General features: G+C 41.2%; 1 protein-coding gene across 1 annotated transcript; it reads right to left on the bottom strand.

Annotated features, from left to right (window-relative positions):
• Positions 1–1,762: 1,762 nt before the first annotated feature.
• On the bottom strand, positions 1,763–102,048 carry pex14 (peroxisomal biogenesis factor 14). Its single transcript, XM_072696547.1, has 9 exons — positions 101,927–102,048; positions 96,024–96,065; positions 55,058–55,142; positions 39,628–39,753; positions 32,762–32,847; positions 26,814–26,916; positions 18,317–18,414; positions 8,825–8,916; positions 1,763–5,015 (listed from the first exon to the last, which is right to left on the bottom strand). Exons 1-9 carry the CDS (start codon positions 101,960–101,962, stop codon positions 4,553–4,555), a joined length of 1,131 nt encoding a protein of 376 aa, XP_072552648.1. The 5' UTR covers positions 101,963–102,048; the 3' UTR covers positions 1,763–4,552.
• Positions 102,049–103,885: the final 1,837 nt, after the last annotated feature.

The raw sequence follows: 103,885 nt of genomic DNA, 5'->3' as shown, positions 1-103,885 counted from the left end.
AAGAACCATCTGAAACATCTTTATTTTACCATCTAGATTCCCAAATCAATCGAATACATTTGTAAGCATTGCACAAATGTCTATTATATTTGGGGTCACTGAACCATTTTAATTTTAGTAGTAATCTATTCAACTGAAAAAAAAAAACCCTTACAACTCCAACCGTTGTACCTCGTTGGCACCGCTCCAAAAAACCCTTTTGGCACCTTTATTCTTACAACAGAACATGCTTTGTATTGGCCTCAATCTTCTGCTTAAATGGCCATTTCAGTGCTTGGACCCTTAGTCATTGCTAAAAGCCACATAGATTAGCGCTGTATAGCAGAATCCTTTGATATGTAGGTCATAGGTAAAACAGTGTCCGGTTAAGGACTCCAGCGGAAGTGTCTCTGAGGTAATCCCCCCGTAAGGACCCTGTGCTGTGAGCGTAGCCCTTTAGCATTGGCCCTCCTGGGGCAGGAAGGGCTAACAACCCTCCCATTGATCCAAGAAGACACTCAGCCTTCTAACCTGCTGAGTGCTCAGTTCAGGAGAACAATGGAGTTCAGGCCACATCAATACACTCCCCTATTGAGTGGTCCCCGTTTAGCACAGCGCCACTGATGAGGTTAAAGCTCCCACCTCTGGCAAAAGCCAGCCAGACACCTCAGCCATCTAAATAAAGCTTTTCTCCTGCACTGGAGCCAGATATAGCAGCTTCAGCCGCCTGCCTATCTGCTCTAGCTTTATAACGTCTTCCTCTGTTTAAGTGTTCGGCGAGATGTGGCCAAACCCAGACAGACGACCATACACCGACCCCCCCCCCCCCCTTTCCAAAACCCCACCCTACCCTCAAATGAAGATAAGAATTGCAGATTAAGAATGCAGGAGGCTTTCTGGGCAGGAATGCACTGCTGCTCCCATAAGACACTAAATGATGTACAAGTGCATTTATTACAGCAGCCTCTATAAATCTGAGCCCGGTCTGAACTCCAGGGAGAGGTTAATGGATTACAAAGGGATGCGGTATCGAACCTTCAAGAAGTTTATACACCACATCAATATGTGCAATGCTATTGATCATTTAGACCTTGACAGACAAATTAAATTCATAAACTTGATAATGCACTGGAATATTCGTATTGCTTACGATAGTGGAATGTGCGTTTTTCCCCCCTCAAAGAATGCTGTTTTAGGATCACAGGTTATCGATTGAGTCCACTTAATAGAGACCTCATTGAAACCAGCCCGAAGAGTGCTGATCTTGTGTAAAATTTAGAATGAAGTGCCAAAGTCCCCCCATTAAAACCCACACGGCAAGTGGACCTTTACATGAAACTCAATTCTGGGATCAGTGAACATCTTGTTCTCACCGCTGGCCTTACACACAGACATGCATTATTTTAGTTATTTGATTATTTTTTTTTTTTGGCCATCTAGAGCACATATCCAACCATTAAAGATTCATGAATACTAATGTGCAGTTTAAAAATTCTCTTATACAGACAATCCGCTTCACTATATGCCCAAATGCCTGTGGATACCCATTCTAATGAATGCATTCAGCTACTTTAAGTTGCACTCATAGAATAGGACTCTCTGAAGCAGATAAACATGAACCTAGGTGTGGGCTAGAGGGGTATAAAGTCCCCTGTGTTCTCTGGAATGATAGATGGTGCCCCATCCAATACGTTTGGGATGAATGCAATCAAAACCTCACAGCAGTGCTTCAGAATCTAGCAGAAAGCCTGTCCTGGACAGTAGAGACAGTTAGTCCAACAAAAGCAGAATAGGTTCTATTTTAATACCCTTGATTTCAGGAGAAAAAAAATGAATGAGCAGGTGTCCCAATACTTTTGTCCATACAGACAGCAGCAGTTGTTATACAGACGGTCATGTGTTCAGATGCAGTTGAATGCCGGGTCAAAGCACATATTTTGTAGATTTTTGAAGCCTCTTTTGCAAATCCTTTTAAAACATGATATTTGATGAACTTTCAGACTGCTGAATTCTACTGAGTGAGCGTCTTTCATAACACTCGCAACAATCTGGCAGTTCTTCCATCTTTCACAAGCTTTTTGTTAAGCCTGTGTTTTTCTTGAGAGCACTCTTTCCAAAAGCTTCAGCTTTCAGCATTTCTTACATGGTGTTTTCTGAGGTATGCACTGCATCATTCTTCTGCACGTTTAATAGTTTGCCCAGGGGTACCCAAACATTTGCACACAACTATAACAGTTCAGAAGCTCTTAGGAAGAGACGGCAGTTTTAAAGCTTTGCACCACCTCCAGCGTTAGGTCAAGCAGCAGAACAACAAAGCTGGTGTTAAATCAAATTTATTACAAATATTTACATTCTCTCTGCTATCAGAATTCCACAGTCATCTTAACAGCACACTCACTGGGGGTCTCTACAACAGACTGCAGTGGGAAGAAGGCCATGTCTGATCTCTGATAAGACTACCTACTTCAGAGTCAGCGGCAACACACATGAATATCCATATGAATGTTTGCTTTCATAAAAAAACGCATGTATGCACGCTCTGATGCTATGCTCCACTGATGTCTAGGCCTTCTTGTCGTGGGTCAGTATCAGACCAAATAACCCTTTTCCCACCTAATCTCCCACATGGGTGGTATACAGTAACCTACATAAACAAAAATCTGCTGACCCGAACACACTTCTAGTAGAACCCAGCGGGCAGTTTAGCGCCTGCTCCGCGGTGTCTATCACAAGCATGGGACAGACGGATATTAGTTAAAAACAGTGGAGTATTCCTTTCATACCTCAATTTTGTTGATTATTACTATTCATTTAAAAATCATAAGCCGGTATTACAGTACGTGTACGTGTTTATGTTCATATTCACTACCGTATTACACATCAACACCTTTTCTCAGTCTTACTGGCGACGTTGCAAGCCAGCTGTAATCTAGACAGTAAGGTTCCTCCACGGTGGAGAGGCACAGCGACCGCTGCCACAGCGCACAATCGCTTCACCTGCTCGGGCCATAATCACGTTACTCTGAAGGCCATTTGTTAAAAGTGAAAATGTCAGAGTAGAGCTGACGCTCTAATTCTCTCTCCGGGATCTTTCTCGCTTTATTTTTTTTTCTTTTCTTCTCGTCAGCTGGCGAGTGAGTAATTCCATTAGTTAAGTATTCATATGTTACTCTCCATTTGCATCAGGGGTGTTTTTTCTGGTCTTTTTTATTCTCTCTTTTTTTCTCTCCCTCAGGACTCGGAGAGAAAAGCCCCACAAAAGAGAGAAGCACGACTGTCAGCACCTCTGCTGAAGCATCCATTGTTTTACATGGTTTAATTACAAAAACCCCGGCGCCGTTTCATGTTAAGATTATTCACTGTAGGAGGCCGGCGTAATTTGGACTGGAGGCTTTGTCATGTAATATAATACAATAGAACAGGCTTTGAGTATTAGATTTCCGATTTTAGCCTCCTTGACATTTCAAGCTGCATGAACTAATACATCTGTTATTTGTTGATCATTTGATTATTAACATACTTCACAAACCAAATCAGCTGCCCTGTTGGAGACGGCAGAGATGCAACTGAGCAAGCAGACTGCTTTTGTTTTTCGCCCTCTCTCTTTTCTCTCACTTGCTTTCAGTCCCTCCCTCCCTTACGCTCTCTCGCTTTAGCTCGCTCACTCACTCATGCAGAGTGCATTAAAAACAGTGTTTATTTGCCTCTTCTGTGCTCTCCAATTCTCAGCACCACCAGGAAGCAAACCCATCATCACTTTAATCGGAAATTACAAGGGCTTGTTCCTCCACCGACATGCTAGGTGCTGAGCCACGCTATGAGAGAGAGAGAGAGAGAGAGAGAGAGAGAGAGAGAGAGAGAGCGAGAGAGAGAGAGAGAGAGCACAGCCAACGTGAACAGATGGTTAAAGTCCAGACGAGAGCTCGTCCACCGTGACAGCAGAGGATGGGTCTCTCTGTGGTTGCGCGTGACGCGGAAAGTCGGGTCACGTGACCCACAAACCACACACAAAACACAAGAAGCGGAACACTGTGATTCTTTGGTGTCCATGATTTGCAGTTGTAGGCCCTTGCCTGCAATTCCGTACAGTAATGTGACCTGTAGATATACAGTATGTTGATAGTACTCTGAACATGATCCGGAAGGACAGTTAGCTAACGTCTTGTGAAATAACTAGTGTTGTGAGAAATGTCTGGGCACAGAATGGTTGCTAATAGAAAAATAAATAAATAAAGAGCTGAAAAAAGGAGGAGGAGATCATAACTCTGTCATCGTCTAGTTTCACACTGCTTGTTATGGAGCTTGCCTGGGCATGCAAGAACGTTAGAGCCTCTGCCGGAAAGAAAAAAAGAAGAAAAAGAAAGAAAGAAAAAAAAGAAATCACGTTGCGAGAGTAGCGAACACAAACAACGAGGTTAGACTGCTTTCGTCTCACCTGTTGCTTTATATCACAGTGCAGTGTACAGTGGTCGCAATGGCCTGCCTAAAGGGAGCAACTGTGGAACCGGATTAAAGTAAGGGGTGAGTGAATGGTAGGAATACACTGAAGCACACAGAACTGCTAGAGCTCGGCCTAATCCACCTCGCTCTCGTTGCTGGCCCCTTCAGGACGCCGCAACTTCTCCACCTGCTCATTAAACTGTCCGTCCCCTCCTCTCCTGTCCTCCGTCTGGACGCTTAGGTGCTCTTCTTCGTCCACGTGAGTCACGTCGTCCTCTTCCTCTTCTTCTTCCTCTTCCTCTACTTTCCTTTCCTCCTCTCCCTGCACCTCCATGCGGACCTGGTCCTTCAGGTCCAGAGGCAGCATGGCCCCCAGTCCTGCCTCTCCGTTCAGGCTGTGCACGCTGGACGGGGTCACCTGCGAGCTGTGGCCCTCTTTGATGGGCGAGGAGCTGGCAGACTCGTTGCTGACGGGAGAGATGTCACTGCTGCTGTTGGTGTGGTTGACCGAGGGGGGGTTGGACAGTGTGCCAGGCTTCAGAGGAATCTGCCAGGATGGGATTTTGGGGAGGGAAGGAGAGGCAGGAAACTGTCTCCTGGAAGAGAGAGAGAGAGAGAGAGAGAGAGAGAGAGAGAGAGAGAGAAAGACAGAGAGACATAGAATGTGTGCATAAAGGAATGAGACACCCTTAGGCTTGCTTAGGCTCATTAGGATTTGAAATCAACAATTCATTAGCCTGAGAAGCCTAAAGTTTATGCAGATTAAACATTTTAGAGGTTGATCGAAGACACTGAACGGTGGAATTTAACTTTCATTTGAATTGATCACAATTTATTTATTATAAATAATGTCACTAGAAAATGATGAAGCGAATGTAACTCGAAGCTAAAGCAGCTATCATTAAACATCCAGAGGGGTCTGTTTATTTGGAGAGTCAAGCTTTTGGATTTAGAACTTGCTTTGGCAAGAACTTGCTTGCTTTCTCAGATCTCAGATCTGGAGAGAATTTCATCAAGCTTTAGGATATAAATTTTGCTTCTTTGGATCGAGCTGAATTCGAGAAGAACATTTTTGGGTCTGGACAGGATTTTGAGCTGTTAGATTCTAAATTTGGTGTTTTGGGTCAAGCTGGACTCAAGAGGAACGTTTTTGGGTCTGGAGAGAATTTTACCCAGCTTTTGGTTACAAAACAAGACGCTTTGGTTTTACCTGGACCTAACAAGAAAGTTCTTAGATCTAGAGAAAATTCTAAGAAACATCTAAATAACATTTTTGGGTCTGGAGAGAATTTTGCTAAGCTTTGGGTCAAGCTGGTATCAAGAACATTTCTGAAGGTGGACAGAACGCTCTTTGGCCAAAAAGAATTCCAGAAAGAATATCTCAGATTTCTGACATAACATAACATACAAACTTCACACCAAGTCCATTAATAGTTTTTGAAGATTTAACAAAACCACTGTATATCTGTGACCCAAACAAAATTGGCTACAGTGTTGGAGACAGGAGCGGCGCAGTAGTGACTCCGGGAAATCCCGCGCTCTTAAATTGTCATTGTAATGGCTTAAAAGAAAAGGTGTATTTATGGTCTATCCGAATATTCCCAAAGATAATCACGACGGCTGACAGTAAGTACCTTGGGAATCACCAGAAACTTTCAAATTGAGTAGTAAGTGATAAAAAGTTACAGAGCACGGGATTTCCCGGAGCTACGTTTGCCACCACATTTAAGTGGCTTAGGAAACAAACAATGATGTCAAGTCAAGTCATTTGTCGTACAGGCTTGAGTTCCATCACAGATCTGAATTGACATCACTTCCACCATCATACCGAGGATAGCACGTCGTTCAGATTTCTCAACAGTGAACAGTAGCCATTTTGTAGCTAACTAATAGCCAACTATCCAGTGAACACTGGCTAAATTCCTCTTTCAGCAATTTCTCTAAACCCCTGTGAATCAATCTGAGCAACACTGAGGAGCCTTCTCCTATTAAAGCGCATATTCATCAGCTTTGATCCTACCAAAATAAAAATGTATGATATGATTATTGGTGCAGAGAAACACTAAAAGCTTTGCAGACCTGTAAAGTGCACTCAAGTATAAGAGACTACAATTTTAGCCATATGTCTCCCACACCTGGCAGAGACGCAACAGTGTAAGTACAGCAAATAACAACGGTAAAGCTACTTTTACAAAGACATCAAATATTCCCTGCCAATTCATTTGAATAGCCAGAGCAGCGATCGTAGCAGCAGATGGTGAAGCGTCTGTGTTTAGCTTTTAGCCCTTTTGAAAAGCCATGTTGTAAAAATGTGATACAGACATTTGTTCAATTAGAAAAAAGAAACACAGCCAGAGATTAAAATGTAGAACAAGAACAAAAGACCGAAAACGAAAGCTTTGATGTGTGGGTATTTCAGGTGTATGAGATTACTAAGGGTTTAATTTGCATGACGCATAACCAAGTAACCATTAATGAAAGTGAGAAAAGCTCCATCTTAAAGCAGTGGGGGAACCTGTTGGACGCATTAGGCTTAATTAACCAGTAACGAACCACTTTCAGTGGCATGTCCCACTGCAGAGTCGGATGTGACACATACACAACAAACTCTTTAACACATCTTATTTGATGTTTGACTGTGGTGAACAGAAGTGGGCACATGTGTGCTGTATAGCATTGGTTCTCTATGGCCGGATTCACAAGCATCTTAAGAAATCCTTTTTTCCTATTATCTTTTTACACAAGGAAACTAATGAATTTTTGACATCACATCAGTCATCACTTCTATTTTTTTTTTTTTTTTTACAGAATTTTTAGTTTTCTGGTTTTCCTCCATTTCACTTTCCACTGCAGATATTTAACTGAATGTTGGAAATAACATTTAACTCAAATAAAAATATCTTGTTTATGATGTGCTCTAAAATCCACCACAAAAGGCTATGTTACAAATGGCTACATTAGAAAACAACGAAAATCAATTAAACTAATTAACCTCTTAAACTTCTCTCAACTACTAGTGGTTACTGCCCCCCTCACCCACTGTTATTACTTAGGAACAACTCGGACAGTTTGCACTGTTTTGCATGAAGTTACTGTTTAGTAATAATTAGGGTGTGATACAAGACACAGAACATAGAAAGTAGTCACAGAAAGAGTTTAAGAGAATATTTTAGAAGAACATGGGGCCACATTCCCCAATATCTCCAAGACATTTCTTCAATTCGTTCCTGAGAAAACCTCTACGGATATCTCTACGTCAGATTCATGATGTGTATCTAAAGTGCAGCACTGTTCACAGCTCTGCTCTTATAATGATGGATCCCACTGTCCTCCTTAACTGAAACAATTACTAAACACAAAAACACTGAAGCAAGAAATTTTGTGAAAACTGCATAAGGGGGTTTTAAGATAAAGGGTTTCATTCTTAAGAACGGCTGGTGAATAAAGCCCAATCTTATGAACTTCTTACAGTTCATCTTGAGATTCTTATCAGCCTAAAATGCGTCCTGGCTCTGACCCTGCTCCAACACGCTAACCTCACCTCAAGAAAATAGCAAAATACTGTACTTCTAGACCAGAGTTGATTGACCCCTGAGCTACAAATGGCATGTGATTATTTTTCATTGATTTCCTATCTATATGTATCCAACAACTAAAACAAAAATATGCTTTCAGTCTGTGGGCTAAATGAATGCACTGGTCCAAAACACATTTACCCCAAAAAAGGGGCTTACGCTACTTTAGTAAAGGTGATGCTTGTATACTGAACCATGACCACTTAAACAATCATTTGAAGCATGGTGAGTAACAACAACACCCTCCTAGTGGCAGATCAGAGTTTGACTCCCTGGCCTGGGGACGCACTGACGCTTGCAGCTTCACCAATAAGAGTCCTCTGCTGACTCCTAACGCGACATTTGCCTGCCTGTGTAACATGATTTGAATGTAAGTGGCTCTGGATAAGAGCTTAAATCGTTGTGGAACTGGTTCCATGTAGCATCATAAAAAGGTTCCCCATGTGTTACATGTAGCAGAAACCTTTTTGAGTAGTTCATGGAACCTGTTTTGCTAAGCGTGAAGGTTGAGGAGTAGGCTTAACATGCAAGGTCTGAATTCAAAAGCAGTGAGCTTTGCTGGCTCCCATTATTTCGGTCAGAAAATCCTTTTAAAGACAATGCAATAAACTGACCAGCTGCAGACTGAATGCTGGGGTGAACTCACTGTGCTCTGATTGTGGCAGATTCAGACTGATTTCATCCTACATTTCATTCAGAGACCACAGACCATAGTGTGGACCCTCCATATGGTGAGCAAGCAACTGTCTATACTTCCTGCAAATGTGTCAATGGACGCTGCTGCCCGTTATCTGTTCGGCCCAGTTCAGGTGAACAGAGGAAGAGTTTACCTGCTGAGCAAAAGCCCCTTCAGGGAAGCAATCTCAGCCTTCAGCTCACTGATGCCTTGGGACTCCAGCATGCGGTTGGTAGCAGAGGAGGCCTGCAGATAAGAGGACAGACAAATTACAAACAGATCCTTTTAGTCTCTTTTCTTTAGATCTACTGGTACGCTGGAAAAGAAACCTATTCCCATAAAACACAGTGACTCAGGAGAGCGCACAAGCCGAACTGAGTCATGTAATTCACTGTATCAGCCCAGACGTATGGAAACATCACACAGTTTATGCAAAACCTTTTCAGTTGCTCACTGTTCTAGTTCAAAGGAACACATTTATCAGTCAGTAGATCGGTGCATACATGGTACAACCATTATGATAATATCTCAACAAATTCAGTAAAGGCCTTTCTCAGTAATGGCTAGCCCACATCCCTTACACTTGCACAGATATGCCAGAAAAACGGAAAGGGCTCATGAGCTCAGGATCTTTTGGGGAAAAAAAGGAAAAAGGGAAATTGATCGCACCATTTTTACATATTTTTCCATATTTCCGACTGCTGATTTCAGCAGGACAGAGGTGCTTGATAAGAGGTCTCGAGCACAACAATGGCTGCATTCATCAGGCAGCCACAAGTCAGAGGGGTTTTTATTAAAAGGAGCGTTATCACCTACAGCTTGGCAAGGAATGAATTGCAGCATGGAATGATGGCCAATTGAAATGGCCTGCAAATATTTGAATAGCAAATGACTTCTGAAAAAAAAATCATCCATCTTTTTCTTTTTTAAATGGACAGGTGGTTGATGATGCCATTTCACGCAAAGAAAGAAGGGAAAAGGAACCTGTGGCAACTCTGACTGTTAAAGTGGCCTGAGAATGTCAAACTGTATTTTCTTTGGCACAGAATAATGATTTAACTGAATGTTGGAAATAACATTTAACTCAAATAAAAATATCTTGTTTATGATGTGCTCTAAAATCCACCACAAAAGGCTATGTTACAAATGGCTACATTAGAAAACAACGAAAATCAATTAAACTAATTAACCTCTTAAACTGAGTCCAGCATATGAAACCGACATAATGTGAACCCTAAACACTGTTGTTCCTATTTCAAAATAGTGCATAACCAGGGCTGGAACTCATAGACTCACAGTCTTGACTCATTATATTTACACCACAAACCCACCAGGGGTACTCAAAGCTGACAGAGAATATGGTGTTGTTGATACTAGAGAGCAGCTCATCATCACCTCCAGACTTGGCTAGTTATGGGAATACGAGTTGCTCCGTGGACCAGGCCTCGTGAACGGGGCTTTTCCTGAGCCAGTGTCCACAAAGGGGAACTCAAACGCAGTGCACATCAAAGCAAGACAAGACACGACAAAAAGGCTAAAAGCTAATACTAGCCAAGCGACTTTTACCATCTCTTCTCGCCATCACCTGCTTCCTCAGCTGAACCAAACTGGAGCTAAACACACATTAGAAGCGAAAGTACTGGCTTATTTTGAAGTAAAGCTTGAGAATGCCAAACCTGGGAAAGTGAGAGGGGGCAAGGCTAAAAGCTAAATGGTTGCAATTTCTTCACCCTGAGAGGACACAAAGAGAGGACAGCAACACTATCTGGTAAGACTCAGAAATAATGACAGTGTTTTTGTGTTCGTGTTTAGTGTTAAAAATAGAGCCCTCTGTAAAAGAAAACACAGCCCCAACCACAGTCATACACTTACTATCTATACGTCAACTTAAAACACTCAATGAATTCAACTAAATAAAGGCTGTCGGTTCCTTTTTTCAAATGATGATGCACTCAGTCCTCTGTGCTTTCCCAAAACTCTCACCACAATCATAATTTTAGAGAACAAACTCCACTTCAATGCCCAAAGTGGGGCGGCTCGTGTACCCAGACTCAAATTCGAGCGGATTATGCGAGGCTCCTGAGCCCTGTTTGGAGGAGGAAATAAAAGTCTTGTAAACTTACACCAGTCACAGGGGTACCTGAAGCTTTGAACCGTCCACAAACAAACAGCCCTCATCCACCGCCTAATCCCCCCGTCCTCCCGCCCTCCGAGGAAGAGGAGAGGGAGAGGGGGAAGAGGTGTGGAAATGAAGTAAAAAGGGCTGGGGAAAAGAAAACTGAAAGTAATTAAGAATGCCTGACTCACCGGGGGCTGCTAGTTAGGATGCGGAGACCCCCTGTCGAGTGAAGAGGGATAACTTGGACTCTTTCACATGTAATTACATCTAAAGGAAATTAATTGAATCACATCTGAAAAGGATCAGACTCATTTACAGTGCAGGGTGGGGAGGGAGGGGCGGGCAAGGTTGGGGTTTCTCTCCTATCTGCTTCTAAAGCCGCCTCTGATAAAGTGCGGTGTTTTCGGAGGGCACATCTGATCCGGGCTGAGCGCATTAGGCCCAGCGAAGACACTCTTATTACAGGCCTCACCTCATTACGACCATCATAATCCCCAACTCCCCATGGCACCCACATAATAAGGCTGGAATGTGCCTCTCGCTCATTTTACCTGTGGAAAAAAAATTAATTGCTTCGGCGGCTGAGCTTACACTTCCCAGACATAAAATCTAAATAACGTTTTTCAAACAGGAGCCACAACGCACCTCGCAGCAGAGCGTGCTGAAAGTCCTGCGACAACAAGCTCATTTGTGACCTAAGGCCGAGCTTGTGTCACCAAGAAATGTACAAATAAAAGGCAAATGATGGCAGCTTGACTGCTGTTAATTGTCTTTTCACTACTGTCAGTAATTACCATAAAACAAGGTGGGGTACCACAGAGGGTCATAGTGAAGGTATATGATATTAGTCTTTTAAGGTTCTTCTGGAACTCTTGGGATCAAAACAGACGTTCTGAAATAGTACCACAAAATCTTCAGAGGTTCAGTCAGTTCCAATTACAATTAATAGCACTGCTAGGGCTTCAACATTAGACATGGCCAACACTGTTCTTTGGCGGTTTATGACGTCTGGCACTTCTGGTGCATTTTACACTGATCAGCCATAGAATTTAAACCACTTACGTGAAGTAAAGTGAAATACATTATTTATCTGGTTAAAATAACACCTGCCAACATCTTAAGCAGCAGGTGAACAGTCAGTTCTTGAAGGTGATGCTGGATGCAGGAAAAATGGTCAAGAGTAAGGATTTGACAAGCCACTCAGCCACTTTGACAAGAAATGCCTGGGTCAGCGCATCTCCAAAACAGGCAGGCAAGTCTTGTTGGGTGTTCCTTGTATGCAGTGGTCAGTACCTATCAAAAGTGCTTCAAGAAAGAGGAATCAGTGAACCAGTGACCGGGTCATGATCAACCACGGCCACTATGATCCAATCCCACAGCAGTGCCACAAACAGTGGAAAAGGTTAAGGCTGGCTGTGTCTTGTGGAGTGTCCATGGCTCAACAGTTCAGAGCTGTTTTTAATGACACTACGGGGGGTCAACCCGATATTTGGCAGGTGGTTTAATGTAATGGCTGATCAGGAAATGTGTAAAATACTGTGATACACAAAACTACACAATTACAAGTGTCACAAACATACATTTCCTTAAAGAGAGTCAATTCCTTGTCTTGTGTCAGGTCATGTGTGGAAACCTAGGTTTACATAAGTGAAACTGCTCTCCACATGGCAGACGGGGTCCGGCTCCCCGCCCAGGTGAGCACACAGTGCCTGGAAATAACTTAACTGTATTTCTGCCAAATTCTGCTACATGAAAAAAGTATTAGTTGCTCTGGATAACATCTGCCAAATGCTGACCGTAGCCACTACCAAGTAATCCTGCTTCTTTCCCCTTTGATTCACCTCCTTTCCTGTAAAGGTAATCCTCATAGAGAACATCACACCCCTCAGAGAGAGACTAATACACACACAGACACACACACACACACACTCGCAGAACAGCAGCAGACAGCCAGCGAAAACATTGAATACATTAGTAAATGCCTGCAGACCATTAGCAGTGGATAATATCTTAACAAGGACAGTTTAAAAACGTCTGAATGCAAATTAACTCACAGCTTCTCTCCCCGATAATATTTTCCTCGTGTAATGCATGTATATTTATGGTGGAATCAGCTTGAAACTAAATCCCTCAGGAGTGTTTCCAATGAAAGCACTGGTACAATTCATTTCAGCCTGTTTATGCACCATCCCAGTGGCGAGCTCATCGGCTACAAACTGCACAAGCTCCTAATCTTCCATGTGCAGCCACTAATAAGGGAAATATCTCTGGATTTAAAACGAGGGTGCACTGATATGAAAATTCCGGGCTTATGTCGATAATTTCCGCATCTGCTGATGACAATGAAGATAGCAATTCCAAGACATGAAGTCCTATGCATATGGTAAAATTAACCATAACCAATTAACTGCTGACAGCAATGCAAACATGCTTATTAGATCACGTAAAGGCACCATGTTCTCAGGTCGTATTTTGGCTTTGGGGTCCATTGATAAACATCCTAATTCATGCTTGCATGACCATTATTCGATTTCTTTTATTCCTTCTATTTCTGTCCTCCAGACGTGTTTAGAAGGAACCCTGTTCTGACTGACTGCCCTGTTCATTTACAGTAACTGTACATTTCTGTTTGGGTGTGTAGTGAGCAGAGGTTCAACTGATGTCTAAGAAGTGTCAAATTAAAGACGACACAATCGTTTCAACTTTTTAAGCAAGAGAAGGGTTTTTCTCTGTGTTTAGTACAAAAGCTTGGGCAGATTTAATCAACTCTGGAGTGGTGATGCACTGTTCGACATACCAGCAAACTCCCATTCCAGCAAAAAAAAAAAAAAAAAACCCCACCTGTTAACGATTCTAAACACACCTCAGAATTCACAATAGATTACCCGATGAGGCACGAGCTGAAAGTTTTTGTCTTCCTTCACAGTTCTCTGACCTAAACACTATTGAAACATCTGTGGATACACCTCAAACAAGCTGTGCAGCCAGACAGTTGGAAGCCTTTTGGAAGGAAGAATGGGTGAAGATCCCAAAATCATGAGATCCCAAAACTGGCTCTTTGTCATTTTCTTTGTTTTTGTTTTTAACTTTATGCCTTTTGGAAATTAACAAACCAATTAAAAATATTACACTCACTTACTTTGATTCAGGAGTGACCAAGCGCCTGGACTGGGCAGTAAAGTGTGTTTTGAAACTAGGGCTGCAACGATATGAGATTTTCACAGTATGAAAACAGTTTCATAAAACATCATGATTATTATTATCTCTTTTCTTGGGTAAATAGCAAAGCACTTTTGTAAGTCGCTCTGGATAAGAGCGTCTGCTAAATGCCATAAATGTAAATGTTATTATTATTAATATTAATATTATTACTGTCATTATTATTATTCTTTTTATTATTCCAGCTTTTTGGGCTGAACACAATATTTAGTAAAGTTAAAACAATTTATTAATGTTAGTAGATATAAAATGTCTCTAAGAAAGCTGAATGTGATGGTAAAGCTCTAACTATTATTTTGTTTCCAGCTAATAATCATTCTTATTGATTAATCTGCAGGTTTTTTTCCCTATTAATTGAGTGACTGCCTGGCTTTAAAATGCTGAAACTAGTAAGAATCTTGTGGGATTCTCTAATACAATATTTTTGTTTAACTGGACGTGACATAGAAAATCCCTGTATCTTTGACAGCTTTGGCGGTTTATGATGTCTGGTACTTCTAGTGCATTTCACACTGAGCGGCCATAGAATTAAAATTAAACTGAAGTACATTATTATCTCGTTAAAATAACACCTGTTAAAGTTTGGGGTCAACATATCAGGCAGCAAGTGAATAGTCAGTTCTTGAAGGTGATGCAGGACAAACGGGCAAGAGTAAGGATCTGAGCCAGTCTGACGTCAGAGCATCTCCAAAACATCAGGCAGGTCTGATGGATTAATCTATTGGTTATTTTCCAATGGTTTTTGGTAGGAAAATAGTAAGAAACTGGTGGGATTCTCTTTTTGATTGCATTTTATTCCCAAAAAAACAACAAAATTATGCAAATGTACATTCTATGACAACCATACATTTTCATACCATGGTAAACCTTAGAACGTATACTGCTGCAACCCTAGTTAACTCTAATAATGTCCACACAACAAGCCCGTTTCAAAAAGTAAAGAAATGTGTTTTTCCATGATATGGGCTCTTTAATGCAAATTCAATTACAACAGCAATGCGCTCATGCTGCAATGACAAAATGCTCTAAAGAGTCTAGAAAGTGCCAAGTTTTAAACGATCTGACACTTCATTACTGTATAATATCATAATACTGTAAAAAAAAAAAAAAACCAACTCAGCTAGTTAAACTGAGCACATACTGTAATTCAGCGTTTGAAATGATATGAAATGTTTACTTAGCTGCTGAAGAAACAAGAGTTGCCATGTGTTTTAGGTTAAACGCACATTTCCGTGTTAAAGAGTTCTAATTGCCGAGCCTGGCGCGTTCTGCTCGGCACAGCGCAGCCCAAAAAGGCAGGGCAGAAAACCGCAAAGTGAAAATGATAACTAGGCTCAGTGGCTCAACATGTGTTCTCAATCACACACTCCGGACCTGAAAACAATTTCCACAATTTCCCATATGGCTGGAGACAACAGGGCCCACGTCTCACGCAGGAAAATTTAAGATCAACACTTTGGCTATAAAGCAGAGTTTATGATTTGTTTAATGGATGTTTTGATGTGAAATATACTTTTTACACACTGCTGTCTTCCAACAAGGCACTCACGGTAAATGACGGCAACACTTTTTAATTCAATTTAGATTTTTAACAGGAATCCATTTCTACCTCTGTTTGGCTTCGGCCGGCTGAGCGAACTGAGCGGAAGGCTGATGTGGAGAGCTTACGGGCGGAGAGTGCCTACTACTCTGGCTCAATTTGCCAAGTCAGTTCAGGCCATCCATGGAGAGACGGATCTCTTTTTGAGAGGGGGGGGGCAAGAAAGGAGAAGTGGTGAGTCTGCAGTTTTGATGAACTTCAGAGGGGTGAGAGGTTCATATTTTTCTCTGGGATTCGTACGAGGCCAGATGCGTTCGCATATGTTTTCCTGCGGGATCCAGATGCTACATTCAAACACCCATGTGCTTAACAAGCTGTGGACATAAAACATCGGCTCCGTCGCAATTCCAAAGCGCTTTTTGGCGCCTGCTGCGGGATGATTTATCAGAGCATCATGAGATACAAAGTGAGTAGAGTTTCATACTGGAGGTATGGAGATGTGTTTTTAACAGGGAGCTCGTTCTAAACGCCAGCTATTTCCCTCAGATGAGCGAGAGACGTTATGGATCGTAAGCATATGTCTTCAAAAGTGAAGAGACAACACGCAGTCATGATGAGCACTCCACTGAAAGATAATGACACCATGCCGCACTAAATTAGCTCGTGATAGGGAAAAACACACACACACACACAACAGAGCTGACACCAAGGCAGCTAGAGATGATGATGCTGGGTTCCGTCAATGTTTATTCCAGCTTCGTTCCAGTGCTACTTCTTCAAGCTTGTAAATCATGTCCATTTTTCGCGTAAGAGAAACAGTTACAGTAAGATTTCTTTCAGGACGGCGTACCTAAAGAGATCCACCAACCTTGTGGATGTGGGTGAACATCTGGTCTTTAAGCAAAGTTTAAAATCAATCTAAAAATTCATTAAATGTTTTCATCCCTCCTCCTCCAGACATACCACTAGGCAGGGCAAGATGGATTCAATCGAATATCAGGAAATCCAAGGTAAAAACATCACGTAATCTGCTCAAGCTTAGGCGTCACTGGACCTTGCAACAGGACAATGATCCCAAGCATACCTCAAAGTCCACCAAGGCTTGGTATCAGAAGAAGTCCTGGAAGATTCAGTAGTAGCTGTCAAAGTCGCCTGACTTGAACCTCATCAGAAGTCTTTATCGGGATTGGAAAAAAAGATATTTGAGAATATTATAAACTTGAGAATATTAGTGAACATAAGGCACTGCTCATGATGAGGAACATTGCCAGAAGATGGTGTCTGGCTAGGCATCAAGTTTGCAGTAGTCATTAAAAGTGGCAATTTGTGTTAAATTTGGAGAAACCACTTGTTTTGGTATTAGGTTGATCTATTTAAATTGGTCGTTTGATTGGTTGATTGCAGTGAGTTTGTAAATTTTGCTAATAAATCTTATATGGAATGGGGGTTGCATTATTTCGATTGCATATATATATATATAATTTACTTTTGGATATTTTGGGAGTTACAAAAATTATGATATTATGATAAAACATGCACTGTAATAATCTATAACCAGAAATTATTGTCAAGTTATCTTACTCAAGCTTTAAATCACCATTTTTGATATATGAAGCATTGTGCATTTTAATAAAACTTTAAAAACACGTTATGTTAACAATGTTTGACAGTTTACAGCTGTACAGAACCAACATCAAAACTGAGCTATCTGCACCCAATCTGAATAAATGTTATTGACAACAGTGATTCCACCTTTTTGAATGATACGTCCCCCAAAGAATGGTTCTAGGTTTGGATATGGAACACACGTTTACTGGTACAAGACCATAGCATCATATTTTTAAGAATCATTAACTGTAAGACCTTCTAACAGGCCAAAAGTGGTTCCTCTATGGCTTCTCTCCAAACAACCCATTTTGGCAGTGTTATTTTTAAGAGTGTAATTTGAATGGTTCTGCTTTTCAGATGGCATCTAGGAGGGGCTTAAATGAGGTCTCTTGTCAACTGAAAATAGGTGAGGTGATGACGAGCGGGTCCTGTTCCTGCGGCTGTCCCTGGCTGGCCTGCTTTAGCCTTGTGCTGATGCCTTTACATGCACTTTATTGGGCTTCTGCAATATACACTCAGTCTTGCTCATGCACACTTCCGATTTCAGCGGCATATGAGCCATGTCGACACTAACGGTTTTATCAGGGCAAGACATCCATATCAAAGAGTGTGATAAATGCTGGGTGTTGTTTTAAGCTTAAAATGGCCTTGTTTTATAGAGGCTGTCTGCACCCTTGAGAGAGAGAGAGAGAGAGAGAGAGAGAGAGGGAGAAAAAAAGGCCAATGGGGAACTTTATTTACACCACATGGAGCAACACTACAAGTCCCTGCAATTCATGTTAAGTTGGTGAGAAATTACCACTTTGGGAAGGAATGTGGCCTCTGTTTTACCCAGAAGACAGCTGGATTCTCTGTTTTTCCTCTTGTGTACCCTCCTGTTAACCCATCCCTTCACATACCACAGGCCACACTGCAAACAGCAGTGACCGTATTCTTTGAAAGGGATTCCTGGCATTCCTCCATTCTGAGGACTGCCATTTGAACACTCCTTTGCCAACATAAGACTGATAGAACTCAAATCATGATCATTCTGTTGGAGGAAGAAACTGTTTGCTGCAACTGTTTCACCAAATAAAAGGGTGATGTGCATATACCTGGTCAGGGTCATATGATAATAGACAGTAGCATAAGAAGTGTATGTGTGGGTATGGTGGGGTTACCTGAGAGTTTGCCAGCTCTTGAGACAGCTCCTGTATTCTCTTCTGCTGCTGGACCAACAAGTCCTGCACTGAGGCTAAAGTCGCCTGCAGCTGGGTCACTGCAGCCAAAACATACAGACAGTGTCAATGTTTAATAAGAACTACTACTATTACTACTAGATACTAGAAAATATATAAATACAATATTCTTATGTGCATCACAGCCAGATATAGCCAGCATTTAGGGAAGACTGAACAACTGCTTTAGAACTACTATATGGACAAATGTATTGGGACACCTCTTAATGAGTGAATTCATTCATCAGTCTGCCGTTACACACATTAGTGCAAGAATGGGTTGTTCTAAAGAGCTCACTGAATTTCCAGCATGGTACTGTAATTGCATTACATGCCACCATTGCATCAAGTCAGTTGGGGAAATTTCCACATTATGGCGAAAAGCAGAAAAAGGCAAAAACGGTGATGAAATGTTTTTTTGCAACAATAAGCTAACGAATGATACATGAATCAAAAAGGCTTCATTAAAATCTCATTTGGCGAAATTTTGTTTTTTTTGTTTGCCCACTCCCAAATTACGAGCCACGTCACTAAATGATCATCCCCCAGGAGACTCCAAGCTGAATTCAGAAGGAGAAAATCAAAATGATAAACAGATAAAAATATGCTAAAATGTACTCCGCCCTCGAATCTTCTGTTGATGCTGCTCATAGATTTCTGTTTGGCTCTTCTTTCCCCTCAGTCAGTAATAGAAGACGACTACATTTGTTCATGATTAATCACCAGTGTCTGATCTTGTATCAACCCACCGTCTCTAAACCTCCATTAGCATGGGTTAGTCTCTCTCAAACTCTCCAAACAATCAACAAGACAGAGAAAAAAAATCCCCTCATTTGGGAGCCTGCGGAGGAGGCTAGACAAAGTGTCCTCACTAATCTGAGTAAATATAGCTCATTTTCCATCGACTCCGAAGATTGTGTTATTGCCAGGTTGAGACGGTCCCGAGGATCACAGAGAAAGCCCAGGAAAAGCAGCGCTAACAGGCCAAGAGTTGGTGTTATTAATGGGGGTATCATTTCAAATAACCCAGAGCACAAGTTGCTCTCCCCCTGCTTCCAGTCACACATGCATTCCCAAACAATGCATTAAGTTTCCAAACTGATTATGTTACAGAAAACCAATAAACGCCTCTATAAATCATGCTCTGTAAAGTGTTAAATCAACTCTATGGATTAACATCAACAGATATTATTAGCTGCCGACTGTCGGCTCTCCAGTGCACGGTTGCAGGGCTTTCCTTTCACAGAAACAGCTTTTCAGCACATATTACATGTGTTCCTTCAACGCTACTCGCCCAAACGACACGGCTCAGCTACTAGCGTGCGTCAGGAACGGAGATAAAACGAGAGCGAGAAAGTAGACGACTCTATAAAGCGTCCCTTTAGATGCTTATGAGAGCGCATTAGCTTGCATATCACTCCGCTACGGTGGATAGCAATCTCCTGATTGCAATGCGCCTAACTGTTGAACGGGACCTACTTATCGCATAGAGAGCATTACTGTTGATGAATTCTTGGACTGTGAGTATTTATTGTATGCAGGATAATGGATTTTCACTGTACATCAATAAGGGTTTAGTACCTTGCGGCTAGCAGAAGTTCAGTACTGCGTAATGAGAGTGAGCAGTATGATCCAAATGCATCAGAATATTCGAGGATTTCTGAGGTACGTAAACTACAAACAGTAGAGAACCACGCTGCCATTAACAAACCGGTGAAGGGTAGAGCAGACTGACACCCAATCAGCTAGTTAGTACTGTAGAGTGACTTCACACTGATGGTTGTTTACAGGTGCTCTATAATCTGCCTAAGTCTGTCTTATTTTATACAACACTCTATGTCCAAATGTTTGTGGACACCCCTTCTAATAAATGCTACTTTAAGTTGCACCCATTGCTGACACGGATGTGCAAATGCACACATATGCACAGCTAGAAAAGTATTGCCAACAGAAGTGCCAACTGCTCTCTGGAGCAGATGAACATGAACCTATTGGTGCCATTCCATGCCTAATGCCAGGTGTGGGCTAGAGGGGTAGAGCTGTGGAGCAGTGGAACAGTGTTACGGTGTTCTCTGGAATGATGGTTGGTTCTCCATTCAATACTTTTGGGATGAGGTGGGGTTGCGATCATTCAACATCCTGGCCTTACTAACACTCATCGCTGAATGCAACCAAAATCTAGTAGTCTTCTTCCCTGGAAAAAAGCAGGAAACACTTTTTTTATTTTATTTTTTTTATTTTAAATTCCCTTGATTTCCGAAGAAACAATGAATGAGCAGATGTCCCAATACTTTTGTCCATATAATGTTAGAAGTACTAATACTCATGATATGGAGTACTGCGTAAAAGCATAAATTCAGTACTTTTGACAGAACAGAACACAAAACCACAACAACTAAATATAATAATGACAGGAGGACAATGACAACACTGACTATATTCGATCGTAACATGATGAAAAACAGTCAGTGTTGTCATTGTGCTTTTTTGAGCATATGCTGTACATCGCCAGTGCTTAAAAAACCTGCATGTTTCATTATAGAGTGTAACTAGTAGATGGAATGCAAAGTGAAGGAAAGAAAAATCATGGCATTAATTATGGGATAATATTTGGATTTTGGATTCTTGCCATCTGCTACAGGTGCACTTTGAAAATGTCTTTACATTTCTCAATGCACTATATGGACAAAAGTATTTGGACACCTATTTATCCTGTTGTTGTTGGAGTCACTGCTTCCACTGCCCAGGGAATTGGATGATCACCACCCACCCATCCCTAACTCATCCCAAAAGTACTGGATGGAGCACCATCCATCATTCCAGAGGGCACAGTTCTCCACTGCTCCACAGCTCAATGCTGGGGGGGGGCTTAATACCCCTCTAGCCCACACCTGGCATTAGACATGGTGCCAATTGGTTCATGTGTATCTGCTCAAGAAAGCACTATTCTATTGACAATACTTCTTTACAGGGACTGGGCAAGCTGTGTGTGTGTGCACTTGCACATCTGTGTCAGTTGCTTTCAATATTACAAGTGAGTGTCAATAATTTGGATGCTGTTATTTTAAGGTAAAAATGCTACCTAATGCTACACAGTTCTGCCTATCTGACTGGGGCAGTGTTGGTGGTCTACCAGGCCCTGCACGGTTGTTAATCCTATTTTTTCTGAACTTTGGAATAGTTTCAGTAGTTTATCGCATTATCTTTTATCCAATCGTTGCCGGAAAACTTAATAACTAATAAGTGAATGAACGTTGGTCCCAGACTACTCCACAGTACTGTAACCCGAAAAGCACACTGTGAAGTAAGCTATCGTGACATGGCCCATCCCCCATTTTGTAAGCAGTTGTGTTAGCAGACATATCACTCAGTTGTTCAGGTTCTACTTTGATGACCAATGCCAAATGCTCAGGCACAGCCCACACTCCGAGCTCAGATGCAGAATGTGAGCAATAATGCTGCCATTCACTCTGGCTTGGCCCGAAACAAGCCTTGTCTTTGTAGAAAGTGAGTGGGTGAATCTGAGAAGCTGCAAGTGGTCTCCCAGCTGGTGCGAGGAACCGCACAGTGTGCGCTGTGTAAATTATTCAGTAAATACCTCAATGTATTGTAAACTACATATGTCCAAGCCTCTCTGTTTCTTTAATGGCCAGCTGGTCACCAATATGCTCTCCACTGACAAAGAGGCCAAACAGGCAGCACAATTCCATTACAGCTCCTGTGTGTGTGTGTGTGTGTGTGTGTGTGTGTGTGTGAGTGTGTGTATGCTGAAGTGCATCCAAGACCCATTCATTAATTGTCTGTGCAAAGTTGCAGGGAAATCATAATGGGAGTCAAGGCCTACTCACAGGCGGAGAGAGAGAGTAATGCGGCCGCATTCAAAGGGACACATCACTTCATCGCGCTCGGCGCTGGAGAAACACATGAACTTTAACAAAGGGTGCGAGCAATTGGCACGAGAGGCAGTCAGTCGCTATTACTCATGTTGTGAGGAGAGGGGGAAACTCACTCTGTAATTGCAACCCTCTCCCAACTGTTCACTGAAACAGTCATTAACTACAATAGCAGCTCGGCTACTGCAGCCACAGCAAATTAGATCAGCAGCGTGACTGACTGACGGACCAGCCGCCGAAAGGTGGACTATTCCGAAAGGGAAAAGGAAGGGAGAGAGCGAGAGTGAGCGAGAGTGAGCGAGAGGCAGAAAGAAAAGAACAGGATTGAGAAAAAGAGAGAAGAGAGAAGAGAAAGAGTGCAGCGGAAAGTGAGAGATAGAGACAAAAAGAAGAGCATGAGAGGAACAGATACACAAATAGAGCAGGAGAGAGAGAAACAAGAGAATAGAAACAAGAGAGTGAGAGACATAGAGAGAATAAAGAGACTAAAAAAGTGTAAGAGTGAATGACAGAGAGAGAGAGAGAGAGAGAGAGAGAGAGAGAGTAAAAATGATAGAGATAGAAGTGAAATACTACATACAACAGAGAGTGATAGAGAGAGAGTGATATACATTGAAAACTACATACAACTTTAGCAGAGAGAGAGAGAGAGAGAGAGAGAGAGAGAGAGGAGAGAGAGAGAGAAATCAAGAGCAAAATAGAAATATCAAATATAGACAGAGAGATCAATAAAGAGAAAGAGAGAGAGAGAGCGAGAGAGAGAGAGAAATTAAATACTACCTATAACTGAGGTAGAGAGATATTGAGATACAGAGAAATAGAAATGTTAAATATAAAGATACAGAGAGAGGGAGAGAGAGAGATAGAGAGAGATAGAGATAGAGAGATTGAGGTAGGGAATGCAATAGATAGAAATAAAATACTACATACAACCTTAGTAGAGGGAGGGGAGAGAGAGAGAATGAGAGAGAGAGAGAGAGAGAGAGGGGAAGAGAGATGCTTTATAAAATTAGAAGGAAATTCAACATCAAGGCCTTTCTTATCGCTGAAATCTCCAGCGTGACCCTAAACAAAGCAGGAATGATGGTAAACCCAAATGGAAGAATGGCGAGACAGAGATCAGAACACAAAGGAAGGATTTTTTTGCATATATGAACCAAAATGACAATGAAAGAGCTCATTTGTTAATCAGATAGAGAAAGCCACACTAAGCTTGCACGCAAGGGCTCAATTCAGAAGGCTTCCTCGGGCACTCCCCAGCCCATAGCACTGCACAAACAGCTTAATAACAACCCCACTCTATAACACACACACACGTATAAAAACACATTAATACAGGACGATTCTTTCAGACCAAGCGTTGTGTGTCTGATATAACGTGTGTAACTGGTGAGATCCTCTTGTGGGGAACATTATTTGCTTATTTTGATCTGCGAGATCATAAAACAATGGCTGGGCCGAGAGCAGCACAAGACACGGGCCAACCGACAGCAGGGCCTGTTTGTCTGGGCGCACAATATGGTATTTGTTTTTTACTGTTCAAAAAGCCAAAAATCAATAGTGTATACAGACTAGCTTTACTCTAACAAATTCAGCCCTGCTGAGTACAATACCTCTACAATAGACGTGAGGCCTTATGCAAAGTGACTAACACCGGTTTCGACAAATTTTCATTTTCCAAACAAAGACTCATCAAATCAGTGTGTAAACATGTGCTCACAGTGGCCCTGGATTAAGTCCCACCTTTAGTGTATGTATGTATGTGTGTGTGTATGTATATATATATATATATATATATATATATATATATATATATATATATATATATATATATATATACAGTCATGCCCGGAAGTATTCATACCCCTGGCAAAGTTTGACTTAAATTTACTTTTATTTAACCAGAAGTTATATTTTTGCCTTGAAACGACACAGGCATCTCCCAGGAGATAACACGATGATGTACAAGAGGCATCATTGTGGGAAAAAATATTTCTCAGCTTTTATACACATTTGAACAAAAAGTGGCATGTCCAAAAATATTCATACCCTTTGAAAACTGTCACAGTATATGGGAAAATCCAAAGTTCTATACCATTCCAAATAGTCCAAGCTGTTTTAAAGCATCCTAATTACCCTGATTCATTGGGAACAGCTGTTTTAATCAACTCAACAGGAGAAAAACAGCAGCTCTCTGCAGTTGGTTTGTGGACAGTCATGGCTAAGACAAAGGAGCTCACTAAGGACCTGCGGCTGTGCATTGTGGCCGCTCACAAGTCAGGAAAGGGCTATAAAGCCATATCAAAATGTTTTCAAGTTCCAGTGGCTACAGTGCAAAGTATTATTAAAAAATACAAGAAGTTCCGCACTGTGGAAAATCTCAGAAGATGTGGTCGGAAGCCAAAAGTGACACCTGTGCTGGCCAGGAGAATAGTGAGAGAGGTGAAGAAAAATCCAAGGATCACCACCAAGGCCATCCTGGTGAATCTGGACTCTGCTGGTGGCGACATCTCAAGGCAGACAGTTCAACGGACACTGCACACTGCTGGGTTCCACGGACGCAGGCCAAGGAGGACACCACTTCTCCAGAAAAGGCACACAAAAGCCCGCTTGACCTTTGCAAATGCTCATCTGGACAAAGAAGAAGACTTCTGGTGTTCTGTTTTATGGTCAGATGAAACAAAAATTGAATTGTTTGGCCACAATGATGTGTGCACCATTTGGCGTAAAAAAGGAGAAGCCTTCAACCCTAAGAACACCATCCCCACTGTCAAACATGGTGGTGGGAACCTAATGTTTTGGGGGTGTTTTTCAGCCAATGGACCAGGGAACTTGATCGCAGTAAATGGCACCATGAAAAAAGAGCAATACATCAAGATTCTCAACAACAACATCAGGCAGTCTGCAGAGAAACTTGGCCTTGGGAACCGGTGGACATTTCAGCACGACAACGACCCAAAACACACAGCCAAAGTGGTGAAGAAATGGTTAGCAGACAAAAACATTAATGTTTTGCAGTGGCCCAGCCAGAGTCCTGACTTGAATCCAATTGAGAATCTGTGGAGGGAGCTAAAGATCAGGGTGATGGCAAGGAGACCCTCGAACCTCAAAGAGTTGGAGCTCATCACTAAAGATGAATGGGCAAAAATACCAGTGGAGACATGCAAAAAGCTGGTCAGCAATTACAGGAAGCGTTTGATTGCTGTAATAGCCAATAAAGGCTTTTCTATTAATTATTGAGAAGGGTATGAATAATTTTGGACATGCCACTTTTTGTTCAAATGTGTATAAAAGCTGAGAAATATTTTTTACACATACATACACATACATACACACAAAGAATATGTCCAAATATATTTACACACTGTGTGTGTTTAAGTCACCAATAGAATAAGGTAAAGGTAAAGGTGCACGTATTTGTCACTGTACAGTGTACACTGTACAGCGAAATGTGTCCTCCACATTTAACCCATCTGGTAGTGAACAAACACTCACACACACACTCAACCCACAAACCAGTTATCGATATCCCGGCGCTCTAACCGCTGCCCCACTGTTGAATAGGACAGTAGATAAACCCAAACCTATTGTGCTAGAGAGGTATAAAGCCCCTGAGAATAAAGCTGTGGAGCAGTGGAACTATGCACTCTGAAATGATGGTTGGTGCTCCATCCAATACTTTTGGGACAAGTTGGGGATGAGGTAAGGTGGTGATCATCCAACTTCTTGACCTTGCTCTTGTTCTTGTCACTAAATGCAATCAAATCCTCACAGCAGTGCTCCAAAATCAAGTAGAAAGTCTTCCCTGAACAGTAGAGACAGTTACTCCAACAAAAGCAGGACAAACTCTTTTTGAATACCCTAGAATAAAGGAAGGAACAATAAAAATGTGCAGGTGTCCCAATACTTTTGCCCATACAGTGTGTGTACGTACATATATAGGCTCAGTCACACAGGCCTAGACTCTCTCGTGTGTAGCACAGCTGTGGAGTGAACGCTGCACTAACGAGACTAAAGTTTCTCTGGGAAGTGTCCCGCTTTCATGGTTGCTGGTTTGTTTAATTACAGCAGTAAGAAGCGTATGAGTGAGGGGCGGGGGGGTGGTGGCTGTGGGGGGTTGAAGAGGGGGGCTCGTTCTCTGACAGCCTGGCTCAGATTCCTCACCTGTCCAAGGCACAAGACGCACCTGTCACTGCACACTTAATCACTGGCCCGCTCAGCCTCCAGCCAGGGAGCCACACCACCACCACCTCCACCATCGCAAAAAATTAAAATGAACTTTCTACCCATGCAGTTACAAAGGAGGGAAAAAATATTACCCAAAAAAAAAAGAAACGCTGTCATTCCCCTTCCCCTCATTAATATTCTGAGGTTAAGAGCTTTTCAGCGAAACGTAATTAATTGAGGCTGAGCTGACAGTAAACAAGCAATTTCAAATTAAAGCGAAATGACAGGACCGTCATTTGTAAAATGTGAGCAGATTTTGGAGACAGATAAATGAAGGAAAATGTTAAGGAGGAAAAAGTGATGAAGATATTAATCTTCACCTGTCTGTGTCAGCGTGCCACTCATCTCGATGATGCTGCTCTCGATCCTCTGCAGATGCTTCTTGTCCTCTTTGCTGCCCATAATGAGGGGAAGGATGTATTTCTGCAATTAAAAACATGACACGCTATTAGAATTCCTCTCAGGAACAGGGAAAACAGGGCCACGGGCGAGGGCATGTTTAGCAGCCACACACCCACAAAGGGACGCAGATCTGCTGCTTTTCTCCAAATGGGAACCAACAGTAAACCAACACGGACTCTCATCGGGTTCAGCAAACCCGGGCGGAACCCGCGGCGCCTTCACTACGGATGCATTTGCAAGATCAGTTTATATATAATACAAAGATATATATATAATACAAAGATATATATATATATATAATAAAATAAAAAAGACAGAGTGGGTGGAAACTGGGTGAAACTATGGGTAAAATATTTGCATATTTTGCGGTTTTTCAAAAAAACAACACTAAATCATCACCCGTGGTCCAGAAGGATGTTTAGCTAAAGCTTTGCATTTAGAAGCATAATTAATACGCTTATGACCACATTTAAATAAATAAATAAATAAATAAATAAATAAATAAAGTAAAGTAAAGCGTCCCCCCACCACTACCGCCACCCCTCCCTCCCTCCCCTACTTTCTCTCCCTCTGGAAAGTCTTGTGGTTTACTCACTTCATCCACTGCAATTTAACTCAATAGCTGACACACAGGCCAAGAATTAAGCAATGGGGCGTGACTCTGGGTTCAACTTCATTAAGCCTTTTTGCCCACAGCCTGGCTGCTCCATTCCAACGTGTCACCTTCCGAGGACAATTGCTTGTCAGACTTAAGCCTTGTTCAACAACAGGCTCGTACACAAAGCCTGAGCAACTAGGTCGGAGGGCTAACACACACCTTCCAGGCCTGAAAAGGCTACAGCTTCTCTCATCTCTCGCATGTAAAAAGGCTTCCTTTTCTAAGCAAGCATGGCCCTGGTGAGTAACACTGGATTAATCACAGCTGGAACAACTGTCTCAGAGTCCAGATACCCTTCCAAAGTTTGGAGGCACCGTTTGCAGTAAAATAAAGCTGAAGTAAAGTTTGTTGGAGAGGCAGGTGGAGAAAGGTTTATTATGATGGTAAAACTCTGTAGTGCAACTTCAGCTAAAGTTAACACACCTTATTGTGTCCAATACATTCTAGTACATTAGCAATAGTATTTTATTGGTTTTACGAAATAAAGAACCAAAATAAATCAAAGAAGCCCTAGTGCACGTTACCACATCAGCGATGCCAACGCTGACCAGACAAAACCACCAGCCATAACACAGTAGTAGGGATGTAGCAATATTTTGTTATTGTGATTAACAATATGTTTTTCTAAGCATATTGAGGATACTGTTGGTGCTTAAGGAGCACTGATCAACTGCAAGTTTCATTACTAACACTTTAATTAGACTGGTTTAAGTGGATCAAGGGCAGCAGATGTTGACTGTATTCAGGATCTGATCCACCAATATCTCAGGTCATAGGACTTGCTGTCGTATATTATTGCTTATATATTATATTAATACCACCTAAAATGCCTAAAATGCCCCACCAGCCATGGTCTCTACAAGACCTCTGAAGTTGCCCAGTGGTACATAGCACCAAGATGTAGAGATGTCTAGCAGTAGAGTGGTGAAGTCGGCTCAAATCAGACCTATTGCTCCATCACATTCCAGAGAAGCCTGATTGGGCTGAGATCTGGAGAACTTTGGAGGCCAGTAGAACACCTCAAACTCTTCATTATGTTCCTCAAACCATTCTTGACCTGTGTGTGCTGCTGAAAGAAGCCACTGCCGTCAGTGTTGTTTATGTCACCTACATAAACAACAATGTTTATGTAGGTGACAAACTGGTAAGTGGTCAAACTGACATCTACATCAATGACCAGATCCAGGTTTACCTTACAGAAAACTACCCAACACTAGCCTGTATTTAAAGTCATGAGGAGTCTCTCGATTGTCAACTTGGACAATGATGCATCCACTATTTCTTGGCTTGACTAGATGTTGTGAAGCATGTTTTCTGCGGCCATCTACTTCAGTCGTTTTCTGTGCTCTTCCTGGCCTCTTGGTGCTGTTGAGCATGTCTGGCCGCTCCTGCAGAGTCAGTTTTGGTTTTTAGGTTAATAATAATAATCCTCTTCACTCACATAGACGTCTCTCTGGACAGTATATTGAGAATTACCATTAACAGCTACAGAATCAACTCCAGGCTTTTTATCTCTCTTTAATAATTCTCCTTAAAATAAGAAAGATCAGGTCATCAGAGGGAACAGGCCATTTATGGAGGTGGTGTGTAGAGGCAAAATTACAAAAATGACAAAAACTGTGTTACTGTCCAAATTTTATTTTATGAAACAAAAAAAGTCTGTTTTATTTTTATTTTAGAACATTTAAACAGTATTCAAAGTCATACTGTACGTATTACTACTGAATAAAGCCGCACCTATTGCAATTCCCTGTTTCTGAACTGTCCGGTCAGGTCCTTTGTCTGCTGGACCTGAGGAACAGTTGGCCTGGCCAGGTTTTCACAGCAGCACGAGTGTTGTTGACACGGGCAGAAGTAATAAACACTTTTAAGTTGAAAAAGATTAAATGAGTGTCAGCGGCAGGGTAATTAATAAGAGGGCTGCTGTGAGCTGTGTTTACGCTCTGCTCTATAGCATAAATAAAGGATGGGCCGAGCGCAGGGCATATGGAGGCAGCTCCTGTGACATGACAGCAGTGAGAGTGCTCGCACCAGGGAATAGCACGCCTGCAGCCACACACACACACAACCCGCACAGCCGAGAGACTGACAGCAGACAGGAGAACCACAGACTTGCATATGAGGACAGGAGAAGAGACAGGAAGAGAAATAGAGCAAGAAAGAACCATTAAAACATTCATTAAAAAAGTTGAGAAACTTGGATTCACTGTTTTCAATAAAATCTAAAATTAGAAAAAATAAAAAAAATAGTAAAATTAGGACAATCCAGGTAAGCCTCTGTCTTTGACATAGTTAAAGATGTCGGATCTTTATTTCAACAACACTAAAAGATGGCGGTAATATAACTAAACAAATAAAACTGAAGAAACATCTCAGAAAAATTTGTAAATTAATGTCTAATTCATAGAAAATCAGTGGTGGTGGAGGTGGAAATGGCACAGTTTGGGGCTGCTTTGCTGTAGCAGGGCCTGGCAACCACTTCATCACAGAATACACCATAAATTCTTTATTGCATCAGAGGGAGCTTGTGGAAAATGTAAGACCATCTCTCAAAAACTGAACCTCAAGCAAAGGTGGACCATGCAACATGACAATGACCCAACATTTCAGTAAATTCACAAAGGAATGGCTCTGAAAGGAATGGCTCACCTTATGTGGTACAACTAGAGAATCAAAACAAGCAAAACACTCACATATACACACACTGCCCAACATGCATACAGCAGTGCTCAGTACCTACCAAATGGGGTCCATGAAAGGACGACTGGTGAACTGCCAACAGGGTTATGGGCACCTAAAGCTCACTGATGTGATTCATGGAGGCCCCACCTCACAACTTATAGGTTATACTTATAGGACAGATACCACAGAGCTCCTTTTAGAAGTCTTGTGGAGTCCATGTCTCAAAGGGTCAGATCTGTTGTGGTGGGACAAGGGGGACCTACACCAATATCAGGCAATTATTGCGAACAGGTGTTATGGCTAATAGGTGTATGACTTGATAAATTACCTAAAACAGCTTCTAGTTCCTCCCAAACTCTTCAAATATTAAACTGAAATATATTTTTATTTAAGTTTTTCTAATGTCTGTTAACTACACTGCGTGGCGTATTATTGAATCAATGACCAACTCTTAACAACTGATTCTAAACTTTTGAATGGTAGTGTAATTTCTGTCTGTGTTTTAAGACCGCGGCAGAACCAGACATGACTTTTGGACGGAAAAACTCAGATTTCCCGTGTCATGTGGAAAAAGTGGCTTTCTCTGTGGAGTCCCCAAACAGAGTTTAACCCTAACATTAATAATGTGGGAGCTGTAGCTGCAGAGGCATGACTGCTGAGTTTTATACAGCTGTGTGTATGCTGACAGCAGCAGAGCCGGGGCCGACTGAAGTGGCCGTGTTGGAGGCAGCTCAGAGCCGCCGCTACGCAGACTGACGCCAAAGACACATGCTAGCCACCACATGGCCAATCTGCCCTCTGATTCCACACACACACATACACACACTTGTTTCTGTACATTTTCAGGACATGGGGTCTTACATATCTTCCATATGTAATAAATCAACACTGTTATGCAAAAACACTTGCTTTTAGGTAGAAGAGAAAAACCCTCTTAACTTTTAATAGAAGTCAATGTAAAAAGATTTTATCATCCTGAAATTTTAAAAATGACATATATATTGTTGCTGTCACGCAAAAACCTTGACTCTTTATATTTGCTTTTGCATAATTGCTTTTTTACTGGCAGACTCAGATTATGTCAAAAAGAAAAAACAATATCAACGGAAAATGTCGTTTTTTTGCGCAACAATATGTAATAATAACACGGTCCAGCACTGTGGAAAAGATTAAGCACCTGGGAAAATAATATTTCATAGTTTTTCATTTGTTTTATGGCAGTAACCATTTTTATATTTAGAACAGACCAAAAACAAATCGCAATACCGTACAGCAAACATAAGACCACATGAATTACGAAGATGTGACACTGTGTTGTGGAAATTGGCAAAATCTATGAATTACAATTTCCAAAGCAGTTGCTTTGATTGGGAAAACAAAAACTCTTCATAACATTAACCTTCCATAATGACAAGTTTACAGTAGAAGAAAAACATTTCATTTACAGTGGAATTCAATGATTTTTGGAGCATTTCTATTGGACACTATGTAATCTCTAATGGCACAAAGTAAAGAATTGCTGCCAGATTCACAGTATGTCAAAACATACTGTGCAAAAAGGGAGATCCAGTTTTTGTGTGATGGCGACAATGTACAATATATGTTATTGTTTTACCATTTATATAAAATTAGTTATAGCAGCTTGTCCTTTAAATTATATTGTGGTTTAAATTTCAGGATAAATAATAAAAATGTAACAAATGACTTTGAAGCATTGAACAAAATATTTTTACATGGACTTCCATTAAAAGTTAAGAAGCTTTTTCCTTCTCCTGTAAAGCTGCCATTTAGAGATAGGAGGCTTTTGCATGACAGCAATTATTTAATATAATAGAATTATAATATAATTTACAATATGTTTGCATGTATTGTAATGACAAATGCCAATTTGCTATGATGCCCTAATTTCTATATGTAATAGAAACTCACACATTCTTATTCTTGTCCTAAAAATGTATGAAAACAAACAATCACACACACACACACACACACACACACAGCCCAACATGCATACAGTCATGCACTCCTAAGCATGACATCATCGGAGCACTATAACCTAGCGCTGCTCACAGTGGAAGGGCCTGGACTCTGCTCTCCTCCACCTATAAAAGCCAGTAATGGAGTCCACATGCCCCTGCGGCCGGTGTGGGATTACGGTTCCTCTGTAACGGGGTCTCCCCTCACCAAACAGGCCTGGCCCCGTGTTTTTGGAGGGCTAAAATCAAAGAGCCTGGCTCTGGGATTTTCCGAAAAAGAAAAGTGAAATGAAGAGAAAAGGGCCTGGAGATGAGCTCATGCTCATGATGCAGAGTAGATGGCCTGAAAGAAGACAGGGTGATCTACACACACAGCACAGCCTCGCCGTAAAATAACCACAAACTCCACTAAAGCAGGAGCCGCGCCAGAGAATTAAAAAAAAAGAAAAAGAAAAAAGAGAGAGAGAAAGGCAGAACCTGCAGAGAGCCGATCAGACATTAAAAAAAAGATCATAAACTGGGAAACATTTCAGGGCACGTAGGAACCTACCCGGTACAGGTGATGGAAGCCAAAGGCCATTCCTGCCATGATGATGGCCAGGGCACCGTAGTCTCTCCATCTGTAACCAGGGGGATCTGCAGAGAAACACACAAACACAGCAGACACTGACAAGAGCTGCCACCATCATACAAATAGCAGCACAGTACAAGCAGCTCTGGGTGATGTATCGTCTGTACCGGTATACCTCGGTTCCAGAAATATGACGTATCTGATTAATCTGATTATCTGAGTATCAGACAAATTACAATTATTTTCACTAACAGTTACATTTGGAAATGTCTAAATGTTTGTGGACACCTTCTAATGAATGCATTTAGCTCCTTTAAGTTACACCAATTACTGACACAGCTAAAACAGCTTGTCAAGTCCCTGTAGAGAAGCACTGCCAATAGAACAGGACTTTCTGGAGCAGATAAACATGAACTAAACATGAATGCCAGGCATGGGCTAACGGGGTATAGAGTCATCCATCATTGAGCTGTGGAGCAGTGGAGCTGTGTTCTTTGAAATGATGGATGGTGCTTTATCCAATACATTTGGGATGAGTTGGGGAGTTGGGGATGAGATGGGGTGGTGATCATCCAAAATCCTGACCTCAAAAACACTCATCACCAAACACAACCAAGCTAAAAAGACTAGTAGAAAGCCTTCCCTAAACAGTAGAGACAGTTACTCCAACAAAAGCAGGATAAACTCCTTTTAACATCCTTTATTTCAGAAGAAACAATGAATGTGGAGGTGTCCCAATACTTTTTTACTTTCATATAGTGTCAATATATTACTGCACAAATGTTAAAATTAGAAAGCTGCTAATCTGGGCCATAAGTGTTTATTTGCTTGGTAAATCACAAATATTAGAATAAACACTAATAACATTTTTACAAAATGTTGTTACTATAATAATAGTTAAATAATGTGTTCATTAAAACATTCCCAAAGGGAGGAGGGTTATGGGTGATGTACACAAAACCCCCCATTTTTTCTTGTCTTATTTTGTATTATATGTTATTGCTAATAATGGAAAAGTAATAAATAACTGATCACCCTAAATAAATAAACAGATAAATATGCATCTGTTCTAATGAGATCTGATATATATATTGTTTGTATTGTTTGTAATTTGTATTATTATGATGTCGGTAAGGTCATTTTAGCATAGAATAGCAGCAGTCTTTATTGATGCAAGCTTAAATATCCTATGTAACTGTGATCTATTTGGAAACATTATGATCTTATCAATACCGCCCCGCACTGAGTATCAGTATGTTGCACTGATGAGCCCATCTCTAATTTCACTCATTACAAAATTTGCAAGAAAATGACCAGAAGCAGCAACAACAGCAGCAGCAGCAGCAGCAGCATTACATGATTAGCAACTGAGATAAAGCTGCTGGTTTCACTGACTTGGTGAAAGATAGAGCTTCTCTACTATAGTGAGTAAGCAGGGTGGAAAGTCCCTCCTGAAAATGCCTGCAGGTCACCTAGCTAACTGGTGAAGATGCTAGAAGAGCATTATGATGAGAATTACACAAAAAGAGCACAGGAATAGTATCTTTTCACAACTAGCGTATACCAGCAGCATAAAGTGTGAACTTGCTTTGAGCACTCTCTATCAGGAAACACACGCCACATCAATGACTCCCACATACCTTCTACTCATTCTCAGAAAGACACATCTGACCCAGAAAAAAAAATTGTAGAAGAAATATATATGAGTTTTTGCTCATTGTGAGCCCCCAAAAACTCCATAGGCAATAATAGCACAATAAATGCATCACCAACTTATCATCATATAGAATGTGTCACTATATATAACACTGTTAACTGCCAATACGCTTACTCATCTTCCTAACTGCTCTGAGACATTTTAAACCCTTTCTCGGACTCATCTGCATTTCCAGGCCTCAGACAGCTCTCTGGATCAGACTTCAGACTTGTTTTATTAACATTACCCGAAAGAGCTGTGTGTAAACGCAAATGTCCGGATCAGTCGTAATTGACATTACCCGGACTCGATCCAGACAACCCTCTAGTACAAAGTCCGGGTAATGTTCATGTGAGCCAGCAATTGTCTTCGATGTGTCGTAAACAATACACAGCTATTTTTGCAGCAAACCTTTTGTGTCTTGCCGTGCGTCCTGCATGCGCTACACAGGCGCCGTCCCTTGTCTAAACTAAACAGAACATTTCCTGTAGTGAGACAGGCTCCTCCAAAACTCTCTCCAACCAAGCCCTAATCACCTGCAGCTGTGCTGCACCTGGTTCTAATCTAGATATTTTAAGTAGTAATAAACTCCTTGTTCATAACATCTCTGGCTGAACTTGATACTTGGACAGTTCTATGGCTCTAGTTGTACCACAAAAGGTGAGCCGTACAGAGTGAGCAGTTATCTTGGACTCTTGGATTCCTTTTCAGAGCCATTCCTTTGTGAATTTACTGAAATGTTTTGGGTCATTGTCATGTTGCATGGTCCACCTTCGCTTGAGCTTCAGTTTTTGGAGAGATGGTCTTAGATTTTCCACAAGCTCCCTCTGATACAAGAAAGAATTCATAGTGTATTCTGTGATGAAGTGGTTGCCAGGCCCTGCTGCAGCAAAGTGTGCCATTTCCACCGTTACCACCACTACCTTCCTAAGAATTACATTACTTTACACAATTAATTATTTTTTTTAATTCCTGCAGTTATATTTGTTTACTTTTATTATCTTCATCTCATAATATCCTGTCCATCTCTCAATTATTTGTTGCCACCGTTCCCTTGTTTTAAGACTTTTCTTCTCTAAAATCAAAAATTCGTGCCCCACTGGTTTGTGTTATGACTAAATAGCTACACTTAATCTAATCTTCATCTCTCTAATCAGTGAAGGGCATCTATTGCCACCTAGTGTACAGTAGTACAGCTCAAAGGTCAAGTCTTAGCGAAATTGGACTGAGGAACAGAACAGCGCAATTAAAAATGCGTCAACAATATTGTTGATTATTATGGTCAAGATCAATATCAAAGTACACTCAACAAACACACACACAAGCCACAACACACAGGAACTTTACAGCTGGAGCTCGATTCTGAGAATTTTACAACTTACAACCAGGGGAGCAGCCAGGGTTTTTGGGGCCCACAAACAACATGAGACGTATGCAGACGTCTGGCCACCCCTGGTCACAATTTCTGTTACTGTGAACAGTTAAGTGACTTGCTCACAACAAACATTAGGGAAGGCCATGTGAAGCACATTTTAAAGCTTTATAATTTAACGCTTTCATTCCTCAAACCTTTCCCCCAATAATCAGCAGCCATGGGCTCCTCTAAGCAGCTGCCTAGAACTAAATAACTGAAATAAATAAAATGACTGATGGCCACACAGCAGGAAAAGACAGACAAGCTTTTTCAGGTAGCTGTTACCACACTTTGTCATGTACTGCTCCAAAACAGGTCAAACAGAGGCACGCTCTTTCTCAGAGGTCACACTTTAGCCAGAAGCAGCTATTTCTGCTCGTGCCAAAGCAGCTATTTCCGCTCCAGGTAAGCCCCAGCAATAGGTAAAAATTATCATGCAAATAACCCAAGACTAAGCTGAGAAGTAATTAAGGCAAGTCTGGCTGTGGCAGGTCAACATGTCAGATACAAAATGCTCCATTTTGTAACATACTGAGCCTGGGGAACAGGTGTGTTGCAGTAATTTGTCTGAATCTGCTCTACTGAATACAAATAAACGAGGTCTCTAATAGACTTACAAAGTGAATCTGGCTGTGGCTTTTTAAGGTGCTGCGTTCCGCGCTCTTCGAGAAAAACAGGTGGCCACGCTCGAACGAGCAGATGACGCTAATTTTTGATGTCATCTCGCGTGATTTGACAAGCAGGGGGAAAAATGCCAGCAGTCATTCACAAAGCCAGGTTTGTTTAAAGGTGATTTCAGGTGATGTCCGATGCCCACGGGCACATCAACAAAATTCCCCATCAAAGCCTTCTTTATCCATTCTCATTCCTTGGATAACTATAAACACAACCTTAACTGAACCGTTTGGTATGTTTTGCAGGGAACCGTTCAGTTCCTCTCCTGCTGGCTGGTGATAGCTGATGATATCACGGGCGATGGCAGAGTTTGAGGGGACGTTGGGTCCGTCCCAGAGTAGGCAGTCCACTTTGAAGAAGGTCCGAACGGAGTACCTCCTCCGCCTCCTCCTCCTCCTCCACTTCCCACCACTGCTTTTCATTTGGTCACTTAAGGTGCGAGCCTAAGCCCCATTCCCTCTTTTTCCAATCTCCTCTCAAATTTATTGGGTTCAGAGAAGGCCCTACTGTCCTTCTGCTGGCTGAAAATAGAGATCAGAGTATCCATTACTCCGACAGAGATGGATGCAGGACTCTATGCATCGTCCCTATAACAAGGACATCAAAGAGAGGTAGCCCCCTCTTTTCAGCCTGACCCCCGTACAAGACTCCCCGCTCTCACCTCATTATGCACTTCTCTTATAGCCGTTTTGATATAAAACCCCCCGTGAGAGTCGGCCTGGAGCCTAACTACACGGCCATCCCATCAACAGTGCTTTCATTACAAAACATGAGATGCTGGGGAGTCAAGGACAGTGTGGCAATAAATGAGGGTGGAATACATCTGGAATCATTGTCATACGGGTTAAGCATTACGCGGACTTCATTCTGCATTGGTAAATCAGCGGCCGGCCCGGCACTCATAACCCTGCGAGGCAATAAAGATACAGGTTGGAGCAGGCCCTTTCCCTGACCAGCCCCACTGCCACATGCAGGAGATTGCCATGATGGAGTGGGCACCATATCACATGGCCCACACAGTCACCTGGAGTGGGGGAATTAATTACAGATCTACGCAAATGGGAGGTCACCCACTGCCATAAGCTAACCTAGAACAGACTGATGGGATCCCTATAATGGCACGTGTAGAATATACATTGTTCAGATTTCAGCATGAAGAGCATACACTCGAAGACTCTTTTCCATCCAGTTATGGCCTTGACGCTCTCTGGACTGACTTATTGCATAGCAATGTAAACTAGAGGCTCTCAGCAATAGCTCCAAGACCGGGAAGGTCCGTTACGGTGGGCCATGATCCTGAGTAGAGCTCTGTACAGAGCAGCAATGGGGTAAATATAAAGTAGATCAACTCTCAGCACTAGATGAACCAATGTGGTCATGAGTGCGCTGATATTTCTGAATCTACGCCCACACAAACGTATGAACGAGAAAAATATAATCAGTTCCAGACAGAATCGCCAGGTTCTTTCACTTCCAGATTCTTCACATTACAGGAGATATCACTGAGCAGTGGCTGTTAAGCCAATTCAAGGAATTTGGGTTTTTCGCCTCGTCATTCAGCAGTTGTGACCAGATATTAGTACATAAACACACCATTTGCTGCTATTTTGCTCAACATGAGCTCATACCTTTGCATATTTGTCATAGCAAATGGTTTCAGATCCTCATACACAATTTAATATAAGGCAAAGAGAAGATAAGGAAGCAGAAAGCAAGTTTTAAAAGTTAAACAAATTAATGCCATTTATAGAAGGAAACAAAGAAAAAATCTGTGAAAATTTAACTGCCCCCTTAATCGTAATAACTAGCTGTCTCACCATTAACAACTGTAATCCGTTGCTTTGGAGCATTCTCTTGCTGCAGAACCTGAATGTGCCTGACCTTCAGATCACAGACTGATGACCAGACATTCTTCTGAAGGATTTTTTGGTACAGAGCTATGTTTATAACTTCAATTATAGCACATTGCTCAGGTCCTGAAGCAGCCAAGCATCAATCACACTACCACCACCATGTTTGACAGCTGCTATGTTGCTGTTATTGTGGAATGCTGTTGTGTGTGGAATGTGTCATGTCTATGTTAAATGTTACAGGACTCCCGTCTACTGCTACTATTTTCAACTTGTGACACGTCCATGCCCAGTCTGTTTCTAGTAGTAGAAGCGGAACTTATCTGAAGGCCTGCTGTTCCTTCGATGTTTGTCTGGCATCTTTTGTAACTTCCTGGACAAGTTCCCACTTTTGGGAAGATTCCAAGATAATGGCTTTCACTGTGATTTGCTGAGGTCTTAGTCTTAAAACCCTTCTTTCCAGTGGACTAAAGTGCTGCCACTCCGAGGGTCGCTGGTTCAAATCCCAGGTCATGGCGAGTTCGAGAGAGCACAACTGGCCTTGCTCTTTTAGGGGTGGGTTAATGCTACATCATCCCCACATCACTTCTAGTGTGACAGAAGCAGAGACAGAGTGTGCTGGCTAGCTAGTGATGCTGCATCAGTGGCCGTTTAAAAAGAGGCGGTCTCTGGATTCACATGTATCAGGGGAGACATGCTAGTCTGTACCCTCCTAGTGTTGGGGGCATTGGTTGGTTGGGGAAATTCACATGAATGGGGAGATTGGGTAATTGGCCTTCCAATTAGGGACAAAATAATAAATAATAAATAATAAAAAACCCAATATTTTAAATAACTTTATATCTGCTCTATTCCAGCACTGCTGGTTTTACATGGTAAGACCTTATAGCGTACTTCACAAGGCCGGAAATGTTGAATTTAGGGGAGGTTAGGATTTAACAGGGCTGGCAGTAACCGAGTCTGGGAGTGTCTAATTCAATTAATGCTAATTAATTTTTTCATTGAAATGATCACCTGTATTTGATATGTATTTTTGCATTTCCATTATATTAATAATATCTGAAACCATTAAGGGTGTCAAAAATCAAGGTGGGGGAGGGGTGCCACATATTTGGGAAACAGAGTTTATTACTGGAACCGAGAAGCAATCATCTTCCCTCATCCAAACGGCGGCCATCATTTACACATCGATTGGTAGCGTAATACTTACTGTACGGTACAGGAGCCAGCGGAGGGCCCTGAATCATGTGTGGGGGTCCCGCCGGAGTCCGAGCCAGCATCTCCTCTGTGCTGCCTGAGCGCTGGATGGCCAGCTCCACCTCCTCGTCTGTCAGACCTGCGCAGAGAGAGCAATCACAAACCACCCTCAAGTTCCACTGTGTAGGCTCACTTAAATTACTGTAGAGAAGTGCACTCAGAAGAGCACAAAAGAGCAAACACATGAGTCACCCTCAGAAAAAAACAAGGCCCAAAGTAATTAATGAGGAAAGCGCAAGGGGAACAGGAACGCTCCTCGAACGCTGGACATGACGACATCACAACTGCATGCTACTTGCCTATAAGCAATAGTGCTCATATAAACCAGGTTAAGCGCACTGAAGGTATTAGGAATAATAACAGGCGTCAAACTCTAGAGGTCTGACGCTGAGCCTGCCTGGCACTGCTGAGATCTTCTCCATTACTGGCAGTCCTCTACAGTGAGAAAAGAACCCGTCCATTTCCAGCTGTCTTATTTCCCCAGGTGGAGCTCTTGGAAACCCCAGACAGATAAAATGCATTATTTTAATTTCTTCATTGTAATGTAAATGTATTACATAATTTTGCAAATGCCAATATAATCTAATCTTCAGATCTTTTTTAATGATTTTAGTCATGATTAAATTGCACAGAGGTCCCTGATGGAAAATGACAGGGGAGGGGGGGGGAGGAATCTAATTTTAACATTTCCTTTTGTGGGGGAAAAAAAATGGGGGGTTTATTTCCAACACCTCGTGCAGCCGCTGGTCTGTGTCTTGTCTTTATTAAGCAATTCGAAAGCAAACAAAGAGCCAAAACTGCACAACGGCAAAGTGTGAAAAAGAGAAAAGGCCTTCGGAGACCGTCTATTTGTCTATTTGTCTATTCGTACAGCCGGAGCCGAGCTTTGGACATTTAATGAACACATAAATGTGGTGAAAACATTATAGGCTGCCGCCGCAATTGGCACATAAAAAACAAATCGTCTCCATTTAGCGCGACTGCTTTTTAAAAGGATACAGCGGCCGTCAAAGCGCGAGTTAAACTATCACTTTTATACATGTGCTGTATAATACTACATCTACTCCCTCTGTGACCTTTGTTTGTCCACAGCAGACTGGAGAGTGTCACTTCTGTCATTGTGCGTTCAGCCACACATCTCTGTGATCTGCGGTCTCTCTCTCTCTCTCTCTTGCTTGCTTGCTTGCTCTCTCTCTCTCCCTCCCTCTCTCTCTCAGCAGCCTTAGCGCGAGTGTTGTTTACTGGAGACGTCCCCCTGGGCATTTCACCACTCCAGTCCACATGCTTTCATACGACTCTGCTGCCTGCCTGCCTGCCAGGGAGCCAAAAGGCTGAGCTTTGCTCCAAATTGAGCTGTTTAAAGAGCAGACAGCGAGCTGTTTTTCGCGCTGTAATACACATATCATAAAATGTGGCAAATGCCAGTGGCACATGTGCTTAAACAGCACAGAAAGAGCTGAGAGCTTGGCAGCGAACAGAGGCTCTGCCTGTTCGGCCCTGTCTGCTGTCAACTGGGTATGAAATCCAAGTCCTGCGAATGCACACAGTCTTCTGAGATGAAGGGCCACAGGGAACGCTACAGAAACAAACAGAGGAAAACTCCAAACACATACAGGGCAGAATTCAACTGGTGAGGGTTAGCATTAGAAAGCCCTAATTTCCAAACATACAGACACGTTCATCCATGCAGTGCATTTACCCATGCTTCCTGAGTGAAGCTCTTCAAGGCTTAAAGCATATCTCACAAACGACATATAGACAAAAGTATTGAGACACCTGCCACACCTCCATTGTCTCTTGCGAAATATCGGGGGATGCTTTCAACTACATTTTGGAGCACTGCTACATTCAGCTACAAGAGCATTAGTGAGGTCAGGATGTTGGATGATCACCACCCCACCTCATCCCCATCTCCTCTAACTCATCCCCAAAAGTATTGGATGGAGCACCAACCATCATTCCAGAGAACACAGCTCCACAGCTCAATGCTGGGGGGCTTCATGCCCTTTTAGTCCATGTCTAGCATTAGGCACGGTGCCAATAGGTTCATATGTTTATCTGCTCCAGAGTCTCCTATTCTTTTGGCAATACTTCTGTACAGGCATTTGAATAGCTGAATGCATTCATTAGAAGGGGTGTCCACATACATTTGGCTATTGGGAAGACAGTGTTGTTACCCACTATGCTTACCAACCACCAGAAGATACATGCATAAAACTATTCTAGTATAATATAGAACAGGTTTCTGAGAATGCATTGGAAGCTGTAAAAATGAAGATATTCTATTTATTATTTATTACTATAATTTTTAATAATAAATGGGGCTGTAGATGATTCCATAATAATTAGGAAAACTGTATTAAGATTAAGAAAAGTAATACCCAGAATGCTTTAAACTTGAATTGCAGTTACTAATTCACGCTGATTAAACAGCTAATCATTAAGTCATTTACTGGCAAGAACCAACTATAAATAAATAATAATAAAAAAAAGTAACATTATAATTTGTCATGTTTCTAAAATTTGTTACATTTTAAATAAATGTTTTTTGTGTCAAGTTTAATATATTATTTTGTTATGATGCTGAAAATATGTTGACCAAACAGGTAGTTAAAGTCAGTTAATTAAGGATGTACTATAAATATAAAATAGTTTATTAACCAACAATAATTACATTTGTTAACCATATTATTTCTTCTTGTTCCTAGAATAGATAATAAAACACCAGCCTACGTTTTTGTTGAATTTGTAACGTTTCAACGTAAAGTGTAAAGATATTACACTAAATATGTAGTTTTTATTATTAACAATTACAAAATAATATATTCTTATGTATTCAACTATTTTGATCTGTCTTCTAGAGCAAAACTAAAGGTCAGTATCGATGTATGACACCAGTACAGAAGAGTCATCACCCAGTAAAGTCAAAACAAGTGATGTTTACAGGCTTTCTGAGATTTCCAAACTTAAAACGCAATCTGAAATGTAATTCACATCCAGAGCATCAACATCCTCCGATTTCATTTCTTAGACGAGCAAAGAGTACAACATCCATCTCAGCGAGACATCTAGACTCATCAGCCCAAAGTGATGAAATACAGCCACAGAATCTTTCTGGGCCTACTTTTGTGAATAAAGGAGCTCTGCATATAGCTGTAGACTCATTGCCCATCAGAGGGAATATTAATGAAATTTATAACTCCACTATTTTCATTAAAATGACCATTTACTCACTTTTATCACTCGAACAGAAATCTCCAGGTTAAGGTCAAAGGCACGAGGTGATTCTTTTAAAGCCACCGAACACACCGTGCTGAGGGGGGGTTAGACGGGGGAACAGGGGTGGGGGGTAGTGTGGTTAGCTCTCAGGGACTAAAACGGCCATGAAAATTGTTGAATAATTTAAGTCAAATATTGGCCGTCCTGTCTTGCGTGGCAGCGCAAGTGCCAGGAAGCAGCCGCAGCCATGTGCTGAGCTGGTGCAGTCAGTCTGCACTGTCCAATAAGCAATAATGTGTCCCTGGACTCACCATTCATCTGACCACAGCAGACTGCATGGTGGCAGACTATTGAATGAGACAGAGACCCCCCAACCCCCTCTAGACCCCTCCTTCTCCCAGAGTCATATCACCTACTGCAGGAGAGAGGGGAGAGGGAGACAGAGACACTCCTGGGAAGTTCATATATTCACCTTGGAGTGAGAGAGGGCCTCTTTCTAAAAGACATTATAATAAACAAATATGTACATATCCGTAACGTCATTTGAATTCTTAAATAGAGCCCTGCGCAAAACTACAAAGGCCTCTGTCGCGCATCTGAAGCGAGATGCATGCAAATTCATTAACACATTCACTTTTTTCTTGTCGATTTTAAGCTCAGTCAGCTATTTTGTTGCCTCTGATGCCATTATTGTAAAGAAAATGGGACGACAAATAAAAAGGCCTTTGAGATCCCATTTGAAAAGAAAGACAACAAGGTGAGGCAGAATTTTGCATATAAAAGGGAAAGGACGCAAATAGAGAATCTGAAAATTTATTACGGTTTCCCAAACCTGTAGAACGACCTCGTGGACCCCCCCTCCCATTCTCCAGCGCCTCGTTTCGGATCGACCTGCTGGGAGATGAATTTTTTTAAGACATAAATTACATCTAATGATGACACCGTAAAAAAGAACAATAATGGAAAGCTATTCTGTATTTCATTATACTGTATTATTTGGTGCACCTGATACACGCCGCGCCTGTTTATGAGTCGCCGTATTAGCACATGCTCAGCCGAAGCATTTGCTTTGACCTTGCCATTCTCATTGGGGCATGAAATTACGGTGGTGGCACCATGATATTACAGCTATAAATACTGTAAACTGCATATCTGGGCTACGTTTTCTATTGTCTTTCAACATAAACCTGATCGGTATTTATTTAAAGGAAAACCCATTGCTCGTCCTATTATTTACAGCTCTATTTTCCGGGCTCTTATTTTTTCAGGCCGTTTTTCCTTTTGCCTCTTCTCTTTTCGGATCAGGCGATGAGGCGACTCGGCCAATCATAAAACGTGCTTCTCCGATTCTGGCACTTCTGAAATTTATAGCTTAAGACCAAGCTCGGACAGCCAATTATAAAATTGCTTACTAAAATATTTTGGGTGCTAAAAGGTGAAAGCTGTTTTATTGGTCTGCAAGGCCTGAACGATTAAGCTGTCCTTGAGTGAATATTACTCACATTTTGAATATGGAAGAAAAAAAAAAGTCACGGGTCATAAATAGATAGAGGTCAATAGGTCACACAGACAGCCAAAGAGCGACTTCAACCCGTTCACGCGGCAAAATCCTGTATGACACGTCTGCGTCCCCTACGCCGGGTCCGCCGCAGCACAATCGCATGCCCTAAATAATGACCGCTCTCATAGCGTATTCATTTATGTATTAAAAAAAAGGGACTCTGCTCTCATTTCCCTGCTTTATCGCCCTCCGCTGATGACAAAGTGAGAAGGGACCGGGTACTAGGTGGCGCCGTGGAGTAATTTATAACCACATCAATCCCTTCGCCTTCTCCACAGGCCTTGGTCATTGCCATTTTTGTCCAAGAGGTGAGTCGCATAACCTCACTTGCAAACGCTGTTCCTATTAATATCCAGAATGATGAACCATACCCTTTCCTTCATGGCATGAGCAGGTATTATACCATGGGTGCTTCCGTGTCCTTTGTGACCCCCCCTTCCCCCCCACCTGCCGTAATGAAATGACTACAATGAAGAACACTAGAGAGGTCAGAGATCCAGTAGGCCTGTTCAAATCAAGCAGCCTCAACCAGCTGTACCAAAAGTTCACAAAGACAACCTTCACAAGGAGCTGACCAGGATTTGACCGGACTGGCAGCAGGTTTCCTATACGACTAGACCAGATATAGAAGAGCCTGTATAGACACGAGCGTACTACCTATAAAGACAGAATCTGGTATGCCTTCAATAACAATTATACACTGAAGTATGTCCCGACTCGTGTCCCGTATTGGTGGACTCAGGCACGTTTTAATGGACTGGGTATCTGATTCTGAGCTCTATTTACTCCACTGTCATAGAGGTGCCATTATAAATGGGCATCATCCACAACCCACAGCAGTGAGGCGGGTTCTCAGAAGTGAAGAAAGCTGTTTAAATGGCTTTAGTGCGGAACTGCTTTACCAAGAAAAATGAAATGCAGAAAAAAAAAAAAAAAAAACACCCAAAAAACAACAAAAAACAGCAGCTTTTATTGCAGGCTTAAAAAACCTCTCTAACTTAACATTAGTTAACTAGTTTTATCCACCTCTGCTCTCCTCTCTCCCTGTCTGTTTATTGCTTTCTCCCTCTTGTCAGGTGCCTAGAGAAAGTCTGACTGGCTTGAGCATCACCTGCTTATATACCTGCTTCCTGTGCCTGTCGCCGTCGCCACAAGATATATGTAAGTGGAAGAAACCCTGGTTCAAAATAATAAGATAATCAGAATCAAAACATATTAAAACTGTATTTTAATGAATGAAGTGATTTTTACTGTAGCAATATTTGGCAGTCCACAATCAGTAATTGGCTCAGATAGGGACGGCAAAAAGAACGTAATAGCGACATCCTTACTTACCGAGTAAGTTAATAGGTAATGCATGTGTGTGAGTAAATCTTAAAATCCTTTTTTTGATTTCAAATGATGTCTTTACATCATTTGAAATCACCATCTGCTCTGTGAATGCTGTACATAAATGTCTCATTACATTAAGTAACATTAAAATTTAGGATTTTATTCTTCTAGTGAAAAGGTACCGATTTGTTCTGAAAGCGAAGAGGTCAAAAGTACAAGTGAAGCAACCAAGGTGGTGTTTCACTGTACAATCTACATCTGAAACGACAGGTAGAGGCATCTGAAAAAGTATCATATACCTCCAAAAGTATCCAGACACTCTGTCTAGTCGGCCCCTTTAAGGTGACCCCGTGTCTAATTGCCTGCTGATACAGGCATTTAGCTTCAAACGTAATCTCTATAAGCAGGACGCTCTGGAGCAGCCAAACATAACCCTCAGGTCAACATCCCCACTCTCAAGTGCCACCCTGAGGGGTATAAAGCCCCCAGCTATGGGCTATAGAGCAGTGGAACTGCGCTCTCCGGAGTGACAGAGCTCCATCCAGTATCATTAGAATTGGAGCTGAAGTTGCGTTTGTGCTCCACATCAGCACCAGAACTCATCGATGCACACACAGAATCCTCACAGCAATTTTCCCACACCTAGTAGAGGCTGTTACTGCAGCAAAGTGGGAACCAATTCCTTACGAGCATCGTCAGTTTCAGGAGAACCGCTGGACGGGATGAGCAGGTGATATTACAGGGTACAGCTTGCATTGTTCACCAGTAGACATTCCATATCTGCAGTTAATAAAATACTACCTTCAGAAATCTCATTTAAACTGAAACTAACTGACCTAGTCTTTATTCCACATGGTGTATGTCACCATTTACACTGGTAAATTTTGTTTAGGAAACATTAGCACATATTTCTACATGCTAACATGAAATCACGTCCACCTCTCCCTCGAACAGCCGAGAGTAAGAGAGAAATAAGAGAGCGCAGATCCTTCAGCGCAGATTACAGCATTACAGTGCATGTAAATAATATGTAGAGGAGAGATTATTGTGTAAAGATCCTGCAACATGTAATCAAAGTGCTGCCTATTTTCCCCTTCATCAGCCGCCCGCCTGCTGGAGGAATCCAATTTAAATCCCCTCCACCAGGAGATGGTATTGTTTTATTTTATGTGAGCTTTGACATTTCTGGCTGTTAATACAGCGCAAAATCGGAAAATATTTACATAAATATCACATTAAACTGTATTAGAAATTAAGATGGACATCTCTCTGTTATTTGAGGGACGTGACTGAGGCGAAGTGGGTTATAGAGGGTGCTCAGGAGGTCAGGAGACAGGGGGGGCATGATGGTGTGGAGCATATTTTAAAAGAAGTTCACAGCATGCAGCCATCGCTTTTTTTTTTTTTTTGTCTTCTTCAGCACCACAATACACAGACCAGTGTGTGATGGATCATGTACTGTGTGTTGGCAGAAACCTGGACTGAAGGATATTTGGCTTGGAAGTAAAATGCAAGTGAAATGAATCAGGAACCAAAACTAATTTACTGTTTAAACCTTACCTGCAAACCCCCAAATGTTTTCTGGAGCAACACCATGTCCTGCATGGTTCCATTTAGTGTATATCATAGACAGGGCAATATGACAATACTGTATCATTACTGGTTAAATCCTACTGATATGATAAACTATACATTTTTGAGCATAGTGTGGATATTGGCAATATTCCAAACTCTCTGGAGAAATGCAGGATTTCAAAGAGCATACATAGTCCTGTTTTATTGGCTGTAGTGCACCAAATGTGGACTTGAAATTAGAGATGCCCCGTCCCAAACCAGCGGATCAGGACTGGGGCCGATCCAAGCATATTTGAATGGATCCGGAATCGACTATTTTAATCTCTATTAATTAAAACTATTTAATTCAGTTCATCTGGCGTTCTCAAAGCACCATTAACAGCCCAGCCGGCTGCAGCAGTGCGGACGCTCTCAGAAGGTAAATAAAGGAGTAGAGGTTCTGCAGTGTGGAGCTATTTTACAGTGGAACCTGAAAACAGACCATAATATCTGACCCTTATGAAACTATCACTGAAACGCTCTGTTTTACCAGCGGGAGAACCGCACGTCTTTCTCTGTTCTTAAACCAGCACTGAAGAACCCATTCAGAACCGAGTGGAGGCTAACACTAATGCTAATACACACAAGCTATAGAAACCCAAACCACACACACAGCTCATTTAGCCACTATAAACCAGTTATTACACACCAGTAGACCAACAGCAACATATATCAGGCCAGAGTGTGATTAGACTGCAGTGTTTAAGGAGCTGGGAGGAGCTGATTGGTCAGGGAGGAGAGTCAGACTGGATTATAAGTTATATGGTCATTTTAAGAAAAGTCTCGATTGTGTGGTTGTTAATTGGATAACTGGATCAGGACATTCCTTAAAGATCATTGTGAAGTATCGTCATTATATTATTTTTGCCACAGTGCCCACCCGTATGATATATATATATATATATATATATATATATATATGGTATTTGTGCATGACATTAAAACCAGGTAAAAGTGACAGGAGGAAACATTAACCGTTACGTCGGTATGACTGCACCTGTCTAGGGGTAGGATATCTTATGCAGCAAGTTATTGAACAGAGGTTCGTGGCAACAGTGAGTTTTAGTTGAAGCTGAAGTGTAAAAATAGCAGTAAAAATAGTCCAGAGTAAGAAGCTGAGCCACTCTGACATGGGCAGAATTGTGATGGCGAGATGACAAAGAGAGAGTCAAAGCCTCTCCAAAACATCAGGCAGGTCTTGTGGAGTGTTGTCCAAAAAAGGACAACCAGCGAACCGACGACAACATCATGAGCAAGACAGGTGGTTTTAATGTTATGGCGGACTGGTGTACACTGTTACATGTTTTGCTATATAATTTGTTAAACTCTAAATACATGTTCCATTGCATTTGGGCTTGTTTTGACTGTTAGCCTCAGGCCCAATATTATGGGCTATTTTACAGCAACACTGCTGTAATTTGCTGATTCTCTAAGAGTACAATTTGACAGTCTGTGTGTGTGTGTGTGTGAGAGAGAGAGAGAGAGAGAGAGAGAGAGAGAGAGAGAGAGAGAGAGAGAGAGAGAGAGAGAGAGAGAGAGAGAGAGCGAGCGAGCATGTCCTTACCTAAATAAACACAAAAGTACTGTATTATTAGGCCTCTATATCTACAGTGTAAAAAGGTAAGGAACTGACCAGTGCTCCATTTTGTTCTGACCTGTTTAGGGACACTATGTTGGGTGTGGAATGCAGAATTAATGGAAACAATAAAATATCTTTTCTACTTGGAGCAAACGATTCCAGGGTCCTGTTTAGTCGACTGTCAGAGAAAACTCTACTGTACAGTTACTTCTTTGTCCGCATAAACTATTTAAATGTACCCTGAAGATCCTTAAGATCCACCTGTGTACCTTAACAGGAGCCCACATTCACATCCCCAAGGGAAGGAACTGAAAATAATTGTTCAAAAAATAAAAAACAGGATGTGAAAACATAAAAAAGGAAATCACAATGAAGCACAATTTAGGTTTTGAGGGTGACAACATATGTACCCAAAAAAGTACAGTTTAGCATTTGTTTTACTTAAAGTAAAATAATACATCGAAATTAACCACAATCTTTGGGGCACCATGTCCCAGAGGTCCCAAGTTTGAATCCAGAGCCATGTTGCTTTGCCATCAGTGGCCGGAGTCCGAGAGAGCACAATTAGCCATGCTCTCTCCAGGTGGGTAGATGGTGCTTTTCCCCCTCATCACTCTTAAACAATGTTGGCCGGCACAGGAGTCTCTTAGCTGATGAGGTGGAGCTGGGGACCGGACATTTTCCTCAGAGTGTGTTGGCTGCCCGGCAATGCCACATCAGCGGCAGTTCAAAAAGAGACAGTGGCTGACTTTGGGTGTGTTGAAGAGGACGTGTTAACCCCGCAACACTCCAAGGTTTATTACACACTAAGGTGTATTAATCAGTAACTACAGGGACTTCTGCACAGACTGGTGAGGCTATTCTTAGGCAAGAGAAGTTTGTAAAAACACTGGACCATAGGCTTTTTAAGGGGTTCAAATTCTCACCCTCCTAGTGTTGAAGTGGCAGAATCAAATCCAGGTAAAAAAAAAAAATATATACAATAAAATATATATATAAAATTAAAAAAAAGTATATATTATATGTATATTCCAGTTCATGCTCGAATTGTGGCCGCAGGCAAAATGTAGGCTAATAACAATGCAGTCCTATCCTCCAAATCAAATGATGCAAATCCACACTCCTAGGAATACACTGACAAACTCCCAGTGCATACCAGCCTGTTATAGGCAATCCAGTACTAAAACGTACATAGCATGCATAATTAAGGACATCATAGAGGTCTATGTTTAGAGCTTATTATTACTATGCCCTTGGTTTAACCCTAACCCTAATAAATGGGTATTAACTATAAACAGGGAAAATTAAAGATCACCCTCATAACCATCAAGCTGTCATCTCAGCTACTGTGTTAAGGACAGGTTTTTAATATGAAACATGCCAATCAAACCAAATTTCTGCTTTCAGTAAAAGATAAAAAAACTTGCTGAAAAGACGGCAGCGACAACACAAGGAGGAGGAGGATGAGGAGGAGGAGGAGCTCGCTTGCCTAAATTGCTTCTGTGAACTCGGCAGGGCTCTGGGAAAAAAAGGAAATTTTGTGTGAAATTTAATAAAGTGAAATTGGCGTACGATTACTCAGCACTTTGCCTCCAGATTAGCCTCCCTCCCTCCTACCCTTCAAATTGCACAAGTCACTTTCAAAGTGATACAACATAGTGACATAATTACATTGTTCAAGGTGAGGCGCGGCAGAAATGGCCTTTTGCTGACACAAGGCGATTTTCCACAACATGCAAATTTACAGACAGCTCACTTATAAGCTAGCACTATTCAGAGACATAACTCACGGTGAGAAGTCCCCTTCCCAAACCAAAAGGAGGCTAATTGCTGATCCACAATCAAAATATAGGGGTTACTGTGACACCATGACATCAGGCGGCGGCCGATTTACAACCCTCATCACAAAGAAGCTCTGTTGGTCCAATGTCAAACTGCTGTGTATTTGAGCTTAAAGGATCTCCAAATGTACATGCAAAAATAAATAAATAAATAAATAAATAAATAGCACCAGCTCAGAATAGCAAGGTCATGTGGTCAGGTCTTCTAGCTTATAGATCTACTGAAGCTCAAGCGTACCCTGGGGGCACATTGCTATGATAGTCCTGGATTCCCAGTTTCCCATTAGGGTCGGTGCGGAACTTTAGGAGAGGTCACGATCAAAGCAAAACACGGCCGCTGTGTGTGTTTAATACCACGAAAGCCAAACCTATTTACAGCACTGAATGGAAAGCCTACAGAATGGTACCGCCAGTCCCTTCAAAACATGGCCCATCTATAATTCATCACAATTCATTTACTATAGCAGGGCTGTTAGCTTGGTCCAGAAATATTCAAGTGCATTTGAAATACTCAAGAATGCATCACAACAGTAAACAGCAACAGCAGTCACTGTCACAGTCACTGTGTTTTCACTCTTTGATAAAATTGGGCCAATAGAAATGAAAAAAGAAAATGAAAGAAATTTTTTTTTACTTCCATTAAAGGCTAAGAAAGAGATACAAGGTTTTAACCCAATTTAATGAATATCCAAATAACAAATTTGATCTGTGCCTCCCTACAGTGCAGAGGTCTACATTTTTTAAATCAAAAAATTGACTGAACGAAAGTTGGATTTTGACCTTTGGAAACGTGAAGAGTCTTTTTCCCGGTAAATGAGGGGTGACGGTTCTCCTGCTCAGTGCTATATATGATCACAGGTCTGGTAAAAGTGTACTCATTACAAAAGGTCTCGGGGGTTCACCAAGTTTGGCTTTTGCGTGCAAAGACACTATAGGCTTCTCCTCTAGCCTGAGAAGTTTCTGTAGCAGTTGAACAATGAGTATGGTTGGTCTGGAAGCTCAGGCTAGAGTTACCTGGGATAATACAGGTTTGGGATGAGTGGAGGTCACCTGAGCTTCAACCGGCTCCGCAGGTTCAAGTGTTACCTTAATTATTTTAACTTTCAATAATATTTGACAGTTGTCATCAAGCACTAAAGCTTAATGTAGAAACATAACAAATGAAAGCACAGGTGAGCGTCACTTGCCATCATTTCAACCTTTGAAAGAAGAAATTTAATAATTAAATAAATATTAATTAAATAATGTTCACATTTGCTACATTATTTACATTTACAAATCATGATAAATTAACATTGTGGGTCTTGGTTATGGATGACAAAGTGAAGCATTTCTGTGTAAAAATACTATATCTCGATTTTTTTTTTAACATATAATCACAGACTAAAAACATCAGCAGCGACCAATTCTTATAAACCACTATTTACATCCCCTCTCATACTGAACAGTGAGATTTTTATTCAACATCCTGCTGCACTTCATCTTTTAATCAATTAAACCAGTCTAATTACACTGTTAGTAATGAAACCTGCAGCTGATCAGTGTTTATTAAGCATTAAACAGTATTGAGGATAAAAAAGCAGATGATAAAATTTATAATTTATTTATAACAAAATATCTTCATATTGTCATATACTTCATATTTAAATATATATATATATATATATATATATATATATATATATATATATATATATATATATATATATATAGAGAGAGAGAGAGAGAGAGAGATTTTTTAACAGCCAAGTTTCTAACCAGTGGAAAACGATTTTGTTGTGATTCTAGCTGAATCCCTGCTGCATGCCTGGCAAAGTGAAATGTTTTGTTTGTTATGAGTTAGAAATGTTGCAGGAGTGTACTTTTTAAATTAATACATGATGGCACTGTAGGGCATTGATCACGAGGGACCCACATCCTGTATAACTTGCATGGCAAATGTGAACATGAGCAACCTACCAAGTGTGAACAATGCAAAGCTCTAATTTAACAAGTTACAAATCAGGTTTGTAACTTAAGTGCGAAATCGGCTTCACACTGCTCTTCATTCACTGTTGCAGTATTTTGGTAATTAAATAATTAAGACATAATTGGACAGAATTTCACTTAAATACATAAATTATGAATTTCACTCAAATCTAATTTCTTTTATTGTTACACCACCAATTCAGTGCTTAGGAAGTCACCTAGATCACATCCTACACACAACACTTTTTTAGATATGCATTTGTTCTTTAAAATGCTACTGCTAGCTCTATTCAACATATTCAATGATTTACACTACATGTTCAAATGTGTGTGGACTAATAAATGCATTCAGCTAATTTAAGTCGCCCCCATTGCTGACACAGATGTGTGAATGTACACACACACACACACAGCTTGTCTAGTCCCTGTGGGGAAGTATTACCAATAGAATAGGACTCTCTGGAGTAGATAAACATGAACCTGTTGGCGCCATGCCTAATACCAGGTGTGGGCTAGGAGTACAGCACTGTACCCCTGTACATTTGGGATGAGTTGGGAAGTTGGAGATAAGGGGAGATGGTGATCATCCAGCATCCTGGATCCAGCAACGCTCAAATCCTCACAGCAATCCTATCCCCCAAAATCTAGTAGAAAGCCTCCTTCCCCAGACAGTAGAGACAGTTACTCCAACAAAAGCAGGACAGAATCTTTTGTAATACCCTTGATGTCCAAAGAAACAAATGAATTAGCAGGTGTCCCAACACTTTTGTCCATATAGGTTGTCTGCAGGTTGAACACAACACACTGAAATAAGGCCATTGTTCTGTATTAACACTACATAAGAAGTACATCTATGAGTCATGAATTATAAATAAACCTGACCTGCTAATGAGAAGCACTGATGAGGGGAAATTCTGGGGATAGAAGGTAGTCATAATAGCCTGGCGATGTGAACAAGACCAGTCTGCAAATATAGATTTTGTCTCATGTTACCTCTTCTGGTCATGGAGCTTTTAAGCTCAGTATGCACTGCCTTCTTCTGGCACAGACAGAGCCCAAATCCTCCTGCTTTTAAGATGAATTAGTCCCGCAAGAACACAAGAATTTAAGGCAGGAAACGAAGAGAAAAATATAGGAAAAACGCTCTGATCCGTGTTACGAAACGCAAGCTAAGGGCTGGTGTTATGAAAAGATTAGCATCTACAGTATTTGCTGTGGGGATTGGTGTCTCCTGTAAGGACAAACTATTAGTCTAATTCCAAAGGAAAACAACATTTTATGACAGGTTCAGAGCAACAGCCAAAAACATGGAAAATTCCCTCAACATCTTCAGATATCATTAGCTTTCCTCAGTTTGTTTGTTTTACTCCTAACAGATTTCCCTTCGGAGAACTCCAGCTCCAAGATTTAGCAGACTTGGAAAATGGGAATGCTTTAAGAGTATAACTGAATTCCGTTAAACGACAGCTATTCCGAAAGTACGTCCAGTACATTAACAATAAGGGTCAATATGGTGGCAGCCTATACAGCACACACACTGCACTGCATAAATATAGCTTTATGTTTTCAAGTCTTTCTGAAAACCTTGGAGCACTTGAACGCACCCTGAATGTCATGTCCATGTCTCACGTTTTACTTCGCAGAGGAGATTAGTGAACGGTGCTTTGACGCATGGTGTGGCATACATCAAACCCACATATTGATAAACACCTAAACAGCTCTGAATTTAGAGTGAATGCATATGTATGCTCACAACACATCGGCCGGCCGGTCGATAAAATGCTCCAGCGCGTTCCAGTGCTTTAATATTTATGATAACAGCTAAATTAAGTAAAAGCCTTAAAATGCTGGGAGCTAGCATAATTGACAATTCCACTGAAAGTACAGGAGGAGTTTGTCAATATTCATTTTCTGGATCCAGAAGAAGCGTCCCAACTAGGTCATTTATCCCCCACAGCTGGGATCAAGCTCTCTGCTGCAAAATCGACCCCTACCTGACCCCTCGGGGCATGCAACCGTGGCATCGACCTTTCACCCTTAAAAGCAGATGACCTCAGCAGATGAGCATCTTAGGCCAGTGTCTCTCAGACATTACTCACTTCAGCCACAAATCAAGGTGACATGAACTAAATCATTTATTACTGCATGCTTCAAATATATGTATTTATTAAAATAAATAAAAAATAAATAAATATAGTAATTTATACATAAATATATTAGTTATTAATAAATAAATAATATATATGAAAAATCAAATGACAGCACTCACCTTTTTTCTTCAAGAAAGCTTTTCTGGTCGCCAAGGGACTCTGAAGAACTTTGGGGTTCTGCAAGAACTTCACTGCTGTGGCGATCTGTACAAGGAGGAAACAAGCTTAAGTGTTCTAGGCTAAGATGCTCAAATCAGCACTGATCTGTAATTAGGGCTGGGCGATCTAACTGTCTGTATCAATATCACGATAAATTGCATTAAAATATACAATACTTTTCCGTGCATATCATGTGCTTCAAGAAATATAACCAACTGCATGTTTTATTACAGAAACTGTTATTAAATAATTTATAAGAGTTTATATTGATACCATATTGCCACTGGGTTCCCCCTACAGCTGCGGAGTGTAATTCTCTTCTACACCAATGTCGTAAAATACAAATCTGTCTACTAACTCAATTACTGAATGACGCAATTACTAATGCGTTCTAGGTAAAGAAAGTGTGGGCTTTAGGGCTGTGACGATAATCATATTGCTCCAAAACTGCAGTTATGTGTTGCCTCCACGGTGTTGAGCTCATTATCGTCATCACCATAGTTATTATTTATTTATAAAAATGGATAGTAATTTAGCTTTCTGTCTTTCTGACAGCAGTTGCTCGCTCTGAGTCTACATGTCTACGATCTACCTGCTTAAAAGCAAGGTTTGAGTCAGCCAGACCTGAACGTGTTCTGTGGTGAGCAGATTGTTATCATGCTAACTACACCAAGGCTACGCAGCGTCTCTCTCCTGATTCAGAGGAGTTCAGTGTTAATGCAGGATGAGGAAAAAAAACACAGAACTGATGCAAAAACACAGAACCATCCGCGCTACTTGCGCAGTTCACACTACTCCCAGCAACGGGTAATATCATATACTGTGGTACAAGAGACAATATAGAGATGGTATGATGATGCTTTGGGCTTACCCAGTGGTCCTGTTACAACCATGAAATTTTAGCTGGCAGTGAATTAATTTTATTGCCAAGTTACTTTTTAGCTGTCAATACTTAGTAGCTCCCAATTGACAACAGAATCAGCTTGAACTAAAATAAATAAATAAATAAATAAATAAACAAAACAAAACATACATTACCCACAATTACCTTCCATTACCTAACTGAGTTATCATCAGTTAGACGTTGCATAACAACTAATAACACATTCAATTCACATATATATTACACATAATACAGAAAGATGAAGAACCAGAGTTCTATATGCGTTCATAGGTTCCTCACATTAACACTAAAGTTCTTCAGGGAATCAAAGCAGTTCTTCTATGGCACTTCTTAAAGAACCCTTTGTAGAACCTCTCATTTCTCAGAGCAAACCTGGACCTGGAAGTCTGCTCTACAACAAAAGCAATCTACAGTAAAGAGTACCAGGAAAAAACTGTGCTCATAAAGGCATTAGAAACGCACTAGAAAAGTGGAATCCTTCTTGCATAGATGATTACTGTGCATTGTCTTATAGCTTATAGTCCGAGCTACATCATCAGGCAATAGCAGGAACTTTAGAGAAACTACCCTACGCTGTAGAGGCCAGACCACCAAACCACTTTAGAGATAAATCTGGGAAATGAGTGAATCAGCAGTTATAAAATTATCCCATCAAGGTTTGCTGAATAAATGGGGTATGGAGTTTAATTTGCCATTATCCTCTTTAAGACAAACTCCAAGCCTTAAGTGTGCAGGGACTGGAAATCTATACTTAATGCTGAAGTGCCCATCTGTATCTAATAACTGCAGAATACCTGGCTGAAAACTTCAGCGATTCTTTAAGAAGAAAATGCATCGTGATCAAATCAGCAAGGCTGCATGTTGTAATGACGGCGTGTTAATGCACTAGAAAATTAAATATCATCAGGACACGTGTAGTTGTAAGTGCAGCGGGGTGTTGATCGATTCCATCATGTTTTCCTCCGAGATGCTCCTTCATTTGCCACTTTGGCATGCTTTCCGCAAGAATTAAAAAAAAAAAGGTCTCCTTCTTTAGACAGCATTATAACATAAATGTGAAGTGGGGTCTCTAAAGTGGAGCTTTTAAAGAACAGATAAACATGAAATAACATCAGGAGATAGGTGGAAACGCACACTCAAGACCAGAGCTGAGCTGTCTCGTTATCGCACCTGCGGTCCCTGTGATTCAATTGTAAAAGTCATCCCTCTAATAGGTTGAAAGGTTTTGATTACTGCTCTTTTTTTTCTTTAAGCGGCAAAAGATAAAAAGTGATTGAGCGCACTGTCTGCGGTAATTCATTTTAGGTAATGCATTGCATATACTAAAGACCTGTTCCAATTCAAAAGTATTGCATTTTGAAAACGGGGCCGAGGACAACGTATAACGGTAAGGCGGGCTGAGTGTCCGCGTAACTCCTCCAAGACAAATCGAGACGGAGTGCAACAGGGACACAATTCTCCTATCAAAACTCATCATATTGATTTCAGCTTAGCGTCTCTTTCCGTGCCGGGTGCTGGGGGGTAAGGGGTTGAGGGGGGTTGTATGGGGTGTAAGCGAAACAAAGGCTAAAGCAAAAATAATGGAGATTTACAGCACAGGGTCCGATGCAGACCACGAAAATGCCTGAATTTCCTGAGTAAAAATATGACTGTATCCATTTACAACGCAATAACCACATTCCCCAAATCTGAATCAAAACATGCGCTCGTACCGGAGGCCACCGAACCCTGCTCTCTCCGTCATACCACTTACAGTGCATAGGGGTTACACTAAACGTGTGGTCATTCCTGTAGCTCTGTTCACCAAAGATGTCCTGAACTCAGTCACCCGAAACTTGCACTCTGATAGGCAGATAACAGAGCTTGTGTGTGTGTGTGTGTGTGTGTGTGTGTGTGTGTGTGTGTGTGTGTGGTGAAAACCCCAACGGATGTTTGAGGAGCGCAGTTACAGTAAAAACACAAAAACGACATGTTTCAGAAGTACACAAACGGTCTGCTTTGAAGCTTTTTCAAATGTGAAATGATTCAGTGAGTGACGTCACATTAGATCACAGCTCACGGTGTTCTGCACCGCATACTGTGACGATGGTAAAGTAAAGCCTGCCTCAGTCCAGACTTCTTTACCTTCTTCAAATCCAAGGTAAACCTCTTGAAGATGGTTCTTAAAAAAGATCCTTTGGAAAATGGGTTTACAGGTCACAGAAAAGGTTCCACAAACCCGTCTGTGGATGTCTTTCCACAAAAAGGGTCCTAGAAACCCGTTTTCAGTACTTTCATTCTTTTTTACATCTGGAATTTAATTAGATTTGCACATAAATAAATAAATGCATTAATAAATAGTTAACACCTGGTGTTAGAATCATGTTTTAAACATGGTCTGCTTACAAAGTTTATATGTATATGCTTTATAAAATTGACATAGCAAGCTTCTTTTTGTGGGATGGGTAAGTGATGAGGCAAGTTCTCTAAAACTGGGAAGAGGGTTTCATAGAAAAAAGCTTTGAAAATGTATTCTATGAAGGGATTCAACTCTTTATATTTTTATTTATAAACAGATTCTTTTGTACCACCCCATTAATGGCCTTTGTATAATAAAGTAGGAGTGATTCACATTAGGGAAGCGATGACTTTGTAATATGTTTCCATTTATGTGCATTTGGACTAATTCCTAATTTGTTTTTATTCTCTTATGTAAAGGATTCTTCACCTGATGAAATTGTTCTTCAAATACAAGATGACCTCTGGTAGAAACTTCTTTATAAAGAGAAATCTTACAAAAATTGGTTCTACATGGTACTGAAAAGGATATTTATTAGATAATGTTTCCAACATGATTCTTTTTATACATAACCTGCTTAAAAGTAACCATATACATACTATGTGCAATTTGCATAGTATCAAGTTTAAGATCAATGAAAGTGGTTGGGGGGGGGGTCTGCTTTTACGGACCTGACAGACCAGACTTTTCACTCTCTGGTACTTACAGGATTCTTTGCATGGTTAAATGGTTATTCAAATAAATAAAGAGAACCTGTTGTCTTTTCTGATCTGGGATTTGATAGCTGATTTTAAGATAATTTAGCATGATACAAAGAATAAATAACAAAGGGGGGAAACTGGAAAGAAAGTTTCATAGGAACAACGTTCGCATATTCTCACTGTCCAAAAAAAACATGCATCTCCAAAAGGGCAGATTTACAGGAGGAGGGAAAAAAACTTCTTAACTTGCAATGGAAGTCAGTGTTAAAATATTTGAATCCAAGTCATTTTAGGGCATTTCTATTAGTCCATTTATCCAGAATTCTAGCTGCTACAGGGTTCAAACGATGAAGAAAACTAAAAACGGATATACATGGTTATCATTGGACAGCAGCGATATGCATTCTTTACTTGGCTTAAAATAAAATAAAAAAAAAATAATAATAAAAAAACAGCTTTAAAACTCATTAAAGGAATTTACATAATGAAATATGCCACATTAGGGCAGTTATGAGGAACTTAATAAACAACTAAGTTTTAGACTTATTCTCTTATTAGACCTATTCTCTTGTATAGAGCTGAAAGATTTCAGTTGTTTGTCTGAATTTAACTTGACAAATGAAACCCTGGCTATAGAAATAGGCCGTGGAATTTCTTCTTGCCAGATTTACAGACTTAAAAGCTCTCTTTCTTCAACTGAAACATGATCCTTGTTGCACCTGAGACTACCGTTTACTTCTGCAGACGACGGACACATCCCAGCCTCCTTGTAAACACTTGTGTAAAAGATGAAACCCAAAGTGGGATAACAAATGAGGCAGATGTCCATTTATTTTCTCAGAGTGTTGCATCTGATCTACAGGGAGAAGAAAAGTGCTTTTCTTTGCAGATGACATAGCTGCTTTATGCAAGTTCCACTCAGACATCTCAATCAATTATAACCACATTGCGCAGATTTTAGTCTTGTCTAGTTATTGACTTATAGATCACCCCCCTTGTAGTGTAAGGTAGTCGCGCACAATTGTGCTTTTAAAGGGGGGGAGCTGTATCTCGGTAAGTCAGTAACAAGGCGCATTTGCTTCGGCAAGCCAAATATTAACCTAAATTAAAAAGGTGGCTGCATGTTGCTTTGCTGAATACCAGTAAATACTCTTTGTTAATAACCATTATTTTCTAGTGTTTCTTGTAAGGCTAAAATTGCTAATGCACTGAAAGTGCTCCCTGTTCTAACCAATAATCTTTACAAATGAGATAAATGATCAAGTGTCAGGCGCAACTTAAAAAGTGGCGAAAACTCAATCACACTGGCCAAGCCGCATTAAGCCGCACGCCCCGAGACACCATGCCACGATGAACCTGATGACTGGACCTCACAAATCATACAGCCATCTTATTGAGTTTGGATTGGACAACGGTTTAATAGAGCACTTTCCTTCACACTTACCTTAAATTTAGAGGAAGAAGAGCTACCCCTTATTATAATGCCATCTGATCCGTGAGCCGCCATCACGGTTCTTGCTTTTACAGGGATGTTCTGGTGCTTTTACATGAAACAAACCTGTTTATTTACAACAGTGTTTTCAAGGCGGTGGCTGGGATCTAGATTTTCAGACGAATCGCATCGTTTAAGGGGTGGCTTTAGACCCTAGACAAATCTAGGAAGATTAGTAAGATTTTCTTTAAAAGAGAAGAAACCTCATCTCTGGAGTTTTTGGGTCTGGAGGTCTTAGGATGGCACACACCCTAGTGGGGCAATGAAGAAGCAACTCTTCTAAAAATTCTTCTAAAAATGACGCTACATAACACTATAAATGGTTCCACTGTTAGAAGTCAAAGAATCTGTGGTCAGTCATTTTTTTACAAAAAACATTTTTAAGTATTTTTTGGCATTTAATTACCTTTTACAAGAAAATAACAACATAATACATAATGAAAACAAACAAACAATAAATAAACTTTTTTTTACTCTTTTACATAGTCCACTTTTAAATAACCTGTTTTCTTACTTGTATATTTTGCTGTAATTTGTATAATAACTTTGGTATGTTGGTTTATCAAACAAACTAGAAAGGGGGTTACCATAGGGAAAAGTTTGCATATGTATTCTTTGGGTGGTTTCAAGTTTTGTTTTTTTTTACAATTTAATTTGGTTGTCTTAAGATTCTCTGCACAACTCACTGAAGGCCTTTGAGCACAGTGTGAGAGAGTGACTTGAGAGCAGTAATTCATTTCTAGGAATAAGAAATCAGTAAAGGAACTTAATAAACTAGCTGAAAATACTGATTTTATTAACACAACATACATTATTAACACTACTACATTTAACCACTAAACTACATCATTACTGTGCTTTAATGTCACCAGGTGTTTCTACATGCTAAAGATAATGTCTCAGAACGAGGCCAATTTCAATAAAAGCTGGTCGTCACCTCTCTGCCCCACTGAAACCATAAAAGGGAAGAATCTCTGGCAGCACTCAGTTCATCTAAAAGCCCTGCTGACCAAATCAGCACAGTAATTGAATCCGGCAAAGTAAAAATGAAATTCATTACCAAAATGTGGAGCTTTTTTTTTTTTTACTGACATGGAACAAAAGTACGAAACTTTTGAAGATAAGATTCCACTCACTTTTAGAAGCTGCTTTAGACCTACTTTAGTCCTTTTTACAGGTTTAAAACTGAAAACGTTACCTGAAACTGGGTAAGTGAGGCAACATTCATTGCTGTATTCATGGTAAAATGGAAAAAAAGTCATTTTCTTCATCTACATATTCATAACTGTTAGAGATGGTGTAAAATAATAATAAAAAAAATCTGTTTTTGGCTGTGTTCAAGCCAAACTGAAAATAATACCTGTAAGTCTACATGCTTTCCTTTAAGGACTTCCTCTCTCTTGTGGTAGCAGGTGAAGTTCCAGTGTATGAATGTACAAGCTGTAAAATACATTCTGAACCATAAAAGAGCTGTTTTGCTTAGAAATGCTGCCATCTAACTACCACGCATGAAACAGAAGACTTCCTGTAGATGTTTGCATTGGGGTTTCCAGGGCTAAGCAAACCGAGTGGGGAGCACTCATTTCAAGGTTCTGCGACACAAGACAAAACACATTTACATCAAGACAAAGCAGGGAGAAGGGGGTTAACCCTTTTGTGTCCTTTGCAGATGTTTTGTAGATGCTCAGATTGTCTTATACTGATATTTAACTAAAAATATATATATACACTGAAACTGACCTGTAGCCTCTTAAACACAGGGACTAATTATACCCATAGATTACAATTTAGTAAGTACTATTACCCTACGATTATTAAGACCTGACATGGAAAACAATGAGAATTACTGATTAAGCTATTCTCAAGTTAAAGGTCTGAGGAACGCAAGTCTGGAACTCAGGTGTTTAACCCCTTAACCTAACACTGTAACTTAGGTTCACTATGGATTTGGATAACAATTACAGCACACAGATTCGGGCCTGAGCAGTATACTGACCATGATGGCCTGCAGTTTAATCACAAACACTGATATCTTGGATGGATTTGAACTCTCAATTCCTGACAACAGGGTGAAAGAGCTGGGTCACTGAAGAGGCCCCCTCTGCTTAACTCTATGACAGTAAACCCAGCATTACATTACATTACAAAAAGTACAACAATGTATCCAAACCTTTAGAATAAAAAAAGAAGTTATAAAAACATGTTTTCTTATGAATGGAATAAAACTATATAAAATAAATAATTATGATATAATATATATAATATAATAAATACAGAAAAAAGGGATAAACATAAACCATTAAGGTTTAACCTGTCCCAGTGCTGGAATATTTAGAGTGTTTAAGACTTTCTGCTGTTTAATAGTATTTAAGAAGAGTCAGCAGAAAGTTTGAAATAAAACCTGAACAGAAGCAGAAAATGAAAATACAAAATACATTTAAAAATGTAATAAACACATCTGAATGTTTTTTAAATGATCTGATCATATCAGCAGAATTTTTTTTATATCTTAAGAGAATTGGTATTAGAATTTGCCACAAAGCTTCAGACACGCCCTAATCCACGAATCTATACAGGCACTATAACTGAGTGGGGCCGTATGCAGAGCATCTGAAAAATGGAGCAGAGTAAAATATTAAAGTGAATAATGTATAAAACAGTATAAAATACTATATAAATCGTCTTAAATCGTCTCATTTTAATGTTTTGGTCCCAAAACTGTAAAGCAGCTGAAACAGCACACTCTGCTAGCTTTCAGGAAGACAACCTAAGGCTAGAAATGGAGATGTACAAACTAAGGCTGTTGACAGTAATTACCTCATCCTTAGAGAGGACAGCAGAGTGGACAGTAGGTGGGGGCCATCAGTGGAGCTAAAAGGAAATGGTAAGAGAAGCTAAAAGGAAATCATTACCCAGTCTTAGGGATCCAGTCTCAGTGTGAATCAATTCATTTCAAATTGCCATGTACATCTGCACAGAAGCAGCCTTGATATAATAAAAGGCTAATAGAGACAGGTGCAATTGTGTTACAATGGTCTCGGATTCCTCCAAAACAGTGGTAGAGAGAGAGAGAGAGTGCAGGAGAAAGGCAGAGAGGATAGCTGACTTTCAATATTAATTAACTGCTCTCATAGATAACAGACATGCTGTCTAAGATGCTCTCAGTGCAACCATTCACTTTCCAAATCCATGAGTAAAAAAAAAAAAAGAAAAGAAAAAAGTGCGGGATGGGATTTTGATGTAATTATACATTCCTTCTATCTCCTGACTGGCTGATGCACTAAATGGCGTTTTTAATCATTTAAAAGAACATCTCTAAATGTCCTTCTAATTACGACATCTTTTCCAGTTAAACTGACCTTTAGCAGGCATGGAGGCCCTCTCGGGAGCAGTGAAGAGAAATGACACCTGACTGAGAGTCTACGTGTGTGTAAGTATGACTGAAAGAAAAAAAGCGATAGAGAAGGTAATAACCATTAAATTCGTCCGAACCCAAACATAGCTACACATCAATGGTGTAACAATTCAGAAAATGTGGAAATCAGTTTGATATGAGGCAGTGGCGTCTCGCTGTATACGGTTTATTTTCAATAGTTTCAGGAGAGAGTATGAAGGGTGGACAACACGGAAAACACACTGTATCGGACTTTGTTCACTATACACTTTTATAATATTTTGACACAAACAAAAAGCACAGGCAGTAACATGTAAAAAATAAAGGTGAAAAAATAATTGAGTTGTTTTTTGAAATATTAAAATTAGTGGTGTAAAGGAACACAAAGGTCATGGTTTGGATCAGATCACGTTTTTTGAGTAACGGATCAAATCGTTTTTTCTCCTCAGCAAAAGGAAACAGGGAGACAATAGTGAGGCAGTGATTTCAGCTTTCAATTTAAATCAATTCTTGTTTGTTTGTATTTGTGACTTTTATTTTGACAGTCTGTTTGTATTTGTGACTTATTTTGACAGTCTGTTTGTATTTGTGACTTTTATTTTGACAGTCTTTTTGTTTTAGTAACTTTTTTTTACAATATCTTCGTCCTAGCAACCTTTATTTTGACAGTCTGCATTTGTGACTTATTTTGACAGTCTGTATTAGTGACATGTTTTGACACAATGTTTGGATCAGTGCTCAGGTGTCAAATCGCTCACGTGTTCTGAAAATGCTCATATGTGGTTTTACACGTCCATTTACAACCCTGTTATGTTTAGTTAGAATAGAACATGCAGATATATTTTCTTTTACAGAGGGTCTATGACAAAAACAATAGTCTCTCCTTTTTTTGGACACGTTACATCACTGTAGCAAATCACACGAGCCACGCAGGATCATGCCTCTACCGTATCGGCATCCTCATCAGCCCCTCTGTTTCCATGCTGTGCCTGGCCTAGTGTTAGGTTTGGCCTTTTTAGCCTCACTTCCATATGCTCCCAAAGTAGCCTTGTATTTGACCTTAAACACTGCTGGATTTTCTTCAGTATGCAGCTTCACCACAGTAAATACAGTTTTCCATTCTACAGCACCTTAAAACAATGATTTAAAATGTGATGCACTACATCTAATTAAACTGCTAATCACGCTGCCGGTCAGTGTTCTTTAGATATGCTTAGACACAAAGTTTACTGTTTATCAATATTATTAAAACCTACTTACCTACTTCTAGCATAAATGTCCAGTATTATGATAACACACTTGGTGCTAGCTAATGTAACACTGCTGTCCAATGAAAACCACGTCTCTCCATTTTTGTCCGTTTTCAGTTTTCTCTATGATTTGAACCCTGCAGCGGCTCTGCACACTGTGTAAATCATTCTGAAGAAATGGACCAATAGAAATGCTCTAAATTACTTGGAAAAAAACTCTTATTTTGCATTGACCTCCATTGTCCTGCTCTGGGGCCTCGCGTTGATTCATCCTCACCTCACTGCATGACCATGCTTCTGACTGTTTATCTGCATGACTTCATCATCTCACTCACGTTTTCATCTTACTTCAGTTTTATTGTCTTTATTCCTGTTTTGCTTTTTATTATTATATGGTGTCGACCTGAGGAAGGTGGGCTCCGCATTTGAGGGAATTTTTCCCTTGCCCCTGTTGCCACTAGCTTGCTCAAAAGAGGCTCGGACCCCCCGGATCTCTGTAAAGCTGCTTTGTGTGTCAATATTTATTATAAAACAATCTACAGAAATAAAACTGAATTGAATTGAAAGTTAAGACCATTTTTTACCTTCTACTGTAAAATCATCATTTTAGAGATGCATGTTTTTCATTGGACAGCAACGACATGCTTATGAAGGGTGGTCTGTCCCCATGTTGGGCCTGTTTGTTTAATTTCTACTATACTTCATGTAGAACTGTGGGTTAAATAAGTGCTAAATGTATAAAGTAACACATTTATATAGTAGCTCCAGTCTGGACGCATGTATAGAAGCTTAAATTAAACAACACAATAACCAACAGTCCATACTCTGTATTGTCACGCGCCTACCACACACGAATACCACCTCAAACTACCAACCCCAAATAACGAAACCTGTCCAACAGCCTATACACAAACTGATACTACGGTCAACTGACTCTACCGTCCCCTTTTTACTCTCTTTTGGGTTTTTCCGGATTCCGTATTTTATTACGGCTCTTACTTTGCACTCAGCTCTTACCTAAAAGAGAGAGAGAGAGAGAGAGAGAGAGAGAGAGAGAGAGAAAGAGAGAGAGAGAGAGAGAGAGAGCGCAGGGGGACTTTCACACACACACACACACACACACACACACACACACAAGAAGGTCACACTAAGGATGTAGAGATGTTAAGAAAAAAAAAATATCCATTGCTGATGGTTACGTAGGCTACATATTTTTCCGTTTACTGGGTGTGTATCGAGCTTGTGAGCTTAGGCAGATGAGACTGTGGATATTCAAATCAGGACGGTGGCCCTTTTGTATCGAATGCTCTGAACTTCTGCAAAAGGTCAGCATGAACATTTCTATAAACAAAACTGCAGAGTGGAAAACTTCATTGATGTGTGCTTTGCAGGTTTAAAAATAACGTATGTGCCAATTTCAGCCCTTCAGGCAGCGCTATAAAACATGACATCAACAGTGCATTATGCAATTTAACTCTGAGTATGCGGGGCGAGTAAGAGAGAGAGGTGGGGGGGACAGGGTGCACTGCTTTTACACCCAGTGCATGGTTAACCCCTTATATCCTATGCGTAGGTCCACACATCAGTTCCTTACTCTCATAACTTTGGCATCAGTTTCACAAACCCTACAATAGAACCCTGTGGGACTCCACAAAATGTTCTAAACTAAACAGCTACCAAATAACTCATAATGGCTTCTGCATTGGGAATTATAACTGAATAATAAACCTAGGGTTCAGATGTCTGTACAAAATAAGACGTATGAACAGAAGGCGCATGAAGCCTTAGGGGCCATTAATAAAGCAGAATTTCTCGTTTCCACCAAATAACTTAATCCCAAAGCTGAGTCTGTCCGAAGGAAGAAGAGCTGAGGACCATTCCCACTGGACAGTTCAGGCTAATGTTTCTTGGCTAACTGAAATTATGCTTTGTGAAATATCCAACCTAGGCTGGACTGAGATCCACACACTTCCCCATTCACTCTCCACTGCAGGTACTACAATCTGACACGTCCTGGGTGGGATTTGTAGTTTTACACTGAACAGCACTGATATGTAGTCAGGGTCTCTCATTCAACCAGTTTGTCTTTAAAAGGGTCTGCGTCATTGGAAAAACAACTTTTGCTCATATACTTAGGGGGCGCTGCCCCCCCCCCCCACACACACACACCCCCACACCCATGCTCCATATAGCACCCCTGCATATACCTAAAATAAAAGAGGCTGATGTAGGTTCAAAACACAAGCTTAATTCCCCAGAACCTCACAAAAACAGTTCATTTACATAGCAGTTTAGCCCTGCCCAGTTGAAATACGCTAAGCTAAGTCCAGACTGCTTTTTGAATGAGTGCACACTACAAGATAGCCAATCAGGACACTGATAAAAGACATACCAGTCTTAAAGTACAGTAATACTGTAATACCGTAAACTGCCTATTCAATTCTGAAGGATTGGTAATGGTAATGCAACCATTATTTATGATATTTCTGTCATTGGTACACAAAAATCACACTAAGTGGGCCTCAGAGAGGAAAATACACCAAATTAAACTGGGAAGTAGAACACAGGCCCTTCAATAAGAGTCCTCAAAGCTACTCATGTTGTGAGCCCAGCAGGTCACAAACACCAGAATCAGCCTGGCAGGTCCAAAAGGTGCACACTGCAGGACTGATATGGAGGGGAAAATATCAATATTTAATGGCAAGCCACTGAAAAGAGAGACCTGTGGCTCTTCTGAGGCAGTGGAAACAGAGCTCACAGAGTAAAGCAGCTACAAAACACCTCAAACCAGCTTCAGCCCCCACTGACTGTTTCAAAGAGCGAAAAGTCATTCAGCGCCACAATACAAACACCTGGCCAATTCATTCAGAGTGTTCATTCCAAGGTTTAAGGAACACTATTAATAGCTCAGTTTACCAAAACAGGCAGGCCAGCTGATGGGTCATTCAGACGCTACCGTAGAGCATTCATAAAACAAGAGGCGCATAAATCGCAAACCGCCCCAGACCAAATGTCACTTTCACAGAGACAAAAAGGGCAGGCATTTCTCACAAATACCTTTTAATTCAGGTAAAAGGCCCGAACAGACAGGCCCTGGGTGACGGAGAGGGAGGGAAAGGTGATCACAGATGAAACAGTGGCACTCAGGCTTCATAAAAAAAAGAAAGCCACTGCGAGCACAACAAACTACTCAGGCCAGCTCACCGCAAATACTCCAGCAGCAATCCAGTAATGGATACTTCCTCAGCTCCTCAATTGGTCAAAATGTTTTCATACAATAATTTAATTCAGAAACACTTTTACAAAGCAAGAGTAATCAATTTTAATTAGTTGATCCCCCCCCCCCAATCGCATAAAGTTTAATGTACTGCCATCGATCTCCTTTGTTCTTTAATGCAGTGCTGCTTTCCTGTAATTTGAGGCTTTTCTTTTTTTCCCGCTACTTTTACAGTCAATGATGACATTCAGTGTGACAGTCTACACATCTCTTAGATCAGCACAGGAGAAGAGTTCTCTCTCTCTCTCACACACACACACACACACACACACACACACACACACACACACACACATAAGAAAACTAAATACACACATACATATACACATATATAGATAGATCGATACAGTCACAGTCATACAAAAACCTTGGATCTCTATTTTTGCTGTTTTGGACTTTGACAGTCTGGCAATTATTTTTCACATTGTGTCACAATTTCATGACCAATAGAAATGCTCCAAAATTAGACACACAGACAGTATATTCAAAATGGTAACTTTAGAAAAGAAAAATAAATATTAATCTTTCATTTTATATAATATAGTAGTAGAGTAATTATATATAAATATATATAAGCCATTTTCACTGAACCATTTGTCAAAGGGTGGCTTGAGCTGTTGATTTTATCGTCTTAAAATAAGACGATACTAGTTTCTAAAACTGGAGTTCTAATCCGTATTAAAGGATACAGAGAAAAAGGGACGCCTAACAACTGTGCACAACCTGCTAGACCACAAACACTGCCCTCCGTCAGATAAACAGCATTTAAAGCTTCACTCCAGCCTCAGATCTAAAAAAAACATCCACAGGTGTTTCTGTCCTTCTTCCACTGCGAGAAGACGGCTCAACGCTGTGGGTCTGACAGGACGTGGAGCTGATCAAGCAGCAACAAACAAACAAGAGATCACTAAGCAAAGAAACAAGAGATGAACATCTGATCAAATCAAACTGACGCTGACGCTGCGGATGTTCCCTAAACAACGGACTGACCACCTCAGAACCTGTGTGTTTCAGATGGTGTAGATGATGAAGCTGAAAAAGCTTCAACTTCTAAAACTCAGCTTTGGGGCTGTGGAAAAGTCTGTCTGCAGAAACTGAAAGAGAGTCTTCTAAAAAGAATGTAGGCGGTAACACACACACACACACACACACACACACACATACACACACATACACACACATACACACACACACACACACACACACACACACACACACACACACACAAAATGTGGACAAAACTATTGGGCCATACCTCCTAATCACTGAATTCGGGTGCTTCCTTCTGTCCATTTATCACAGGTGTATAAAATCAGGCACCTAGCCATGCAGTCTGCCTTTACACTCATTACTGAAAGAATAGCTCGTTCTAAAAAGCTCACTGAACTCCAGCGTGGTTTTGGAATAGCAGTGGTTCTGGTACTGAAAGTGGTATTACTGAAAAGTGGACACGTTTAGGAACCACAGCAACTCAGACCACGTAAAGTTACAGAGCGGGGTCAGGGTCGAGTGCTGTGCTCAGAGCACAGTGCAGGAACGTCTCTGCTGACGCTCTGCTGACTCCACATAACTGCAGAGCTCCAGACCTGCTGTTAGAGCTGCAAAGAGGGGACCAACTCCATGAAATCCCCCTATGGGTTTAGAATGGGAGGTCATAAAAGCATAAAACCAGTAGGTGTGATGTGTTGGTGTCCTAATACTTTTGTCCATACACTGTGTGTGTGTGTGCGTGTATATACATCAAAAACAAGAATGAAATCTTTTCACACTGACTTCCAATGAAAGTTAAGTGGGTTTAGTCCTTCTCCTGTAAAGCTGCCGTTTTAGAGATACATGTTTTTTTCGTGAGTGTGACGACATCTCCCACAGACAATAAAAAAGAAGCGACGTATAGAAAAAGAGCAAGAGCGTAGTCGCGCCAGACATTAAAATGAACAATGACACATAATACTACAATGCCACATCGCAACAGAGCGTTGATGAGGCAGAGAGATAAACACAAAGGCAATCTTGCACTGCCAATGGATCCTTGCCCTTCATTTCCACAGAAGGGACTACCACCCTTCACATCCAATTAGCTGATTGAAGCCAAATGGAAACAGCACTAATAGCAACAATGCCGGCACTCGCATCCACACTGCAGAAAAAGCTCACGCTCGACTACGACCACCAATCTGACGAGACCTCTCCCACTGATCCACACACATACACACACACACACACACACACACACACACACACAGGCTCTTAGGGCTGCCACCGAGCAAGGCCTACATACACCCACGCACACAAAAACACAATGCTGGGAACACCGACAGCAAGCTGAGCACACACAGCTGCTTCTCCATCACCAAAATGGCTAATAGATGTACAGTGTGGCCACAATTAAAGGGAGATGCGCTTGCCAGTGATCAATGGATTGGGCGTAAGCACAATGCGACACTTGCAGAGGACTGCCACACCAGGAGCAGACAGATTGTGACATTCTGGTGACATTATCTCGTCTGGACGGCCTCGCATTCAATAGGGGAGGACGCTAATCACGCGATGCGGATCAACAATTTTGCAGTCTTTAAAAGGCTAGGGGTTGGTGGCGTGACCCTCTAACTGACCGACTAACCCCCCCACACCACCACCACCACCACCACCACCACCACACCACCCAGTCACAGGCGCCACTGTAAATGAGTGACTGAGGCTGATTGCCTGGTCGCTAGTAAAAATGCTTGTGAAACTTAGTAAGTAAGAGAGTGAAAGTTAGGGGAAGTAAAGGGAGAACAGAAAAGAAAGACTGAGAAGAAGAGAAGCCAGACAAACCGAGCGCAACAATGAGAACAAGCGAGAACAAGCGCTCTGGTAGAGTTCCCCAAAGCTCAGACTCTGAAGACAAATATCACCATCTACTGGTCAGAAGCAGCACTGCAGCAGAACGCTCATACAGGAGGATGAACCGTCAGGCCTCCCAGGCTTTTTCTGTTAGTCAGAGCTGCCAAGACTGATTAGACAGCAGAGAGGACAATGGACCTCACATTTAAAGAGATACTCAAACCACAATCAGAGCCACATGATTGGGGGATAGTGCAGAGCGTTCATCCACGCAGGCCTGAAAGTGAATGAAAACCACCTTCACCGACTGAGAGCACCCCGTGACACATCAAACCGAAAAGCATCTGTTCAGAATATCAGTGAGCTCTCTAAGCGGGTGACGTCTCTCCCTCAACTTCGCATCTTTACCTTTTCACCAAAACCAGGGAGTGCTTTCGTAAACATCGAAAAACAGGTGATTTATGGCTGCTGACTCAGAGCAAAACGAGCTGTTACTCAACCATACCTACAGATTCCGGGAAACACATATCTGCTAGAGGAATCATCAAATCCACAAGGTTCAATCAGAATTGACCTACAGGTTTTACCACATACCTGCCTACAGCATTTGGCACTAACAACAGAGGTTTCCAACCCAGTTTCCTCTCCCAAATACACACACACACACACACACACACACACACTAACAGATGGCTTACACAATTAATCGTATGGTAATCACAATCATGGTTTCAGCCTCTTCAATGAACAGATCTTGAAAGGCCACAAGTACTGAGTTCTTTCTATAGCGTTCTGTCTGACTGCTGCATTAAAATCATAGCTTTCTGATATAACAGCACTCCTCAGCAGACCAGCAAGTGCACTAAAGAATCAAAAAACACGCCTGTATGGAGTGTTTGGGGTGAACTAACCAATACAACCTGGTCTTAGAGAGAGCTCAGACAAAACAGTCTGGAAAAAAGTTGATATGTTGAGGGTTCTTATGGAGTGCATTGATTATTATTGTACATACTGTAATTTTTTCAATTACTAGCCATTAATAATCACTGTAGTAATAATCACAATTAGCATTAGCAGCCCCCAAATTGCCTCTGTAATTTGGTCCGTTCTTCATTCCATTCCTGGAGACTAGCTTTCAGGCTTATAGTTCCTCTACAGAAACCTGCAGGGACATTTTTCCACACCTCCAAAGTTCAGACTTAGAAGTTGGAGCAATTTCTGCTTCTCACAATCATGTTGAACCATCCCAAACATATCCCGTTCAATGATGTTGAGGTCTGGAGCTTGATTTACACCTCTCTATCTCTCTCTCTCTCTCTCTCTCTAATAAATAGAGAGACACTGTTTATCTGATAGGAGCTGTTATGGGGGTCTACCAGGTAGAAATCTCTACTAATTTGCCATGTTTGTGGTCACCCCTTCTAATGAACTACTTCAAGTTGCACGCACTGCTGGCACAGATGTGCAAATGCACATAAACCTGCTTCACAACTGTACACAAGCTTGTCTAGTCTCTGTGGAGAAATGCTGCCAATAGAATAGGACTCTTTGGGGAAGGTAAAAAAAAAAAAAAAAAAAACCCATTGGACACCCTCCACAGTGAGCTCTGGAATGATGGTGCTCCATCCATCCTTCTATACTTCCCAAATGAGTTGGGGGTGAGGTAGGCTGGCTGCTGATTATACAACATCCTGATCTCACCATGCAGTCAATGAATGCAGTCAAATCCTCACAGCAATGCTTCAAAATCTAGTTGAAAGCTTTAGTAGACACAATTACTCCAACAAAAGCATATATATATACACACACACACACATTATTATACATTATTTTTTTTTATTCCCTTGATTTCTGAAGAAACAGGTGTCCCAATACTTCTGTCCAATACTTCTTGGTGTAGCTGCAAAATGGCAAATGTACAGGAGAACAAAACATTTCAATGAAAGTCAATGTAAAAAGGTTTTGTACCAAGACATTTTGGAGCATTTCTACTGGTCCATTCGTCAAAAATGCAAATTTGACACGATGTAAAGAGAAACTACCAGTTGCAAACTGGGTCAAAAAGTGCAAAAATGGAGATGCAAGATTGTTAAGCTCATAACGCAATCAGATCCTTACAGTTCCTCAATTTACAACATTTCCTTATTTATTTATAAAGCAGACAAGAAGGTGGCTACACATAGTCCCACACTGGCCAGTAAGATCTCACAAAACAGATTCTGCACAGCAGGCCCTGTGAGGGAGCTTCTTGTGACCAGTGGGTTTATGAGGAACAGGGGTGATAAGGAGTCATATGCGTTTGCTCCAATGTCACAGCACGGCGTGCTGGAGCTCAGGGGCTACACTGCCAGGCCACTCACTGACAGACACACACCTGCTCTGACATTTTCTGACGACCTTGACTGAGGAAAAACACATGACAATGCTGCTCCGCTAGTTCCCACAGGAGACGGCTCTCTTCCCCCTGCTCTGCTCTTCTCCTTCCTTTCTTACCTAAAAGCACTCTCGGACAGGGAGGGAAAAGTGATGGAAATAGGGCGGGAAGGGTTAGACGCATATAAGCGCTGAATTAGTGGAGAGAGTCACGCAAGACTGGCGCAGACAAAGGGTCAGGTCGGACAGTATGAGCTGAATACACTGGGGGGGCCCGTGTGTGTGTGAAGCAGCAGGCCGGTATTTAACGTCGGCCGCCTGCGTGCGTGTGTGCGCGCACGTGTAAAGGAGGTGTAAGTGGGGCCGGTTGTATGAACAGGACATGGGTAAACAGCACGTGCGGATTCACCAGAGGACACAGCCACTTATGGATGAAGGGCTCAACTGGGCTTTACTGAACCCGGTCTTTAGCCCTGGAAAAACATCTCTGCTTCTCCTATCATTCATAAACAGTCATTAAGACTGGGGCTGGACAATACAGAGCAGCTGGTAGCAGCAGTGTGATTATAAGGCTGAATATTGGTAGATATGCACAGATCATCTGGATCAATACTGGCACAGATACTGACTGACTTTATTGAATGGAGCACATCAGCCAGACATGACTGAACCACATTTAATACTGCTATCTATACTACTGAGAATTCCAGCTTTTCCAGCTATTTTTGCCACAGTAGCTCTGTGGGTACAGGCCATACGAGCTAGCTTTCACTCCACAGGCAATACATTGAGCCTCGGGTACCCATGGACCAGACCATAGAAGCTAGCTTTTACTCCCAAGGTGCTTCAATGAGCCTTGGGTGCCCATGACCCTGTCGCCTGTTCGCCTTCTTTGGACTACTTTTGGTAGGTACAGACCGGGAAAGTAAACCAGTAACGATTCTCCAACTGTTTAGTGCCCCCCAGAGGAGTGCTCAGTGACTACGGTGTTTCTTTTTTTTTTTTTTTTTTTTTTAAGTGTGTTTTTTAAATTCCTGGTAAAACACAGATGGTGCGTCCCAATTGCAAACAAATTAGCAGCACTAACTAGTTTTAAGTATGTAATATTTAATATAAATAAAAGAGTCAAAGTTGAGCATACTCAAATATCCATGATGCATACTTAGAACCCATCGGTTTTTAAATGTGGTAACATTATTAACACAATTGTCCCACAATGCAATACGAAACAGAAAGGGAGGAGCTACTCACGTCAGGAAAAAAGAAGGAAAACCAGCCTTGACTAAAATTCATAAGGATGCACCAATACAGGAATTGCGAGACGATCCAAACAACACTTTTTTATGTAAAATAAACGATTACAGACAGTTTTGCTGCTCTTCTAAAACACGCCATGGAGCACTGGTCTAAAATATCGCCCCAATCTAAACATCTGTCTGATGCCAATTGTTTTTTTTCCTGATACTGATATGACTTTGATCCTTGTTGTTGATAGTCATATTAATAAATTTATATGATTACCTGAATACTCGATTCATCAAGGCGATAGGGAAAACACTCTGGAATCTGGAATTGTGGTTGTTCAAGATGCTTCTAGGAAACTGCTAAACACTGCAATGCAATAGGTTAAAGGTCTCAACTGCAGATTGCAGCCTGTGGCAATGTCAAAATTGCAAGGCTCTATATTACGATAATGAAACAATATTGGGCAGCCCTAACTTAGACTTGTACAGTAAAACATAAGCACCGAAGACAGAGCGTGCAAATTCACTATGGCTCAAATTCACTAGAACATCAAATTTCAATCATTTTCTCTTGCCTTTTAAGTTACTATACACACGGTAGGGCTGCATGATCATCATGATTACTGGAGTAAAATGGCTTTTTGAACCCAGTGATCTTACTCTCCACAGACATGCCTGTGAACAGCGTCAAAACCCAACACACCCGCTCTGTGAGGTCTGTGTACTCACCTCATAATCCATCCGATCTGCGGAGTAGGTTTAAAGTAGTAGTGCTAGGAACTCTCAGTGAGATTTGATGCAGAAATGCCTTCACACTAAATGGAAAGCATTAACTTCATTAACAGTCTTTTGTGATCGAGACAGTAACTGGCAGCACTACTACACATCGGAACAGAGCGTGGTTTGTTAATATGGGTGTTTATCAAAAAGCTCATTCCAGGAGAGTACAGAAGCTCACTTAGAGGAAACACACTGGCTTCCATCAACAGTGGGAAACAGTGAAACACTGACTCAGTCAATATGAGGGGAAAGTACTCCTCAACAACTCTGGAGCCCAGAGGCAACAGAGATTTTATTTAAGCAAGTCCATACAATGACTGTTTTCTTGTAAAGCTTGTGAAAGTTCCAGACTAGGCCTGAGGATGTGGAAATCAGGGTGAGGCCTGAAGGTCTGCGAAGACAGACTTAGGCGTGAATGTCTAAGGTGCTGGATTATACCTGAGGGTCTGGGAGTGCCGAGTGAGGCCTGGAGGTAAAGGCGAGGTTAGGTCATTGAGGCTAAAGCTCTGTAGTTGAGGGCTGGGGTGGGTGGCTCTGAGCTGCTGCATGGGTGTGTCTATGCTATGCTCAAGAGGGAGCGTTACTATGGTCTCCAGCAACCTCTAGTGCTCATACACAAGGTAACAACAGGTGGAAGAAAACATATGTGTATGAGATCACACAACTTTTTAATCATAGTTGAGTGTAGTTGTGTTATTAATATGACAGCAGTCAAACAGAACTGATCAAATTCCTCACCTCTGCTTTAATATCTACTACAGTGGCTGGATTTTTCTTCTACACGGACCCACAAGTTAAACCTGGTGCCAAGTGTTGCCAAGACATCGCTGGATCTTAATCACTTCTCTACCCACTCAATCACTTGATGAGCGGCATGGGATCTTGTATTGTACTGTTGGCATATCATTTTTTCCCCTGGATGTCCACCAAAAATTCCAAGCACATTTATTAAGTTGCTAAACATCAATATGTGATAGATCTGTCTGTATACAAATCAGCCATAACATTAAAGCCACCATTTAAAATTGGGCAGCTGCCAAAACAGCTGTGTTTCAACAAGGCATGGACTCCAAAAGACCTCTAAAGGTGTCCTGTGGTATCTGGCACCAAGTTGCGAGGCCTTCATGAGTATCAATGAGTATCAATGAGACTTAGGTACCCAATTGTCCTTTCTTAGACCACTTTAGGTAGGGTCATTTAACATTAAAACCACCCGTCCAACATTATGTATGACCAAAACACCTCTAATCCATCAAGCGGTGGACCCCATAAGGCCTCTGGCACCAATACCTTAAGAGCAGAACCTTTAAGTCCTGTACGTTGTGAGGTGGGGCTTTCATGAGCGTTAATGAGCTTCGGGCACCCATGACCCTAATGCTGATTCACTGGTTGACTTTCTTACAAAATTTTGGTAGGTACTGACCACTGCATACCAGGAACACCCCACAAGACCTGCCTGATGGTTTCGTCTAGCCATCACAGTTTGTTTTTTGTCAAAGTGGCTCAGATTCATATGCTTGCCCATTTTCCACCTTCAAGAACTGACTGTTCACTTGCTGCCTAATATTTCCAACCCTTGACAGATGCCACTGCAACCAGATAATCGATGCTAGCTGATTAAGATATTCATTTGGACTCTTCTTCTTCTCAGGAAAGAATGAGTTACTCCAGTTCTTATTCAGTTTAACAGTACTTCCCTTTTAGTGATCTCTTTTCACCAGAATTCTCCAAGAAAAACATTCCAATATGCTATCCTGGTTCGTCCTGAGCTGCCGTTCTCGTATATTAAGCTGACCTGCCCCTTTTCATTTTTCCGATTGGTCTGATAAAGCCATAATCTCTCGGTGCCACACAGAAACATGAATCCCATTAGCGTTTTCCTCTCATTACTTTTCATCAAACTAAAGAAAAAAAAGTGACAATTATTAATTAATATCCATTATCCATGTTTCCTTCACAAAAGAAGACATAGAGAGGGAACCAAAAAAACAGAAGCAATTAGTTGAACAAAATAATCAAAATCTCACGTTTGAAAAGGCGCTGATGGATGTCCTGTGAGCGCTCATTTTAGAGCGAAACTGTAATATATTCTTGCTGTCATATTTCATTAAACTGCTATTACAGTCCTGATAGAACTATTAGTCACTATATTATTAATAACAATAATGTATTTACATTTTTTGTGTACAAGCCAGTTTTCCAGCAATAATTTATGAACTAGCATCAGATATTTTATAATGCACCCTCATCTCAACTCTTTTGTGCTTATTATTGATTAGAAAAAACAGACTGAATTTTGATGTTTCCCCCCCCTCCCCCTCCCTTTCCAGCGCATTCTCTTAATGTTCTGGCGAAGGGCCTCCGCATTAAGAGACTGAAATAAAGTGCATTTACATCTGAAGCAGAACTTCATAATTTACATTCCAACATTTATTAGAGGTGACAAATGAGCGTTTGGTCCACTCATGCTTTTCCACAATGCAGCACTCATTCAATCCATATAAATTACAGCTAGGATTGTGAGTGCTGGTGCAAATGATCCTATTATATTTATGCAGCAGCACACACATGGGCCTGGTCTGCTTAGTGTAAAACGAGAGGGGGTTGGTGGTGTTGGGGGGGGGGGGGGGGGGAGGGGGCAGTCTGTTCATGAATTAATCCAAGTAGTGCTTCTACATATTGCGCATTCAAAAACACCTTTTACGAGCCTCCGAGACAATGGCCTACAGCAGGAAAGAGCACGGCTAATAAAATGAGCACCAACCAACATGGAAAGAACAACTTCTTTTATGAAACTGAATGCACAGCAAAGAGAGATTCGTTCAAAAATGGGGAGTTTATCTATAAGACAACTTGCACATCCGAAAGGCAATAAAATCACCACAGGAGTCAAGAACCACCAAGTTTGGTTCCATCAAGTGTAGGTTCCTTCACACTCACACATCTCTACTACAAAAAGAGGTTGTCCCAAGTTCATTTGAAGCAGCTTTATTTGAAGAGCAGACCCAACGGTCATAATCACAACAGCTGTGTCCACCATGAAAGAGAGAATTACCCCAGGACTCCATGTAAATGTGAGGGGTGCTTTCACACCGGCACTTTTTAACCACCTTTCAAGTGCGATTCGTTTGGGCAGGTGTGATCACAGCTATCACACTTGGATTCCGACTAAAACAACTGTACCGAGACCCCTGAGAGGAAGTGGTCTCGGTCAGATCCCAAACAAATTCTTGAGCTTTGGTTTGTGGTGAGACTGTGATCTGCTTAAAGTCTGATATAAGTACTAGTTTAACCTGATATACTGCCCAGATAATGACTAAGCTATGAACATATGCCATCTCTGCCACTGCTCCATGTTGAGCTGCACAGATATATGCACTAGTCTGGAACACAGGGTCTTCTTCCAGTATCTACTTTCTTGCTTCTGACCCCCGACAGGTCTGACCAATAAGCAGAGAGAGAGCGTTCTCAGATGGTTTGCTGTTACGCACTCTGGTGAGCTTGGATTTTGCCCTGTGTGAAAACTTACCAAACCAAGGGGTAAACGCTCCAAGTTTCCAAGTTAAAATCGGAGGTTACTGAGAGACCACTTTCACTATGGTGGAACGTAATTTCTGTGTTTTGGGCACTAAATGTTTAGAGCACTTCCTCTAAATGCTCCTATAAAGAGCATATAGGGTATTATGCAGTAGCTAATCCCCTATATTCAACAACGGTCCCATGTGTATGACCTACTGATACTTCTGCAATACTTTCCCAAGCCCTGACAGCAGCCTCTTTCAGGCCTTTGTAGTTTTAAGGGGGCGTTGCTTTAGCTTCCTCTTCATGATAAGAAACTCCTGCTGAACTGAAGTAAGTGTACAGTTAATGTTTGGATAACTAACCTCCTGCATTTTGAATCCCTGTTCAGTGAGTTTGGTGCCATTTTTGCGGAACAATAATCTTCTGTACACCACCACCATCACCACATCAGTGGGGCCAGTGCAAAGGTTTGGACAATGTTAGCAAGTTTAGGCTCTGATTGTTTTGACAAGATCTCACAGCTTGATAATCAAATCAGGCCAAATGAAGGTCACCAACTTTTCTCAGGAACTGTCAGTTGACTCAAATTTCCAAGCTTTATGTATCATTTTCTGCCTCATTGTCTAACACTTATCAAACATGGGTTCCTCTAAACAACGAGGAAAGCGTTTTTGCTTGATAAAAAAGGCAGAAGCTGAAAGGGGGATGGCTTCTATAACAGGATAATATACATATATACATATATATACATATACACACACACACATTATATATATATATATATATATATATATATATATATATATACAGTGAGTCCAAGAAGTATTTGATCCCTTGCTGATTTTCTTTGTTTGCCCACTAATAAAGACACTATCCTTCTGCACTTTTAATGGTAGATATATTCTAACATGGAGAGACAGAATATCAAGACAAAAATCCAGAATATAATTTTAAAGAATATATTTTAATTAATTTGTATTTCAATGAGGAAAATAAGTATTTGATCCCTCTTGCCAAACACACTCAATACTTAGTGGCAAAGCCTTTGTTTGCAAGCACAGCGGTGAGACGTTTGTTGTAGTTAACCACAAGTTTAGCACACACACCAGGGGGAATTTTGGCCCACTCTTCTTTGCAGATCCTCTCTAAATCATGAAGGTTGGTGGGCTGTCGCTTGGCAACTCTGACCTTCAGCTCCCTCCATAGATTTTCGATCGGATTGAGGTCTGGCGACTGGCTGGGCCACTCCATGACCTTAATGTGATTTTTCTTGAGCCAATCCTTTGTTGCCTTTGCTGTATGTTTAGGGTCGTTATCATGTTGGAAGACCCAACCACGGCCCATTTTCAGATCCCTGGCAGAGGGGAGGAGGTTGTCCCTCAGGATTGTGCGGTACATGGCTCCATCCATCTTCCCAGTGATGCGGTGAAGTAGCCCTGTACCCTTGGCAGAGAAACACCCCCAAAACATTATGCTTCCACCTCCATGCTTGACGGTGGGCACAGTGTTCTTGGGGTCATAGGCAGCATTTTTCTTCCTCCACACATGGCGGGTGGAGTTGAGGCCAAAAAGTTCAATTTTGGTCTCGTCTGACCACAAAACCTTCTCCCAATAACTTGGTTCATCTTTCAAATGATCATTGGCATACTTGAGGCGCGCCTCCACATGTGCTCTCTTCAGCAGGGGTACCTTTCGGGCACTGCAGGATGTGAATCCATTGTTGCGCAAAGTGTTGCCAATTGTTTCCTTGCAAACTGTGGTCCCAGCTGCCTTCAGGTCATTTGCTAACTCCTGCCGAGTGGTTGCAGGACGATTTCTGACTGTTCTCAGCATCATTGCCACCCCACGAGGCGAAATCTTCTTTGGAGCACCGGGCCGAGGTCTGTTGATTGTCATGTTATACTCTTTAAACTTTCTGATAATTGCACCAATAGTTGTTACTTTCACATCCAACACCTTACTAATCTTTTTGTAGCCCATTCCAGCTTTGTGAAGGTCAACAATTCTGACTCTGAGGTCCTGTGACAGCTCTTTGGTTTTACCCATGTTGGAGACTTGAAATCTGTGTGATCTGTCTGATTCTGTGGACAGGTGTTTTTCACACAAGTGATTAGTGAGAACAGGTGGCTTCAGGTCAGGTAACAAGTTGATTGGGAGTGTCTAACTGGTCTGTAAAAGCCAGAACTGCTAATGAATACTAAGGGATCAAATACTTATTTCACTCCATGAAATACAAATCAATTAATATATATTCCTTAGATTTATTTTCTGGATTTTCTTTTTAATATTCTGTCTCTCCATGTAAGAATACATCTACCATTAAAAGTATAGAATGATCATGTCTTTATTAGTGGGCCAACGAAGAAAATCAGCAAGGGATCAAATACTTCTTGGACTCACTGTATATATATATATATATATATATATATATATATATATATATATATATATATATATAATATATATATATAATGTGTGATATATAAATATATATACCTGAAGAGACATGAACTGAAGAAAAGTCCCCTGAACTACACATCATAGACCTTAAACAAGCTATGCAACAAGATGACCCAAGAATTTCTCAGAACTAGAGGCCGTCTGGAAAGAAGAGAGGGAAATTTTCCTTTAGCTGCTATAAAAAGCGCTTGCAAGCTGGGATTTGTGTCGAAGAGGGTGTAACCAAGTAAGGCAGAGTAACTGTCCATTTTAGCTTTGCTAAAACACTGTGCACTTCTTACGCAACGAAAATGGAATCGCTACAGCGCGACTCATAAACTGGCAACACTGTGCATGTGCACTTGTGCTATTCTCTTCGACTGCCAGTGTATTTCTGTCATCAGTTGCTGTGGTCTACCATGACCTGGTTACTGCAAACCGGTTACTGCGTTCGTACTGTACAAACATCCGTCTTGGCTTGTGCCTTAGACTTAAAAGCTAGACTCAAGCAGCAAACTCTTAAGGTGTTTAAGCAATACTAGACTTTCTTCGCTCTTTTTATGCAAACCCTGGATGACCTGGAGGACGAACTCTAGCCGGAACTAAAAGCCCTAGCAACCGCGGTTCACTGTACTGTGCTGGCCCAATACGTTTCGCTTCTCACTGCAAGTGCTTATACGGCGCATGGCAGCAAAAACCAACAAGAACTGTTCTTGCATTCAGCAAGAGCAAATCACAGAAAACTCCCTCGCAAAGCGTCGAGCAGGAGCCTCATTCATGTTTAAACAACTCTTGCCTTGTCCCACGCTAATATCCCTCGACCGATAACCGCTATAAGCCAGCGTGTAATGTTAAATAATTATAGAGAGTAGTGTTTTCAGCAGCGCAGTTACAAACGCACCATGGGAATCCCCCCATTTAAACAAATAACTGGCGCTGCAGGGGAGTTGGCAGATGAATTAACAGCTAATAACGCACTGCGCGGGCCGATAAAGAACATTCCCAATGTGTCAATTACAAATCATTTTTCTCTGATTTCCAGACTTCTGAAAAATAATTGCATGCTTTAAAGTGATACAACAAGGAAATTCTGGCTTTCGCATTGTACCAAGGAGACTGTTTTCCTCTCGTTCATTTGATCAAAAGCTTCCAGAAGCCGCTGTGAGAGGAGACTCTGTGTGTGTGTTTTTTTTTCTATGGTGTGAAACGCTCACCGAGTTACATACAGGCCTCCCTCCTGACAGACTGCGCGAGTCGAAAAAACACAGGGCTTCAATCAGCCTCCCGTTCATTAAAATCAGAGGGACAGGGCCTGCAACGAAAAAGATGCTGACATATCAAAGGGTCTCAGTACCTGCATTACCATAGTCATTTACTTATTAAAGCAGGGATGTTTCCTGTCAATCAGGGGGCCATCACGTCTCCTCATTTGCGGCGGAAAAACTGGCATAATTGCTTCTTACACTAATCAACACAACTTGGGATAATTATGCCTTGAAAGTGACATTGGAGGCTGAGAGGGACGTGTGTGTGTGCGCGCGCATGTGTGTGTGTGTATGCCTGACAGGGGACAGGCAGCCTGAGACTTTTAGTCTCCGCTCTCTTTCTCTTGACATGCCTGCTCTTCCTCGAGCTTCCCCCGACATACAAATAAGGCCAGGAGGAAAACTTCAATTCAGACACGAGTAATTACAAAGTTGGTGTCAATGGCCAAAGCCGTACAGTTCCCTTCCCAGGCACTTTAAAGCCTATAGTCTGCAGCGCTGTAATTAAAATTGTGTCATATTTCTGTCATCTCTCATGCAAAACGTATAATGATGCAGCAACAGCCATTCGGAAATTACAGATCTGCGCTCCCCAAATCCGCTCGTATTAATACAGCGGCCAAGATTTCAAATTCTACAAATAAAGTCCCAAGTACAAATTAAATTTTATTGTTTTCTGCCTAATCACAGACTTCAAATGAAGCATTTCTTAAAAGTGGCGAGCATGTTATGGACACTGGAGGGCAAGCGATGAAAATAAGACCGTTCCCAAGTAGCAGGCGCCACAGGGTCATGCAGAAGAGCAGAGAAAGGCTGGATCACTCTGTGGTTTAATATCACAGCAAATAGCAGCAAAAAAAAAAAAGAGAACACACACTAACAAATAGGCCTACATGCACACAATAGCAGGAGAATCGCCAAACAATTCAGAAAGCAATGGGCCATAAATTACATTTGAGAATGGATCATTTTATAATTAGTGTTGGCACTGTCTGCAATATTAATAATGGCATCATTTGCTGAGTAAAAGAGGCAAATAATAACATTGGGCATAACTAAACAACAAACCGCAAAGCATTTTTCAAATGCTCTAAAATACAGGGTCTCCTGCCATCTACTGAGTGCACGGTCTTCTTCATCTAAAAAAACAATAAATAAATAAATAAATGCAAGTCTGATCTCCGGCTATGTCACAGCCATCCGTGACCTGGCTGTTTGAACAAAATCTGACAGCACATGACGTGTCTCGGATGAAGCACTTTCTAACCTTCACCCTCCCAGTCCAACTAAACTGGGGTGAAAACTGTAAAAAAAATTTTGTAAGGGCTTCCTTCCAAAGACACCATGCGAAGGCTTCCAAGACAGGGTTTAAGCCTAGTCCAGGACTTTATTTACCCTTCTTGGGGACATCTACATTCAATATGCTGTGTACTCCAGAACTAGGCTAAATTCCTGTCTGAGAAACCAGCCTTAAATGACGCAAAAAGTGTTTAAATAGGGACAGCCACCAGGCTGGAGAGACCATTTACAGAGGATTTATCAAAAACTGGTGCAGCGGTGGTGGAGTGTCTACTAACCCAGCAACTGTGAAACAAGACAACCCGGCCAGTAATCCCATGGAGAGAAAACCGAGCATTCAACACAGAGAGATGTGAACTCAAGGTGAAGTAAATGCTAGCTAATTACTGCAAACAGGGACAAATAAGAAATAAAAAAAAACCTGTATAACAAAGAGGAGTAATGTAAGGGTAGGGGCTGAGGTGGGCAGTAGCTCATTATAATTTAAAGAAACAGGCACTCAAACCGGCCATTCTGAACGATGCTGTTGGAGCTGGATACCTGTGGTACTTTGACCAAAGCACCTCACTGGCATTTCGTTAAGTCCAAATGTCTGTGGAAGGGTCCTTTAATAAACAAATTTAGCTAGCTGAAGTTGCACAGATTGCCGACAGAAATGTGCAAATGCACACACAGTCTAGTCTCTGTAGAAAAGAGGTATTGCTGATAGAATATGACTCTCTGGAGCAGATAAACTCCTTCTCTTTTATTTTCAAACACCACAATGCTGGACTATATTTATTTTAACATTAGTATAGTAAATTATGTTGCACCTTAATTATACAGGCTTCATGATGACATTTGTATATTTTTGTATTTATTATCTTTGCACTATTGTAGTTGTCTCCTACCATGAGACTGGTACCATGTCCTAACTATTACTGGACCAGAGACTTAGCCTAAAAGTGTTTTGTTGTACTGTACAACCCAGTTTTAGTATAATGACAATAAAGCTGATTTAAATAAACATAAACCCTAATGCCAGGTGTGGGTCCTGACCTCGCTAACATTCTTGTGACTGACTGCAATCAAATACTTACAGCAATGCTCCAAAACCTAGTAGAAAGCCTTCCCTGGACAGCAGAGAAATTTACTCTAACATAAGCTAGATAAACTTTTTTTATACCCTTGAATTCAGAAGAAACAATGAGCAAGTGTCCCAATATTTTTGTGCATATAGTATATGTACATGAACAAGGTGCATGGAACATCAGCATCATTCCACAATTTCCACTGGTGCAACCAATATTTCATACTCACAACAGCCCTAGTCATGACGGGGCTGACCGACTTTTAAGTAAACGCTGCTGAGTAACAAATGGTGAGTATGTTACGTAGTGATGACCACGCAAACTGAGCTCGACAATATTGAGGGGGAAACCCAAATGCCACAAATTGCTCAACAGCTGCAACGTCATCAGCACGAAGACAGAATTTCTAAAGTATGCCTTGTCATAGCTGAGAAAAATGTAGACACTAATACAAGGAACAATCATGTCCTGATTAGATCAGAACGGTTGACAGAGACGGTCCGAACGGTTCCTCTTCAGTGGTGACTCAGGCAGAAGCAGAGGAGCCACTGGTCTTTGACTCATCCCCAGGACCTTCTCCTGTTGATCGTTTTTGACTCATCTGACAAATCTAATTGTGCTTTCCCACAGGGATGCAACCATTCTATTAAAACGTCACATGTTGCCGGCCACGCACTGGCCGGAAACCTGCAGTCAGCACAAAACCGCAGGCAGCAGGGACAGCTCTTTCAGCAAGTTTGCGACTTGCTTCTGACAACTTTCGCTACTACATCTCGTGGTGCAGCATGACTACGACTCTTGTACAGCATCGGTATCCTGACTGCATGTTTTACGTTTTTTGTTTAATGAATGATGAACAGCTAGGTGTTAACCAAAAAGCTCCATCCACATCAGTGTATCAGCCAGTATTAGCATACACCGACTTCTACCAGCATTATTACCACCTCATAGCCGAGTGGGTAGAAGACAAACTGATGTCCAAATGACACGACATCAAAGATGAAATTATTATTATTTTTGTAAACATTTAAAAAAGATGAGTGTATTATTTTTGCTTTGAGTAATTTTAGATGTTTGGGCCCCCCCCCCCCCCCCCCCCCCCCCCCCAAGAGATCTGAGCTCTGAGAGAAGTTTACCAAGGTCTCACACCATAATTAGCTTGTTAGGGCTATGGCTTGTTTTCAATCATCGTTGGGAGAGGTCAGAAGGTCAGGTGATGCACATTTCAAAGCTTTATAAATAGACCCCTCAAACCATGTCTCAATAATCAGCAGCTGGGGGGGCTAAGCAGCTGCCCATCACTCTGAAACAAACACCTTCCCAACTGTTAAACACGCTGGTAGATTGATCACACTTTAGGCCTGTGTTGCAGCCAGTGGCCCAGGCAGTGTTAACAAGCTGTGATACTTGCCAAAGGTGGTGTTACTAAGCAGTGACCATGTAGGGTGCCCAAATTTTTGCTTTTTTGCCATTTTGAAATCGTTGAAAAAAAAGGATTATTATATTTAAAAATATTACTGAAATGTTTCATCCTTTCGTCCATCTTCTACTTCTATTAAACTTTTTACAGTAAAAAATTGCCCAAACTTTTGCATGCGACTGCACATCAGACACAATATATGTATGTTTTCAGATCTTCCCCCATTTTCTCCCAAATTGCAACCGCCAATTACCCAACCTGTACATACACACGATGCCCCCGACACTGAGGTGAGGGTGAAAACGTGTACAGTTAAACTATTCATTTTTCGAACTGCTGCTGATGCAACATTACCGGGCAACCAACACGCCTGGAGGGAAGCGTTGCATGTGATTATCTTGTGACAATGCCGATTCTCAAGACATACATATTAGGTAGCAAGTGAATAGTCAGTTGAAGGTACGGTGTTAAAAGCCGGAAAAAAATTTGTAAGAATAAGAATCTGAGCCCCTTCGAAAAGGACCAAATTGTGATGACTAGACGACAGGGCGACATCTCCAAAACATCGGGCAGGTCTTGTGGGGTGTTCCTGGTATGCAGTGGTCAGTACCTATCAAAGTTGGTAAAGAGAAGGACAGGGCCATGATCACCCAAGCCTCATTTAAGATCCACAGAGGCCTCACTGCACAACTTACAGGACTTAAAGGATCTGCTGCCAACGTCTTGGTGCCAGATGCCACAGATGACACCTTCAGAGGTCTTGTGGAGTCCAGGCTTGGATGGGTCGGAGCCATTTTGGAGGTACGAGGGGGACCTACACGATTTAAGGCAGGCGTTTATGGCTTATGACGTTTATGCATTTCAACTACAACAGTATAGTTAACATAAATGGTTTCTTTATTTCACGACCAACAGCATGAGGCTCCACTAGAGCTCAATTCATTTGGGTCAGTTGGATGCAGTGGATTTTAACAGCTTTAAAAAAGCCACAATTCTCAGCTCAGCTCACAAAAATCCTGCTCATTTTTACACAAGACACTAATGACACACTGGTCACATATGACTGTGACTTTTACACCACATGATCAGGACAGCTTAAGCAAAACTGTGAAGAAGGTGTTAAAATGAAGCTCTTGCTTTCTTCCCCAAATCTGTTCATTTCTCATAATTGACAAAAGCCTTTCAAAAGGCTGACAGATGAAAATTGAGTGTATGAAGAAAAGAAAAAAAAATGGAAAAGAAATAATCATAAAAAAAAAAAAAGAAAAAAAGAAATGGCCTTTTCATGTGGGGAGATGTCCGGCCATAAATCTGCTGTATTTGGCCCCTGGGGAACCGGCTCCAGTGATCTGGTCCAGCAGCACACAGAAGACCAAAACCACAAAATAATGAAATCTGGGCTCCACTCATCTCTATCTACTCATCGTTTTCAAAGAGCGGCACGAAAAACAGTCATCAACCAAAGGAAAAAAAAAAAAGAGAGCAGTTCACCATTCTGGAAACTATGAAAGAGTCCAAATACTTCAGTCACTCCGTGAGGCATCAGAGCTTCAGAAGAAAGACATGGGGCTTTATAGACATGCCATTTCACAGATCAAACGGGAAACTACTGAGAATTCTGGTTTGTGTCATCCCTCAATCATGCCATAAGCATTTCATACCAGTAAACAAACACGAGGTTGACGGGGATTCTACCAAAAAAGAAAAAAGAAAAAAGAAAGAAGAGCGAAATGTACGCAAAGACGCCTGAAGGGGGAAAGCCTGGCTTTTACGGGAAAAAGCTGAGTGATTCACCTCCAATCAGTAATGTGTAATGAGTCAAAAAGAGCGACCTGCGCTAAAACAAGAGGCCCAAGCAAGCCCGGAGCTGTAAACTCATTTTCCCGAAGCCGGCGTCCGCGACAGACCTCGAGAAACGCTCCGAGCACGCACGATAAATCTGACGTGAAATCATAATCATAAAAGCAATTAGCTGACCCTGCGCCGCTCGTCCTTGGACATGACAGTGAGAATTCATACAGAGTCCTCCAAGGATGCTACAGCGAGAGGTGGGGGTGATGGCGGTGGTGCTGGGGTGGAGGAGGGAGTGCAACACAGCAACAATAAAGCAGCAGCGGGCCCTTCCTGTGTCATTAACCACAAACTCCAACAGCTCAGGACGCAAGTGCCACTCTCCACAACACATCATTACACTGAGCTCCCTGCTCGCGCACACACCGCTGGAAGCTTTGGTCAACAAGCACTCGCTCCGACATCTGTCTCAAATATGAAGCGTTCCGCAGCTCGTCTCCTCTTCAGGACACGACACACTCAAATCTGACCGTCTTGAGTGGCCTACTTCAACGGGGAGAGCAGAACTTTTTAATGGTGATGGGCGTAGTTGATCAAATTCAGTACAGCAATATCACAGTACCACAGTATCAGCAGATGATACTGGAGTTGAGTACTGATGTACTGAGTATTGATCCTTAGAAAAATCGCACACCAGAGAATAAAGGTGACAATATGAGAAAAATGCATATCGCAATATTTCCATCATAATTTTATGATATGCACAGTACCACAGATGTACTTTTCACATATTGCCACGTTTATCCTCTGGTGTGCCATCTTTATGCTGTGGTGTGCGATTTTTCTGAGGACAGTTCGCCATTCTGGAAACTATGAAAGAGTCCAAATACTTTAGTCACTCCGTGAGGCATCAGAGCTTCAGAAGAAAGACGTGGGGCTTCACATTTGAAAGATCAGCAGAGCATTTAGGTGAAGCCCTTTTTTTTATTATTTGCCATACTCAGACACCAATCAGCTTCAGATAAGCTTAGCATGCCATGTTGCTAACTAGGTGGAAAGGGTGGAACTTGTGCTTGTACCTGTGGTTCAGCATTCTGCTCATCAATATTCGTACATAAGCTACTGAATATTCTCTGTGCGCCTCCATGCACTGAACTGCAAAATCAGTATCAGGACAGTACCAGGACAAGTACACAGTTACACACCTACAGCACTTTCTTTTTTCTATTTCATTCAACAACAGGCCATAGCTGGTTCACATCCATGCATTACATTAGTCAATGGCATACAGAACTGACATCTGATCAGCTACTCCTCACTATGTAGTTACTACACACCGGTTGTTATTTCTAGAGCTCTTTTTTTTATAATACATGGCATTTTCAGCGTTTCAGAAGTCCTGATGATGCCCGCAGTCTGCTCAGAAGTCTTTCTCTAATAACAATAACACTGTCATATTGCCCAGCCTAATTACAAGACAGACAATATTAACTTTGCGGTCATTTTTTCCCCCCACAATTTAATAAAACTGTCTACCTTTAGGGCAACCGAACCCGCACACAGTTTAACTGTGCCTCAATTCGTTGGAGAAGCAGCTGGGCTGAACTTCTCACAGCCTCACAGTGACCATCTTCGCCAATAATCTGGAAATATCTAAGAGGTTTGAGTCCCCATGCCAACCATAACTGCCTCTTTACTGCAGACAGCTCCAGTAATGGATTACACTCATAATTAGAGCAAAATAATGAGGCACAAAACGAGCAGAAAAATACAAAAAAAAAACCCAAACACACACACACACACACACACACACACACACACACACACACACACACACACACACACACACACACACACACACACACTCTTAATTGCTGCAAAGCTTCACCAAAGGAACAATGTGTTAGTGCTTTAGATTTATGGCCGGTTAGTGTCTCTAAACCTCTGAATTAACTGCATTTATAATCAGAATACCAGAATCAGAATACTGACTTATCTGTGTTCCTCCTATTAATGTGTCACAGCAACAAGGATACCAGAACCTATATCCAGTCAACCTGATCAACTACAGCTAGAGTTTGCATTTAATACATAAAGCTGAGCTCTCAAACTAGCTACTCCATCGATATGGACTATGTTGCTGTAGCTGAAAGTAAGATGCAAACAGTGCAAACCACACAAAAACAGCTTAATAGGTGAAAAGCATACATTGTTATAAAAAATAGGATGCCCCATGATTAGGTCTTTGTAATAAATTGCAAATTACTTGAAAGAGTCATTCAGTACCCCTAAGCGATGCAATCTGTTTTTCTGTAATTCTGTATTCTCCCACTGTGCGACTCTGGCCTCGTCCAGCCTGCATTAAGGAAGCAACATGGAGGAAAACCAAAACACTGAACCAACTGAGCAACTCCAGCATCTTACATAATCGTTCACTAAACGCAATCGAGATAAAAACGTTCCATTACCTGCAGAACTGATTACCTGTAGGTCCCATGATGACATTTTCGGATGGCTGGAGACTTCTTTACACATCTTGCAGTCTGCTCTTGGCTGAACTTGCTAGGATGGCCTGATCTGACCATATTATTAGTCTTTTTTAAATGTTCTCCACCTGTGAATCACGTTTTTCCAGCTGATTTCTAACTGTTGCACCACACCAACCACATTTCCAAATACACATCTACAACATGCTTTCCCAAGACCTCGGAAAGCTCTCTGGATCTGGCCATGGTGAAACTACTCGCCTTCACAACCAAGAGCAACTAATAAAACCTAATAAAATAAGACAGGCTCCTCCAAAATTCTCTCTAACCATGTTCTACTCCTCTGCAGATGGCATGCTGCACCTGTAGTAAGAAATGTGGGGGTGTCCGAACTTTTGACTCCCTATCTAACTTTTTCACATAACCGTCTAAAAAACATAAAGATCTGAAATAAATGACACACTCTAAATTTCATTGTTCTGATCAAATGGGTAATTGGTCCTTTGCCAACAGTCTGTACAGCTTGTCAAACCGGGGTGGGTTTGGGCCGAGCTCGGATTGACATCAAGCTAATCAAACAACAAATGGGCAAACGAGCCAACAAACTCAGAACAGCCTTTCCAGTAACAAAAGGGGGCTGCCGCTGGCTTGGGCCTGAACAGCGCCTTCTGCCTAGAACTACTGTGTTCCACTGAAGTCCCCACTGAACTGGAAGCTCATTTCCAAAACTAACACATGAGCAACAGATGTCTACCATAACTGCAGGGCAAGGGGTGACAGCAAAGCGGGAGGAAAAGAGAGTAACCAGGAGAGGAGACAGAAAAAAAAGAAAACCGGGCAGAGACAGCGAGAAAAAGGGCGAGAAGCCACCAATCCGCCCCCGCCCTCCGGCCAGTGCCACTGGCTGTAATGTTAATGCTGGCATCTTGTTAGGCTGCCCCTGATTCCTGGGCTTTGTGAGGTTTTTTCCCCCCCTTTCTCCCAACATGGTGGTGATAGCAGAGGGGCTCCGGAAATTCGGAGACTGCTGAGCCAAAACAGATCACTTCAAAGCGCCTTATTTAACGCTCACTAAATTTTTCATCACAGTCGCTTAATATCCTGGGGAAGGGGAGCTTTTGAAGTCGCAGCGAGACCGGCATGTTCTTCTGACAACTTTTTCTTTTTTTCTCCCTCCCTCTCCTCCTTTCTCCTTTTTACCTCCTCCCTCAGCTTCGGCATCCCTGGCTCTTTCAACAGGAGGCCAGTGATATTTGGGGCACACAGAGCAGACCCAGCAGGCAGGGCCGGCCTGGGAGTCCGTCGACACAGCCCTGCAGCATAACTGCACTACTAGCTTAGGGTATGGTCATTATCACAGTGAAGTATAAATACAGCTGGAGACAAAAACCCAGCTTCAGGCAGAAACACTGGAGCAGAAAACCTACAGCACACTGCAAACAACAAGCCCAACTTATACAGCCAGCGAGAACTGAGCCAGTGAGAGCTTCCATTATTATTATTATTAGCGCTGCAAACCGCTGGACTCCCAATGGCTCAATTCCATTCATTTCACCCCGATCTGATTTAAATATTTTAAAAATAAAACACTGGAGGAACTGTTTACTGCAGTGGAAAATAAACAACAGGGCTGTGCATTGGCAAGAAACGTACGACACAATAAAAGTTGTGCACCTGACATCACAGGTGGCGAGGGTAACTGCAGCCACGCCCACTGAGAATGAATAGTAGCGCTAGCGTTCAGCTCAGGAAAGATCTGCTGCTCGACTGTTGACCGTTGAAACGGATTCAGCAGGAATTCAGAGCTATCCTTTTACAGACTGCAGAAAGCTCAAGATAAGAGAAGCAAATGAAGGCACTGAAACATGTGGAAGCTCACTGATTGGTGAAGCCCACCCTAGCTGCGAATTTAGCAACATGCTAAGCTTAAGTAAAAGAGAAAGCAAGTAAGCCACATGGTCCAGAGTCGTAAACATTTACTCGTAAGATCACTGGCACAGATATGAGGCTCTACCCTCTAAACGGGTCTGATTTGGGCCTCAGTTAGCTGAACCTTCCTGGCTACACATCGCCGTCCATGGACTATTGGTTCTACCAAAGAAAAGCAGCCGTGCTGACGAATGTTTTGACACTTAGTCTGACTATAGGGGGCGTGTTCCAACGTCAATGTATACCCTCTATACATATCCCAATAGAGGAGGTATGACTGAATACATTGCAATATATAGTGATACTGTAAGCAAGAGGATATATTTTTAGACTAAAATAGACTAAAACTAACTAGGGCTCCACAATATTAGAAAAAACTAACATTGCAATATTTTGCTGTTCTGCGAGTTCTCCTGAAGTCAGTGATCCAACATCATGATGTTAGTCATGATATTAATAATGCATTCTGTGTATCCAAGACTGGAGTAAACAAAAATGCTAATAGATATGCCATGGAAGATGAAAACACTGAGAATTTTCCTTTTGTATTAAACAAGGTGTAGCATGACATTTTCATTTGATTCAGTTGCCTTATATGACATTGCACATCCTGCGATGTATCAATTGCGCATTCATACATTGTAATGCTGACAATGAAACATATTGTGCAGCTCTAAAATACAATCATAAGCATAAAATTTTAGTAAAAGTTTATTTTTTTATGTAATCAGAACAGTGGGATCTAAAGACATTTGAAGATCGGTGTACAACACTGCTATCTAGTGGTCAAGGATTTATACACACACTACACAAAATGAACCACTGTCTGACAGCAATCTTTGCACGTAAACTATTAATTAAAAATCAATACTGAGTTTTCAGAATCAATACAGTATTGCAAAACATATCGTGATACTTTTTTGTTATATATTTAGAATTGTTTTTTCAGGTTTACATTGAAACATACTTGGTGCTACAAAGGGTTCTTTAAACAATGCTGAAGAAGAGCTACTTTTGCTCCTAAAAAATATTTTTAGAGAAAAGCTTTGAGTGGGAAGAACCTTTACACACAAGCTTCTTTAAACCATTAAAAATGTTCGGCAAACATTTGTCTTTTACAAAAGTGTTTTTTATGGAAAAAACCAAAATGAGTTTTTCTTATGGCAGAAAAAAACAAACCAAAAAGAATTGATGGAATACTACTAGATTAATAATTAAATAAATATAATTGTACGCAGACGAATCACTTTTTTTCACACCCCTAATTATTATTCAGAGACTTTTACACCACACTCACACACTCAAACATCAGATGTGGAGCTTACGTTGCCGTTTGCCTGAGGTGGAAATTTTCACAGCAGTAAAGAATGCTAAAAGGAAATGTATGGGAGATGTGAGAGAGAGAGAGAGAGAGAGAGAGAGAGAGAGAGAGAGAGAGAGAGAGAGAGAAATGAACCACAGAGACTGAGCTGGTGAGCTGGGTGGGAATGCCAGCCCCCGGAGGCGAGCTTCATTCAGGCTTGAATGGGACTGGTGCTGGTTTTGACTGACAGCTCAGAGCGGAGCGCAGGTCCAAACCTGCTACGGCTCAGACGGCCGGGGCTGCCTGCCACCGAGGAGTGAGGGCCGCCCATCCCGGCGAGGTGAGTCAGAACCTGTTAGCATGAGTGCTGTCCCCAGCCTGACACCCCGGCACACCCGCCCAGAGCCTGCCTCCGACTCCCTCCAATCCTGCCACCAGTCCCCTTCCTCTCATCCACATCAAATCCTTTCAGACACAGATTTCAATTATTCACCTCATCCAAATAATGCCTTGTGACATGAATTATCCAGCACTGTAATAATCCACTTAACTGGGAAAGAGCAGCTCATCAAAAAGAGAAAAGGAGGGGGAAAAAAGGCGACTTGTCGACCGGTTAGGAAGCCGAGGAGCCTTAATAATCCACATTTTTTCCGCTTTTGAGGCGAGCGCTCTGAGCTCGGTTTGAGATCATATATGCCGTGAAATCACATTAAACAAAAAGGAACAATTCAGAAACTAATCATCCGGATGTTACAAAACAAGCTGCAGGCAATGTGTGTGCTGGTGAGAGAGGAAACACAAAGAGCATGGGTTCGATTCTAGGTTTTGTATTACATATAAAACAGTAAACAGGCTTAACTACAATAACTTCTAGAGAAATAAAAAAAAAACATGAGGAAAAAAAACGGCTGAAATAATTAGAATAAGGCTGATTACGGCTGCTCGTCAAAAAGACAAAGACAAATAAATAATCTCAGTCGTCATCATATTATGTCTAGTTCTAAATTTATGCAAAATATTATGCTGAACCCAAATAAATTTATGCAAAAATATTACCCTGATGCTGTCTGTGATGTCAGATGTTAAAACAGACGTTGTTATAACACGTCTGTGGCAGCTTTTACCTTTGGTATAGCAGTCTTTTCATAAACACAGTTGGTAACAAAGCATCTTGCATGAGGGATCACGGATTTAAAACAAACAAACAAACAAACAAACAAACAAATAATCAGCCATCATCGTTTCTGTTATGTCTAGTTCTAAATTTAAGCAGAACATTATGCTATGCTCAAATTTATGCAAATATTTTGCCCTGATGTCATCTTTGTACATGTATTTACCAGCTTGATGGTTACCTTTTTTATTACAGCATATATATATATATATATATATATATATATATATATATATATATATATATAAACCAAATCGTTGGACATTAACATCCGCTGAATCTATGAGTTGGAATTTTAATGACGTTGCTCCTTTATTTTGTTTAATGTGATATATATATATATATATATATATATATATATATATATATATATATATATATACACATACACACACACACACACACACACACACACACACATACACTTCCTTAACACAGTTGGTAATATTCTACAATATCTTGATGTGATTCATGCTAACACAGTTGTACCAACCTGTACTGAAAGAGGTCCAAACTGTCCTCATTAGCAAACCTGTACTAAATGTCTTTACTGTGTGTAAATCCAGATCAGATTGCGAGGCCTAAAGCCATCACTCATAAGTGCACGAGAAGGTTGGTCTAATCAGGCATGTTAAGAGCACCTGTTCAGACTGTTCTGTTTCAGAAGGGTTCAGTGAGGGTGGAGTTGATATTCAGAGCAATGCCTTACCAGCGCTTCCCGAGGTGGAGCATCTTCTCCTGGAGATCCGCTCTGTAAAGAAAAGAGAATTGAAGACTTGGATTACAGCTCCACCTAGAGGCATTACTCATACAACACGCCCTCTTTAGCTGGACTACTCAAACGCTATAGAAAGCTACATGAGCTATCAGCATTATTGTGAATACATCTGAGGTGGAAACTTGGAATTTTGATAACGTTGCTCTTTTATTACAGCAGAGGAAAGGACTGTTTCAGTGATCAGTAGGAGTAGGAAGTTAGGTTGTACCTGACTCAGAATTCCCCAAATTATGGGAACATATTTATGAACATTTAAAAATGAGTAAAAGAGACGCTGTGTATGATAAAAAGAATGCAGACTATTTACTTTTTATTATTATTATTAACATTAAATTAAATAAATATTAAATTAAGCTCTTATAGCCTATTTTTAATTTCAGTTTAAACATTAAAGTCACTTCTATATTTCAACCAATGTTGACCTACTTCTTATTTCTCTTTAAACTCATAAATAAACCTACATAATAATTCAATTAATAATAATAATAATAATAATAATAATACAACGATTTACATTATTTTTAGATGAAAAGAAAATGAAAAATGTGCAGCATCGCCCACTTTAAAATAACACTTTTATTGTCTTCTACAGGCTTGTTAGACTACTGTATTTTTCATTAAAATATAAATCAATGTTAGATGTAAACAAATAAATAGATTCCTAAATATTTACAAATGTTTGTCCTCTGTCTCATTTTCCTGCTCAACAACTAGCTAATATGTCTAACACAGGCCCAGCAGAGATACACTATATATGAACTATATTTTGAATTAGCAAATAGACTTATTGTCCCTTTATTAAATCTGACCAGATCATTGGAGACTGGGCACCTACAGTAACTTAATCCCTCTCAAGTGGTTTGTCGTGTTAGATGTTGTTGAATGATGAGCGTATTCTTGCAGACAGAGCTCACTTTATTAAGCTGGTTCAAAAATGCCTCCATACTTTAGACCTTTTCTGAAACATCATTACTGCTAGCCCAACTTACCACCCAGACAGTACACAAAGCCTTCAGAACTACAACTTCACAGGTGGGCAATCTGATCAGCAAGTAACGGTGGCAGAAATGGTACTAAGAGCAGCTGAGTTGTGACAGCAGGGTCAGTAGCTATGGGAAAACTGTCTACAGGTTAAAATACAACTGCTATTACTTAAAGTACTGTCACAAGTTCAGACAGCTGCAAAAAAAAAATTATTATACCTAATTATTGTTCAAACATCTTCCTGCCTATCCGTCCTGCAAGAGAAGGGACTTAAGATCAGCCAAACCTTCCTAACATCACCAGAGATGCAAACGAAAGGGAGAAGAGGCGTGTGGAAGAACAGCTGCCTGTTCAGAACTGAACACAGGATGTAGTGACTTAGCACGCTACCGTTATTAAGTTAACAATAAAATGGAACAAAGGTAATTCACTCATTGTTTTCCGCTGTCAGTGATCCATGCCTGTCCAAAGGGCTTAATCAGGTAATAAAATTCCAGCCACTGCCAAAAAAAGCACAGCAGACATCTAAATAACATCTCAGGACAGTAAATCTCAGGTGAACTGATTATGCTCCCTCTAATGTCCCCTCGTCATGTTACTCCGTCTCCGAGTCCATAACACAACTCTGTTCTTTACTGTCCTCTAGTTGTGTTCAGCTTTCAGATGGCAACCATTATAGTTCATTCCTATCACTAATTCCTATCATCCTACCCATTCCTATCTGGATCCAGGACTGACAACATGTGCATATGGACATGGGTCAAGGTTTTGCTAGAAAGGTTGCATGGAAATTAGGGGTAAAGGTGAGCAATATGATGTCATTTTAGCGTCCTCATAAACCTTATATATCATCAGTACTTCAGGTCCAATTGTGAAAAATAGGCAAAAATGGAAATACAAGGTGATAATGATAATTAGTCCTGTTTAATTTATGGATGTAGTGCAGAAATGTATTACTTGTATAGTTTCATTTATTTTGATACTGCCTATTAACCCAGCACTACTGACTGTTTGTGCTTTGTTTTTTAGAACACCAATCTTGCTGTTACAGCCTGATTCCTCTACCATTACAAGGTGAAAAGGATAGAAGGGCTTCTGCACTTTCATTCACTTGCTGGATTTCAGTCAAGAACCTGACAATCAGCCAGGACTGTAACAAAATACCAGCACAGCCTGGAAGCTGATAGCGAGCTCACAGCACAGACAGGCTCAACTCCAGCACAAATGAGCAATAACACAAACTACAGAATCTGCAGAGAATTCAGAAACCACTTGATGGAAGAGCTATCAGAGGTCTGTGCCACAGTTCAGGAGACAGCTATGAGTATAAATTAAGTTACTTTGGTCCCAAAAGCTGCAGTAAAATGAATATTATTTTAGGTCAGTATTCAGAACTTTCTGATGTCTTCAAATTGTACAAAATTGAATTGCATTCTTATTGTTAATATATTATTTAATGACAATTGTAAAATTGTACCTACAGTGGGATGCAAAAAAAAGTCTTCAACTGTGAAAAGTTAACTGAGTAAAAGATTACATTTACATTTACGGCATTTAGCAGACGGTCTTATCCAGAGAGACTTACAAAGCGCTTTGCTATTTGCTTTGCTATTTACCCAAGAAAACCTTAGCTAGATGAAGTGATCTCCAAAATGCATAAAAGCTAAAGATTAGTTAAAGACCAACATTTTCTATATTTAGCCAAGACTAGTGTATTACTTCTGTTTTGTACAATTTTAGAGTGAAAAAAAAATAAAATATTGGGGCAACCCAAAGGATTTGAGCTCTTAGATAACCTTGTTAGGCTTATGGCTTGTAGACATTCATTGTTTGGCAAGGTTTAGGTGTGATAACTGCGTGATTGCTAGGAAGTCAAATCAAAATCCTCATTTGACTGCGAAAGACTTTGAGGAAGATTTAGCAGACTCTGCAGCGGTGGTGTGCTGTTCTATAATGCAGCAACAGAAATATGACCTTCATGTAAAAAAAGGCATCATAAGAAAATCTTTCCCGCGTCCTCACTGCAACATTCCCATTTTCCCTTTTTGTTCTGAAACTGTAAACGACACACACACACACAAAAAAACATACAATGTCAAACTATGTCCAAATGTTTGTGGACACCTATTCTAATGAATTCCTCTACTTTAAATTGCACCCATTGCTCACACAGATTTGAAAATGCATACACATAGCTTGTTAAGTACATATTAGAGAAGTACTGCCAATAGAATAGTGAGCTCTGGAGCAGATTAACATTAACCTATTTGCACTATAGCTAATGCCAGGTGTGGGCTAAAGAGGTATAAAGCCCCCCAGCATTGAGCTGTAGAGCAGTAGAACTGTGTTCTCTAGAATGATGGATGGTGCTCCATTCAATACTTTTGGGATGGGTTGAGGATTAGGTGGGGTGATGATCATTCAACATCCTGAGCTTACTAACACTCTTGCAGCTAAATGCAATCAAATCCTCACAGCAATGCTCCAAAATCTAGCAGAAAGCCTACTCTAAACATTCACTGAAAGACAGTTACTGAAACGCTGATTCCATTTCTGATTGTCAAGACAATGATTGTGATTGTGAAGACAGATTTATTTGTATAGCTTTTTACAACTGTTGTCGTCACAAAGCAGCTTTACATAATTAGTACTTAATAAAGGACAGAGACAGAGAAGAAAGAAGAAATAACATGAAGGATCAAAGACCCCCATGAGCAAGCCAACGGCGACAGTGGCAAGGAAAAACTCCCTCAGAGCTGGAGGAAGAAACCTTGGGAGGAACCAAGACTCACAAGGGGGACCCATCCTCCTCTGGTCAGACTATTTAAACATTAATGATAAAAATGACCAAACCAGATACAACAGAAAGTTGTGAAAATAGTGGTGTGAGTGAGTGAGAACCCACACTGTGGAAGTTAAGTGTTGTGAACTTTTCACACTGAGCCTCTCACAGGGTTTCCCAACACTGATAAACAGTGTCCAAAGACAAACCCTTCAAACACGGCCAAAGAGAACTACTGAGCACTCTGCACAGAGATGTACTGACTGAAGAGTTGAGAAATGAGCCTGTATGGAAATACTGCACTATTCGCAGCACTAACGCAATCATTTGACCTTTTTTTTTTATTAATTATTAAATAAAAATCATAATGTTTAACCGCTAAAAGACTTTGCATTACTTTTGTACGTATTGTAATTCTTGATATTTAGAATCCAGACATGCAATATACAATTTTTATTATCAGTATTACACCCAAGCTTAGCACCAGCCAAGTACCAGCTACTTTTTAATTCTGTAATAAAACACCTGTGCAGTATGGAATTATAGATCTTCACCTGAACACACAACTTATATAAAAAAGTGAAAATGTGCACCAACACACCACTAATTCGGAATCCTTTTATTTAAGTTAATAAAGTTGAGTGTCATCCAAAGGGCATCAATGTAAATTATTATCATGATTACAATATTATCATAGTAATAACTTACATTAGTCTACACTGTGCACTGTTACAGAGCAATCACTGCAGTCTCAAGTTTAATGCATGGCATCTGTATGGTTTGTTTACATAAGGACAGATGTAAAACAGATGTATATCTATAGGTATATATGTGGATCGACAGACAGACAGACAGACAGACAGACAGACAGACAGAGTGACAAATGCAGGGACTAGACATGCTGTGTGTGTGTGTACTTCTATAGCAGCAATGGCTGTAACTTAAAGTAGCTGAATGCATTCATTAGATAAATGGGTGTCCACAAACATGTGGACATATGGTGTAGATAGGTAGACCACTAAATAGCTCTATCTGTATATACATATAGACAGAGAGACAGACAGACAGATCAATAGCTAGATAAATACAGTTAGACACATAGCACTATATACAGGTAGACAGCGAGCGAGAGACAGACAAAAACAGACAGACACATGGCACTATATACAGATAGACAGCGAGAGACAGACACATAGCACTATATACAGATAGACAGCGAGCGAGACAGACAGAAACAGACAGACACATAGCACTATATACAGATAGACAGCGAGCGAGACAGACACATAGCACTATATACAGATAGACAGCGAGCGAGACAGACAGAAACAGACAGACACATAGCACTATATACAGATAGACAGCGAGCGAGACAGACAGACACATAGCACTATATACAGATAGACAGTGAGCGAGAGACAGACAGAAACAGATAGACACAGCACTATATACAGATAGACAGCGAGCGAGAGACAGACACATAGCACTATATACAGATAGACAGCGAGAGACAGACAGAAACAGACAGACACACTAGATAGCTAAATAAGGTGTGTGTGTGTGTGTGTGTGTGTGTGTGTGTGTGTGTGTGTCTTTACTTTAGCATGTGCTGTAGCTCTGCCTCGCTCAGGACAGGGTCGAGCTGTGTGTAAACATTAGCATGCCTGCTATCTGACTCCGGGAGCTGTGGACATTGGACCAGGCTCAGCTCTGCACAGCTAGCTCACAGTTAGCCCGTTAGCTTGCTAACGTTATATGACAGTGTGGAGAAATGCCGCTGGCTTCATCTTCACATCACAAACACACAGAAAGAAACCCTGAGTAGTTTAAGTGTTAGCACCCCTAATTCGTTTCTAAACGCCATGCTGCCGGGCAGCAGCTCTGTGTGGCCTGCAGCTGTCAGAAACACCCAGCTAGCCGCCGACAGCAGGCAGAGAGCTAAAAGTTTCCCCCCCGCCGACAGAGGGACCGCGGGAGCCCCACAACACCTGGACTGATCAGTCACACAGCGGCCCGCTGCAGCGCATCCTGAACCAGAGCTCAGAGCTGCCAGCGAGTTTCTAAATACCTCAGTGTGCTGCTCGGACGGGTCCGAGGATGCCATCGTCTTCAGGCTGCAGTTTCAGCTCCGGCTAGCTAACAAGTTGCTGAAGCGGAGTTTCTGCTTCTATTGCTTGAGTCTGTGAAAGGCTGAGTAGTCGAGTCGGAGCTGCCGAGGCCCGTGTGGGCGGATGGGAGACTGGCTGGAGGTTTTTTTTTTTATAATAGTTTTTAATAGTTTTGCAGTTTGAAGCCAAAACATTCAATCCACACAATATCCTGCACTGAAATCCTCTGTATATATCCTCTGTCTTCATCCAACTAAAAAACTCTTAACACTCATAACAGACATGGTGGCTACACCAGTACTGCAAGTGGTCCCAGACTGAATTTCCTACCTGGGACAGCTCTGTTCCAAATGTGAGACACTGAAAACTCCTAAATCACATTAGATCATAATAAAATAATAATAATAGTAAAAATACCAAAACCTAATTTTCTTATATTATTTTTATTATTATTATCTTAAATAATATTATTGATTATCTTATCTTAAATAATAAAAATGTTGATGGTCAAAACACTATTACTATATATACTATAGTACTACTATAGACTGCAATAGGATTGAGCTGTATCTCTATTTCAGACATTCTTTTATTTTTTGACATGATGTGAATCCTGCAGTTGTTCTTTACATTGTGTCAGGATCTCACGATGAATGGACCAATAAAAATGCTCCAAAATTGTGATCAAATATTTTTACATTTAACTGTTGTGTGTTAAGTTATAGTACATATGCATAAAGTATCGATTCCCGGGCTCGGCAAGCTGCCACTGTTGGGCCCTTGAGCAAGGCCCTTTACCCTCTCTGCTCCCCGGGCGCTGGAGTTGGCTGCCCACCGCTCTGGGTGTGGGTGTGTACTCACTGCCCCTAACACATGTGTGTGTGTGAGTGTGTGTTCACTACCAGAGGGGTTAAATGCGGAGGACAAATACGTGCACCTTTACTTTACTTTACTTTAAGTATCATTTGCCATATGTCAGATTTTTGTATGGGTGAATTGATCTTCTTGGGTGAACTGGTCTCCTTCTACCCAAATCTACCCACAAGTATTATATATATGTATATATGAATATGATATATAAAATAGTCCAGTGTTATTGTTATATTTGGATTGTTTTCACTAAGTATATTTTTATAATATGTATGTTTTTATAATAATTTAAACACTTTACAGAAACCAGAAACTGTCTTCCACAGAGTCCATCCACTGGAGGTTAGCGAAAAGCTCTCGCATTTTAGACATAATTCACAGGCAAGTTCACTCAAACAAATAAAACTAGATAAACATGGAACAAACATGAGTTAAAGCAAGTGTTTGTTTTTGCAGGTGGACTCTGATGGTTCAGGAGACTCCATTGTTTTTCTGCCTATTTGTGTGAGTCTCTATCAGACTGCTTTTACCTCTCAACAGAAACCTTACATTTAAAAGCAGAATAAGCAATATTTAGATAAAGCAATATTTAGAAGCAGGGGCAGTGGTGGCTCAGTGGTTAGAGTTCTGGGCTGTTGATGACAGGGTTATGGGTTTGATACCCGGTCTCGGCGAGCTGCCACTGTTGGGCCCTTGAGCAAGGTCCTTCACCCTCTCTGCTCCCTGGGTGCTGAAGTTGGCTGCCCACCACTCTGTTTGTGTGTGCTCACTCCCCCTAGTTCACTAGTGTGTGTGTGTTTGCTACCACCACAGATGGGAGAGGACACATTTTGCTGTACATAGTACAGCATACCTTTTTACCTTTACCATTACAGGTGTGAGTGAATAGCACTCACTGAGTTCTTTCTGTGTTCCTGTAGGCCATTGAGGTGCCGAGACACGCCTGTATGCAGTGGCAGGGTGAAGAGCCAGACCCCTGTTTGGCACTCCCACAGTCGCAGTCTCTGTAAGCCCCCTTTCCAAGAGAAGTGCAGGAAGGCCTTCAGTGT

This window comes from Salminus brasiliensis, chromosome 14 (assembly GCF_030463535.1).
Source record: "Salminus brasiliensis chromosome 14, fSalBra1.hap2, whole genome shotgun sequence".
Taxonomy (NCBI): domain Eukaryota; kingdom Metazoa; phylum Chordata; class Actinopteri; order Characiformes; family Bryconidae; genus Salminus; species Salminus brasiliensis.
Note: the sequence above shows the minus strand (reverse complement) of the source record. Positions and strands in the feature narration are given on the sequence as shown.

Bases quoted from the DNA above. Each gene is read 5' to 3' on its own strand.
- pex14 (XM_072696547.1), bottom strand. From the start codon at position 101,962: ATGGCATCCTCGGACCCGTCCGAGCAGCACACTGAG. The intron at 96,066-101,926 runs GTATTTAGAAAC...TTTTCTTTACAG, and splicing joins CGTCCGAGCAGCACACTGAG to AGCGGATCTCCAGGAGAAGA. The intron at 18,415-26,813 runs GTGAAGATTAAT...TTTTGGCTGCAG, and splicing joins TGGCACGCTGACACAGACAG to TGACCCAGCTGCAGGCGACT.